We start from the raw sequence: 144,179 nt of genomic DNA on the forward strand, positions 1-144,179 counted from the left end.
CAATGGAATATGGCACCAGTACAGACCCCACAGAGCGTCATGAGATGCATTAAAAGGGTTATCCAGCGGAAAATTTTTTTCTTTCAAATCAACTGGTGTCAGAAAGTTATATAGATTTGTAATTTACTTCTATTAAAAAAATCTCAAGTCTTGCCATACTTATTAGCTGCTGTATGTCATGCAGGAAATGTTTTATTTTCAGTCCGACACAGTGCTTTCTGCTGCCACCTCTGGCCAAGGCAGGAACTCTGTCTCCATTTTATATGAATCTCCATAGAAAGCCTCTCCTGGTCTGGACAATTCCTGTCTCTGCCAGAGATGTCAGCAGAGAGCACTGTGTCAGACTGAAAATAAAACAACACTTCCTGCAGGACATTTAGTACCTGAAAAGTACTGGAAGACTTGAGATTTTTATATAGAAGTAAATTACAAATCTATATAACTTTCTGACACCAGTTGATTTAAAAGAAAAAGATTTTCGATGGACAACCCCTTTAAGAGAAGCCAGCGAATGCTCCTACATCTGCTGTACATCTCTATGGGAGGGCTTGCGCACCTACGCTGTCCGCGGTTCTCCACTCAAAGAGTTGACATGTCAATTCTTTGAGCGGAGAGCAACGGAAGCGGAGGTGCGTGGGCTCTCCCATAGGGAGTCAGGTGGGATTCCGCAGTGGAGAGTTCCGATGCAGACTTCTGCCACTTTTGCTCCATGTGAACTGGCCCTAAGTTAAAGCAGTTGTACCTTAAAGGGGTAGTGCGGCGCTAAGAAATTATTCACAGAATAACACACATTACAAAGTTATACAACTTTGTAATGTATGTTATGTCTGTGAATCGCCCCGTTCCCCGTGTCCCCCCCCCCCCGCGTGTGTACCCGGAAGTGTGGTGCATTATACATTACCTGATCCGTGTCGCGCCTGTTCACACTCCGGACTGGGCTCCAAATCCCTCCTGCTATATCTTTGAATAGGAGGACTCGCGCGTCTCCACTCTCCGTGCCTCTCTGCTTAAAGAATTGACATGTTAATCCTTCGAGTGGAGAGAGGAGGCGCGCGAGCCCTCCTTTTCACATAGCAGGAGAGATTTGCCGCAGAGTCCACGGACGGAGGTTCCCGGCAGAATCTCCGCGCCAAATCCATAATGTGAATGGGCCCTATGATCCGGGCAGTTGGGAGAATTGACATACAAAGGGTCTTTTTGAGGAGACAAATCATCTAAGAAATATAGAAATATACTATAATTGCTCAGGAATGAAAGTTGTTGTGCTGTAATTGCATTTATAGAATAGAAGAAAAGCAATAATAAGAATATGCTGTAAGCACTGTAGATGAGTACTGTTTGGGATTTTCAAGAAAACTGCATATAATACGCGTTCTATAGTTTTTGATGGGAATCTATGTTGTAGTTCAAACTACAAGGCCTTTGGCTGCAATGACAACCGATTGCCGCATACCAGAAGAAAAATACCTCTGCACAGACTGTCAATGTAGATACATTTATTGAACATTCTTAATAACGCGTTTCAAGTTATACAACTACATTTTACTTTGGAAAATGAAGTTCCACAGAAGTGATGCTGAGCCACAGCATGCACACCTCTTCCCTGCCAGAACCTGCTTGCCTTGACTTATTGACATACAGGGCTCAGCCTCCATCCCTGTATGTCAGTTATCCAAAAAGGGGAGATGTAGGCTCAGCATCACTTCTGTGACACTTCAGCTTCCAAAGAAAAATACAATTTTATAACTGTGCAAATACCCATCAGGAAAGACAAAGGCGTCATTGGTTCTATCTCTCTCTCACCTATCTGCCTGTGTCTGCAGCTCTGTACCTGGTACCGACCTGACAGATTCCCTTTAAAAATATGACTCCCGGAAGTAAACGCCAGTGCACTGCGATATGTAATGCTTAGTACTCCAACTAACATAAAATTTCTGGTGACAAAGTTGTTATAAAAATCAAAACATTACACATATATAACATTTATTTTCACAGTAAAAAACTTATAGATTCCTGATTCCTGCAAACACTTTTATATATCTTTTGTGTAGCCAAAAAAGTCAGGTGATTTTGATTCAGTATATGGCTACACAAACAATCCAGTGACCATTTGTGTGGCCCACCCACAAGATTAATTGAGCTGTGTGAGGGTTGGGAAGGCTGTATTCACACATGGAATTTATTTGGCATTAATGATGCATTTTGGCTACAATTTTGACACTATTTTGAAGGAATCATTGCAAAAATAGGCAAATCGCATAAATAATGCTAATTAAATGCTGTGTGAACATAGGCTAAACAAGAGGCGATCATAGAAATCTACACTTGTTATTCTCCCTCGTTGTGGACCATGTAAAAGGGCCTCTACACTGCTGTCACATTACACAGGGTTTTAGTAAGGTGGGCAGCCATGACATCACAAATTAGGTTGAAATATTAAAGGGGTACTCTGGCTTTTTTTTCTCTTTAAAATGAACTGGTGTCAGAAAGTTATATTAAATTACTTCTATTTTAAAAATCTCAAGTCTTCCACTACTTATCAGGAACTGTCCAGACAGGAGAGGTTTTCTATTGGAATTTGCTACTACTCTGGACAGATCCTGTCAGGGACAGAGGGGGCATTAGAACGCACCGTTTCAACTTGTAACAATACAGCACTTCCTGCAGGACATACAGCTGCTGATAAATACTGGATAGTTTGAAATCTTTAAATAGAAATAAAGTACAAATCTTTCTGACACCAGGTGTTTTTTTGCCGGAGTACCCCTTTAAAACTTCCATGAAAGTGTTTTTGTGTCGGGTAACTGCTGTGACATCACAATCATAATAAGAAAAGACTAGAAGTGAACAAAGTTCACTCAGTTAAAAAAAATTGCTTTTATTTTTTTATATTCCATTCCAGTAAGCTGCAAAGTACAGGATCAGGGACTCCACTGTACAGTAAATGGTCATACAAGATGCATAGATGCATCTCTTATACAAAGAAAAGTAGTTTTTTTTTTACACACATGTGCACCTATCGTTTTATTGTTTACACCCTAAATACAATGGAAAGTCTTTATCACAGAAAGATTATCTGACAGATTATCTGCCAAATATTTGAAGCCAAAGCCAGGAATGTATTTGAAAAGAGGAGAAATCTCAGGCTTTCCTTTATGACCTGATCTCTGTGTATAGTCTGTTTCTGGCTTTGGCTTCAAGGTTTTGGCAGATAATCTGTGAGATAATCTTTCTGTGTAAATTGACCCTAATGCTGCGTTTACACTAAACGATTATCGTCCGAATTTTCACAATAACGATTCCACTTGAGCGATAATCGTTGAGAGTAAAAACAGCAAACGATCAAGCCACGAGCGGGAAATTGTTCATTTTGATCTTTTAACACGTTCTCAAATCGTCGTTCGCTAAAAATTCGCAGATCGCTTCGTGTAAACAGTCTTCCAAAGATTCACCCGATGTGAAAGATGGGCTTAAGCAATCCTAAAAACTATCGCAATAACGATTTTTCTTACAAATTTTATAACGATTTATTCGTCTTAACGCTGATCGTTATAAAAACCAAATCGTTGCTTCAAAATTGTTAAACAATCGATCGGGCAAATTATCGCTTCATGCAAACGCAGCATTAGATGTAAGAATGAATTGGATTAACTGAGTTCACCTGATCACAATGCAGGAATGATGCCTCGGAATTGAATGTAGTACATGATGCAAAAGATACTGTCTAAACTTTACGTTTCCAAGCGAAATAAATGATTGTGTTATTTCCTTCACAAATGATAAGATGTTCCCATATGTTTTCATTCACCGCTGAGAAACATGAAAGGATCGCCTGACCACAAATCATTCTGTAATTAACGTGACGCTGAGCTATTTATAGACATGGTATCGACTGAAAGTGCACTTCATGCTTCCCAAGACACGGATGAATGCCAAAGCATGCTAAATATATTATGCCAGCACTGGAAGATAGTACAGTAAAATCCCAATAAAGCGGCACCCAACCATTACTCGTATCTGGCATAAAAACAGAAGACTGTTGGCAGAGGACAACTAGCTCCATCTAGTCTGCCCTATTATTATTTTCTTTATTGTTTGCTTAGGATGGATACTGTATACATTTAACCCAGGCAAGTTTACATTCAACTACTGTAGATTTACCAATCAAATTTGCTGGAAGCTTGTTCTTAGCACCTACTACTATTTCACTCGTACTTTAGCATTTTAGTTTGATTTTAGTTTGATATTGTTGCAATAGTAATTTGTGTGGACCAATAGAAAAGTGAACTCCTTTACATACATGGATTCATTTAAAGGGGTTGATTCTATGGGCACTGGGCACATTTGTTGAAGTGCTGACCGAATCAAATTTAAAGGGGTTTTCTGTTTCGGTGATGCAGTGGCGTATTGGTTTCCCTAGGACTATTAGGGGTTTCTGAGGATAGCACTATTAGGCCATGTTCACATGGCATAAGACACCGGCCGTTCTGTGACCCGGCCGTGTCAAAGAACAGCCAGTGTCAGAGAAGATCACCCCGTCCGGTACTGCAGTACCGGCCAGATGATCTTCACTTCTGCTGAATTTGGATGCGGGAGCATCAGTTTGAGCCTGCATCCAAATTCCCTGCCGCACACAATGGCCGCACGCTCCATTGTGTGAACTGACAGGTTCTCTGTGGCCGCTATTCAATAGTTGCCGAAGAAAACTGACATGTCTATACTATGTGTATACGCTCCGGCCGGGATCCCTCTAGCTGCACCATAATGTAAGTTAAGTATTATTCACGGCCGTATTGCATATCAGCATTGCATATCAGCAACAATGGCTGTGATTAATACTTGACTTACGTTGTATAAACATGGCCTTGCGGTGTATCTGAGGCTGGCAGTGCCTGCCAAAGACTGGCACTATTATGGGGTTTTTGAGGCTGGCAATATTAGGGGTGTTTCTCTATATTGCTACTTAGGCTGCCACTATAATGTCTGCAGTATATACACTGCTGGTATATACTGTAGTTATGTGTGCAATATATACACTGCTTATCCGTGCAATACATTTACTGTTGATATATAGTTATGTGTGTCATATATACTCAGCTTGTATATAGTTATTTGTGCTATATACACTGCTGGTATATATATATATATATATATATATGTGCGATATATACTTTGCTGGTATATAGTTATGTGTGCTATATACACTGCTGGTATACAATTATGTGTGCAATATATACTCTGCTGGTATATAATTTTGTGTGTAATATTTACTCTGCTGGTATATAGTTATGTGTTTACTAACTATAATTATGGGTTTACTAACTATAATTTTATTGGATATGAATTAAAATGTTAGGCTAGGTTCACACTGCATTTTTGCATCAGTTTCACTGTATCTGTTTCAGTATGTTTAATTTACCCACATCTTTTTGTACTTTTTTTTTATAATGTAAGTAAATTTAAAGTGGATGTTGCAGCATGCCATACAAACAGCTGAGAGCATAAGGTGAGCTTGTCCATCTGCCTGACTTTAGTGCGGTGCTGTGCGGTGGTCATTGTTGCTGCAGTGGGTTGTGTGGCGCAGGTTAGGGACTCACACAATGCAGGAATGTATGTGAGCTTATATACTTTGATCTAATTGTAAACTCACTCATGTGAGAAGCAGAGCATCAGTGTTTTGCATGTGGATATCCAGCCATGTTAGATTTTTCTTCTCATAGAATTACTAATATAGCAGTATGTACTCTGCAGGCATATAATTATAGCATCAACAGACCGATGGTGGAGTGTCACTAAATGGAAGAAGTAAATGCTAAGATCTTGTGTAGAGCTGTGGCCATGCTTGATATTAGTACAGGTTTTCATAATTAAAGTGAATGTGCCACTAGGTACACAACGCTTTGTGCTTTTTTACATGAACAGACTGGCGCCGGCGTGGGAATACCAATGCTGGGGTCCTTTTTTTGAACCGGCGATCGGCTCCCACGCATGGTGCCTGTCTATTCCCGAGCACCGTCCCGGCATGAAGTACTGGAGGGGGGTTCGCCGCTCCCCAGTGTGGCGATCTCCCCTCTGTGATGTGGCTCCATTGATTCTAATGGAGCCGTCTCACAGAGGGGAGGGGGTTTCATAGCGGCGGTGGGCTCATCCCCAGTGCTTAATGCTAGGTCGGTGCTTGGGAATAGACAGGCGCCGTAAGTGCGAACCGGACGGTGGTTCCAAAAAAGGACCACATCTCTGCGCTAGTTTGTTCATGTAAAAACACAAAGTGATGTACCTAGTGGTACATTCGCTTTAAACATATTGCTTCTTAGGCAGGTATCTGTTTGGCCACACCCATTGGTTTTAATACGTATATAGAATTGTGTGGGGAATACACATAACTCCCTGCCGATCGACTTCCTGATTGACTGTTTAAAGGGAACCAATCACTTAAAAGATGCTCTTAATCCATCCTAATACACTGCTTAACACACTTTCTAAACATATATCTATAACGTATAACGTCATGGTCCCGGGGCTGAGTTGTGCTGTAATCATGCCTGTACAGGCGTGATTCTGAGCTTTTTGTCATTCAATTGTAATCCAGAGGCAGGCCTAGCAGCCAACACTTTCATTCTAGGGGAACATGCACAGTATAGCTGTGTCCTATCCTGGCTGTACTGTGCATGTCCAAAATAGCCTTGGATTCAGCATAATGAATGTGGAGCTATTTCAGACATGCACAGTACAGCGGAGATAGGACACCACTGTACTGTGCATGTTCCCGTGGAATGATGACGTTGGTAGCTAGGCTCAAATCTGGAAGACGATTAAATGACAAAAAGCTGTAAATTACGTCCATAGAGGCATGATTACAGCAAAACCCAGCCAGAGGACTGTGACTAGTTGGATCTTCAGAGACGCCCAGATGACTAGATGGAATCATCTAGCATACAGTGAGGGAATATGTTTTCAGGTAGCCATGCTATAGATATATGTTTGGAAAGTGGCTTAGGGGTGTACTAAGGTAAATTTGTAGTGTTCCGGAACCCATATCTCACTGAAGGATTCCTTTCCTAGTCCAGACAGCCCTGAAGGTATATTTGTATTGGGATCCTGTATTGTATTTTCAGTTTTGCTGTATTCACTTTTGGCCACAAGATGCCACCACTGAGTATTAACTTTTTCTTTACCAGCACATTGAAAGCAGTGGGGGTTGAGGCATTTTTCTGTTATGTGTTATGTTGATTTCCCATCAAGTACTATTCCTTAGCCTATCACAACTTTATTCAAGAAAGTTCCCACCAATGGGATGTCGAGTCACCTCACAGTTCCCCTTCCAATTGGAGAATAGGCCTGGTCTCTTCTATTAAGTCTCCCTGTTAGTTCTTGGTGGTGAGATAGACCAGTAGTGGTGGAGGAGTCCATCCAGTTGGTTTTTGTGTGAGCCACAGCAGCATGCTTTGCTAAAACTGCAGAGTCTCCACTTCTGAGACTAACTCGTCTCTGGAGTGACAGGCCACTCAGCCAGTAAGTGGCTGCGGGGCTGTCCTGTCTCAGTCAGTGATTGGTGAACTGGCTGTCACTCCAGAGACGAGTTTGTCTGGGATGTGGAGGCTCTGCAGTCAGTATTGGTGGCTTAACATGTACCTGCTGTAGAAAAAAAGCATTAGCTTTTGATCAAATGTGTGAACCATCACACCATTCACACCATTCACACTATGCAGGTGCACTCCACCCACCCCACCCCAAGAGGAATTTAAGCAGAGATTAGCATAATACTGTGTGCCCAGTGTGTAGGCTTAGTATCAGGGTCCTATTACACAGCACGACTACGGCCTTATCATTTTAGTAAACGAGCACTGATCTACTAGATTGGCGTTCATTTACTGGACCTATTAGATGGACCAATAATCGGGCAGTAAGGACTGCATGGACATTGTTAGCGATGTCCATGCAGCCCTTGCCCAAATGCCTGATACCTTACCTCTTCCCGCTCATGGTCTTCTCTCCTGTGCTCCGCAGCTTCCCGGTCCTGGGAATAGTGGCTACATGTGTGTTTTTGGTGTTTTGTTGGTCTTGTTTGTGGGGTACCTTTTTTAACCATTAGCAAGTAAAAGTTACGCTTTATATACCTACGCACCCCATTCTGTGATTTGGTTTTTAAAATTGAGGTGTATTCTACACAGTCTGAAACTGTGCACTGTGGCCATACTGCTTCCAGCGGCAGCAGCGTCTGAGCGGCCACTCAAACGCTGCAGCTGCCGGGACCGGGAAGTTGCAGAGTACAGGAGAGAAGACTGGGAGTGGGGAGAGGAAAGGTATCAGTTGTTTGTGCAATCATCAGCCATCAGCTGCGCATCACTATTACACATAGCAATGCTCGGTTGCTGCCCGACGATTGTAGGTCCAAACCTAAACCAACAATCAGCCAATGATCGTTTTATCGGCTGATCGTTGTCTCTATTAATCGGCCCGATTCGGCTGATTATCGCTCCATGTAATAGGGCCCTAAGACCAGGAGAGGCCAGTGTACAATGTCCATACTTCTGAGGTTCACCTTAACATTATTGGATTGTACAAGACATTTTTAGAGCACTTTTTCCATTTCAGATATTGTATATACGATGGGGGGAGTGTATATGGAAAGGCCTAGCACTTGCAGGTTGCTGTTACATCTTTCTATTTTTGTCTGTATTTTGGCAACAGCAACATGCAACCTGCACAGTGTGAACAGTGGTATCGGAGTGCTGGTCGTTTTTTGTTGTTTTTTGTGTTACATTATGTCAGTCACGTGACACAGACCCAGGGGAGACCACGCTCCTGATTGGTCATTGTCTGAACACTCAGACCCCAACTGACAAAAACATTTGATATGAGTCTGTAATATGGCCAAAAAAGTCCAACAGAACAATGGATAGGAGTTTTGAAGATAGGTGTAGAGGTAGATGCACACTGGATGAATAGCAATCCCAAATCCCAGTATATCAATGCACATGGGAAATAGAATCCAACAGCATCCAATTGTTTGCAAAAAATGTCCCAAGCTTTTATTGCATTACTTAGAACGCAGCAGCTGCTGTATTCTCGGTAACAAAATAAAAACTTGGGACTTTTGCTGCAAACAATTGTGTGCTGTTGGATTCCTTTTCTCCTCTGTCTCTATAACATATGAAAAGCTTTTTCTAGTGACAGTGGCTATTTAAGGGGTTAAAGATAAGCAAAAAAAATGACTGCGTGCAAAGGAGCACTTAAAGGTTGTATGTTATAGTCACTAATCTTCAACATATATATATATTATCATTTATATAATTTATTTGTTCAGCTGTTTTCAAGCTATCCTTATGCCAGCAGGGCATCATATACACAATGAATATTAATTATTTATAGTGGCTTTATTATGCTTGTCTGAAATTAACCTCATAGGACCACCATGTAAATCCAAATCACCATCCATATAAACATCCATAATCAACTTGAATAATAGTAGCTAGATCTGTATGATTGTGATCACTGATCAGGATGGTCATTTGGATTATTATAAAGCAACCCCTATGTAAAATATAAGAAGTTTCAATTGTCACCAAACCTAAGTGAAGCTTCAGCACTATTAGTGCATTGGCCTATAGTTTAACAGGATATATTCAGCTATATTCTCTGTCACTGTTTCTACCTCACAAACACAAGACATTGCTTAATTTTACCTCACAGCACATTGACTGGTCTTCACACAAGATCCTTCTTTCCTTTTCCCTATACTGCTTTGGAGGCTGTCACTGTTCTGTTGTGTACACACAAAAACACATAAAAATGCTACAGTCACCGCAACGGCAAGATACAGACCCACTACATACATGAAAATAATTAAAAACAGCCCCCCCAACTGCCCAAAAAAATTCCCACAAAAATAATGAGGCTCTTGGTTACCATTTGCAAATAGTGTAAACTACCCCACCACGTTAAGTTGGCCTCATACCGGGGCAGATCCTACACTGTACTGTGGCCTTTTCATGGCATGAAATACGCCTATGCCCTGGGCATGCAAGATCTGTCTTATACTGGCAAAAGTAATAACCATCTGGGTGGGATGGGTGGAGTGCGCGACCAAGTAGAGGCAGCCACACTTCCCCTCTGGAACACAGGAAAAAAGACAAATTTGGTCATCTCTCCTAGAACACCATTCACACTAGGCAGGAGCACGTTGCTATGGCTGCAACTGCCCCAGTATGAGGCCACCTTATCGTGGTGGGGTAGTTTACACTATTTGCTAATGGTAACCAAGAGCCTCATTATTTTTGTTTTAATTTTTTTTAGCAGTTGGGGGGGGGGGGCTGCTTTTAATTATTTTCATGTCTGTAGTGGGTCTGTATCTTGCCATTGCGGTGAGCTGTTGCATTTTTCTATGTTTCTGTGTGTTTGCAGTTTCAGCCATAGCAACGTGCTCCTGCCTAGTGTGAATGGTGTTTTAGGAGAGCTGACCTAATTTGTCTTTTGTACTGTTCTGTTGTTTCCCTGCCCCTTGGCCAGGTGCTCACTGATTGGCTTCATGTTAGTGGTGGGCGGGGTTAGAAATGGGGATATTATTACACTGGGGAAGCTGGGCCGAAGTGCACATGAAGAAGACAGTGCCAATCGTGGGAACCGGGCGGCATTTTGAAAAATGGACCGTACCTCTGTGACCTCTACATCGGCATCAGCTGAGTATTGTAAAAAAAATTCACTTAGTGAATTGATACATTAGATTTAAACAGTCTGGCTTACCAGTCCCAAATTGGAAGGTTTTGATTTATTTTCATTTTATTACTATAATATTATCTGACTACAGAACTATATAAAATACTTTCCCTCAATAATAAAAATATTCTTATATTATGTAACTTATGGGCAAGGTGTCCTTGTCATTCCAGCTAAATGTAAAAAATAGCATTGCTTATAATTGCTTTAGGGAATACTAGTCGTTTCATCTGATTCTCCCTCTCAGCATGGACACTACTGCCTCAAAGCACTAACTTGTACAAAACCTCAGCGAAGGTTGGTCAATCTGGCAGACTTAGATTCTAATTCTAACGCCTGTAGCTCATGTCTTCAGGATACTGTTTGCAAACATTTTATATAGGATATGTGGCTAAATATAATCAAAAGAAAAATTTCCCTATATGTTGAACATATGTTCTAGTATATTCCATTCCACTCTTCCTGTACTATCCTTTATAATAGGTTTTGAAGACATAGATTATTGTCAATGAAAGAAAGTTGTGCCAGGCCTTTTTTGATTTTATTAGAATCATTTACCATAATGTTGAATCTTTTATTTGAAGCACTGGATGCTGCACTAACCTTTTTAAAAGAAATTCTCTGGTAACATTAAGTGGGTGTCTTTCCTTTTATCCAATATGACTCTCAACCCTCTTATTTGAGCCTCCTGAGTGGTAGATGGAAATTGATAAGTGGATAGAGGGCCTAGCTAGTGCAATGTGTAGGAAAAGAGCCTGGACAGTGTGAATGCAAGCTGATGCTGACTGCCTTTTCTAGAAGGTCCACACTGTGCCTGAAAGGTAAAAATTAAGACTTCTAAAATAACTTTGAAAACCCAAGTTCTGGCCAGCTTGTAATCATTATTGGTTCCCAGCTTAGACCGTGGTTGACTTTGTAATGTAAAACTCTTCCTTACTATATTCCAATCACCCCCTTCCTTTAGCTAGTCCTCATCATCAGCAGTTGACTCCAGCTGTTGCTGTTTTCCTTCTTCTTACATAGCACCTTTCCAACCCAAACAACTCCCTTTACACCTAACATCTCATCTATAGTAGTAGGTGTACATTAAAGCAACTCCGTACCCACAACCCCCCCCCCCCCCAACCGCTCGTACCCTCAGCTGCTTTTAATCTAAGATCTCTATTGGGGTTTGTTTGGCAGTTATACTTGTAGCCCTGTGACAAATTGGAGTGTCCTAGAGTACCTGTGCCCTAGGCCTGCACCGCCTCTCTGTCCCTCCTTCCTATTACCATTAGGAATGCCCCAGGCACAATTTCTCCTATTCATCACCTGTCTGAACACTACATATGTGCTGGCTAGTTAAGGCTCAAGGCTCAATTATGAATAGGAGAAATCCTGCCTGGGGGTGCAGGGCTGCAAGTTTAAAAGTTGTTTTTTAGGACAATAAAAAAAGGCAAAAAAATTTTACAGCTGTTTTTATATATATATATATATATATATATATATATATATATATATATATATATATAAAAGAGGAACAACATTAAGAGTAATATAACCATGCTGAAAAAAAAGAGTGGGCAGCATTTATTTGGGCAGCAGCCACCCATAAAATTATTTCATACTTTTGGGCACAGCTTCTTTCCTAAACTCTAGCAATCTGACGGCTCATCCTGTCCAATACCTCCTATGGCGTACAGGAGGAAAAATGGGAGGTGAGCATACAGGATAGGAGGATTGTTTTTCTTCTCTATTTCCTTGTTTATCCAAGTGGAAATTCTAGGTCACTTTTATGTAATGATCTTCATGATTATTTGATGTGATAATGTTCTCATTACATGGCCTGCTAACAATTCATCTATTTCTGTGTCCAAATAAAGAGAATTTTAAAAAGTTAAAGGCGCCGTTGAAAGCAAACATCTTAAAATCTTTATCATTATTAAGCAGTTAAATTCTGAGAAAACAATGGGTTCTGGATATTGTTTTTTAGGTATTGAAGTGGTGATAATTCTTTCAGCAATGTTCTGCTTGACACTGCCACATTTCTACCTACTGCCTTAATGTTTTTTTTTTTTTCAGTACATTCCTTTGTTGTAGCACTTGCAGAGACCACATCCATGTGTAAATTCTCAGCACCCGCTACAATGGAGACTGGCCAAACAAAAAGAAGTCTTCTCTCTATATTGGTCTCATAGCAAAGGGTTGCTTGAATGTTATGTATGGCCTCATAAATTACATTTGTTTTATAAATTTTAAAACTTTTTTTTTTAATTGAAAATTGCTGGAAAACAGGGAACAGGACTCACACAGGATTCACACATCAGTATTTTTTCTCTCCCTAAATCAGGATCCTGATTCACGGACAGAAAAATGACCCATTGAATTTAAAGTGTTTATCCACACATCCATTTTGAAAAGGGATCAGTTTTAGACCACTGATCTGTTCCACAAAAAAGTAGGACCTGCACTTATATGGTTCGTCTTTTGAAAAATATAAACTCCAATAGAAGTCAATGGGTCTGTTTTTAATAGACGGCATATGGATGCACGATCCATGTGCTGTCCATTTTATACTAAAGCATTACCTAGCAAGCCCTAGCAGGCTCCACCATGTGGCCTTTTATTACCCTCCTATCCATTTTTGTGGGTCCTCAAAGACTGATGCAAAACTAATGTCACACTGATGGTTTCACCAGGACATCACTGATCCTAATTTCTGAGGTCTTAAAAAAATGATGTGAGGATGAGGCCTTAGGCTCTTATTACACAGGACTTATTACTATTACACGGGGTAGAATAGTAAGACACCAAATGCAAAGTAACAGAAAACAAAAATATTTCATAAGGCCTAAATTTCAGAAAAGGCCTTAATTCCAGAAAATTCTGTAGACAACCCAGGACCCATGGTACAGTTAAACGTTAAACTTCCACTGGCATCCACATCTTTGTCGTACGTACCACCCATGATGCTGGATGTTTATAGGCCATAACCTAGCCATCCCCATAGGACACTGGTACATGCATCAGGGTTGTTACATGCGACATTGATGTGGATGCTTTCATAACAGTGCCAGGAATGCCGCATGCCACTCTGCTAGTGCCAGGAATTCCTCACGCCACTCTGACAGTGCCAGGAATGCTGCACGCCACTCTGACAGTGCCAGGAATTCCTCACGCCACTCTGACAGTGCCAGGAACGCCGCACGCCACTCTGACAGTGCCAGGAATGCTGCACGCTACTCTGACAGTGCCAGGAACGCCGCACGCTACTCTGACAGTGCCAGGAATGCTGCACGCCACTCTGACAGTGCCAGGAATGCTGCACGCCACTCTGACAGTGCCAGGAATTCCTCACGCCACTCTGACAGTGCCAGGAATGCCGCACACCACTCATGCCAGTAGAGCGGTATGATGTACGGTAGTCGGACCCCTCTAGTTTTCATTCCAGGTAAACTAACAATTCGAAATTACAATGGTTTGGTTGTGGAACAAAGTGCCGAAGTGTCCTAAGAGCCATCTTTCATTATGGTAATGCCACGCTCATGCTACTATGAGGAGCCTGCCAGCCCTAAACATTCTCCCATGGCTTGCAGCATCTCAGACATTATTGGTCAGCAGTTGTAAAGAGAGCTGCTAGCAGCCAAATATTTGCATGCCCAAGTGCATTTAGCTTATAGAACATTTCTCAGACCACCATTAATAACCCTGTTGATAGTACGCCAAGGCGCGCAAGTGTGTGTATTCCTGTGCACGGTTGTCTTACTGGATACTGAATATATTGAGATGTTTTGAATATTTTTGCTTCATTTTTTAACATTAACATGTATATTGATTTTCATAGTTCCATGATTCTTCCTTCGTGGTGGTACAATTTATAATGTTGAGGAGCATACATAGAATAATATGTAAAAGATTCTTGTTAAGGTATCGCATAAATAGACAGAATCACAGTCTCTGTTGTCTGTGGACACAAATAACATAGATAATTCAATATTGTATTAACTGAGATGTAGAAGTGGTCTGGTTCTCTTCACTTAGACATGCAGCATACTGAAGCACATTATAGGATATCCTCTTTGTACATAACTATAATCTGATTATTGAAGCTATGTTGTTGTTGTTGTTTTTTTTTTTTTTTAAAAGACAACTATCCGTGCAGATATAATATTTATTCACTTACTGTTACTGTTTTGCCGAAACAGCAGAAAAGGGCGGTCCAGGGTCAGGTGAGTTATGACGGCATGTTTTTAGTTCTGTTGTATGAAAAAGCACGAACTTCCATGAGATTCTATTCAGCTGAACCCTGTAAATAAACCATATACCGTGCCATATACGGGGCCATGGGGCCCAATGTGGAATCAGTGGCATCTATCATATGTATTCATCAGACCTATAGGTCTGGGCTATATCCTCTTGGTGTACACTGCTACCACAGTGTGAACCTAGCCTAATATTGTTAGGTTAAAGAGGTATTCTGCGCAAAGACAACATAACAAATAGCCTATTCTCGTCTTTCCGCGGTACCCCACTGTGTTCCTGCGTCACCTCTGGGTCCCAGCTGAGTGATCCCGTTTCCCCTTTCAAGATGGACAGGGCTAGCAGTGACAGCTTGGTCAGCCAATCACTGAATCAATTGTTGAATAATTCATATATTTTATTTGTGTGTAAGTAAGGTCGGGTTTTACTTATGTCACGTGAAAAACCTGCCAAATTTACTAAGGGAAGTCAGGCTAGATTTGCTGATATGTAGTTGCTGTGAGCCATTTACACCATATTGGTTGCTGTGGGCCATTTACACCAGTGTCCAATCACAGCTCCTCTTACATTTTACTAGAGCTGAAAGCTGAGCTGTGATTGGTTGCTGTGGGCCATTTACACCAGTGTCCAATCACAGCTCCTCTTACATTTTACCAGAGCTGAAAGCTGAGCTGTGATTGGTTGCCGTGGGCCATTTACACCAGTGTCCAATCACAGCTCCTCTTACATTTTACCAGAGCTGAAAGCTGAGCTGTGATTGGTTGCTGTGGGCAGTTTACACCAGGTGTATATTTACACCCTTTGATAAATCTCCCCCATGTGTGCCTTCACACAGCTGTCATACACACATATATACACTGTGCTTGACCCTTTCTCTTTGGGTCTCCTCTTTGTCTGGACAGTTGCTGACATGGACAGAGGTGGCATTAGGAAGACTGGAAAGAACTACATGACTTCTTTTGGGGAATACAGCAGCTGATAAGCAGAGGGGTTGTATTTTTTAAATTGAAGTAATTTACAAATCTATTTACTTTCTGATACAATTTCTTTTGAAATGATTGATTTGATTATTTCTTTTCCTCTGGAGTACCCATTTAGGTAAGTGTATGTCAGATATGCCAAAATATTAGTCCCTGGAATAGTCTGCATTACTTGAAGGGGTACTCCGGTATGGGATCCGGGTCGGATTTTCCAAAAAGTCTGAGTCTGATAGGATTCAGATTTTTTTTTCTTGCTTTCTAAAATGGCAGCCGCCATTTTAGAAAGCAGGAAGTGTTCCGGGCGGGAAAAGCGCTTTCCCATGATGCCCAGAACACATCCAGTCAGGAGGGATGTTGCACTAGCCGCATGAGGCAGTGTGCTGAGAGATAGGAAGGAGACTGTTACTAGTGCACACAGCTTGTCAGTGACAAAACCCTGTTAATCGTTGTGCTGCTGTTCTCAGAAGATATTCAGCCAAAACGATTATTAGGAAAGCGGAGAGGAGAAACATATAGTGATTGAGAGAGAAAAATAGAGAGGGGGAAAGATAGATAGATTAGGCATAGGAGAGCAAAGGGTGCACAGAACAAAAACGCCAGAAAGAAAATAGAAACCAGAAAAGAGTTTTCTCAACCCTAGCTATACAGATATCCAAGTACTATAGTGGCACCCTTGCGAGAGTGTATATGACATACGTGGTTTCCTGAGACACAAATATATTGTGACCATTTGTGACCTTTTTCCTGCATAGACCATGTAATGGTGAATATTGAAGTCTAAAAAAAATTGACTTATTGAAAAATTGAGATATTGAAAAGATAATGATGTTACTGACATGTAGAGCCCTAAATTCAACCAAATACACTACCCTTGTATCATATAGATGCTTTAAACTATGAAATCCAAAGAAATCCAAAATCTGGTCGGAACGAACTTTTAAAAAAAAATCAGCAAGTCTGGTTGGAACGAGCTTTTAAGAAGTTCGCTCATCTCTAGTTATTTTTAGGGTATGGCCGGGGAAGTGGTGGAAATAAAGGCCGCTGGTCACTTACCTCCCCGTTTACAGCACCGGGTCCCGGATCGCGCCGCCCCGTTCTCCTATCCGGCTGCCGCTTCCTGATGTGAGCTGCGGCTTGAGACGTTATGTTTCAAAGTAGCTCAGCCATTCAGCGGTCGGAGCCCGCCTCGGCCGCTGAATAGCTGAGCTGCCTTGAGACATCACGTCTTAAACTGCAGCTCAGACCAGGAAGCGCCGGCCAGACGGGAGAATGGGGCGGCGTGATCCAGGACCCGGCACTGGAACTGGAGAAGTAATTGACTAGCGGACTCTATTTCCACTCCTCCCCTGGTCATACCCTAAAAATTACCCCCGCCCGGTGTACCCCTTTAGGCTACAAACCCACTTGGCGGGTCTGCAGCGAGTCTCCTTGCTGCGTTTTTGCAGCGAGACTCGCTGCAGATCCCAGCACACTACTTTCATTAGCAGAGAAACTCGCAGCAGGGATGTACATCCCTGCTGCGATTTTGTCTGCAGCCCGCCCCATTAACCCCCTAGCCGCCGGACATTATACATTACCGGGTCCCTGTTCCTGCTTGCTTCGGGGCTCCCGGTGTCTTCACGGCCCGCCCGGCCAATCAGTGCGCTGCGGCGGGGCAGCGCACTGATTGGCCGGGCAGAACGTGCCGGGAGCCGCCAAAGCAAGCAGGAGTGGGGACCTGGTAATGTATATCCTGCCCGCCCCCCCCCTGCAGCCCCGATCTCCCCCGGCCGCATGATCGCCCCCGCACCCCCCGGCCACATGATCGCCCCCGCACCCCCCCGGCCATACGATCGCCCCCCGCAGCCCCCGGCCGCACGATCGCCCCCCGCAGCCCCCGGCCGCACGATCGCCCCCCGCAACCCCCGGCCGCATGATCGCCCCCCGCACCCTCCTGCAGCCCCGATCGCCCCCCGCAGCCCCCGGCCGCACAATCGCCCCCCGCAGCCCCCGGCCGCATGATCGCCCCCCGCACCCCTCGGCCGTACAATCGCCCCCCGCAGCCCCCGGCCGCACGATCGCCCCCCGCAGCCCGTGCAGCTGGGGGTTGCAGGGGGCGATCATGCGGCCGGGGGCGATCGGGGCTGCAGGGGGGGCGGGCAGGATATACATTACCAGGTCCCCGCTCCTGCTTACTTCGGTGGCTCCCGGCACGTTCTGCCCGGCCAATCAGTGCGCTGCCCTGCCGCAGCGCACTGATTGGCCGGGCGGGCCGTGAAGACACCGGGAGCCCCGAAGCAAGCAGGAACAGGGACCCGGTAATGTATAATGTCCGGCGGCTAGGGGGTTAATGGGGAGGGCTGCAGACAAAATCGCAGCAGGGATGTACATCCCTGCTGCGAGTTTCTCTGCTAATGAAAGTATAGGGCTGGGATCTGCAGCGAGTCTCGCTGCAAAAACGCAGCAAGGAGACTCACTGCAGACCCGCCAAGTGGGTTTGTACCCTGAAAGGGAATCTGTCATCACCTTGGCCCTACCTGAGACACTGACAGTGTGCTGTAACTGGCAATCACCTAGTGAGCATGGCATCTTTTGGTAATTTGTCCATGGAGTGGATTATGCACAACCTCAGGTCTGCAATTGTAATGAAGAGTCAAAGAGGAGTTGTGGCTCAACGTTTTTGCAGCAATCTGGTACACCACACTACTCCTTCCTCTTCTTCATGAATAATCAATGCTGCCCAGCCTTCTTCCCGCTCAGCTGTCAGCTAGTGTTTATGATTGCAGATCAGTCCTCTGTTGGTGGATACTGACTGACAGCTGAATAAGCATGAGGCCGGGCAGCATTGATTATTCATGAAGAAGAGGGAGGAGGAAGGAGTGAAGAGGTGTGCCAGAGTGCGGCACAAACCATTCCTCTTTGACACTTCATTACAGTAGCAGACTCCACTGCACTGACGAATTACTAAAAGCAACCATGTCACTAGGGGACTGCCAACTACAGCACACTGTCAGCACCTCAGGTAGGGCTCGGGAGCTGACAGATTCCCTTTAACGCTCTTACACATATAATTTAAGACCACAGCTCTATGTCCACATTAAAATTCTTTATGTATGTACATCTTTATAAAATGTTGTGTTTTTTCAACGTTCCCTGAATGTTATTCTACCGACTCATTTGCATTAAAAGGGAATGAGAACAGAAAGATGGGGACAGATTAAAATTAAGCATCTCCGACTAAATAGCAAGCATGATTTATAAGTAGATTTTCCATACTATTGAATCAGAAAATTAATCAGAAAATCATCTTAGTTCACAGAGCAAGCAAATTGATTTTCTCATCTCTGCTAATTCCGAATCATAGGAACAGACAGACTCGCTTTGTACTATATTAACAACATGTCTGTTCCTTATGAGAAAAACAGATAAGAGCAACGCTCTATGCTAAAGACGTGGTCATAAAACGGAACTCCTCAGTCCTGTAGCCGCTATGTAAAGCAATTAAACAAATCTCCAGCGTGAAGAAATGAAATCTAAAATACGCACTGGAACATTCAGGGGAATCCTGGCTAGGGAAGATGTTGAATTAAACATTAGACTTCGAGCACTCGGAGGTGAATACAAACCTTTAAAGTGTCACTGTCGTTTACATTTTTTTGGCAGAAATCAACAGTACAGGCGATTTTAAGAAACTTTGTAATTGGGTTTATTAGCTGAGAAATTCTTTTTTATCATGAAAAAGCAGTTTGAAGCTCTCCCCCCCCCCTGTCTTCATGGTTCTCTTATGGAGAGGGGAGGAGATGAGGCACCAAAACAGGAGAACAAAGAGTTAATTTACAGCTACATCACCGGGCTATCTGCTCTGAAGTCAGCACTGACCTCTCTGACCTCTGAATAGCAGCTTTCACACAGCTCCCACTGTGTAATCCTTTGTTCTCTGCTCTCTGCTAACGACTAATCTCCCTCCTCCCCCTCTCCTCTCCATAGAACAGACAGGGCTCAACTGCTGTAAAAGAATAGAGATTTCCTGATAATGAGCAGTGAATGAGTGAGGAGGAGGGAGGGGGGGACCTGGGGAAAGTCTTTTTAAATGCAGATAATGGCATATTTGCCTAATAAACCCAATTACAAAGTTTCTTAAAATCGTCTGTAAAAACAAACAAACAAACAAAAAAAAAACGACAGTGACACTTTACGGATTATTAGTATTCTGTGACATCTGGAAATCAGCAATCAGTTCAATATTTACAGAACCCAGTATCATTCATTCAGCTTAAAACGACACACCAGCACCAAGAATCATTTAGAACAGAAGGGAATATTACAAATATACTGAACGTTACTCCGCAGGGAACATTTATTACCTAAGAAAAACGACTTTGCAATATGTGCCAAATCCAGTAATCAAAACACTAGTTTTCTTTGTACTTTGTAAAGTCTCTGCATCCTAAGTCTGAGCCGCTCACAAATGGCTGTGTAGACAGATGCCGTCTATGATGGCTGCCTGGTAATATCATTAAGGCTCCAGTTAGGATGAGTACTGTGTAGAATTCCTTTGTGCACTTGAAAGACACAGGACAAACGAGAACCAGTTTTTGGCTATTTAGTGGGGGTATATGCCAGCTGCAGGCATAAATCACATAGAAAAGACTAAAGATGCTTATGAAAATTCATGGCTGATTATTTAGATCAGACAGGCTCAATTCTCTACTTTTTCAGGCTATGTTCCGACACAGTGTTTTTGCTCAGTATTTTGCAACCAAAACCAGGAGTCGGTTGAAAAGACACAAAGGCTATGTTCACATTGAACGGATGGACGCCATTTAATAGCAAATAATGGCCGTTATTTCAAAACAATGGAAATAAAATAATGACAATTATTTGCCATTGAGTGATGGCCATCCACTCAATTTCAACAGTGTGGGAACATAGCCTTTCTGTTTTTTTTCAATCCACTCCTGGTTTTGGTTGCAAAATACTTAGCAAAATACTGAACAACAATACTGTATGGGAACATAACCTCAATCTACATTTTAGCGTGAGGGTGCGTTCACACCTACAGGATCTGCAGCAGATTTGATGCTGTGTTCAGTTATTTAAATGAAATCTGCTGCAGAAATTCAGCTGCAGATTCTGTAGGTGTGAACGCACCATTAAACTATTTATGCCTTTTCCTTAATTCTTATTATCCGAATTATATTATTGGGGCACTCCTGCCAAAATCTTTTTCTTTCAAATCAACTGGTTTTAGAAATTTTGTATAGATTTGTATAGATTTGACTTCTATTTAAAAATCTTCAGTCTTCCAGTACTTATCATCTGCTGTATGCCCTGCAGGAAGTGATGTTTTCTTTTGAGTCTGACACAGTGCTCTCTGCTGCCACCTCTGTCCATGACAAGAACTGTCCAGAGCAGCAGCAAATCCCCATAGAAAACCTCTCCTGCTCTGGACAGTTCCTGACATGGACAGAGGTGGCAGCAGAGAGCACTGTGTCAGACTGGAAAGAATACATCACTTCCTGCAAGGCATACAGCAGCTGATATGTACTGGAAAACTAGAGATTTTTAAATAGAAGTAAATTACAAATCTATATAACTTTCTGAAACCAGTTGAATAGAAAGAAAAAGATTTTTGCTGGAGTACCCCTTTAAGTAGGGGTTTTTCCCATTAAAAAAAGAGTTATCCAATCCATACCACATGCATTCTTTTAAACATGTGAATGGGGGACTTTTTGTCCTACAATTAGCCTAACATAGGTTAAACAGTCTAGGGCTATGTTAACACATAGGGGGACATTTATCAAACTAATTGCGCCTATTTTTGGTCTAATATATCTACTGTAGTTTGTGCTCAAAATAAATCTAATATGAATTTATGAAGCTTTTTTAGACAAGACTATCCAAATTAGATGCGACTTTTTGAATTAGATTTTTTTGTTGTTAATTAGATTGAAAGTGCGCCAGAATTCTTTTTTAGCTAAATTTATTAACTGCGCAATCTTTTAAAAAAGTCGCATATATTGGCGCATCACTACGTCTGCTCCGAACCAGGTGAATTTATTAGACTAATTAAAAGACCATTATTTTTTAAGACACATTTACTATGCTATTAGACAATTTACATAAATTTGACTAAACACATTAGATTGCAAATTATGCCAAAACATCTTTGACAAAATCGTGTTTTTAGATTTGTTAGTAAATATCCCCCATTGTATTTTCGTCTGTCTTTTTGTCAATATTTTTTCAACCAAAATCAGGACTGTAACTGACAGGGCCCAATTATAATGGAAAGATTTGCACAGGTTCTGTGTTTTAAACCTCCTTCTGGTTCTGGTTGAAAAAGACTGATGAAAATACTATGTGTGAACATAGCCTAGGGATGGTTTGTATTACTTCGTTGTTAAAGGGGTTGTGTAATAAGGGTAGTATTTATATAGTGTTAGGGCTGCATAGAAAGAAATAAACATACTATTCTAACCTAACCACGCTCCTCTTGGGTGTCTTTGGGTTCTCCACTGAACACATTGGCAGCTACTTCTGAAGTGGACTCGGCAGTGACAGCCTGCTCAGCCAATCAGTGACTAAAGCAGGACAGCCAAGGTAAACATATAGACGCTTAACTGATTTATTGCCAAATAACCCGTCTCAGTTTGATTGTAACTAGTGGGCTTTAAGGGGTGTTTTTACACAGATATATTTATCTGACAGATTTGTGAAGCCAAAGCCAAGAATGGATTTGAAAAGAGAAGAAATCTTAGTCTTTCCTTTATGACCTGACATGTTGAGCCATGATTCTCTGTACTGGCCCGAATTCCTGTGTTTAGTCTGTGTTTACAACCAGCACAAGTCAGAAAATCTGCCTTCAGGAGACTGGACCTGGATTTCTGGTAAGTACAGCTTTGTTTTACAGCATGATAAAAACAAAACAAAATAGGGGGGCGTGGCGAACCGCCGATGAGAGCGGCAGCATAGAAGAGGAGCTCCCGGCCATCCAGCTACATCCGCAGCCAAACCTTGCACCCACAGCAGCGACTTACCTCCGTGCATGGAGAGGAAGATCAGGGGGACCCCCGGACCATCCTGTGAGTGCCCCGAGACGGACCCCGGCCCCCCGGTGATCCCCCCGGACATCACACGTCCGGCAGTGGTGCTGCGCCCCAGGCCTCGTGACACGTGGCGACGGGATCTTCTTGGCCCCAGCGGTCCGGGAGGTCCATCGAACCGGGCCCTGGGCATATCCCGTCTCCGCCGCTCTCAGAGACCGACGCGGTACAGCGGCCGCCGCCACAGCTCAGACGGAGCCACGAGTGAGGCCGGGAGAGGGAGTGAGGCGCCGCCATCTTGCGGCCTATACCGCATGCCTCTATTGCGACACAGCTCCGCCGGCGTTCCTCCTGGGCCTTCCCCTGCCACCACAGGTACTATCCCTGACACATTGGAGATCTGTAGGGACCCCGATCCCTCTATATCTCCTCACCCTCTCTCCGTACCTGGGACCCTGCTCAAAGACCTTGCCGTTTTAAAGGGCCAGCAGCGCATATCTCAGTACATGATGGCTGCCCCTACTAAATCTCAAAAAGGGGACAGGGTGAAGCGAGGAGGACAGGCAATAGCATCTAAGTCATCTGAGCCACATACCCGATCTGCCTCACATAAGGAGGCTGATTGGCCTCACACTGACTCTGAATCCGAGACTTCGGTGGTGGGGTCCAGGTCTCAGGGGGAGATGCATGACATACTATCTCAACTCCCTACTAAGCAGGACTTTAAGTCCCTCATTTCTGAGGTAAAGGAAGCCTGTAGGGTGGAAATTGCGGAGGTCCGGAAAGATATACAGCATATATCCCTGAGAGTTGATACCCTTGAAAATGACCATGACTCCACCAGGGACTACATCGGCGCCTTGTGCTCCACTGTTTCCACCCAGGCTCTTGCACTCGATGACATGCAACGCCATATTGAGGACCTGGATAACAGGGGCAGGCGCAACAACATCCGCATACGGGGCCTCCCCGAGGCTACACAAGACACCGATTTGATGGACACTCTTGAAGGCCTGTTTAACACCATATTAGGTGAGCCACCCAGTCACAAAATAAAATTTGACAGGGCGCACCGAGCTCTGAGACCTAAGCCTACCAATGGGTCACCGAGAGATGTTATCTGTTGCCTACATGACTATGCCATCAAGGAGGCAATTATGGCAAAAGCGCGCTCCCTCCGCGAGTTGGACTTTGATGGTGCAACATTACAACTCTACCCCGATTTGTCGTGGATAACGTTGCAGAAACGCCGCCTCCTCCGTCCACTCCTAACTACTCTGCGGGACTATGAAGCTACGTATCGGTGGAACTTTCCATTTGCCCTATCTGCCCGTAGAGATGGCAGATCCGCTGTTCTCCGTAACCTCGCAGACCTTCAGAAATTCTGTGATCATCTGGACATTCCTGTTCCCAAGATCTCAGATTGGACTGTTGCACCTCCACCTCCTCCCCCTCCACCGGTGTGGCAGTCTGCACGTCAGAAGAGGAGACGTCCTCGCTCTGGAGAGCCTGGACCCGGCCCAGAAGCAGACCTGACTAAGGTTCCATGAGACCTCTACAACGACCCGCTGTGCTCTCTGTAGCCCCCTGATGGTCCTCTCACTCTGCTGCCGAGAGGCCCTGTTTTTCTCCTTTTCTTTTTCACATGGCTTATTTTAGAATTGTAAAGTTCCTTCATAGCTGGATGGCCTGAGTTCTCTACCTGAAGTTGTACATCACTATGTATCTTTTGTTGGTGATTCCTTCCCCCCCCCTAAGGGGATACTGTTGCTCAACCTTTTGGTTGTGTTTTCTACGGTGTTCCACACCGAGTTTCCATTACTTTTTCTGTTCTTCCCCACTTCCTGGCATTATGTACCCAGGACCTGAGCCGAGTGCTTTGAACCCTACGGGGTTCCTGTTTTGTTTGTCTTGTGTCTTTGTTGTCCTTGTCGATCCTTCCCCCCCCTTTTGTCCCCTTCCCTTCCTTTCTAGGGTCTCTGCCGCGGAGATTGCAATACTGGACATGACCCGGCCAGGACTTGTCAGCCATAAGGTATTCTCTGTGTGGGTAAGCCATCACATTTGCTTGGTCGTTTCATCATGCTACCCATATGGCTAAGTGTGTGACATTAAATGTGAAAGGCCTTAATTCTAATGTGAAACGTAGACTAGCTCTGCGGGAAATGCAACATGCGAAGGCTGATGTGGCATTCCTTCAGGAAACTCACTTTGATGGAGCTGCTACGTTTGCCTTTGCTAGGCATGCCTTCCCCACAGCCGTTGCCGCATCTAGTGGCTCTAAGCGAGCTGGAGTAGCGATTCTCTTTTCCCGCTCATTTCCCATCCAAGTCTCCTCCTCCTTTTTAGACCCGGGAGGTCGCTTTGTAATAGTGGAAGGTCAACTGCACGGAAAGCCTCTTATATTTTGTAATGTTTATGCCCCCAACAAATGTCAAATCCCCTTCCTCCGTAGGGTGCTCAATAAACTCGCAAAATACCCCCCGGCCCCCAGAATACTAGGAGGCGATTTCAACTTGTCCTTCTCTGAGAAGTTGGATAGACACTCGGTTTCGGGTCGTCCAGTGCCTGTAGACCAGGCCAGACTGTCTGCTGAATTCCGTAAGCTTATCCGCAAACATCATTTATTTGATCTCTGGCGTATTGACCACCCTACGGAGAGGGAATACACATTCTATTCACACCCACACCGCGTGCACTCTAGAATTGACTACTTCTTTGGTAATGTTCCTACTGTACGCCTCCTTGAAAGCGCTTCTATTGACCCGATTTCGTGGTCGGACCATGGCCCGGTGTTGGTGTGCTTTAAAAGTCTTAAATCCCCCACCCGCCAGTGTCACTGGCGCTTGAATGAGAGCTTGCTAAAATACCCACTTTCCCGTGATTCAATCAAAGCATGCCTTTCCACTTATTTTTTAGAGAACAGCGGGACAGTTACCTCTGAATCGACTCTATGGGAAGCCCATAAGGCTGTTATCAGAGGGCACTGTATAGCCCTCAGTTCGCGACAGAAAAAAGACGCCCAATTGGCCATGCACGCTGCCAAATGTGACATTCAAACCCTAGAACGCTCCCTTGCTCAGTCCCCCTCCCTTCGGACATTGAGGAAACTTGTAGCTGCGAGAGCCCGCTTAAAAGACCTATCACTATCTAAAGTTGAAAAGCTGCTTGTTTATTCTAAACAGCGATTCTATGAGAAGGGCAACAAAGCACATACGCTACTGGCAAATATGCTCAATGATAGGGCGTTGGCCCAGTCTCCTCAGGTCCTAAGGGACCCTGGTGGGCGACTCCACTATAACCCTGCTGATATATCCTCCATTTTTCTGCAGTACTACACTGATCTATACTCACTACCTTCTACTCTACCCTCTGACCCAGATGCTCGCTCTCGGCGTATTGGGGAGTTCCTGTCTGCCTGCAACTTGCCGACTTTGTCTGCAGATGCCTTGGAAACCCTAAATGCACCTATTACGGAGGAGGAGCTATCAGAAGTACTGAAATCCCTCCCGTCGGGACGAGCACCGGGGCCAGATGGATTCACATACCTCTACTACAAAACCTTTTCCTCTGAATTATCCTCTCGACTCCTGTCCCTCTTTAACTCTTTTATGCAAGGTTCCCCTATTCCCACAACACTGTCCCACTCCTACATTACACTTATCCCCAAGCCCGGTAAGGACCCTTTAGAATGTGCCAATTACAGGCCTATTTCCCTCCTAAATTCAGACTTTAAAATTTTTACTAAGCTACTTGCCACCCGCCTAGGTTATTGGCTGCCATCACTTATCAATGCCGATCAAGTGGGTTTTGTGCCTGGACGACAGGGGGGGGATAACACTCGACGTGCAATTGATGTTATCGATGCAGTTAATCAGCAGTCGGAGAGGGCCCTGATACTTAGTTTAGATGCTGAGAAAGCGTTTGACCGCCTAGGGTGGCCATTCATGTTTGAGACCCTCCGATGCTGTGGTTTTCGGGGACCCTTTCTGACTGCGATTGAGGCCTTATACGCACGACCTACTGCTGCTATCAAATTCCCACATATGATGTCTGGGACCTTTCCAATTCGGAATGGCACCCGCCAGGGCTGTCCGCTTTCTCCTCTTTTGTTCGTCCTTTGTATCGAACCCCTGGCGGCGGCCATCCGGAATTGCCCAGACATCCGTGGTGTATCAGTCCGAGGCAAGGAGTCCAAAATCATGCTTTTTGCAGATGACGTCCTCCTCACCTTGTCGTCCCCTCATACGACCCTACCGGCACTCAGAGCCTTGCTCTCCCAATTTGGAGTACTTTCTGGGTATAAAGTAAATACCTCTAAATCTGAAATCATGCCCCTCAACCTCCCTAGCTCCACGATAACACACCTTCAATCTGTCTTCCGATTCAAGTGGTCTGAGTCCTCTATTAAGTATCTGGGCATCCGGCTTACTCCTACATACTCTTCACTATACGCGACCAACTATCCTGCTCTTTTTAAAGAACTTAGGGCCCTTCTGGCCAAATGGAACTCCCATTTCATCTCCCTCCTGGGTAGAGTGGCTTCGGTCAAGATGACGATCCTCCCGAAGTTACTTTACTTCTTTGAAACTCTCCCGGTGCGTATACCACTATCCGAGATAAAAACCCTACAGCGGGATATTTTCAAATTTATTTGGGCGGCAAAGCGGCATCGTATTCCCGCTTCGGTTATGATGAGTAGTAAGACTCAGGGAGGCCTCGCAGTACCTAATATCCTACATTACTATTATGCCACTCATCTGCGACAAATTACTGCATGGTCCAAGTACCTAGCCTATAAGAAATGGGCTGAGATTGAAAAAATATGGCTAGCACCTTTCCATCCCAACTCCTTTCTCTGGCACCCCTCTCCGCCTTCCTTCTCCCATTTAAACCTCCTTGGCCCCATTAACTTTACTTTGCACATCTGGTCCATCTGCTCCTCCAAATTTAAACTCTATTCCAAAACGTCCCCTTTAAATTCCTTCCTTCTCTATCCTGACTTTCAGCCTGGTTTACAATCTCATATAGTTAGACTATGGGGCTCCAAAAAACTGTTTCAGTTTGCCGACATGGTAGACCCACTTACACGCACCCTTCTCCCCTTCCACAGGATTGTGGACAGATTTGAGCTACCGCCCTCAGAGCAATATACCTATTTACAGATCCGCCATTTTATGCTGTCTCGCCTGGGATCCCTCACAGTCTCGAAACCAACTGCCTTTGAACAATTAGTGAGAGGTGGCGTTTCTACATCAGGGTTGATATCAGATATCTATCGAATTATTAACTCACCCTCTGATGGCTCCCAGGCTAGACATCACTATATGGATAAGTGGGAGGCGGTATTGGGCAGGCAGCTCCCCCCAGAGTGTTGGGATGTGATATGGGACAGGGCGGCAAGATCCTCCATCTGCACCACATATAAGGAATCCCACTATAAGCTGTTAATGCACTGGTACCATACGCCTGAGCTCCTCCATAAACTAAATAATGCTATCCCCTCACAATGTTGGAGGTGTTCAGGTAGTGTGGGGTCGCTCCTCCATATATTTTGGGATTGCCCCCTTATCCGCCCATTTTGGGTAGAGGTTTGCAGACTGGCCTCGACAGTCTTGGGTGCTACCATTGCTAGGGACCCTGGAATCTGTCTGTTGAACTTGTTCCCAAAGACCCTCCGGAAAAAGCAGGCGAAGTTGTTACTCACTATCCTGACAGCGGCCAAGTCCTTAATTGCTCGTGCCTGGAAGCAAACATCCCCTCCTTCCCGGCCTTGTTTGCTCGCCAGAATCCGGGAGTTGCGTTCCCTAGAAAAGCTTACTGCTTCCCTTAATAATGCCATTGATAAATTTGAGTCCATATGGATCCTTTGGGATTCCTTTGATATGATTGCCTCTTCTGGCAGTAGACCCTAAAAATTACAGTTATAAAAAAAAAAAAAAACAAAACAAAATAAATAATGAATGTATATTGCAAACTTGCTTAATATCACATCTACTGGTGATTAAGATATTGAAATTTATAATGACAGTGACACTTTAAGTACCAAGGCCTAATTTTCCAATCTTTGTAAAACTTAAAGTGTAACTATCATCTTTCGCTGGTGGCAGGATAAGCTGTCAAAATCTTGCCACCACACTTCCTGTGCATGTGCACGCCAGAGATGGAATACTTCCTCCAGTGCGGCCAACAATTGCCTGAGGGCCAGTGGCCTCTCAGAGAAAAGACCGGAATAGAAGGCAGAGTTTACTTGCCCCACCCCCTGCCCCTTGCTGGGCCAGGTGCAGTGCCTTCAGCTCAGAAGGTGGGGGATGGTCTGGCTTCAAAGCCACTACTTAACCCCTTCCTTGTAAACTGTGTTCTGCTCAACCTCAGTAAACTCCCACCCCCCTCCCTTGATACCAGTCCATGCGCCCACGGTGCTCCTCTCCCGGCCGCTGGTCCTCTTCTCTCTTCTTCACCCTCTTCCAAAGTAGTTCTCCTTTCTCATTGGTACAATTTGTACCACAAAAAACAAGCCTTCACGTGTCAATGAAAAAAAAATAAAAGATACAGCTTTTGGAAGGTGATGATCTGAAATCTATATTGTTTTCATATAGATTATGCATCATTTAATTCATCAAATTCCTGGAATCCTTTCTTCAGTTTGGTCATGTGATCTCATGGTGACCCCCTGGTAAATAAATGTGTTTGTGCTTTTAATAGAGTAACCATCTATGCCAGAGCTTCCTATATGATGAATTGGAGTTGATGACAGTTCAGCCAAGCTGACTGTATACTTGTAGTTGCTTAGCTTATTTAGAGTTAATTATTACAGTTACCTTCCAGCAGGCAATGATGGTACTGGCTTTAGCTTCCTATGTGATGATGTGCTGATGCATCAAAGGACTGATCTGAAAGGGATAGGATGCAGTTTGCAATCTGAAAGTTAAAATAGAGGCTGATTAGAGGTCACATGACCTAGATGCCAAAATGGAACATGTGGATACATTAGCTGCTATGAAACAGATGACACAGCAGGAATAGGGGTGGTAAGTGTGCATTATAGGGGCAAAAACAAGCTATATGTGTGTGGGCCAGTCTATGTATTTAACTGGGAAGAACACTAAGGATCTGTAATGGAAATCTCTGCAGTCACTATAGAGAGGGCCCTTGTCAGGATATGGAGCAGGACGACACAAGGACAGGTGTAGCCCTGACACTGGCACCCGCCCTGCTGTCCCTGCCTATTTGCCCTAACAGCCCTATGCGACAGTGGACAATTTGTCGACATTCCCTAATCCTGTATAAGTGAGAACACAGAACAAAGACAGACACAACACAATAAATCAGGGTCAGGGGTCCGAGTCAGTAACAAGCGAGTGGTGCAGTACAAAGATGTGATCCAAGAGAGAAGTCAAGAGTCCAAAAGTCAGAATACCAAAACAAAATGCAGGGAAACGCTAGCTCAAGACACACTAGTAAACTAGGCTCCATTGCAGGCAAGGAGGATGATGAGGGGAGTAGTCTAATGGAGGATGGAGTCTCAGACCCATACCGTGATTGGGGTAGAAAAAGGAAGCTGGTTGACCTCAGGGAGATCAACCAAAAAACTGCAGAGACACCATCACGTGTCTCAACATCAGTGTATTCTAGAGCATTGCCCCCTAGGAAATCAAATATGCAAAAAAACACTGCAGAGACACCATCACGTGTCTCAATGTCAGTAAACTAGACAGACCTTTCTCCGGGAAGGAACAACCAGGCCAAGAAATGTCTCCAATGAAGGATACCACCCGAGCAACGTATCCATCCACAGACAGCTGTTTTGGGGTTTTTGCCCCTCATCAGTGTGGAGTAGGTTTCTGGCTAGTGGGAGCAATGCCTAGTAAGTGCATGCAAAAGGACGCTGGTTGACCTCAGGGAGATCAACCAAAACACCGCAGAGACACCATCACGTGTCTCGATGTCAGTGTATTGCCCCCTGGGAAATCAAATATGCAAAAGAACACTGCAGAGACACCATCACGTGTCTCGACGTCAGTGAACTAGCCAGACCTTCCTCTGGGAAGGAACAACCAGGCAAAGGAATGTCTCCAATCAAGGAAACCACCCGAGCAAGGTATCCATCCACAAACAGCTGCAAATACCCCAAAACAGCTGTCTGTGGATGGATACCTTGCTCGGGTGGTTTCCTTGATTGGAGACATTCCTTGGCCTGTTTTTTCCTTCCCGGAGGAAGGTCTGGCTAGTTCACTGACATCGAGACACGTGATGGTGTCTTTACAGCGTCCTTTTGCATGCACTTACTAGGCATTTCTCCCACTAGCCAAAAACCTACTCCACACTGATGAGGGGCAAATACCCTGAAACAGCTGTCTTTGGATGGATACCTTGCTCGGGTGGTTTCCTTGATTGGAGACATTCCTTGGCCTGGTTGTTCCTTCCCAGAAGAAGTTCTGGCTAGTTCACTGACGTCGAGACACGTAATGGTGTCTCTGCAGTGATTGGGGTAGAGACCCCACCCCGGCTCCCAACCCCCAACCATAGTTGACTGGCGGTGACAGCCGCCAGTCATAAAAATTTTAATGCCAAAGCCCCAGCCATGGCAGGAACTAATGTCGCTGCCGGTGCACCCATAACAACCGGCCAGGCCTCTGACAGCCCCATTGTGATCCCAGTCCATTTAATTATTATTATTATTATTATTTTTTTTAACAGTAACACATTTTGCTATCGTAAATAGGTTGCATTATGAAGTTTCAAACAACTGGTGGCAAAACCTGGTGTATTAATGCATTTGTATGCTAAAGCCAGGTGCAATTCTCATAAACGAAATACTAATAGATAGCTGACATTAACATTGTAGGTTAACATTGCAGTGTGTTAACTTTTGGGTGACATCTATTTTCGTACTGACTGGTTGATGCGTTGATTCATATACGATTTCTAAGGAAACAAGTTTTGGATAGTTTTCTTGTTTTCATGACAAATAACCACAGGAAAGCTTTCTATACCCATGATGTAAATTACAGGTTACGTTTAGCAATGTAACAGCCTTAGAAGAGTATTTGCCTCATACAATGAGATCATTAGTATTCAACTGTACTTCAAAAAAATGAGTAATGGAAAGAGTAGGCGATTAAAAAAGTTGTTTAATCCTTTTCGACTAAAGCATTCACGTCCTTGCCAGTTTGTTAATTTAATTCCATTAGTAAAGAAAGAACACACAAAAAAACAATCAATTTCTTATTAACATGTCTCTCATGATCTCCAGTGCAATTTTACTTTCACTTAAAGGGGTTATCCTAAGATCCACAGGAAAGATGGTAAGTGTCTGACTGGTTGTGTTTGTCCACTTGAACCTCCACTGATCACGAACGTCTTGAGTGTCCCTGTTTGAACTGAGTAGAAGTGAAGTATAAGCACTGCCCTCCATTTCAACTTTTGGGGAAGAAGTACAGTGCTCAGCTGACACTTAAAGGAGAACTCCAGGCAAAATGTATTTTTTAATATGTTATTACATAAGGAAAGTTAGACGAATTCTTTTTTTTTTTTTTTAATTGTTTATTTTCAAGAGTTTTTCAACAAAAAAAGTAAGGTACAATACAGAATAAAAGCAAAGTATAATAAACACAGTACATGAATCCTGAGCATAAGTCTTTCGTTACAGTCTAACAGGACCACAGTGACGTTTTGTACATGAATATATGAAGACGAGAAAAAAAAAATACTACAACCTTCCATTATATTTTTTACACCAAAAACTACCAGATCATAGCCAAAAAAATTCCATATTTTATTGAAGAAAACATTATTAAAATATATAAAAAAGGAAACAACACTCCAGCACTTGATCGTATAACTTGCGTGACGGGTATACATGTATTAATTAAATACCATCAAAGTGAATACATATGAAATAAGGGAGCATGAAGTAATCAATAAATAATTTGAGGACATATGTTACATATTGTTAAGAGATGCAAATATCAAAACAAAGTAATCTTAAGTAATATAGTATCGCTATCTCTTATGTATAGTCCTGCCAATCACCCACTCCTAGTTATTAAACAATCACATATATAAATGCTCCTATTGCACCTTACCCATCATGTAAACGCAAGGGACCCCAACCTTCCATTATATGTGGAGAGTAGACTAAGACTAAGAATATATAAGTAATTTAACCATAGTCAACCCTAAAGTGGGCTCCCGCCCTAGTTAGACGAATTCTTAATGTACACTAATTATGGGAGATGCACATACTGTATAGTGCTATTTCCCTCAATTTAGTAGATCAGGCAGGCTTTATTTTCTGTAAAAAAAAACCATGACGTCACAAATCAGGTGTAATTCATATGAAGTGTCCAGCAGGGGGCGCAGTATATGAAGAAATTACATTGTAAGAATAACTAGGGGTCACAAGTGCTAGCTGCCCCGTCCACGGCACATAGGACGGGGCTGCTGGCACTTGGGGTTCAGCTGCCTCCCCCCCCCCCTCCCCGCACCAGCAGCCCTCCACTTGTGGTGCCCGCAGCACCACAAGTGCCAGCGACCCTGCTCACGGCATATGAGACGTGGCTGCTGGCACTTGTGGTGAGGGGGGGGGGGCATGAGGCAGCTGCAAAACTGGGAGTGGATCGAAAACACAGAAAGGCTATGTTCACACACTGTTGAAGTTGAGTGGATGGCCCTCATTTAATGCAAAATCACGGCCGTTGTTTTAAAATAACAGCAATTATGTGCCATTAAATGACGGCCAAAATACTCACCAAAATACTGAGCAAAAATACTATGTGGGAGCATAGCCTTAATATGTTGCTGCCCAGGTGCAGAACATAACAAACAGCCTACTCTTACCTCTCCCGCACTCTTCTCCTACATCATATTTAGTTCCTCGCTGAACGATCCTGCCTCCACTTCCAAGAAGGACTAGTCTTGTAGTGACAGCCTGCTCAGCCAATCACTGACTGAGATGTGACAGCTCCACGGCCAGTGATTGGCTGAGCGGACTGTCCCTGCCAGATGTAGGAGGACACCAGGGGAGCACAGAGAGGTAAGAATAGGCTGTTTGTTATCTTCTGTGTCTAGACAGCAAACTATTAAAAGTTTATTCTTTTAGCTAACATTGTTATATAGCTGTAAGGTGATGGAAAGATATGTTACCTTTCATATATGCATCTGTGCTCCCAGAACATAGAAAAAAAGCCCCTGAATTGCTGCAGACTGGAATGCATCCATACTCTCCCTCCAATCTCAATGCCTGCTTGATTGACAGTCAGCTAAACAAGCAGGGTCAGGGATGGGAAGGGGCATGAGGAGGCATTCCAGTCTGGAGTATTTAAGAGGCTGGGAACTCCCCTATGACACTATGCACCAGAAAATAAAAGCCTGGCTATGGCACACTGAGGCAGGCGGGATTCCTTGGCAGAGAGTTCCGCAGTGGAATGTTGCCTGATTTACTCAGTGTGAATATACCCTAATTTTGTACATAGAGAGGGACATTTACCAAGACTTGTATGCGAGTCTTAGATAAAGCCCCACCCACCCCTTTTCCTGGCTGGCACATACTTAGCGCATGCCTAAGAGGCTCATACCTCTTAGTGCTGGCACTGAGCCCGGCGCAGGGATTGTGCAAAAATCTACACCTGCTCCAGAGCAAGTGTAGATTTTTGCCTTGTTTACACCTGTTTCCAGATATAAACCTTATAAAATGAGATGCGGGAGGAGGTCACAACCCTCCACGCCTTTCCACAACCCCCCTGCTGGCCCATCAGGTGGGTGGGGGATACGTCTGGTGTACACCACAGAAAAGGGGTCAATATGCCTCTTTTTTTGTGGCGTATGCCAGGGGCACATCTTAATAAATCTCCCCCAGAATATTCTAGTATATCAAGAACAATGTATTCTCAATTTTTTTTTAAAGTTAGGACTCTTTTACACTGAATAACTAACTGAGTGGCCGGCATAGGCTTAGAGGGGTAGTTCACAAAAAAAAAAAAAATCTTTCAAATCAACTGGTGCCAGAAAGTGCCAAAGACTTGTAATTTTCTTGTATTAAAAAAATCTCAAGTCTTCCAGTACTTATCAGCTGCTGTATGTCCTGTAGGAAGTGGTGTTTTCTCTCCAGTCTGACACAGTGCTCTCTGCCGCCACCTCTGTCCATGTCAGGAATTGTCCAGAGCAGTAACAAATCTCCATAGAAAATCACTCCTGCACTCCAGACTGGAAAGAATACCACTTTCTGCAGGACATACAGCAACTGATTAGTACTGGAAGACTTTAAATTTTTAATAGTAAATTAAAAAATCTCTGTTGCTTTCCGGCAGCAGTTGATTTAAAAAAAGAATTTTTTTTTGTGAACTGCTTTTAATCAAATTCTGACAAGTCATATTGATGTCAGACGTTGCCATGAATCTATAGGGCAAAAGGAGATGTGCTCTGCTGACTGCTTTGTCCCTTCCTTAGACCTGTCAGAATTTGAATAAAAAATGTGCTACTTTTTAACAGACAATTTCATCTGAATATTAAGATATATACGGATGAAATTGGCTCTAAATAGTTATTCCATGAGCGACTACTTCTAACCTTCGGTAGATTACATGCACATTAATGAGGTCAGTTTTCTAGGCTATGCTGTCCTATTTTAGCTAGATATAATACACAAAAAAGCAGGAATTAATTTGTGTTCAATTATTTGCAAACATGAGTAAATGCAGAAAGCAATTATATTGCTCGCAGACGGATGAGAATTTAAATGCATTCATTTTCTGCCTGATATACCTGGTTTCCTTGAGAGAAATGAAAACATTGAAAGCAGCAGGCTACTTTAGGACAGCTGTCTTTACCTTCCACATAACAGACCCAACATTCAAACACTATGGGTAGTTCTGCACCGTTCAAGTGTAAGTGCAATGGGGATGTGCCCTTAACCCCTTCCTGACCGCCGCCATTGATGCCAGGATGTCTGGGTCAAATTGAATCAATCTCGCCTCCTTGTCTTCTAAGAGCCATAGCGCTTTTATTTTTCCACCTACCGGGCTGGTTGGGGTGTCATTTTTTTCTCTAGTTTTTATTGATATTATATTGGTGTAAGAGAAATTTTTTTTTTTTTTTTTTTTTTTAAATTGCAATCCTGCTTTTTTTTTTAGCTTTTCATTTACAATGTTTACCGTACGGGAACAATATTGTTATAGTTTAATAGATCGGACAATTCCGCATGCTATGATATGTAATATGTTTATTTTTTATGTTTTTTAATATTTTTCCTTGTATAATGGGAAAGGGGGTAATGCTGCAGGGGTCCTGATAAGTCAGTGACAGGTCCTTGTCCTGTCACTGACTACTTTAAATGCCGTGATTGCTGTGCATTGCGGTGTTTAAGGTGGTTAATAACAGGCAGCTGCAGGACTGCAGCTGCCTGTCATTCCCGAATCTGGGCACTGTAATATGTGCAGGGCTGATTGCATTTAAACAGCCCCGCACACAATAAAACCCCTTCACAGCCAGGAATGTTTATATGCATTCCTGCTGCACAGAGCATGTGCAGCAGGAATGTATATAGCTGTATGACTGATGAAGGGGTTAAAGAGAATCCGTCACTGGGTCTATGTTGCCCTACCTGTGGGTAGAGTAAGGGTCCTATTAGACAAAACGATTTTTCGTTTCCACCGATTAACAATAAACTATTGCAAATGAGCACTTTTGAGAACGACCTGAAATTATTCACCATAATACACGGACTGATAGTCGTTAGTTACGATCGCAATTACAATTGTTTATAATTATGGATGGATGATGTGTACATACACTGAAAGATTTGCGAACGATTAATGAAATGATGATTAATGATGAGCTCAAAAGATGTGATCAACGACATGCGAACAAATTTTGGTTAGTCATTTGATCGTTGCCTGCATACACACGGAAAGATTATTGCTTAAATCTTAACCCTTTCACGACCATGGATCATTGATGCATCAATGCCCAGGTTGTTTTAGGACATCAGCTTATGGGATCATAATGATCCCATAATCTGATGTCCCTATGTCTGCCCCCTCTCCTCTTTCCCCTGCCGCTATTACAATCTTGTGACAGCGGCAGGAGAGAGGGGAGAGGGGGTAGAGCTCACGGGCGTGCGCCCAGCCTTCCCTCCCTCCCCCCAACAGCCTCTGTAGCTACCATTGCCCCATCTGCCATCACTACGCAGAGCCCAGATGGACAGCGGACAGAGAATTCTCCCTCTGTAGAGGTAGAATTCTGTGTCGGAAGCCCTATAGATGCTGCGGTCCTGCTGACCGCAGTATCTATAGGGTTAACTCTCAGCACCGGAGCACGGCTCTGGTGCTGAGAGTTGCGGTGGGTCCCCGGCTATCACTCATAGCCGGGTCCCGTCGTAAATGACACAGGCGCAGTTTCTGCGCCTGTGTCATCCTGCGGCGTAAATTAACATCGCTGCAGAATCAGGCATAGGCTGCAGCAACGTTAATTTATAGTGCAGCGGCGGGAGAGTAACTATTTTTCGCACAATAATCTTTCTGTGTAATAGGACCCTAACCTACTGACAGACAGTGATTGCAACAATGTATTGTGTACCATAAGGACACAGACAGCAGGAAAGTAGTGCTTCCCATAAGGTGCATGCTCAATAGTCCTTGATATTCATGGGGGACACCTCCCTCTGTACATTTTCCCTTTTACATGGGTCGATTATCAGTAACCACTATTCCTAGGAACTCTCATTCACACAATAATTGGCCTGTATTAAAGGGCCAGTGATGCTCATTGGCTCATTCAATCTTTTTTTGACGGACAGTAAAATATTCGTTATCAGCTAAACATCTCTCTGTCTAAACAGGGTATGAGTGGCCGATAACAATGTATTTAAATGGCCGCACGAACGATACAGCGATATAGAAGCACTGCAGATGGCGCTCATTTGTGGCTGTATTTAGATGCATAATGGGCCGTGTGAAAGGATTCTTACCTATGTTAAAGGGGTACTCCAGCAAAAATAATTTTCTTTCAAATCAACTGGTTTCAGACAGTTACATAGATTTGTAATTTACTTCTATTTAAAAATCTTAAGTCTTCCCATACTTATAAGCTGCTGTATGTCCTGCAGGAAATGGAATTTTCTTTTCAGTCTGACACAGTGCTCTCTGCTGCCACCTCTGACCGAGACAGGAACTGTCTAGATGAGTAGCAAATCCCCATAGAAAACCTCTCCGGCTCTGGACAGTTCCTGTCTTGGACAGAGGTGTCAGCAGAGAGCACTGTGTCAGACTGGAAAGAATACACCACTTTCTGCAGGACATACAGCAGCTGATAAGCAGAGGAAGATTGTAGATTATTACATAGAAGTAAATTACTTTAAAATAAACACAACATGACATTGTAATAATTGCATGAATTTACTTTCCTGTATATATCCCTATTAGAGATGAGCGAATACGATTCGATCGAGTAGGTATTCGATCGAATATTGTGATATTCGAAAGATTCGAATTCAATCGAGTAGTGAGGCGAATACGCGGGAAATATTCGAAAGCCCTCCCATCGCACTTGGCGCTTTTTGTAATCCAATCACCATGCAGGGAGGCCGTGAGGGACCCTGGGAGTACGCAGGCAGCGCGAAAACAGCGTCTACCCTCATTGGATAGCTGAACCACATGACCTTGAATCTTAAATACTTGGCTCCCGCCTCTCGACCGCAGATGAGCTTTCAACCTAGCCAGGGAGAGATCTTGCAGCAGGGAGAGATGGGTTTTAGTAGTGTTTTAATTAGGCAGGCGTACTACAGAACCCAAAAGTCCTTTTCAGGGCTAAGATCAAGCGAAAAAGTCATCTCTGAATCCAAAGCACTTCTCAGTGCTAAGAAATAGATGATATAACAGCAGCAGCAGCAGCAGGTGTATTCATTCCAGTACCCTGTGTGTACAAGTGACTTATAGTGTCCCTGTTTAACACCACTAAGGGCACGTTATACATATTGTTCCAGTAGCCCACTAAGGGCACCTGATATATATTGTTTCAGTAGCCCAGTAAGAGGCACGTTATACATATTGTTCCAGTAGCCCACTAAGGGCACCTGATATATACTGTTTCAGTAGCCCAGTAAGAGGCACGTTATACATATTGTTCCAGTAGCCCAGTAAAAGGCACGTCATACATACTGTTCCAGTAACGTTCGTACAGCATAACGCGTGATACACGCGAATAACATGACGCTCTGCGGACGCACATTGGAATCATGTGTGTAACACTGCGCAAGAAATACGAATGAAATGTGTGAACATTGCCATAAATGTTCGTAAAGCGTTCGCAAATATTTTTCCTTCACAACTGCGGAGAGTGCCATTATACTGCGATTTTGGGGTGTTGGGTGCACCCAGGCATGCTCCCCCTAATGTCCCAGTGTCATTCAGAAGGTGTTTGCATCGTTTAGGGAGGTTTCATGGGGGACTTGGTGACCTCCAAGTGGTCGAATTTTGATTTCCAAGTGCCACGGATTTTTTTCCTATAGACTATAATGGGATCGAATAGTCGAATATCGGTGCCTATTTGATTCGAATTCTCGAAAGTCAAATATTTCACTACTCGCTTATCTCTAATTCCTATGTATGTCAAGCCTTTTTTGTGTGAAATACAGTATAATTGTATTTGCAGTTAAAATTTTCTCCATTAGCTTCTGCCTGAAAGCTTCCATAGAAATGTTGCTAGAGTAGCCTTGTCTAATGAAAACTCTGTGGACTGTGTATAACGGCAGCCTTCTCCTTTTGTTTATTTTTACATTATTATGCTGAGGATCATCATATGACTAAACAAATTTGAAGGGAATCTGCCTTCTGCTCCTCACACCTGCTCCTCCTGTAATTTTATTCAGTGTTTGCCAGTCACTGCTTTTTATAGATTTTTTTTTGCAAAATAGCTAATGCCAAGTAGCTTCCTTAATTTACATATGAAAATTATTACATTTAGTCTGAACATCTTAATTCACTTGTAGGGGCGTCAAAGCAAATAGATTTGTTTATATCACAGTATGTATTAAAGTGAGAAGAGACGGTTATGTTAGGGTAGACCTGTATAATATTAAAGTAGATCTTCTAAGCCACAAAGATGGTGGAGGCTGGTGGTGGTAGTGGTGGTGGTGGGTCAAGACTTGCATTTTACACATGGGTCTTAAAGAGTCACTATTTTTTATTTTCTTTTGCAGAAATCAATAGTACAGGCGATTTTAAGAAACTTTGTAATTGGGTTTATTAGCCAAATATGCCATTATCTGCATTCAAAAAGCCTTTTCCCAGCCCCCCCTCCCTCCTCTTTTCCATCCACTGCAAAATATCAGGAAATTGTGACTTGTTGCATCAGACACAACCCTGTCTGTTCTATAGAGAGGGAAGGGGGGAGTAGGGAGGAGGGAGTTAGCCGGCAGCAGGAAGCTATGAATAAAGAATTCCAAAGCACAGAACTGGGTGACAGTGGTATTCAGAGGTCTGAGAGGTCAGTGCTGACTGTCAGAGGAGATAGCTGGGTGATTAACTGTAGATTAACTCTTTGTTGTCCTGTTTTGATGCCTCATCTCTCTCCACCCCTTCCCTCTCCATAAGCAAGCCATAAAGACAGGGGGGAGAGCTTCAAACTTTTTTTTTCATGATAAAAATGCATTTTTCGGCTATTAAACCCAATTACAAAGTTTCTTAAAATCGCCTGTACTATTGATTTCTGAAAAAAAAAATTTAAATGACAGTGACACTTTAATGTGAAATTAAGTTGGCTTCCACCTCGCCAGATTTATTAAAAGACTCTTTATATGCTATTATATGTGGGTTTTATTCTGGCCAATTAAAATGGTTGGTGACTGTTTTTGCAGGAAATGGGAAGCCAGCCAAGTCCATGCACTTATTGTGCCTGGCCAAAAATGGATGACTGGCTCATACTAGTTTTGATAGATCTCCTTAATAATGAAGCATATACTGCAATAAATGGTTCTTTTCTTAAGGCCATGTTTACACATGGCAAAACGGCCGTGTCACAGAATGGCCGCTGTCGATAATGTTCACTTGGCCGATACTGCAGTGAACATCACTTCATTTGAATTGGAATGCGGGCACATTCGGGTGTGCCCGCACTCCAATTAGCCATAGTACACAATGTAAAGTATGTCCGGGAGCCGTACTTTACATTGTGTGCACGAGCTATTTTGTGCATCCATTGTTCACTGAAATAGACATGTCAGTTTTCTGTGTAGCCGCATGGAATCCTGGCCACGGTTCCATAGGCTGTAGTGTAATCAGCTGCTGTCATTAAACCATGGCTGTTATTGCAAACCTGCAACAACGGACATAGTTTAATGACAAATACACTGTGTGAACTTAGAATGTAGTTTAGTGTGCTTTATTAGGCTCTGTTTATAACAGCAAGGGATGCTAGCAAATCCTGATGGGCCCCATAGATAAACAAGGGTTCCAATATCTATAACCTAAATGTTAGCAATTCTAAATAGTGCTCTGAAAGCAAATATAAACAAATTCTTAAAGGGCAAATCGTTCTGCTAATATTTATTGGCAGTGGCTGGCCAACCGGGGAGGATCAGTGCACTGCTGGCAGTAGTCCCCCCAGTGCAGTAAAAAATAATATGCTCCCTGGTCTCCTGCTTCTTGCCCCACAGCTCCTATTTGCCTCTGCTCTTCCCCCAAGTAGTGTGCACATTCCCTTACATTTACTTAAAAAGCTGGTGTGACACAACGTTACAATGTAATGGATAAGCAAAGAACAACAATGTAAAAATAGGCAACATAATGCAATATTATCAACATTTTGCATGAGAAGTCAAATAAACCATACTAAATCACCCATGGTTAGGAAATATAAGGGTAGACCCCAAGCTAATGCTAAAAATGGAGGTGAAAAGTACCTTGCTTGGTTGGTGTGAATGTGACACAGGTTTCACACTGCTCTTTTTATACAGATGTGTTTAACGTCACTTCTTCTGTTTTTAGAATGAGCTGAAAACCACGTTGACAAGAAATGATAAGCACCAACTTTTTCTAATGGTTTTCAGAAAAATCAAGATATTCCGGATATGAAGACTTTATGATTACCGCCATTCTTTATGTTGGACCAGAGATGTCAAAGTCACCTTACTATGTCAGCTTTTTTTTTTTTTTCTTGTGAGCCTTTTAGAGTACAATTTAGGTTCAGAAAACTGACAACAGAGAGGATAGGGGCAACACTCCCTCTAAAATTCCCTTTAAGCTCTTGTAATTAGTGAACAGACAGATTAGACACCTAGGTGTAGGTCTTTATAAATTGTGCGATCTAAGTGAGGGCAAATAAATATCGATGTAAAGTGCCAAATAATTTGCCATAATTAGTAGTGGTAGGTAATAGGTCTGTGATAACATTGCTGGGGTCTAAGGAAAGTGAGGAATAATATTTGCATGCCAGGTAGAGATGAGTGAACCGGGTTTGGGTTCGATTCGATCCGAACCCGAACGTTCGGTATTAGATTAGCGGTGGCTGCTGAACTTGGATAAAGCTCTAAGGTTGTCTGGAAAACATGGATACAGCCAATGACTATATCCATGATTTCCACATAGCCTTAGGGCTTTATCCAACTTCAGCAGCCACCGCTAATCAAATGCCGAAAGTTCGGGTTCAAATGGACCCGAGCATGCTCGAGGTTTGCTCATCTCTAATGCCAGGTAGTGAAGGGGTTAATATCACTATCCTGGATGCTGATGGCAGAGAGGGGATTAGTGCTTGTATCCCTGGTGGTCTGGTAGACAGAGAAAGGGTTATTGTTATGTATCTGGTGCATTCTGAGTTACTCACCCCTGCAGACTCCAGTGTTATTTTGGAAGCTGGCGGCCCCTATCTTTAACAGAGTGCTCCTTATGTTAGTGTCAGGTACAGTCTTAGGCTGGGTTCACACATAGTAAGACACCGGCCGTTCTGTGACCCGGCCGTGTTACAGAATGGCTGGTGTCAGTGAAGTTCATTCGCGCCAATAGTGCTCTACTGGCCAGATAAACTTCTTTTCTGTTGAATTGGGATGCCAGCGCATTCGGGTGTGCCGGCATCCCAATTCACCATAGCACGTCCGGAGCGTCACTTTCCTTTGTGTTAACTGTGCGCCCGCTATTCAATGAATAACGGCCGCAAAAAACTGGCATGTCAGTTTTTCCTGCGGCTCCTAGGAATCCTGGCCAGAGTGTATACTATAGGGGAGATTTAGCAAACATGGTGTAAAGGGAAAATGGCTCAGTTGCCCCTAGCAACCAATCAGATTCCACCTTTTTATTTTCCAAAGAGTCTGTGAGGAATGAAAGGTGGAATCTGATCCAGTTTCACTTTACACCATGTTTAATAAATCTCCCCCTATGTGTCTACACCCCGGCTAGGATTGCTCTGACTTCAATGCAACGTACATTTTCTATTAATTACGGCCGATGGTGCAATTTGCAACAACGGCCATGATTAATAGAAAATATACATTCTATGAAAATTACCTTAAAGGGGATGATTATTTGAGACAACCCTATTCCTGTATCCATTTTTGTATTTTTAACCTTTCTAAATAATTAGCTGGTTTTGACACCAACACAATATGGTGCAGATGTGCAGTGACACATATGACTACAGCACCGTGATTCTAGGCTATAAGACAGTCAAGTGCTTGCAGCTGAAGACTATTTCTAGCTGTAATTGTTTAATATCCTGTTTGAGCAGGACACATGAAAGCAGAAGCAGCAGTCATCCAAACAGTGGGAGCATGCGGCAGGTGTCCTTGCTGGAGAGTGCCTGTGTGCTGGCCATGGTGCCGAAAGAGCCTGTGTGCTGGTCACGGTGCCGAGATCGCCTGTGTGCTTGCCATTGTGCTGGCCATGGTGCCGAGAGAGCCTGTGTGCTGGTCATGGTCCTGAGAATGCTTGGGTGCTGGCCATGGTGCTGAGAGTGCCTGTGTGCTGGACATCGTGCTAAGAATGCTTGGGTGCTGGCCATGGTGCTGAGACCGCCTGTGTGCTGGCCATGGTGCTGAGACCGTCTGTGTGCTGGCCATGGTGCTGAGAGTGCCTGTGTGCCGGCCATAGTGCTAAGAATGCTTGGGTGCTGGCCATGGTGCCGAGAGAGCCTGTGTGCTGGCCATGGTGCTAAGAATGCTTGGTGCTGGCCATGGTGCTGAGACCGTCTGTGTGCTGGCCATGGTGCTAAGAATGCCTGTGTGCTGGCCATGGTGCTAAGAATGCTTGGGTGCTGGCCATGGTGCTAAGAATGCTTGGTGCTGGCCATGGTGCTGAGACCGTCTGTGTGCTGGCCATGGTGCTGAGACCGTCTGGGTGCTGGCCATGGTGCTGAGAGCGTCTGTGTGCTGTGGACCGACTGGTCCTATATCTCACACTGCGATAAAAAAGATTTATTAAAAAATACAGATAAAATGAAAGTGAATAATTCCATCAGCTTCATGAATGAGTCAGATCCTGTGTGTCAGCGCTTAGAGCCAGATGATGGTGCACACCAGGCTGAGTGTGTGAGAGAGAGAGAGAGAGAGAGGGGGGGGGAGAGAGAGAAAAAGAGGGAGGGAGAGAGAGAGAGAGAGAGGGAGAAAGAAAGAGAGAGAGAGGGGGGAGAGAGAGAGAGAGAAAAAGAGAGAGAGAGAGAGAGAGGGGGGGGGGGGGGAGAGGGGGGAAAGAGAGAAAAAGTAAGAGGGAGAGAGAGAGGGAGAAAGAAAGAGAGAGAGGGAGAGAGAGAGAGAGAGAGAGAGAAAAGAGTGAGAGAGAGGGGGAGAGAGAGGGGGGAGAGAGAGAGAAAAAGAGAGAGGGAGAGAGAGAGAAAGAAAGAGAGAGAGAGAGGGGGGGAGAGAGAGAAAAAGAGAGGGAGAGAGAGAGAGAGAGAGAGAGAGAGAGAGAGAGGGGGGGGAGAAAGAAAAAGAGAGAGGGAGAGAAAAAGAGAGAGAGGGGGGGGGGGGGGGGGAAGAGAGAGAAAGAAAGAGAGAGAGAGGGGAAGAGGGAGGGAGAGAGTAAAAGAGGGAGAGAAAGAGAGAAAGAGAGAGAGAGGGAGAGAAAGAGAGATGGGGGAAAAGAAAGAGAGGGATAGATAAAGATAGATACTGTAGATAGATAGAAGATAGATAGATAGATAGGAGATAGATAGATAGATAGGAGATAGATAGATAGATAGATAGATAGATAGATAGATAGATAGATAGATAGGAGATAGATAGATAGATAGATAGATAGATAGATAGATAGATAGATAGATAGGAGATAGATAGATAGGAGATAGATAGATAGATGTTAGATAGATAGATAGATTGATAGATAGGAGATAGATAGATAGATAGATAGATAGATAGATAGATAGATAGATAGGAGATAGATAGATAGATAGATAGATAGGTAGAAGATAGATAGATAGATAGATAGATAGAAGATAGATAGATAGATAGATAGATAGGAGATAGATAGATAGGAGATAGATAGATAGATAGATAGATAGATAGATAGATAGATAGATAGGAGATAGATAGATTGATAGATAGGAGATAGATAGATAGATAGATAGATAGATAGATAGATAGGAGATAGATAGATAGGAGATAGATAGATAGGAGATAGATAGATAGAAGATAGATAGATAGATAGATAGATAGGAGATAGATAGATTGATAGATAGATGATAGATAGATAGGAGATAGATAGATAGATAGATAGATAGATAGATAGATAGATAGATAGATAAATAGGAGATAGATAGATAGGAGATAAATAGATAGATAGATAGATGATAGAGTGCTCGCTGATACACTGCACCCCGTGTATACCTCCAGCTCTCCCGGGACAGACATGCCATGTGTATACCTCCAGCTCTCCCGGGACAGACATGCCATGTGTGTATACCTCCAGCTCTCCCGGGACAGACATGCCATGTGTGTATACCTCCAGCTCTCCCGGGACAGACATGCCATGTGTATACCTCCAGCTCTCCCGGGACAGACATGCCATGTGTATACCTCCAGCTCTCCCGGGACAGACATGCCATGTGTATACCTACAGCTCTCCCGGGACAGACATGCCATGTGTATACCTCCAGCTCTCCCGGGACAGACATGCCATGTACAGAGCAGTGTAAGCTCCGCCGTCCCCGCAGACACCGACCTCCCGTATTATCGGTCAGACTGTAGGAGCCGTGATGAATCCCGGAAATGTGGCTGGAGATGACGGTGTGCGGTACGGAGCTGTATGTAACCTCTGGCTACAGGTTGGAGTGGAGGACGGGCATGCTGCGCCTTGTAGTCCCGCCGCCGGGCACAGCGCCCCCCCAGCTCTCTATCAGGTGGTCACTAGAAGCCAGCGGCGGTTCTCTGTGGGCGGGGCGTAGTGCGCGGGCGTGGCCATGAGGCAGAGAAGGCGGGAAGCCTATATAACCCGGCGCGCAGGCACAGCGCCGGAGAAGAGGAGACGGCGCATCTGTCAGGTCGCCGGTGACCGGGGCTGAAGCAACAGGGGGAGCGGGGAGGGGACCCGGCGGCTCTGTGAGCGGGCTGCAGGAGGAGGCCGCCGCTTCCCCTGCCCGCGCTCCTCTCCGCTCAGCTTTATGGACGAGCACCTCAGCCTCCTGCACTCGCCTCCGCCGTCCTCCACCCGGCACCGAACCAACAGCAACATCGTCAACCCGGGCTACACGGACGCGGAGCAGGAGATCATGACTGTGGTGGCGTGCGACAATCTCCTGGAGGAGGCGGCGGCGCTGCCGGGACATCACTCCTCCGAGGCGTACGAGCAGGACGACCACGAGTGCTGCGAGCGGGTGGTCATCAACATCTCCGGACTCCGCTTCGAGACTCAGCTGAAAACTTTAGCGCAGTTCCCGGACACTCTGCTGGGCGACCCCAAAAAGCGGATGCGCTACTTCGACCCTCTCAGGAACGAGTACTTCTTCGACCGCAACCGACCGAGCTTCGATGCCATCCTGTACTACTACCAGTCCGGGGGCCGGATCCGGAGACCGGTGAACGTGCCCATTGACATCTTCTCCGAGGAGATCCGCTTCTACGAGCTGGGAGAGGAGGCGATGGAGAAGTTTCGGGAGGATGAGGGCTTCATCAGGGAAGAGGAGCGACCCCTGCCCCCCAATGAGTTCCAGAGACAGGTCTGGCTGCTGTTTGAGTACCCGGAGAGCTCGGGTCCTGCCCGGGGCATCGCCATTGTCTCCGTGCTGGTCATCCTCATCTCCATCGTCATCTTTTGCCTGGAGACTTTACCCGAGTTCCGAGACGACAAGGAGTACAATGATCCGGTGCTGCCGGTTGGGAACGGCACCGGCCCGTACCTCAGCAGCTCCTTCACCGACCCCTTCTTCGTGGTGGAGACCCTATGCATCATCTGGTTCTCCTTTGAGCTCTTGGTCCGGTTCTTCGCCTGCCCCAGTAAGGCCACCTTCTGCAAGAACATCATGAACATCATAGACATCGTGGCCATCATCCCTTACTTCATCACCCTTGGCACCGAGCTGGCAGAGCGCCAGGGCAATGGGCAGCAGGCCATGTCCCTGGCCATCCTCAGGGTCATCCGCCTGGTCAGGGTCTTCCGCATCTTCAAGTTGTCCAGACATTCCAAGGGTCTCCAGATCTTGGGTCAGACCCTGAAGGCCAGTATGAGGGAACTTGGCTTACTCATCTTCTTCCTCTTCATAGGAGTCATCCTCTTCTCCAGCGCTGTGTACTTTGCTGAGGCTGACGACCCTTCCTCGGGCTTCAACAGTATCCCAGATGCCTTCTGGTGGGCAGTGGTCACCATGACAACAGTAGGGTATGGGGACATGCACCCTGTCACCATAGGGGGCAAAATAGTGGGCTCCTTGTGTGCGATTGCCGGTGTACTCACCATAGCGCTGCCGGTGCCGGTCATCGTCTCCAACTTCAATTACTTCTATCACCGGGAGACGGAGGGAGAGGAGCAGGCTCAGTACCTGCATGTGGGCAGCTGCCAGCACCTGTCCTCCAATGAGGACCTGAAGAAGACCCGAAGTAATTCCACCCTCAGCAAGTCCGAGTACATGGTGATAGAGGAGGGGGTGAGCCCCGGACCCTTCAAGCAGCAACAGCAGCAACAGCCGCAGCAGCAGCAACAGCCGCCGGGCTTCAAGACTGCCAACTGCACCCCCAACAACCCTAACTGTGTCAACATCAAGAAGATCTTTACCGATGTGTAAGAGGTGCGGGGGTCCCGGATGTGCTCAGCTCTAGGAGGGTCACCACCATCGGCATCAGCCTCTCCTACTTTTTACTCTTCATTTTCCAGCGCTCCTCTGGGCAGAAGCTGCTGCACCCCTAGAGATCCCGGGGTGCTGGCGACCAGCAATGAGAGGGTGCCGTGCACCAGCATAGAGACCCCGGGGTGCTGTGGACCAGCAATGAAATCGCGGGGTGCCGTGCACCAGGAGGCTGCACCCATAGAGACCCCGGGGTGCTGTGGACCAGCAATGAAATCGCGGGGTGCCGTGCACCAGGAGGCTGCACCCATAGAGACCCCGGGGTGCTGTGGACCAGCAATAGGATCGCGGTGTGCTGGGGACCAGGATAGAGATCCCGAGGGTCTGGGGACCAGCAATGAGATCGCGGGGTGCCGTGCACCAGGAGGCTGCACCCATAGAGACCTAGAGTGCACAGGAGGCTGCACCCATAGAGACCCGGGGTGCACAGGAGGCTGCACCCATAGAGACCCGGGGTGCACAGGAGACTGCACCCATAGAGACCCGGGGTGCTGTGCACCAGGAGGCTGTACATTTATTTCTCCCTCATATTTTGGGGCGGCCGCTGCCTGTGTCCCCCCTTTTAGTTACCTCACCCATGTGCGGAGGATCGGGCCATTGCTTACACTGGGTTGTTTTGGATGATCTCCATTTACCTCAATGATTTCTTTCTTTTGCACTCGGATTTGCCCTCATCGCCCTCAGTGTAAGGACACGACCCCCCTCTCCTATCATCAGTGACTGTAGATGACCACTCACACCATAAGCCACCAGCCAGAACCGCAACAAGTGTGTACTAGTGCCAAGCTGCGGCTCTGCTGACAGTCTACATGCCAGAAGAAGATTAAACTGCTGCACTTGCTTCTCATCGGAAGTTCCTAATTCTGACCCGAGTGATGCAGTTCCCATAGCAACCCTGGTTTCCCGGGAAACCCAGTTGTCATGGCATCCTTGTTTCCATAGCAACTATCCAGATGGTTCCAACTTAACACAGACGCTGTTGCTGTTGGGAAAACGCGCAGAGAAAGTTAATCCTACTGAGATTTGCAGGAAAGGTATGAAAAATCCAATGGCCACCTGAGATGTGGAGTCTGTGGAGCCAGTGCCATCCCACACTGTGAATGGGCAACATGTAGTACCCATCCCTGGGTGATGAGATTGTGGGTGGGGGGTTGCAGATAGTACCCCCCCCCCCCCTTCCCTTCCATCCCATACAGACTATAACAATTGTAGCATTAGAAGAAGAGCACTTTATAAATGGAAACACATCAGCACTTACATGACTGTACAGCAAGTAAACAAGCCTTACATCCAGTACAAGAGGGGCTGACCGTAACTAGCAGTAGAAATGCCAACCTGGTCGCAGACCCCCTCACCTGGGGGAGTGGCAGAACCTGAGACAGGTGAGCTATGGTGTGCACTGGGGTATATGGGGGGAATGCACATACACTGCACCAGGGGTAGGGAACCCTGCAAAACTATAACTCCCATCATGCCTGGACAGCCAAAGCATTAGCTTTGGCTGTCCAGGCATGATGGGAGTTGTTGTTTTGCAACAACTGGAGAGCCAAGGTTCCCTATCACTGCACTGCACAGTAAGAGAAATAAAGGTACATCCATAGATGTCATAGTATCACTACTCCAATTGTTACAGTCCAAACATCTGGGGAGCATCAAAATGTGGATATATAATGGATGGACAATGGGATAGATAACTGCTGTTAGATAATGGATGGATAGATAGATAGATTATAAATAGATTATAGATAGATAGGAGATAGATAGTTAGATAGATAGGAGATAGATAGATAGGAGATAGATAGGAGATAGATAGATAGATAGATACATAGATAGATAGATAGGAGATAGATAGATAGATAGGAGATTGATAGATAGATAGATAGATAGATAGATAGGAGATAGATAGATAGATAGATAGATAGATAGATAGATGATAGATAGATAGATAGGAGATAGATAGATAGATAGACAGGAGATAGATAGATAGATAGATAGATAGATAGATAGATAGATAGGAGATAGATAGATAGATAGGAGATAGATAGGAGATAGATAGATAGATAGATAGGAGATAGATAGATAGATAGATAGATAGATAGATAGATAGATAGGAGATAGATAGGAGATAGATAGATAGATAGATAGATAGGAGATAGATAGATAGATAGGAGATAGATAGATAGATAGGAGATAGATAGATAGATAGATAGATAGATAGGAGATAGATAGGAGATAGATAGATAGATAGATAGATAGGAGATAGATAAATAGATAGATAGGAGATAGATAGATAGATAGGAGATAGATAGATAGATAGATAGGAGATAGATAGATAGATAGGAGATAGATAGATAGATAGATAGATAGATAGATAGGAGATAGATAGATAGATAGGTAGAAGATAGATAATAGATAGATAGATAGGAGATAGATAGATATATAGATAGATAGATAGATAGATAGATAGATAGATAGATAGATAGATAGATAGGAGATAGATAGGAGATAGATAGATAGATAGATAGGAGATAGATAGATAGATAGATAGATAGATAGATAGATAGATAGATAAAAGTAGATAGAAAGATAGATAGATAATAAGTAGCTAGATGAAATATAGATAAATATAATGGATATATATATATATATATATATATATATATATATATATATATATCAGAGATAAGGTATAAATAAATAAAGAATGAGAAAATAAATGGATGGATATACATGAATAAAGTCATGGGTAGTTAGATGAGTAATAGATACATTATTGCTAAATGAATAGATGATAAAATCATATTGAGGGATATAGATATTAGATAATGAATAGATAGATGGGTAGAGGCTCCATAGATAAACACATATTTATTACTGTATGGGTAGATAGGGATTGACTACATAGATCAGTCATGCCATGTATAAACAGATAGACCATAAAGTACATAGGAGATATGAATTAAATATCAATAGAATATAAGTTGTGAGTAATCAGGTAGATAATACACAGAATTGTTCATGAATATTTCTACATACATACGACTACAACATAAATATGACTTGCATTGTGTTCCCACATGTTGTGTACAATAGGGAGAATTTGCTCATTCTGGCATTTCATAAGCCAGTCTTATTTTACAGTAAACCAAAGTAAAATGTCACTTGCTGGGGTACTCCAGCAAAAAATGTTGTTGTTGTTTTTTTCAAATGGTTGCAGAAAGTTATTTGGATTTGTAGTTCACTTCTACTTAAAAAACTCAAGTCTTCCAGTACTCATCAGCTGCTGTATGTTCTGCAGAAAGTGGTGTATTCTTTCCAGTCTGGAGAGCAGGAGAGGTTTTCTATGGGGATTTGCAACTGCTCTGGGCAGAAATGGCTGCTGAGAGCACTGTGTCACCTTGTCATAACCCCTTTAAGGTGTCACACTGTGATAACCCCTTTAAGGTCCAACATATAACAGGTCCAGCAAGTATAGCATCATGGCTTCCACTTTAAATGGCGTTCATGCTATAAACATACCCTAAAGTTAACCATGAAATAGGAAAATACAGTTTTGAAGATTGTCATAAAGATATATGAATGAAAAACATTGTTGAGATTTACTTCCTTTACTATGCTGACACTAATGATGTCACTGATCTTGGCTCTTAAGGGATGTTCTAAATAAAAAGCCCTTTTTTTAGATTGTTTTTCTATTAAAGGGGTTACAGTATTAGAAAAAAAACACAGTTACTTTCTTGCAAAAACTGTGCCACCCCTGTCCCAGGTTGTGTGCGGTATTACAATTTAACTGCATTTGATTCAATGAAAGTGGGCTGCAAAACCCTACAACCAAACTGAGGACAAGAAAGGTGCTGTTTCTGGAAGAAAGCAGCCTTGTTTTTCTAATCCTGGATAACCACTTTAATCTGATATCTTTGGCACTCCCATAGACAATGAATGGAGCAGTGGTCGAGTATTGACACTGTTTCCCTTACTTGGGTAGGAGCATTAGGAGTCCTGTTCTTGAGATTGCTAGAGTAACATCTATCGGACCCCTTGAAGTCAGGCATTGATTCTCTGTCCTGTGTATGGGGGGGTAAGTGCCCCTTGTGGACAAAACCCCTTTACCCTTAACCGCGTTAGGATGTGCCGACACATCTATTCTAACCCCACATTCCAGAATATGGACGGCACATCCTTGGAGACAGCATATCCTTGGATGAAATGGACACAGAAGCTGTGCCTGTTAGTGATAGACAGGCACCCGCTGCAACTGCTGGGATCCAAGTCATGCTCAGATCCTGGCAGTTAACTGTAGATGCACCGTTAAGTGCGACTGCACCATCAATAGGGAGAATGAAGGAAGAATTCTCCCTCCGTTGACCACTGGGGCTCTGCAAAGTGATTGCAGAGTTCCAATGGTAGCTGAGGCCTCTAGTTTTATGATTACGGAAGCTGATGAGGCTCTGCCCTAAGGCTGAGTCTAATCAGCTATGAAGAATATAGTACAATGGTCCCTCAACATATAATATTAATTGGTTCTGGAACGATCATTGTATGTTGAAACCATAACTCTGTGGAAAACTGGTAACTGGTGCCGCCGTCACCTGATGCTTAAAGGAGTAGCTCATCCTGGCACCGGTAAAGAGAAGTACAGGACATGTAGTATCACACTGTACTGTAGAGAGAAGATAATAGACACACACAGGAGTACAGGACATGTAGTATCACACTGTACTATAGAGAGGAGATACTAGACACAGCAGTACAGGAGATGTAGTATCACACTATACTGTAGAGAGGATATACTATACACAGCAGTACAGGACATGTAGTATCACACTATACTGTAGAGAGGAGATACTAGACACAGCAGTACAGGACATGTAGTATCACACTGTACTATAGAGAGGATATACTATACACAGCAGTACAGGACATGTAGTATCACACTATACTGTAGAGAGGAGATACTAGACACAGCAGTACAGGACATGTAGTATCACACTGTACTGTAGAGAGGAGATACTAGAGACACACACACACAGCAGTACAGGACATGTAGTATCACACTATACTGTAGAGAGGAGATACTAGACACAGCAGTACAGGACATGTAGTATCACACTATACTGTAGAGAGGAGATACTAGACACAGCAATACAGGACATGTAGTATCACACTGTACTATAGAGAGGATATACTATACACAGCAGTACAGGACATGTAGTATCACACTATACTGTAGAGAGGAGATACTAGACACAGCAGTACAGGACATGTAGTATCACACTGTACTGCAGAGAAGAGATACTAAACACACACAGGAGTACAGGACATGTAGTATCACACTGTACTGTAGAGAGGAGATACTAGACACACACACACACACACACACACACACACACACACACACACCAGTACAGGACATGTAGTATCACACTATACTGTAGAGAGGATATACTATACACAGCAGTACAGGACATGTAGTATCACACTGTACTATAGAGAGGATATACTATACACAGCAGTACAGGACATGTAGTATCACACTATACTGTAGAGAGGAGATACTAGACACAAACAGCAGTACAGGACATGTAGTATCACACTGTACTGCAGAGAAGAGATACTAAACACACACAGGAGTACAGGACATGTAGTATCACACTACTGTAGAGAGGAGATACTAGACACACACACACACACAGCAGTACAGGACATGTAGTATCACACTGTACTGTAGAGAGGAGATACTAGACACACACACACACACACACACACAGCAGTACAGGACATGTAGTATCACATTATACTGTAGAGAGGAGATACTAGACACAGAAGTACAGGACATGTAGTATCACACTGTACTGCAGAGAGGAGATACTTGACACACACAGGAGTACAGGACATGTAGTATCACACTACTGTAGAGAGGAGATACTAGACACACACACAGCAGTACATGACATGTAGTATCACACTGTACTGTAGAGAGGAGAATAGACACACAGCAGTACAGGACATGTAGTATCACACTATACTGTAGAGTGGAGATACTAGACACACAGCAGTACAGGACATAAAGTATCACACTGTACTGTAGGGAGGAGATACTAGACACACACAGGAGTATCACACTGTACTGTAGAGAGGAGATACTAGACACACACAGCAGTACAGGACATGTATTACACTGTATTACACTATACTGTAGAGAGAAGATACTAGACACACAGTAGTACAGGACATGTAGTATCACACTATACTGTAGAGAGGAGATACTAGACACAAACAGCAGTACAGGACATGTAGTATCACACTATACTGTAGAGAAGAGATACTAGACACAAACAGCAGTACAGGACATGTAGTATCACACTGTACTGTAGGGGAGATACTAGACACACACAGCAGTACAGGACATGTAGTATCACACTGTACTGTAGAGAGGAGATACTAGACACAGCAGTACAGGACATGTAGTATTGCACTGTACAGTAGAGAGGAGATACTAGAAACACAGCAGTACAGGAAATTTAGCATCACAATATACTGTAGAGAGGAGATACTAGACACAAACAGCAGTACAGGACATGTAGTATCACACTATACTGTAGAGAAGAGATACTAGACACAAACAGCAGTACAGGACATGTAGTATCACACTATACTGTAGAGAGGAGATACTAGACACAGCAGTACAGGACATGTAGTATTGCACTGTACAGTAGAGAGGAGATACTAGACACACAGCAGTACAGGACATTTAGTATCACAATATACTGTAGAGAGGAGATACTAGACACACACAGGAGTACAGGACATGTAGTATCACACTATACTGTAGAGAAGAGATACTAGATGCACAGCAGTACAGGACATGTAGTATCACACTGTACTATAGAGAGGAGAGATACTAGACACAGCAGTACAGGACATGTAGTATCAAACTGTAATGTTGAGAGGAGATACTAGACAACCAATCACTGCATGCACTTGAGTAATACTGGGGTTTATCAGTAAAATGGCCACATTTATTGGTCAATCATTTAGTCGTCTGGTCTCAAGCTGCGATGGTCCAAAAACAACCAGTGTATGTTGAAAATATTTTATCCTGAAGCCATTGTAAGTTGAAGGACCACTAATGTGATAGGGATAATACACTGTAGTAGAGAATGGCACTGCAATGTATTATCTATCAGATCAGTCATCCACCCTAGTGGACAGTAAAATAACATAGTGTATAAAAGTTAAAAAAAAAACAAAAAAACACACAAATGAAGTAAAATATATACATAATCCCATTGTCCCCAAGTGCAAATAATAAATGTAGTAAAAAAATGTCAAAATTAGCCCAGTCCAGGAAAGGTTTATGGTTGGGTTCACATTTAGTGATACTATGCCTAGTTAAAATACTCACCTGCGGTTGGACATATGCAGTTAATACATCTTAAATACTGCTTTTATATATATGTATATATATATATATATATATTTGCCAGTTTTATCAATTACACTGAATATCTTAGTACCTAAATCTGGCAAATGTTAAAAATAGCGCAGGTTACCAGCATTATTTTATAACTACTGCATATGGCAAACCCCACAACTGCAATGCAACCGATACACATCCATATTTTGTGTGTTTCTACCCGTTCAAAGTGTGTACAGGTGTATTATGTTAAAATTCTGTTTAAGGGCCCATTCACACTTAGCAAAATCGTCGGCGGCGCGAGCCCTCCCATAGACACACTGTTTGACACTGAGGCAGGTGAGATTCCGCAGCGGACAACCACATTGCAACAATGTCCCTTTACATGAGCATGGCTTTGCTGTAATTGACCTTGCTGCACACTACTGCACTACCTGCGCATGTAGACAACAGATGTCAGACCTGTGGCCCTCCAGCTATTGCAAAACTAAGGTTCCTATGATTCCTGTCCAGGCATGATGGGAACTGTAGTTTTGCAACAGCTGGAGGGACCCATGACTCTGCATGATTGACACCTGTTATGCAGACCCAGCATAATATATCTCCTGCAGGTAGAATAGATTTACCAATTACTTACCAGCTGTAGACAAAACAGTCATTGGCCATGCACTGGTTACTGGTCAGACTGGCAACAAGATCACGGCCACCTGAGTCTTGAATTTATATGTACACATGTAAAATAAATTCATGAATAAAGTTGCTGCTGGGACTTGAGTTGCTTTGACACAATTTCAGTGTCATGTAAGCAAAAGAAGGATGGTAGATTAGTAAAGGCGTGTTTCAGATGGAAGGAATACAGCTTCATTTTACTGTCTGTATTATGTCAACACGATCTGGAAATAGACATAGATCTGACAGTACACTGCCCCGGGCTGTGTTGGCTTTTTCTGCTCTCCCAATATCCGTCACTGTTAGATATAGTAGCAGTGTGGGGAGAAGGTTTGTACACAGGAGATCAAAAGAGTATGGAGACGGGAATGCATCTGAGTCCTCAAGGAACGCAGATCAGACAAATCTATAAAAAACAGCCATAGTACCTGTCAGGAATGTGCACTAGCCTGGTGTGAACTGGGCCTGGTTACACTGGAGTTACATTGAGCTCTGCCAGACTTGATTGCTGCAGCTGAGCAGTGCCTTTTGATTGACATATTCCTCTGCCTGTCCGAAACCTTGAGGATCAGAGCGCCGGTCCAATAGGGATCCGGACCGGGCTCTTGATCCTCATAAAAAAAAGCTGGGCCAGTCCTTCTCTGTTGGCTATTAAGATTCATACCCTGATTCCAGCTCCTCCTGTCTACTCCTGCGATCCTGGTTCCTAATTCCTCTGCTTGCTCGATCTGTTACCTGACCCTCTGCCTGACCTTTGACTAACTGATTGTTCCCTAATTTTGTACTATGCTGCCCATTTGGTTCTGACTTTGGATTGTTGACTCTCCTTTATTGTGTTTGTTTGCCTGTCTCATTCTGTGTTACACTTTCACCAGAGCAGGGACCGCCTTTGTGGTTGTCCTTGGCTGCCTAGGGCCGTTTGGGGCAAGTAGGTAGGGACAGTGGGCAGGTTCAGACTTAATGCTCACTGTCTCGTCTCATCCCTACCTCCTCATCCTGACAGTACCAATAAAGCTCACGTCACCCATCACTTGCTTCTTTAAGACAATCCTTATGGTTGGGAGCGCATCATGGTCCTTCTAAACAGCCTAGGGCTGTTCTGCTCACCAACATTTTATCTAGGCCGTAGGCTGTAGAGTGACCATGCTGCTTTCCTGATCATAAAGATAATTTTACATAGATCGTAAATAAGGAAGCAAGCTACACATGGTGAGTGCCTTTAGATTTATTGCTACTGGAGTGGAATTTCTCTCTTGACTTCTGTTTTTCCAATTGAGCACTCCTTGAATGCTGGTGAATTGACAAGAACTCCATTTTAAATATCTGGGATTCAGTTGCTTGTAGTGAGTACTGCCATTGTAAATGTCTTATAATGTGAGCACAGATGCCCAAAGAGTGGGAGGAGAGACTATGCAGGTTGTGTATAAGTGTAGAGAAAGGAGAACATCCAGGACAGATTGTGGAAGAAGAGATGCCTGATGGGCTGTAGAGGGGGAACAGAGTAAAGGAAAAAAGGTAGTGAAGCTTGTAGCATCTTGTAGCATGTTGTAGACTGTATATCAGGGGTCTGAAATGCCTTGTTGCAGTTCAAGGTAAACAGTAAAACAGTTAATAATATTTTTTTCAAGGTTGATGGTTTCCGTAGCCTTTAAACAGTTTTTAAAATGGGCCCACCAATGTAAGCTTCATAAATAAGCTAAGCCTTCATATGGACTTGTGTTAGACTTTGGGGAGAATTACAAAGACTGGTCAATCTGAAACTGAAGTATGTTGGGAAATGTGGCACAGGGTGCACCCCTCTCGGTAAAGTTTCTGCATCTTGTCTTTACTGTCTTTACTTGTGTTTAAGCTAGTTTGTCTCAAACAACGGACTTGTACCACAAGGTCAATTTCCAGCATAACGGCGTTATCCAGGTTTAGAAACAGCACATCTACTTTATCACAAAAACAGCACCACCCCTCAGTTTGTGTGTGGTATTACAATTCAGTTCTTCCTGGCCCTTTTCCTAGCTCAGGCCCCCCCCCAGCCCCCTAACACGAATACTTCGGATGCGCTTTCCAGCCCACCCCCACCCTAGCCCTCTAACGTAGACGCTCACGGAGCTCTTTTCACCCCAGGCTTACCCCCTAATATGGCCCCTTCTGTCGCCCTTCCCAGCTCAGGCCCACCCCCAGCCCCCTAACATGGACCCTCCTGGTGTCCTTCCCCGCTCAGGACCACCCCAGTCCCCTCTCTGTGCCCAGCAAAGGCCTGCCCCAGCCCCCTAAAGGGAACCTTCCCGGCCCCAACCCAGCTGCCTGATACAAACCCTTCCAGCACCCTTCCCAGCCCAGGCACACTTCAGCCCCCTAATGCGCATCCACCTTGCACCCTTCCCCGCCCAAGCCAGTGCCCTAATGTGTATCCTCCTGGTGCTTTTCCCAACCCCCTAATGTTGATTCTCTTGGCACCCTTCCCTTCCCAGCCCAAGCCTGCCCCAGCCCTATAACAGGGACACTCCTGGTGCCCTTCCAAATCCAGGCCCACCCCAGTCCTCTAACACAGACCCTCCCAGTGCCTTTCCCAGCCCAGGCCCCTAACATGAGGCCCAGGCCCCTCCCAACATCTTTGCCATCCAAGGCCCACCTCAGCCTCATAACGCAGACTTGTCTTGCCCCCTTCTGGCAGTTGGTCGCCAGCCTCACAAGCCAGTTCAAAGCACAACATTCTGTGACTGGACAATTACTTTTTTTATTTTTTTTTACAGCTGCAGTTAAAATGCAGTACGCAAATTATTTCATATGCCATACATTGCATATAAATACAACATACCACATATTATATAAATATTAGAGATGAGCGAACCGGGTTCGGGTTCGAGTCAATCCGAACCCGAATGTTCGGCATTTGATTAGCGGGGGCTGCTGAACTTGGATAAAGCCCTAAGGCTATGTGGAAAACATGGATATAGTCATTGGCTGTATCCATGTTTTCCAGACAACCTTAGAGCTTTATCCAAGTTCAGCAGCCCCAGAAACACTTCAGCTTTGACAATGAGGGGTGTGGTTTATTGTGTGTGTTTGTAGAGAGTGGCTTGTCACTATGAGGGTTTAATCAGAAAGTTCCCTGTAGAGACCCTACCTTTAGGACAATACAGAGTGAGCGGGTTTGTACGACATGGACAGCATCCCCAAGTTTAATGTCCATTTTATTGCTAAAATAGACATCAGGGAGGCTTGGTGTCACTAGTGTTGCATGCGGCAAGTTTAGCGATATGTAAATGTACCAGGACCAGAGCTTGTGCTTCTCGATGTAAAAATGTAGAAAAAAAAGTTTACATAATCTTTAAGTTATATAAGTTCATGAAACAATTTTTATTTGCCATAATACCACTTTAACTGTGGTAGCTAAATCTGACCCTAAAATGCGTCTGTATTATGGCAATGTCGTAGCTGCCAATAGAGATGAGCCCAACTTGAGCATGCTTGGGTCCATCCAAACCCAATTGTGCAGCATTTGATTACTGATGGTTGATGAAGTTAGATGCCTTATTGGCTGCATCCAACTTTTTCAGCCACTGGTAATCAAATGTCACATGTGCGGGTTGTGCTCATCTTTAGTTGTCAACAGTCCCTGGTTTGCCAGGACTGGTCTGGAGCTTTAGCAGGATAGTTTTATTAGACTGGGAAGAGCCATTATTAATATTGGCTCTTCCCACCCAGGTATTACCAGGCTTCTGCTGTTTGGTCTCTACCTGGCTAGTTATAGAAAAGAGGGGGCCCTACTGGCAATTTTTTTTTCACTATTTATATATATTTTTAAACCAAGTAGGGTACTCCTCTTTTCTATAACCAGCCAGGTAAAAAAACAAAACAAAAAAAAAACAGTTAGTACCAGCCTAGTAATTTTGGTCACATCACATCCAGAAAAATTTAAATCAAAAGTGGCATATATGTAAGCAAGCTATCAATAATAAGTAAAGATCATTTTGCAAAATAGCTCTAGACACAAAAATGTAAAACTTTATAAGGATCAAAATAGAGCAATTTTAAACACATTTAGCAACCAATACATCATTCTTTTTGTCCCATTATTTTGGCAAAAAAAGTGTTTTCGTACACGGCGTATATTTTTTGCAGCATTTATCAAGCAGTGTGCACAACTTTTTAGCAGTATGTGCCTTTTTTTTAAGTTTCCCTGGGGGAGGATTTGTTATCTGTATTTAAATTTTTGGTGCAGTAGTATTCCAGTCAGACCCTGGCGTCATTTTTTAGCAATAAAAGAAAAAACAAAACAATTGCGCAAAATTTATCAAGACCCGTGCTCCTAATTATAAATCTTGTGCATAAACTGGAGATTTGTGTGCAGCAGGTAAACAGTGTGCAGGTGCAAAAAATATTGCTTGAATGATACATGTCCCCTGTAGTTCTTTTTTTTTTAAAAAAAGATTTAAATTTTTTAAAAGCAGTAGAATAAAATAAACTTCTGGAACCCTTGTGATCTCAATAACAGGTATGTGAATCTCACCTTTAAATGGGGCTGCTGATAAAACTTGTCTATCTCTTGCAGCTCCATCGGCAATGCATAGACACTGTCACTACATTGCAAGATGAGACTCAGGTGTGCATTCTCAAAACTGTGGGGGCTCCCAGTGGTTGGACCACAATTGGACACTTACCCCATTCTGTGGATAGTGGGATATGTGTTTGGAATGCTGAATATAGCCAGTTTTCCAGGACTCCCAAGGGCTGCATCCAACACCAGAGCATGCATTGAGTGTGCTCAAGGTTCACTTAAAGGGGTGCTCCAGCCTGGGGGCACTTTTTGGGGGGGACCGGGGAGGAGGTGGCTGAAATAAAAGACGTCCACTTACCTCCCCGGTTCCAGCGGCGGGTCCCGCATTACGGCGCTCCGGTGCCCGGTTCCCGTCCGCTTCCTGGTGTCTGACGCCACCCGGGACGCTACGGGTCCAGGTAAGTGGACGTCTTTTATTTCAGCCACCTCCTCCCCGGCCCCCCCAAAAAAGTGCCTCCAGGCTGGATAACCCCTTCAACTCTACTAAGGTCCCTTCATTTTCAGGATTTGGGGGTTTTCATAAGTTGTACCCCCAAAAGTCATACATTGTGAGACTTAAAATAAATTTGAAAGACTTAATACGTAAATCTCTTCATTGAGGTAAAGTACCACTTAAAAGCTGCATCCAAGCCATATGAAATAGCTGGGCAAGATGAGGGGCAAGATGTTCTTGTAGTACAGTGTGTAATGTAAAGTATGTCATGCCCTTCTACTACAAAGTTTGCGTGTTATATTTATTGTATAGTATATTGTATGTACAATATGTTTGTTTTTGACAGCTGACAGACTTGTCGCCTATGGAGATTGAACTTTTTTCAGCAGCGCCCCTTTTCCTTTTAAGGTTTTTTTTTTTTTTTTTACCAAGAACAGGTTTTTACCAAATATTTTGTACAGTCATTTAGATACATAAATAAATTGATCATATCTCCCCTTTGAGGGGTATTCCCATCTCAACTAATAAAGTTCAACTTTTTTTTTTTTTTTTTTTTTTTTTTCTTTGGTTGTAGTTGGTTGTTAGATTGACGAGTAGTGAAATGATGCCGATGGCTTGAGTCTTGTCGACCAGGATGGAAGCCGGGGGATTTCTTCTGCTAGTCAGCTTTATATATATATACAAAGGGCTGATGGTTTAAAAGGAGACCAGGGGAGTAATAAAAGGATGAAGGGTGACATGATGGGCATTCCTGAATGCTAAGTGAAACCCTGGTCTACTTGCACGCCTCTTGTGGACGAGATGCGGGTATTAGCGGCTGGATTCTAGACTCCCATGATGTGCGAGTTCTGAGTCCTCTGCGAATCCACGCAAGTAGAAATGGAAGGGAAGAGATATTGGAACTGAAGTTCAGTCTCATTGTATGTTTGTTTTTTTTTGGTCTTTGGTTTTTTAATATATATATATTTGTTGATGTTTTTTTTTTTTTTTTTATTATTTGATTTATTGGAGCACTGTGGAGGGGTCTTTTCTTTCCGTTTTGGCGGTGTGTTGCTTTGAGTCTGATCAGCTGGTTGCCACTCGGTACTGCGGGGGCTAGCAGCTCTCTTTCTCGTTGATGTTCTAGTCTATTCTGTAATATGATGGCCGGACGAAGGGTCTGGATATGGTTGGGGTCTATCCATACTGGTCCACAGTTAGTGTATTTGTATTATATATGTTTTTTTTTCCCTTTTTTTGGGGGGTTCTCTGCTGCTTAGTATATTGTTCAGTTTTATAAATGGGGAATGGTTGTATTTTATTATTGGAAGGAAAAATATCATAAATAAAGATTATTAAAAAAATAAATAAATAAAGTTCAACTTGTAGGGCTTATCAAGTTAAATATTATACATTTAATAATAAAATAAAGTGAATGTACCACTTTTCTTACTCAAATTTTCCTTTTAGACTACCTGGTCTGTGCCGGCACATACATCACGGTGGTGCAGTCCATTTTTTAAAACGCTGCCCAGTATCCCTTCCCCTTTATGGTGTGCCCCTGTCAGAATCAAGTCTGGCTGCATCACCAAGGGGAGGTGATGTCAGTACACTAGGGGTGCCAGGCCCACCTAGAGCGGTCTGAAGTGCACATAAAGAAACGGACAGTATTTCAATAATGGATTACACCACTGTGATGTACATGCTGACCAGATAGTCTAAAATTTTAAATAAGTGAAATGGTACATTCGCTTTAATTTTGCAAACATGCCTTCTTCTGATATGCCGCTTTTTTCTTCCCATTGACACTCCCTAGACATTCTTGCTGTCTAGGCTACTACATATATTATACATTATATATACATATTTATATACATTTATTAAGACTAGTGTACAAGTACGCCGGTCTTAAATTAGGCCATGCCCCCTTTTCCCCGGTTAGATTCACTAAGTGGCGCATGACTCTTACTAAACCCGGCTGGCCCTGTACCTGCTTCCAACAGGTGTAGATATGTATCAATATTTACGCCTATGAGCAGGCGTAAATCATGATAAATACGGCGCTGAAGGAGGCCATGCCTCCTCCCCACTTTGCCACACCTACCCACCCATTGATGATAAATGTGCCCCTATATCTCTATACAGTACATCTACATTATAGCTAAATATACACTAGCCAGACCACTGCATTTCGCAGAGAGGTGGTCGGTTAGCTAGACAACGAACTGTCAACAATAGGAGGAAAAAAACAGCATATCAGGGGAAGGAGACAAGTTTGTTTAACTAGTAGGGCTCGTAATTACATTCATTTAACTATGTTAGTAGAGATGGGAATACCCCTTTTAAATGTTTCTTCTCTAAACAAATGAAAATCTTTTAATATTTCGGTATAACTAAGATGCTCCATAATCCTTATTAGGACATCAAAATATAGTTATCATAAAGTAAATGCAGTAAAAAATAAATGAAAACAGTGCCAGAGTTGCTTTTTTGGTCACCTTGCTGCCATCCAAAAAAGTTGTAAAAAAAAAAAAAAAAAAGTAATGAAAATGTTATATTTGCCCCCCAAAAGGTAACCAATAAAGCAACAACACTGTGATTAAAAGTGGAACTTGGCCTACAAAAAACCAGTCCTCGAACAGCTATTAATAAAAAGAAGTCACAAATGATAAATTGGGCGTTAATCCCGGATTATGCGAACTTTTGGGTGAATTCTCAAAACAAGCAGATTAAAAAAAGACGCATCTAAAAATATTCGCCAGTCGAATACTGATTCACAAATAGAACTTAGACCAAAAATGGGTGAAAAATCTAATTATTCGTCAAGAAATAGGTGCAAAGTCCTTGATAAATTTCCCCCAAGGTGTTAAAAGAAATGTTATTTAATATTTTACAGTGCAGTTTACACAGTATATTTCATTTGGTCATTCTTCAGGCAAAGATTTTTATAAACTTTTGTGACCATAATAATAAAGAATGATTTAATTTTAAGTCAATTTTAGGGTTTTAGTGGAGATATATATTTTCAGATTTTAAAGCCCTGTTGAAATTCAACTGCTTATTCTGAAGTCATGGCATAATCTGCATTTTTTATGATGTACAAATTAAATATCAGATACTCAAGGAGATACCACACAAATTTCTCCGCTCCGAATCCTTGGCGAAACACAAAAACTATTGTCTTGTATTAAGTTACCTGCTTTGCCATAAGTTTTGGCTTACATTACTACATGTAGCACTTGAAAGAAAATGAGATCATGATGAGAAAGGGCTACAGTGGTTAACCATGCATGTGGACGTCTACTGACTACAACATATAGTACAGAATGTAGACGTAGTCTAACATTCTGAAATAATTGGTCTAAAGTGTTGATTCACCTAGTTTTGCACTGTACTGCATATATACAGTAATACCTCGGTTTTCAAACGCTTTGGAACTCGAACTGCTTGGTATTCGAACGAAAATTTACCCAGAAGTAGTGTTTGGAATTCGAACTTTGCTCGGTTTTCCAACGTTTTTCGAACGTTCGAGCGTGGATGGTGGATTGTACCTGGCGAGTTAAGCATTGTTGAGGCTTCACATACAGTACAGCTGTATAAGACTGCTGGAGTGCATATACAGTGCAGTAGTAGTACAGGCAGTGCACCACCATCTCCCATACATTACAGTGCTTGGACGGGGGGGATGCTATACAGTAAAGGATGGGTGAGGAGTTGGTGACTACTGTACTATAATTGCTGGTTCTGATGAACATTTCTTATGTTTAATGTCCTGTACAGTATAGTGCTGTTCTGTACTGTACGGTAGTGATTATACTGAGCACTTATCAGTGTAACAAATGAGTATTGTAGGTAATTATTGGTGGCTGCTGGAACCAATTAATCACATTTACATTATTTCCTATGGGAAGACACTGCTCGGTTTTCAAACTGCTTGGTTCTCAAACTGCCTTTCCGGAACCAATTAAGTTCGAGAACTGAGGTACCACTGTATATATATATATATATATATATATATATATATATTTATACAAAGTTAACATGATGAGTGGAGATGTGCGCAACTAGAGCATAATGCTGTTCCGGAAAGAACCCCGTATATCCATTCCTAGAGTAATAGAGTTGAATAAGGAAAATGGGAGGTTTTCTGGATTGCTAGTAAACTGGAGCAAATCTATTTTGATGCCCCTAAAGGAAAATTTCGGTACCTGGGAGTGCAAGTGTCAAGAAGGATTGGTGACTTTAATAAGCTGAATTTGGGGAAAGTCCTGAGAGTGCTGGAGGGTAAGATAAATATATGGATAAGGTTGCAGTTAAGTAAAGCTGATAGGATAGTGCTACTTACAGTAGGTCTAATTGTTTGCCAAAATTGCTATTTATTTTTGCAGCAGCACCTATCTGGATAGGAGATACATTTTTTAGGAGAATACGTAAGCTAGCGAATGACCTAATATGGGGGAGAAGGCGGGTGCGGATAATCTTACACTTCCTATGGACAGAGGGGGTTTAGGGGTTCCCAATTTTAGGCTTTATTATTTGGCATCACAGTTGGTTTGGTTTCATAAATCGTTTAATAGGGGCTTTCATGATTGGATTGGACAAAAAGCAAACGTCTTGGGTTTGGACCTGATACAGAAGATCAAGGCAGGGATCCTAGACCAGGAGGGGTGGAAGGAGAAGATAATGATAAGATCCTTTGTCTGTTTCTTGAAGGCCTTAAAAAAAATGCTTGGGTTAGAGGGGCAATTTCCATTTGCATCAATATGGTACAATTATTGTTTGGGGACATACGATATTGGTCCAGGAGAGGAGTTATTTAGAAAAGGTATAAGGATCCTGTCTGATATTATGGTGGACAATAGGATTAAGGGATAAGAGGACGTTAGAAGGGAATATATATTACCCGGAAAGTATTGGTTTGCATATACCCAGATATATACTGCGGTTAAAGATGGAATTGGAAAAGAGAGGGATATGATAAAAAGTGAACAACTGGTTGAGAAAATAAGGCACTCTTCTTCTGGAGCGAGAGGAATCTCCTTTACATACAGATAAGTAAGAATAAATGGGAGAAAGAAATTGGTGAAATGTCCGAGTTACAGTGGATGTGAATATTTCGGAATATTAGATATGTCTCTAAATCGTTTAACCATAGAATTGTTCAGTATAATATTGTGCAAAGGTTATATTGTACTCTCTCCTTCCTAGTAAGATTTAAGCATGCAAAAATAAAGAGCTGTCCTAGGTGTGGGATGAGAGAAGCTGGGTTTCTACACATGGTATGGACATGTCAGAAGTTGAGGGGTTTTTGGGAGGCATACTATGAATGGGAAAGTTGCCTGAGAACTTGCGAAGGGTACTATAATAATTGAGGACATTTTTTTTTTCTTTTTTTCCCTCTCTCCTAGGTTGGGGTGGGAGGGGTAGGGAGGGGGAGGGTAAAAATCTTAAAATGGAAATGTATATGATAATAAGGGAGAAAACAAACGGTATATTATGATATTAGGAGTTGTTGTGTATTTAATATATTTGATAAATAAAGATTTAAAAAAAAAAAAACTAGAGCATACTCAGGTCCATCCAAACTTAAACGTGCTGCAATTGAGCAGTGGCTGAAGAAGTATCCATAGGCTGTATCAATGTTTTGCAGGACTCCCTGGGGTTGAGTTTGGATGGACCTGAGCGTGTTCAAGTTGCACTCATCGCTAATTAAAGGGAATCTGTCAGTACCCGGCCCTACCTGCTGTAGTTGGGGTTTTGTGCTTATTTTTAGGTAAATAATTGGATTTTTCACCCATTTTTGGTCTACGTTCTATTTATGAACCAGTGTTCGACAGGCAAATATTTTTAGATGTGACTTCTTAAAATCTGCATAATTAAGGTGAACTTTGTTTTGCAAATGGGTGAATAAAATACGCTTCTTTATTCTTGTAGATTGGAGTGGCACCTTCTTCTATTGACTTTTGAATCGGGAGGTGGGTGGAAGTAGAAGCTGTGATTTTGGGTTGTTTGCATTCTTTGCCTTCTCTCAGGAGAACCTGGTTGTCTCCCTCCTTTTCTTACAAACATCCTTGGGCTATGTTCGCACACTTTAAAATACACGTTGCTTTCAGTCTTCAATGACTTCCATTGAAGTCTATGGAAACAACGGCTGTTGGTTCACACAATGTGAGCACAAACTAAGCGCGTCGATTCGTTTGGATGAGCGATTTGCTCATCTCTAATAATGAACCAACCATCATTAAAATGACAGCTGCCAAAGTATGTTAAACAATGGCAGTTATTTGATACTCAAAATAATGGCAGTGGTTTTCAGCTTCAAATAGCGGCCGTTGAAAATCATTGTGTGAACAAAGCCTTACTCAGTAATTTGTAGACAGAACAGACTTCCAAAGCTGTGGCTGGTTGGAGTGTGTTTTATATGTTAAGCACAAGTGAATTAAGTTACTGTTTGTAAATTTTCAGGTGAACGTTGAGAACAAATCTTAGTAGATGTATTATTTTCCCTGTCTGACTCTGCCCTTTTGTTATGTGTCGGATCTCGTTGAGTTTCTGAGTATCATGTTGTGCAATATTTAATTTAAAATGTGTGAATAGATGTTATATTCCTCTACTATATGCAATTTGGGTGGGTCACTTTCATTATGTACCCACTGCTTTAAAAAAAACAACATTTGAATTGTCTAAGGAGGATTAAACATTTCATTCTGTTAGAAAATTTGCACTTATCCCGACTTCTGGTTTCCTAGAAATCCTCTCTGCAGCTCCTTTTAAGTCATACAGATGTTCATTTATTTCCTTGTAGACATTGAACACAACTAAGATACACATAACATGTATTTTTTTTCATTCTTAACCCCTTCACATTAGCCATACGGCTATATACGTTCCTGCTGCAGCAGGAATGTATATAAACATATCTGGCTGTGAAGGGGTTTTAATGTATGCAGGGCCGTTTTAATGTGATTGCCCCTGCACAAATTACAGTCTCCAGATCTGGGAATGACAGACAGCTGCATTCCCGCAGCTGCCTGTCATTAACTCTCTTAAATGCTGTGATGCACAGCGATCGCGGCATTCAGGGCCGGACTGGGACTTAAAATCAGCCCTGGCAGTCAGACCCCAGCAGCCCACACACCATATCATGGATAGCCGTGTAAAATACGCGCTGTAGCAAATTCTGCTTCATTTTGCCGTGTCCCCACTACTCCCTTAAACATGTGAACCCACCATCAGCACCTAAAAATAATGATATAACATGATCTGCTGTGGATTTGATGCAGCATATTTATGCATTAATTTCAACTGATTAAATCAGAAGCATCAAATCCGCATTGGACTAGGTATGAACATTCCCTTAAAGGGAACCTGTGGGGTCTATACCAGGTACACAGCTGTAGATCTCAGCGTACAGATCAGGGACTGGATCTTTAGTCCAGTGTAAACCTCTGTAATCATTCTTTTCATTACCAGCTGAAGTGAAGTGAAGAGAGGTGGAGCCACAGCAGCACCTTCTGCCCCGCCCCTTCCTGCCCTGACTGATGGACGTATAGGTTAGTGCTGCTGCGGCTGCTGTTGTGAAACTTTAATTGGAAATGAAAACGACAATTATATAAGTTTACACTGGACTAAAGTTCCTGTCAGTAATATCTCCCTCACACCTGTCTGCTGAGATCTACAGCCCTAGACCTAGATTCCCTTTAAAGGAGAAAAACATGGCCACCTTCTTCCAGAAACAGCCCCACACTCTTCTTCAGTTTGTGTGAGGTATTGCAGCTCAGTTCCATTGAAGTGAATGGAGCCAAGTTGTAATAACCACACACAGTCTGAGGACAGGGTGGTGCTGTTTTTGGAGAAAAGTTACTATATTTTTAAAATCCCTTTTATCCTGACTATGTCTGCACATCATATAATGGCGGTATAAGTAGTAAGGTTTTAATTATTAAAATGTGTCTGGTTGTGATCTCATGTGTAATCAAAGCTACATAATAAGCTGCTAGATAGACAGTTCCTACTGGACATCTATCTATCTATCTATCTATCTATCTATCTATCTATCTCCTATCTATCTATCTATCTCCTATCTATCTATCTATCTATCTATCTATCTATCTATCTATCTATCTATCTATCTATCTATCGTATAAGTAGGGCCCCAGGACAAATTTTAGGATATATAATGGTAATATAGGTAAGAATTTTCTGTGCATGATAATACAGTCATAGTTAATAACACCAGGAAGCAAATATTATCACCACACTATACACCTTACTGCTATACTGTTATTAAGCAAACCCACCAATATTCCAATACTACCAGTATATAAGTAACAAATAATATCACCACACCATGAGCCATTACCACCACATAATGACTAATACCACTACACTGTGACTGAATACAATCCACTATATAAAACACTAATATTACCAATAATACGAGTAATACCATCACACCATGCCCACTACCCGCAGCATACGGTGACTGGATAATACCACTATACTGGCACCAAATAACAGACACTATATAAAGACCAATATTCTCCCAGAACAGTGACCATAGAACACGGGTGTCACACTCAGTCCCTCCAGCTGTTACAAAACTACAGATCCCATCATGCCTAGACAGCTAAAGCATGATGGGAATTGTAGTTTTGCAAACCCTGGAGGGACGGGTTTGACACCCTGAAACAGAGGTAGATCCCAGCTGTATAAAGGTTCTGAAGACCTTATAAGGGTCTATTTAAACAGAAAGATTATCTGCCAAACATTTGAAGCCAAAGCCAGAAACAGACTATAAACAGACATCAGATCATAAAGGAAAGCCTGAGATTTTTCCTCTTTTTAAATTCATTCCTGGCTTTGGCTTCAAATCTTTGACAAATAATCTGTCAGATAATCTTTCTGTGTAAACGGACCTTTAGTGATATAGTGCAGTTACATCCTGTCACTCACAGTAGGCGTCTTCTCTGCATGAAGAGACGTCCACTTTTCCTTTTCTTCTCCATCTTGCTCCGGCCATCATGAAGGCTTCTCTGGCCATGACTCCTCTCCACGGGATCTGCCAGACAGACATTTTCGGCTTCTTGCTCCAGCAACATCCTCATCTATACATCCCTCCATATAGAATAGCCCCCCTGCTGTACATCCCCCATATAGAATAGCCCCCCTGCATCCCCTCATAAAGAATAGCCCCCTGCATCCCCTCATATAGAATAGCCCCCCTCCTGTACATCCCCCCATATAAAATAGCCTACCCTGTACATTCCTCCATATAGAATAGCCCCCCCTGCATCCCCCATATAGAATAGCCCCCCCTGCATCCCCCATATAGAATAGCTCCCCCCTGCATCCCGCCATATAGAATAGCCCCCTCCTGTACATCCCCCCATATAAAATAGCCCCCCCTGCATCCCGCCATATAGAATAGCCCCCCTGCATCCCCTCATAAAGAATAGCCCCCTGCATCCCCTCATATAGAATAGCCCCCCTCCTGTACATCCCCCCATATAAAATAGCCTACCCTGTACATTCCCCCATATAAAATAGCCCACCGTGCAACCCCCCATATAGAATAGCCCCCCCTGCATCCCCCTATATAGAATAGCCCCCTGAATCCCCAATATAGAATAGCCCCCCCCGCATCCCCCCAATATAGAATAGCCCCCTGCATCCTCCTCCCATATAGAATAGCCCCCCTGCATCCCCCCAATATAGAATAGCCCCCTGCATCCCCCAATATAGAATAGCCCCCTGCATCCCCCTCCTATATAGAATAGCCCCCTGCATCCCCCTCCCATATAGAATAGCCCCCCTGCATCCCCCCAATATAGAATAGCCCCCTGCATCCCCCCAATATAGAATAGCCCCCCTGCATCCCCCCAATATAGAATAGCCCCCTGCATCCCCCAATATAGAATAGCCCCCTGCATCCCCCTCCTATATAGAATAGCCCCCCTGCATCCCCCTCCCATATAGAATAGCCCCCTGCATCCCCCCAATATAGAATAGCCCCCTGCATCCTCCTCCCATATAGAATAGCCCCCCTGCATCCCCCCAATATAGAATAGCCCCCTGCATCCCCCTCCTATATAGAATAGCCCCCTGCATCCCCCTCCCATATAGAATAGCCCCCCTGCATCCCCCCAATATAGAATAGCCCCCTGCATCCCCCCAATATAGAATAGCCCCCCTGCATCCCCCCAATATAGAATAGCCCCCTGCATCCCCCAATATAGAATAGCCCCCTGCATCCCCCTCCTATATAGAATAGCCCCCCTGCATCCCCCTCCCATATAGAATAGCCCCCTGCATCCCCCTCCCATATAGAATAGCCCCCTGCATCCCCCTCCCATATAGAATAGCCCCCTGCATCCCCCTCCCATATAGAATAGCCCCCCTGCATCCCCCTCCCATATAGAATAGCCCCCCTGCATCCCTCCCATATAGAATAGCCCCCTGCATCCCCCTCCCATATAGAATAGCCCCCCTGCATCCCCCCAATATAGAATAGCCCCGTGCATCCCCTCCCATATAGAATAGCCCCCTGCATCCCCCTCCTATATAGAATAGCCCCCTGCATCCCCCTCCTATATTGAAGAGCCCCCTGCATCCCCACATATAGAATAGCCCCCCCTGCTCCCCCTCCCATATAGAATAGACCCCCTGCATCCCCCAATATAGAATAGCCCCCCTGCACCCCCCTCCCATATAGAATAGCCCCCCCCCTGCATCCCCCCATATAGAATAGCCGCCTGCATCCCCCTCCCATATAGAATAGCCCCCTGCATCCCCCCATATAGAATAGCCCCCCTGCATCCCTCCCATATAGAATAGCCCCCTGCATCCCCCTCCCATATAGAATAGCCCCCTGCATCCCCCTCCTATATAGAATAGCCCCCTGCATCCCTCTCCTATATAGAATAGCCCCCTGAATCCCCCTCCCATATAGAATAGCCCCCCTGCATCCCCCTCCCATATAGAATAGCCCCTGCATCCCCCTCCTATATAGAATAGCCCCCCTGCATCCCCCTCCCATATAGAATAGCCCCCTGCATCCCCCCTCCCATATAGAATAGCCCCCTGCATCCCCCTCCTATATAGAATAGCCCCCCTGCATCCCCCTCCCATATAGAATAGCCCCCCTGCATCCCCCTCCTATATAGAATAGCCCCCTGCATCCCCCTCCCATATAGAATAGCCCCCTGCATCCCCCTCCCATATAGAATAGCCCCCTGCATCCCCCTCCCATATAGAATAGCCCCCTGCATCCCCCTCCCATATAGAATAGCCCCCCTGCATCCCCCTCCCATATAGAATAGCCCCCCTGCATCCCCCTCCTATATAGAATAGCCCCCCTGCATCCCCCTCCTATATAGAATAACCCCCCCTGCATCCCCCTCCTATATAGAATAGCCCCCCCTGCATCCCCCTCCTATATAGAATAGCCCCCCCTGCACCCCCCATATAGAATAGCCCCCTGCATCCCCCTCCTATATAGAATAGCCCCCTGCATCCCCCCATATAGAATAGCCCCCCCTGCACCCCCCCCATATAGAATAGCCCCCTGCATCCCCCTCCCATATAGAATAGCCCCCTGCATCCCCCCATATAGAATAGCCCCTCTGCATCCCCCTCCCATATAGAATATCCCCCCTGCATCCCCCCATATAGAATAGCCCCCCTGCATCCCCCTCCCATATAGAATAGCCCCCCTGCATCCCCCCATATAGAATAGCCCCCCCTGCATCCCCCTCCTATATAGAATAGCCCCCCTGCATCCCCCTCCCATATAGAATAGCCCCCCTGCATCCCCCTCCCATATAGAATAGCCCCCCCCCCCATGGCCACATATGAAGGGGTTAAAAAAACAAAAAAAAACAAACAAACATTCTCACCTCACCTCGATCCCCAGCAGCTTCTTCCTCGGCTGGATGTTCGGTCCACGGCGGCAGCTCCTCTCCTCTCTCTTCTCCAGGTCCTCAGCGGCGCGTCAGGGAAGTGACGTCACCGCTGGGGGCCTGGTGGAGGTGGCTGCAGACGTGCCTGCGCGCGGCACGTCTGCGGCCCTCGGCACTTGGGGGGGATCAGGCGGGGCGGAGACACGCCACTGCAGCCCCCTCCCGCAACCACAGCCCGCTCACCTCGACCCGGCTGGCCCGCTCCTGACGTGCTCCTGCAATCAACGAGGGGCCGATGCACATTGATTGGATTGGAGGAGCACGTCAGGAGCGGGCCGCAGCGGTGATTTTTTTTTATTTATTTTTTTTCCATTGTGCGGCCCCTGGGCTGGTAATCTGGCCAGCCCAGCGGGCATTTGCCCGCCTTGCCAGATTACCAGTCCGGGCCTGGCGGCATTAAAGGTAGTCAGTGACAGGACAAGGACCTGTCACTGACTGATCAGGACCCCCGCAGCATGGCTGGGGGGTTCTAAACACTTACCTCCGTTGGATTGACAGTCTGTTGATAGACTCTTCAGACTCTATGTACAGATCACTGAAAATACTGATGAATGCTATGCTATAGCATAGCATTCATCAGTATATGCAATCAGAGCATTGCATATACAGTATAAGTCCCCTGACAGACTTATATATGCAATATAAAATGTGTGAAAAAAATAAAAAAACATATTAAAAAACACTAATAAAAATGCCTTACATAAAGATTTGTTACCCTCTTTCCCATTATACAAATAAAAATATAAAAATAAAAAAATAAACATGTTGCATATGATAGCATGCAGGATTGTCCAATCTATTAAAATGTAACAATATTTTTTCCGCTAAGTGAACAGTGTAAATGGAAAGTGAAAAGAAAACACCAGGATTGCTGATTTGGGAAAAAATTATATTTAGAAAATTTTTTTATAAAAAAACGAAATTTTTTCTCTTAAACCAATATGATGAAAAGTAAAGACCATGGCAAAAAAAAGACACCCCAACAAGCCCTGTAGGTGGAAAAATAAAAGCGCGCTATGGCTCTTAGAAGGCAGGAAGGAACATTGAGTTAATTTGACCTGGACATCTGGGCACCAATGACCTTGGTCATGAAGGGGTTAATGATCATGTTAGTTTTAGAAACATTACAAACAACAAAAAAGAAACCATAAAAGTACCATAAAAGTTACTTATTGGTTAAAATTGATTGTCCAATTATCGTTTACTGAATTGTAACATTTACACTCTTCACCTTCTCTCCACATCTCCTCTCCTCTGCAGAAAGGAGATGTTAGAAAATAAAATGGACTGTCACTTGGTTGCTACTGGGAAAGGTACCCTAGTGATCAGATCCTGCTTATTATTCTGCATGCATTGGGTATCGAATGCATGGAGCTAGATATTGACACTGACAGCATCAGGCACCTTCAGTCCCAGCAGAGTTGGTCACAGTCCAATTTGGTCACTACAAGAGAGTTACAAGAGAGTTACTGACTACCAGTGAAAAGGAGGCATTGCGGAAACTATTGGATGGGACGTCTTACTACCTATAGTAACCAGTTAATGTTCTTAAAATTTACTGGAAAAATAAAATATAGAGTATAGTAAATTGTTATGGTGACCGGGCCCACAAGCATATGAGGTCCACTCTATGCAACTCCCAGCAAAAAAATGTGTAACTTGTAACTGCAGTTCAGCTTCTATTTACTTGAATAGGAATTAAAGCGACTCTGTACCCACAATCTCTCCCCCCAATCCACTTGTACCTTCAGATAGCTGCTTTTAATCCAAGATCTGTCCTGGGGTCTGTTCGGCAGGGGATGCAGTTATTGTCATAAAAACAACTTTTAACCGGCAGCGCTGTGTCTAAATGCCGGGGCTTACATTTGTATATGCATTAGGCTGGCACCACCTCTATGTCCTTCCTCCCCACCCTCCTCATCTTTAGGAATATTCCAGGAACATTTACTGCTGTTTGAGCTTTGCACAGGTGTATTAACGATCCAGCCCATGTGCCGGGTTCACACAGCTGACGAATAGGAAACAATCTGCCTGGAGCTTTCCTAATGATGAGGAGGGTGGTGCCAGCCTAATGCATATACAAATGTAAGCCCCGGCTGTTAGACACAGCGCTGCCGAATTAAAAGTTGTTTTTATGACAATAACTGCATCCCCTGCCGAACGGACTCCAGGACAGATCTTGGATTAAAAGCAGCTATCTGAAGGTACAAGTGGTTTGGGGGGGGGGGGCAGATTGTTGGTACAGAGTCGCTTTAAGCTGTAGTACATTTTGGCTGGAAAACCCCTCGATTGTTCAGCCATCTCTCCCATCTTGTCCCCAACCTACCCATACAAAGGAACGTTCGACACGACAGAGATTTCTGTGTTCGCTATAGGAAAAAGAGGGTTAAGGCTTGGGAAGGGAGGTGTATCTCTCCCAGAACAAAGGGATTGAGCTGGTGATTTTCCATCACACCGACCCTTATCTCCATTGACATCATCTGTTGGTGGACATTCAGGGGAGACTCATACACCCAATACAGATGGAAGAACCCACTGCGGCCATCAAAGGTATAAGGTTTATGGGGACCTTAGATATGAAAAGTGATGTGATTGATAGCTGTGGGAAAACCAGACAGTTTTTGCCCTCAGACATATTGATAAGTCTGGGCTATAGTTACAATTTATATTTGTTCTAGTAATGCAGATTACAGTGTGGTTTTAAAATTATCTCCTTGACTTGTATTGACTTTGTGTATTTTGTACATTGTATAATAAACTATATTATAGTATAACATATTACTATTATCCATCATGTGGCTGGGATGTAGGAACGCTTTCACTGGGTCTCTTTAGCCATATGTTTCATTGGCTTGTAGCTAGACTGAAATCCACTCTTCCCCAGTTTTACAATGTGCCTAGCCCAGCAACATGAGGCTAATTATCCAGAAAACACATTGAGAAGCTGACAACAGAAGCAGCGGGAATTCTACCACATGTAGACTTGACCTATAATCTAAACGGCATTACTTAAAATGAGAAAATGCGTTAAAGATCTAAAAAAAGGCAAACAAAAAAATGTTGATAAAGGATCTTAAACAGTCCTTTTAGAGAATAGATTGGGCTTTTATAGCATTGTATTGTAACAGTGCCATGACCTTTCCAACATATAACAAGTTCACATTGATTTATTTAGCACCAGAGGCTAAAATAAGGTTTTAGCCATAATGGGACAAAAATAGCGTTTAGCTTTTGGCATAGGGGATAATGCTTCATGTGCCAGCAATTTTGATGTTTTTTTTACATTAGTTTACATTACTGCTTCTTATCTGTTTCTAAAAAGCAAGGGCCCTTTTACACTGGGTCATAATCTGCCCAATCTGGCAGAATCGGGCAGAAATCGTCATGTGTAATAAAGACAACAATCAGCCCAGGAGCCGATCATTGTCTTACAGCAAATTTCAAAATCTTTGGGCGCCATCCACACTTTGCTTTGATATCTGGTTAGTCCTGTGTTTCAAGACTCTTCAATGAGGCTCCACGGGCTCTTATTTTGCATATTCATGTTTCCCAGGGGGCAATGCACCAAGGTTTTCACTGCATTGAGCGCTTTCACTAGCAACTGACAGTGTCATCATTTGGCTGGTCTTCCTGAGGCCAGCGATCTGTTTCTCTTATGGCTTTTCCAGGCATTGCTCCCATCCTGCTCCACACTGATGAGGGGCAACACCCCTAAACAGCTGTATGTGGATGGATACCTGGCCTTGGTTTTTCCCTTGTCATTACATTGACTTATAGGGCCACTTAATATGGTGGTTTTGGCGGTTTCCTTACAGGAGCCACCCCTTGGCTGGGTCCTTCCTGGAGGGATATCTGGCTAGTCCTGTGTTTTGAGACTCTTCAATGAGGCTCCACAGGCTCTTCTTTTTCATATTCATGCTCCTATAGTGGCCACCTGGCTTGTTTCTGCGATTCTTGCCGCCTCTTGTAGTTCTTGTACGTCTCTGAATTCCTGTCTCAGCTTGAGCGGCCTTTTTTTTCTTCCTTAAATGTAACAAAAGGCAATACATGCAGCATCAAAAACATGCTGCTGACAACTCTGTACATATGAATGGGCCATAAACACCTGAAAGATGTATGATTTTTTTTCCCATTATACTTTAGTTATAGTAAGCATATCTGTCTGAAACAAATGATTCATTTATCCCCATAGGTGACTGAAATCTGTCTGTTTTAGCTCCCCCCATCTGGTACAGAGTAAATAGGGCAGCCAGGTGGTTGGTTTTCCATGAATATTTTTCAGTTCTTGGGTTCCCGAGACAATAGAAGACATTTGGTAACAACAAGCCTATCATTTTGTTGTATATAAACTGACATCGTTTCAGCATTTGCAAAGAAGCAAAAGGAGCCAAGTGGAAAATATGGCATCAGCCAGTATCTTGACAGCAAACTTAATTTTTTTCTACCACTTGGCATCTCACTTTGTAATTCGTTTACTACGTGCAGATTTTCTGACAAGTGACAAAAATTTATTTAAATTACAGTTTTATTAGGTGAGACATATTAATTTACATATCGATTCTCGATAAACTGATTATTAATCCTTGTGATTTATTTTATACATGTGCAGATACATTGGGGGAAACTTATCCCCCCATAATTGCATTTTTCTTCTGCATGTGCTTTTTTTTGCAGTATTTTTTGTAAGAAATGTATCTATTAGGCACAAGAACAAAAACCAAAAACAAAACATGCATGAGCATAAACAAATGCAATGACAAATCCCCGCCAATGTTTTCATATGTTCCTGCAATTGTTTTCTTTTTTTTAAAACTTTCATTGGTGGGACTCTGATCCACAACCTTATTTCCATGGGGAAACCCTGAATTTTTTTTTAATCACCTTGAGAATATGTCCACACAAATTTTTTTTCTGGCCGTATTTTTGGATGAAAGCAGTGGACCAAGTATATATATTTTTTTATCAAAGTTCTTATATTTGCAGAAAGTCCTGTCCCCATAAAAATAGAACATGCACTTATATGATCTGTACTGACAGAATGGACTCGCCCATAGAAGTTGGCCTGGGAAAAAATGCAGGCTGCATACAGTCAGTATTGTGGTCCTCATATTGCAACCAAAACCAGGAGTGGATTAAAAACACAGAAAGGATCTGTTCATACAATGTTGAAATTGAGTGGATGGCCGCCATATAACAGTAACCATGACCATATTTGCAGTTGGGACAGGCTTGTGACATCATTCCAAGAATTCAATTTTTATTTAAAGGGGTATTCCATCCGGGACCCTTTTTTTGGCAATGCTGGTAAGGGGTGGGTGAAAACAATTACATCCACTTACCTCCCTGGCTCCAGTGCTGTGGCCCACATTCTGTGGCTCTGGTCCCCTGGTGTGTGTCCACTCCCTGGTGTTGAGATGTGACGTCACGGATCCACTAAGCCGTTCTTTGACAGACAACACTGCAGTCACTGAATGTCAGAGAGGCATATGACATCACCTCTCAAGACCAAGAAGCGTCTGCACACCGTGAGACCAGAGCAGTGGAATGTGGGTGGCAGCGCAGGAGTCAAGGAGGTAAGTGAATGTAATTGTTTTTACCCACCCCCTCCCTAAGCATTGCTATAAAGGGGTCCTGGACGCAATACCCGTTTAAGCACACTTTGTGGACCCACAAATATGGACACAATACAGATTCAATAATGATAATTTTTTTTTTTGACGGATCATAAAAGAAAAAAAATAGACTAGAAATCTGCATTTTCTCAGTCCACAAAGCACTTACAGTCATGGGAAAGGGGTCCTTCTTCTGTTCCCATCTAAAAGAATCTTAAAGGGGTTATCCAGCACTACAAAAACATGGCCACTTTCCCCCCTCTCTTGTCTCCAGTTCAGGTGTGGTTTGCAATTAAGCTCCATTTACTTCAATGGAACTGAGTTTGAAACCCCACCCAATCTGGAGACAAGAGAAGAGGAAAAGTGGCCATGTTTTTGTAGCACTGGATAACCCTTTTAAAGTCTGTGAGCTGTGTTAGAGCACAGATGAGTAGTATTGTAAATGAATGTGCAAATTGAATTGATCAGTTGGATATTGTGCAGATTGCTTTGTTTCTAGTAAATTAAATCAGAGGCCAAACTAAAGATTTTTAAGCAGAACAAAAATACTTCTCAATATTTTGAGGGGGTATTTTCTAGGAGTATAAAGCTAGGATTATCATAGTATTTGCAATAATTCAGTTTAAGGCTAAGTTCACACACAGTAAAATTAAAGCAAAATATGGCTGTAAAATAAGGAACAAAATGCAGCTGCTTTTATTATAATGGGCTACATTAAAGGGGTTCTCAGGAGAAAAAGAAATGTTTTCAAATTAACTGGTGTCAGAGAGTTATATAGATTTGTGTCAGGAAATTTCCAGAACAGTAGCAAATCCCCATAGGAAATCTCTCCAGCTCTGGACAGTTTCTGAGTTTCTGTCATGGACAGAGGTGGCAGCAGAGAGCACTGTTTCAGACTGGAAAGAATACACCACTTCCTGCAGGACACACTGCAGCTGATAAGTACTGGAAGACTTGAGTTTTTTTTTTTAATAGAAGTCATTTACAAATACATATAACTTTTTGACACCAAATGTAAAAGCATTTTTTACCCTCTGGGGTACCCATTTAACCCCTTCAGGACACAGTGGATTTTGGCCTTGAGAACCAGGCCTGTTGCCTGTTTGCCTTCTAACAGCCATAGCACTTTTATTTTTCACCTATAGGGCTATATAAGGGCTTGTCCCCCTCATTACTTTGTAGTTTGAGTTTCCGTCTTTACGTAATGCATGTTTTCATCGGTACCATATTGGCGGGTACCATATTGGCGTAGATAAGAATTTTTTATTGCATTATATATTTTTTTCTGATATATAATGTGACAAAAAAATCAACAAACCTAGAATTTTTCTTTTCCGTTTAACCTGTTCGCCGTGTGGGAAGAATAGTATTATATTTTAATAGCGTACGCTATAATACTAAATACGTTTATCCAAATGTGTTTATTTATTTTACATGTTTGTTTTCTAAAATAGGAAAGGGGGCAGACTCTATGGGGGGGATTTATCAAACATGGTGTAAAGTGAAACAGGCTCAGTTACCCCTAGCAACCAATCAGATTCCACCTTTCATTTCTCACAGACTATTTGGAAAATGAAAGGTGGAATCTGATTGGTTTCTAGGGGCAACTGAGCCAGTTTCCCTTTACACCATGTTTGATAAATCTCCCCCTATATGCCAGTCGCTAATTGGATCGCAGGGAGGTAAGGGTCCCGACTATGGCCCGATCATTTTAGTAAATGAGTACCGATCTGAGGACTGGGAAGCTGCGCAGCATAGGAGAGAAGACCAGGAGTGGGGAGAGGTAAGGTATCAGAAGCTTGGGCAATAGTCAGCTGTTGGCCACACATCATTAATACACGTAGTGATGCACAGTCGGCACCCGATGATTTTAGGTCCAGACCTAAACTAACAATAAGCCGATGATCGTTGGTCTCTATTACACAAATCGATAATCGGGCGAATCGTCCTGATTCGGACGATTATTGCTCCGGCTAATAAGGCCCTTAGTAGTTTACCTCCAGCAGTCAGGGAAACCAATCGGACAGTGACAGGAGCCACTTCTGTTACTGATTCTATTACTGGGGTCAATGGCAATCACTGCTGCCTGTCAGTGACTGTGAGGAATGGGCAGCTCCCTACCCTCTATAAAGTGAGCTCAGCTTCTGAGCTTGCTTCATAGAGCTATTTAGCATTATGCCTGACTGGTACTGTACGTCATGTGTACACACATACTTTTATGATATACCAGTACGCCATTTGTCCTGAAACAGTTTATGGCTATGTTCACACAACGTTTTTTCAGCTCCGTTTAAAATGACGTCCGTTATTTTAAGTCTAAAATAACGTACGTCATTTAGCTGTCTGGCCTCCCCTTAGTGCAATGACTGGTGTTTGTACATTATTCTAGTTTGGGGTTACTAATTGCCGTTTGGATGTGGCTTAGTTGAAAAGTCCATTGAACTTAATAGTAAAAACGGAGAAAGAGCGGTGACAAAAGAAAAACTGTGTGTGAACAACAAGTAAAAAAGGTTTGCTGTTTGCAAAAGACGTCAGGAAATAATCATCCTGTTCATTATTTTGACGCTTGCAGTAAAAATGCCCGTTATTCAATGCATTGTGTGCGTTGGACGTCCGTCTTCCCATTGACTTCAATGTATTGCCATTGCATTCAGTTAAATGGCGGCACAAATGGACGTTTTTTTAAAATATCAAAATCGGCTGCCTTTTCTCTATTTTTGATGTTGTGTGAACATAGCCAAAGTCTGTGCACGCATTGTAAATTTTTTTTTTTTTTTTTTTAACAACATGCATATACAGCTGTTTACCCCTAGACTTATATAGCATATTATTAGTTAAGACAATTGGCTGTATTTTTTCCTTATATTACAACCATTTTTTTTGTTTATATTTCAATGTGTGGACAAAGCCTTATAGTACATATGATTTTCTTAAAATGTCCCCTCGTATAAATAGAGAGCTTTAGACATAATGGGGACATTTTTTAGTTGTCTATAGCTATAAATCAGCAGCGCATACCTATATAACACTCAGCTAGTATATACCCATACATAATTCACACCTGCAGTTAGTCAACTATCATCCATCTTATTTGACCTCTTACTGAATGGAAGAACACAGTTGCCAGCACCTGGTATTAGCTGCTGCGCCATTTATCCTGCGGAGTGGTCACCTGTATACTCCTTCACCTTGCCAAGGGTTTATCCCCTATCATTGCTAGATCATGTTACAGAACAGCGTTTATTTACCATTGGAATTTCTCCCGTTACAATCTGGAGTGTTTCAGGAATAGCAGGAAAGCCCTCTAGCAGACACAAGCTGTTTTATACCAGACTGTGTCTGCTGCCTCTAGGATGAAATAAGATTCAAGCTGATGTAAATGACAGCAGGATTTTACTTACTGATTCATACGGCATCCCGAGGCCGAACGTAACTCTAATTCTTTCCCATAACATATAGAGCTGCTACGTTTCACCTTATTTACTTATTAGGAAAAAAATTATTCTGCCATAACTTCAATTTACTTGGTAAAGATGTAATTCAAGAATGGTAAATACAGCTAATAAATAAATGGATTGTTTATTGGACTGTCTGGTGTGTTCAGATTTTCAAATCAAGTCGTGAAAATATCAAGTAGAATGAAGCTATATAACAGCAATTTATTAGGTGTGCCTGTTTATATCAATGCTAAATATATAAAACCCTAAGTACTATGGGGGACATTTATGAAGGTTCCGCCTGAGGGGTAAGTCAGGGAAAAGGTGCAGAATTGCCTCTTCTCCCTGGTGTACGCCTGCCATATCCCCCGCTCACCCGATGGCGGGCAGGGGGAGCTCGGGGGGAAGGGGAGCAGCAAGGTGGGGAGGAACTACGGCCTTCTCCTGCGCCTCATTCATCAAAAGGCTGGGTTCACTCTACGTTTTTGCAATCCGTTTTTTTCATCCATTTTTTTTGCAAAAATCGGATGAAAAACGGATGGAAAAAAACAGATGCATGTGTGTGCATCTATTTTGATCCGTTTTTTCATTGAATACCATTATAAAATCAAATCAAAACGGATCGGCTTTTTTTTTTTAACGTACACAAAAACGTAGCTGACCTCATTTTTGTGCCCGTTAAAAAAAAAAACAGATCTTTTTTTTTTTTTTTATAATGGAATTTAATGGATGCACACACATGTATCCGTTTTTTTCCATTGCAAAAACATAGTGTGAACCCAGCCTTATTTACGGCTGGAGAAAAGGGGGTGTGGCCTAATTTAAGACCAGCATACAAGTCTGACGGTCTTTATAAATCCCCCCCCCCATGGTTATAAATTATAATTATGTAGTCCAGTTAAAATGGATGTCCATCTTGTCCCATGCCTTTTCATTTAAATGCATCAAGTCCAGAATTTTGTATGGCAAAATGGTTTGGATTTTTATTTCATTGTAGACCCAATAAATTCGATGCATTTATGACTGTCCCCGTACCACATTCTAAAATCTGTGCCAGCTACAAGCACATATCTAGTGTTGGGTCGCTGCAGGCCACATCCCCTCCCCCAACCAGGCTCTACGTACAAACACCTGTACGTGAGAATACTGGAGCATGATGTATAATAGAGTCTCCCCAACGTGTTGCCTGCCAAGGTCATGAGCTGGGTACTGCACAGACATGTGCACAGTCATCCTGAGAGAGCAAGACACCCTTTGCAGCCTCTCTTTGTTCTATATAATAGATGAGGAGACTATTAACATCTGTTAGCTTAGAACAGTCTAGTACTGTGCTGTTATTGGAGTCTAGAAACTAAGCAACCATCTTCTTATTCTATCTAATCCTTTGTAGCTCAGATTATGCTCTGGCTGAGAGTTGTTTCTAACTTGTACTCCTGTTTGTCTCTAAAGTGGGCAATGGCTTGGAGGTTACAGTACTTACAAAGTTCACACTGAGAGGCACAGTTCTTAGGGCCCTACACACAGTGATAATCTGCCGAATCAGGCCGATTCTGGATAGGTAAACGGAGCGATGCGCGATCGGCCGATGATATCATCGATCAGCCGATGATCGTTGTCATCGGCTGATCTTTGTACTTATTACACGGAACGATAATCGTCTGAATCGTTCCGAATTGTTCCGTGTAATAGTACCCTTAACCTCCTTGGGGCCATACTGTGACTTTCAGAATTACCAGGTACCCTCTTCTCTGGGTGGGGGCACCTGGTTAAATACTCGAGTCTCCCATGGAGTGCTCAAGTATTGAAAAACTTGAGTGGCCTGCATTCAAATATCTTGGTGCTTGCGCATCTCTAATTGTAATACAATGTCAACTGGCTACATCTTATTAACATGAAGTGACAGTCTATGAGCACAGAATAGTAGTCCACTGCTTAGTATGAATAGTGGTCCACTGCTTAGTATGAATAGTGGTCCGTGGTCCACTGCTTAGTATGAATAGTGGTACACTGCTTAGTATGAATAGTGATACACTGCTTAGTATGAATAGTGGTACACTGCTTAGTATGAATAGTGATACACTGCTTAGTATGAATAGTGGTACACTGCTTAGTATGAATAGTGATACACTGCTTAGTATGAATAGTGGTACACTGCTTAGTATGAATAGTGGTCTTCTGCTTAGTATGAATACTAGTCCACTGCTTAGTATGAATAGTGGTCCACTGCTTAGTACAAATAGTGGTCCGCTGCTTAGCATAAATAGGGGTCCGCTGCTTAGTATAAATAGTGGTCCGCTGCTTAGTATGAATAGTGGTACACTGCTTAGTACAAATAGTGGTCCGCTGCTTAGTATGAATAGTGGTCCGTTGCTTAGTATGAATAGTGGTCCACTGCTTAGTAAGAAGCAAGTATTCATATTGTGTTATACATATATTAAGGTAATAACCCAGATTTATCAGTCAAAAAATGACAGATAGCAACCAATCACAGCTAAGATTTTGTTTTACAGGGTAAAAATTAGACTGATTGATAAATCTGGGCCAATGTCTCGGCCAAAAATAATATCACGGATTGAAACGGTGCTGACAATACATCAAAGTATCTCATTATCAAACATTACAATCATATTGAACTTTATTACTCATTGTTCATCCTAGGACACAGCTAAGCTAATGTGTGATGAGTGAGAATAAGGCTCCGAAATAACTTGTGATAACAGTGAGATATGAGTGAAGAGTTATACACGGATGGCATTCAAGGAGTGTAGTCTATTGAGTCACAGATCGTAATAGATGTCTTGGTTTATTAGAACTAGAAGGATTTCATATGTGATATGTAGAATACCTGTACTGAGAGTAGCAGATTGAGACATGACTAATAAACTGTATGTGCTAACTGGAGGTGTATGAACTGTAGGGAAAAAAAACATTTATAACATCATGATTTGCCATTTTCAGAATCAACATCTTGATGAATAATTTTAGCCCCAAATCTAGAACATAAAGGGAAACTAACAGCAGGTTGGAAGACTCTAACCTGCTGTTATGTTTGGGATTATAGCGACTAAATATTCATGAGGAGCGGCAGGCTAGTGGGGCAAATTGAGCGGTAGTCCTCCAACCTGCTGTTAGTTTCCCTTTAAAGGGAACCTGTCACCCCCCCCGTGCCGGGGTGACAGGCTCTCGACCCCTCACTACAACCCCCTATACTCACCTGATCCCGCCGGGTCCCGTTTCTGGATCCGGTCGGGTCACAGAGATATCAGCCGCTGCAGCCCGGCGCACGCTGAGAGATGAGTCCAACGCTCATAGAGAATGACGGAGAGTCCAGCGCTCCGTCATTCTCTATGAGCGTTGGACTCATCTCTCAGCGCGCGCCGGGCTGCAGCGGCTGATATCTCCGTGACCCGACCGGATCCGGAAGCGGGACCCGGCGGGATCAGGTGAGTATAGGGGGCTGTAGCGGGTGGTCGGGAGCCTGTCACCCCGGCACAGGGGGTGACAGGTTCCCTTTAAAGCTTAAAACTTCTAATATGATAATTTAAGTAATAAAATGAAACAATTGGGTTTTATATAAATTGGGTATCATTGTAAACATACTAATCCAGAGAATACAGATAACATGTCAGCTTTTTTCTTTTTTTTACAAAGTGTAGTGTATGGAAAAAAAGAAAAAAAAAAAAAGAAAGATACCAGTGCAGACAAAGGGGTACTTTAGAGAGTAAAACATTTTTTGTTAGCACATTGTATGACATATATATATATATATATTTTTTTTTTTTTAATTTTTAATTTTTTTTAAGTGACTACTTCCTACAAGGATGTGTAAGAGCCCCTGTGAGTGGTGAAAAAGAGAGTGTGCAAAGAAAGAAGCATAGAGATAAGTAGAAGGGAAAGAAGTATCTCAATTGGACCACAAGATCATACAATACAAAAAAAAACTGTATTTCACTAGAGCTGTGCAATATATACAGGCTCACATACAAAATTCTGACATCTGGTGGTGAAACTAATAAATACCTTCTTCACCACATAACCTTTAAAGGACAAGTGCCATGAAAAACTTTTTCCCAGTAATTGAAGCACATTACAAAGTTATATAACTCTGTAATGTGCTTTAATCACCTATCTGCCTCCCTTCCCTGTCTTTCCCCCCCTCCACCCCCCACCAGGAAGTGTCCTAACTCACACAGACCTAATGACTGCCGTCACTGTCACCAAGCTCTTTTCTTAGCTCCTTCTCCTGTTACACTAGCCTCCCCCCTCCCCTGCCTTGCTCAGCTCCCATTGGCTGAACAACTGCAAGCCATCACTTGTCACATGTCACTTGCTTATCTTCCCTCTGACTGACTCCGGCACATAGGCAGCCCCCCCGACCTCATACTCTCTCCTGCTGCCGTGGACTCAGTGAGTCAATGAGTCATGTCACTAGAGAAAATAAGCAAGTGACAATCGGAGCTGAGCAAGCTGAGTCACCTGACAAGGAGGGGGAGGCTGGTGTAACAGGACCTAGAGCAGCCCTCCTGCTGATGGCTTATCCTCACAAGAAGGAGCTGCCTGGTGACGGTGACGACAGTCATTAGGTCTGTGTGAGTTAGGACACTTCCTGGTGGGGGGTGTAGGGGGGAAAAGACGGGGAAGGGAGGCAGATAGGTGATTGAAGCACATTACAGAGTTATATAACTTTGTAATGTGCTTCAATTACTGGGAAAAAGTTTTGGCACTTGTCCTTTAAGTGAAGGGCTTTTGCGACAGGTGCCATGTTAGGAACACTCGTGGTGGGACACCACACATGACCCTACATTGGTGCCACTCAATGTTCATGTTAGGAACTGCAGAGCCATTTAAACCCTGAAGTTCTGGCTCTGATCCACACAGCGCTATACATAGCAGGGCCCCCCATGTACTGTATATTCTTATTTAAATATGATCTTAGACGGCCCTGAAATTCCCAAAAGAATTGGTGGCAGCAGGGGGGCCTGTGTTGCCCCTTACTGCTCCCTTTCAATGTAAAATCATGTACAAATAAAAAAGATAGATTTATTCTAATGAAGTTATCTTACATAGTAATACAACTTTATTAAAGTGATGTATTAAGAACAAAATTAAAAAATCAATGCTCCCTTTAAGATTTTTAGAACCCAATGAGGAAAAAACAAAAAAAACAACAAAAAAAAAAACCTTAAAGGGGTTAATATATAACATGAATTAGTTAGGAGACTTACAAGTACTGTGGGAGGGTATTGGTATTTGATATATAGAGGCAGAGACACTTCCTCATACACCTTTATACACAGTACAGAGTGTCCATTGACCATCAGACATGCTAATAATAACCACAGGAGACACCTTGTGAATTCCTTAATAGCTTGTACCTGTATAGATTAAGGCCATGTTCACACTATGTATAACATCGGCCGTTCTGTGATCTGGCCTGGTTACAGAACGTCCGGTGTTACTGAAGATCATCCCGGCCGCTACTGCAGTAGCGACCGGATGATCTTCACTTCTGCTGAATTTGAATACGGATGCACCTGTGTGTGCCAGCATCTGAATTCACGGATGCGCACAATGGAGCGTGCAGCCTGACAGGTTTTCTGCGGGCGATATTTAAGTCAGTTTCTTGCGTGGCCGCTAGCGATCCCGGCCGCAGCGTACACTATGGGGGAGATTTATCAAATATGGTGTAAAGTGAAACTGGCTCAGTTGCCCCTAGCAACCAATCAGATTCCACCTTTCATTTTCCAAAGAGTCTGTGAGGAATGGAAGGTGGAATCTGATTGGTTGCTAGGGGCAACTGAGCCAGTTTCACTTTACACCATGTTTGATAAATCTCCCCCTATATGTATACACTCCGTCCGTGATTCCATAGAAGGCAGCAGAATGTAAGTTTCATATTTATCACGGCCGTTGTTGCCGATTAAAATGAAACCTACGTAGTGTGAACATAGCCTGAACAGGAATATTTTTGTGTTAAGCGACATCTTGAGCTTCAGACATGACATTCAAAGATCCTTCTCTGGGTCAGATCTGGTTAGAGGGTCAATTACTAGCGAGTGTACTCAAGTCCGATCATGCAGCATTTTTATGCCAGAGGCTGGAGAAGTTGGATGCAGCCCTGGGGAGTCTGGGAAAATATGGATACAGCCATGTTTATGTTTGTTGCATCAGCTTTATGTATAATGTAATGATCTTTTACAAGACGTGGCCTCCAACAGCATCTCGTGCAGCTTTCCAGCATAACAAGTGGCGTGATTAATCCATAGCTGCCTATTTTCTCTAAACAGGACCCCAAGGACTTTTCATTTGTTCAGTGTTAAATAGCTATTTAATTCCATAGGGATATACTCCTATTGCATGTTCCTTTTCTCCAGAGCTTGACTCCTTAACAGAACACAGCAGGTTAGGAACATGACGCTTTATGTGAGTTTAACATGGTTATTACCACTAGAGATCATAGGTATCAGCCTGATTCGTTCATTAAGGAAACTGTAATTTGTTTGCTATACTTAGTATGGTAGGAAAAGGTAGATAGCTAGAGAAGAGGGAGGTAGGTTAGTTAACCCCAGTCATTCCGAAAAGAGGGAGAAAAGTTGTCGCTGTTTAACTGCAGCAATATTCAGACTAGGCTTAATTTAGTACAGTGGTGCCTTGGATTATGAGCATAATTTGTTCTAGGACTGTGCTTGTAATCCAAATACACTCTCAAACCAAAGCAAACACTCCCATAGGAAATCATTGAAATGCAGAAAATGGGTACCCCCAAAAATAATGATTTCTTTTATTCTGAATAACATGTAAAACAGATGAAACAAACATTTAGAAATAGCTGAATATGTGATATTATAAGTTACTGTACAGTATAGCAATCACCATGTGGAGTATAATGTATAGTAACTGCATAAACTTGGAATACAGCCGCAGTTTGTAGATACAGGATGGAACTGCAGATCCCCATAATGCAGGAGCGTAGTACAACAGGCTGGAATAGAGAAGCAGGGATGCTGTCAGAGGTCTGTGTGGTCACATGACAGCAATGGGGAAGGGATGTGTGCTCAGCATGGACCAATCAGGAAGTAAGAATCACAGAGCAGTGCAGGAGGACAGTGACAGAAACTTTATATACAGCAGTGTGAATAGCTGAGTGTGAGTTCAGCCACATTATAGCAGCAGTGTGTATAGCTGAGTGTAAGTGCAGGCACATTATAGCAGGAATGGAGAGGATGGGAAACACAAGGGCTGACAGACTGCAGGGAGCATAAAGGAAAGAGCAATGCAGATGTGGGCACATAGAGGGGTTACAGCTATGGAGAGATTACCTCCGAGGTCCTGTCCCCTGATGCAACCGCAGCCGGAAGTAGATCTGCTATGATTTAGAAGATGAGGGAGACGTCCTGGGTCAGAGTACAGCGCTGTAGACCCCGCTATGCAGACCATGTCCCTCTCCCACTCCCCTTCCACCCAGTAAAGGTAGCTCCTAAACCAAAGCAATGCTCTTAAACCAAGTTATGATTTTAAAAAACTGTGATCTCTTCTTGCAAAACGTTCTTAATCCAAGTTACTCTTAAACCAAGATAGCACTGTATTTTATTTTATAAAGTTCATAACACTTTATAGGAATGTTAAACTAGTTAATTAGTAAGGGCACAATTCTTTAAAAAATCTTCCTTGAAATAATCCTCAATGCTAAACCATTACTGTGTGGTAGTCTGCACCACTGATTCCTCGCTCTTAGCATAGAGGGCTATTTTCACAGTGGAAGAATGAAGCCTTTTCCTCCAATTACATAAGATTCCCTCATGTGGTTTGAAGAGATTGTCTCAGTTGGAGGACTTCTTCTCCAGAGCGTGTTTTTCAGTATGTAGCATGATCAGTCACTCCAAACAATCTGATGGTGATAAAGCATTATGGTTTATGCTGTATAGCAAAACGTTATGCTAATGTCCTTTGTGTATCACCTCAAGGTATATGTTGTGGCAGCAGCCAGGGCCGTTCTTACTGTAGGGCAGATGGTGCTTTTGCAGCGGGCCTACTTGCTTCAGGGCCCCTATTGCCAACTCACTATGTCACCTACCTGGTTTGTGCAGCTGCTTGCATCTATAGGTCACCTAGACCCATGAATGCAGGCCGCTGCTACATGGCAAGTGCCAGAGACGGGTGGGGGCCTCACCTCCTCATGTGAGTATACTGTGTTATCAGGTGTATACTGTATATGCTGCTGTATACTGTGTTATTAGGTGTATACTGCGTATACTGGAGGCTCTTACTGCTGTATGCTGTCATGTTATCAGGTGTATACTGTGTATACTGGAGGCTCTTACTGCTGTATACTGTTATCAGGTGTATAATGCGTATACTGGAGGCTCTTACTGCTGTATACTGTCATGTTATCAGGTGTATACTGTATATACTGGAGGCTCTTACTGCTGTTTACTGTGTTATCAGGTGTATACTGGAGGCTCTTACTGCTGTATACTGTGTTATAAGGTGTAAACTGTGTGTACTGGAGGCTATTACTGCTGTATATTGTGTTATCAGGTGTATACTGTGAATACTGGAGGCTCTTACTGCTGTATACTGTGTTATCAGGTGTATACTGTATATACTGGAGGCTCTTACTGCTGTTTACTGTGTTATCAGGTGTATACTGGAGGCTCTTACTGCTGTATACTGTGTTATAAGGTGTATACTGTGTGTACTGGAGGCTATTACTGCTGTATATTGTGTTATCAGGTGTATACTGTGTATACTGGAGGCTGTTACTGCTGTATACTGTGTTATCAGGTGTATACTGTGTGTACTGGAGGCTCTTACTGCTGTATACTGTGTTATCAGGTATATACTGTGTATACTGGAGGCTTTTACTGCTGTATACTGTTATCAGGTGTATACTGTGTGTACTGGAGGCTCTTAGGGTATGTTCATATGACGTTTTTGTCCACACGACGGGCTGCACGTCGGGAATCAGTGAGAAAAGGATGCTGCCGTGCAGCCCGACGTGTGGCCGGCGCCCACATTGACTTAAATGAGTAGGATGGAGTCATTATGTGACAACGTTCTGCTCATTTACCGGACGTACACGGCTTTTGAGCAGGACTCAAAAGCGTAGTCGACTACATCCTTTTCTCACTGATTCCCGATGTGTAGCCCGACGTGTGGACAAAAACGTCATATGAACATACCCTTTCTGCTATATACTGTGTTATCAGTTATATACTGTGTATACTGGAGGCTATTACTGCTGTATACTGTGTTATCAGGTGTATAATGTGTAGACTGGAGGCCCTTACTGCTGTATACTGTGTTATCAGGTATATACTGTGTATACTGGAGGCCCTTACTGCTGTATACTGTGTTATCAGGTATATACTGTGTATACTGGAGGCTCTTACTACTGTATACTGTCATGTTATCAGGTGTATACTGTGTGTACTGGAGGCTCTTACTGCTATATACTGTGTTATCAGGTGTATACTGTATATAATTGGAGGTTGTTTATTCACACCAGATGCAACATTTCCGTTTACCATTTTTTTGCAACTTTTCAATGTTTGATGCAACGTTGCAAGTGCTCTGTATAAATAACTTGGATGTGGGGCCTCCAATCTATACTTTTTATCCAATCCTCAGTTTAATCCTCAATTTAATGCAGGTCTTCATTGTTTGAAGGGTTACTCCGGGAAAATTATTTTGTGAAAAAATTTCAAGACATCCAGTAGTTATCAGCTGCTGTATGTCCTGCAGGAAGTGGTGTATTATTTCCATCTGACACAGTGCTCTCTGCTGCCACCTCTGTGTCAGGCAGACAAACAACATATATGGACAAAGAGAGGCGCTAATATAGTGTAGCATGGACAATATTAGTGGGAAAAATTACTTGAAAGTGGACCAAACTAACCTGGCGGTGTTGTGCAAACACTAGTAGGCGTTTATGTTACATCAGTCCGCTGCCTGGCTTCTGGTTTTCTGCTCCTAACTCCCGACCTTATGCCAAAGCATGAAAATGTAGTTGGAATTGACCATTGGACCATACAAACAGCCACGGGGCCGGAGTCCCAAAATAACTCCAAGGACCTCACAAGTATCTTTCTTGGGCATTTATTCACACTAGGCTTTAAAATGAGGGACGTGTTTCAGTGGAGGACTAACACCTTTATGAAGCTCCTCCTCACTGCAAAACGCTAAGTCCTGTCGGGAACTGTCCAGAGCAGTAGCGGTCCTGTAAAAAACCTCTCCTGCTCTGGACAGTTCCTATCACAGACAGAGGTGGCAGCAAAGAGCACTGTGTCAGACTGGAAAGAATACACCACTTCCTGCAGGACATACAGCAGCTGATAAGTACTGGAAGACTTAAGATTTTTAAATTAAAATTCATTTACATATCTGTATAATTTATTGACACCAGTTAATGTTTTTCTCTCCCCCCCCCCCCCCATATGGAGTACCCCCTTAATTTTCCTGGAAGAGGGGTGGCAACATATGCGTGGTCATACTCCATATACAGTGATGAAAAGATACAGAAGCAGTTGAGCAGGATCACTTAGCTGTTTCTCTGTCTCCCATTTACTATAATAGAAAGTGACAGCAAGTGTCAGTATGAAATCCAAGTCTTAAAATCAGTCTCTAGCCTTTAAACCAAATCAACCTAAGTGTACACTTTATGCTTCAATCACTTTCATTGTAGAGTAATGCAAGATGGTAAAATGTTACAACAGAAACATAAACTATAAACTATGTTGAGAGGATTCTGTATCATGAAATATTTAATATTTTAACTATTTAAAGCAGACTAACAAAATATCTCAAGTACAGACATATACTGAGACAGTACCAAATCTTATAGCATTATGAATCCTAGAGTCACCCCTCTACTCAATTTTAATATTATCACTTATATTAGTCCTTTAAATCAGGGATGGGGAATAGTGATGAGCGAGTACTAAAATGCTCGGGTTTTCGTTACTCGAGACGAATATCTCCCGATACTCGAGTGCTCGTTTCAAGTAACGAACCCCATTGAAGTCAGTGGGAGACTCAAGCATTTTTGCAGGAGACTCAAGTTCGGTAGAGGGAAGGTCGTGAAAACCTGTCAACCTCAGAAATTGATGGAAACACATCAGAAATGGACAGGAAACAGCAGGGGCAGCATGTATGCATGCCTCTGAGGCTGCCTAAAGGCACCATTATGCCTAATTCTGTGCAACAGCCTGGTTAAAACAGAGGTAGGCATATGGACCATCCAAAAACACAGCGTGACACAGCATGGCAGTGAGAACACAGGGAACCATTAAAACAGAGGTAGCATATCATGAACCAGCCAAATATTCTGCCTGACACAGCATGGTGGTGAGAACAGAGTGAACAAGGTAGAAGCGGTAGCCAGTCAGCCTTCCAAAAATTATACCAGACCTAGCATGGCAGTGAGCTCACAGAGAACCATTAAAAGTGAGTGAGGAAGTAAGTGAACCTCCCCAAAATTAGGCCAAACACTGCATGGCATTGAGCACACAGAGAACTGCCGGGATCAGCAGTAGCCAACATGGAGGCCAGGCAGGAGCAACAGTAACCAACATGGAGGCCAGGCAGGAGCAACAGTAACCAACATGGAGGCCAGGCAGGAGCAACAGTAACCAACATGGAGGCCACGCAGGAGCAACAGTAGTCAACATGGAGGCCAGGCAGGATCAGCAGTAGCCAACATGGAGGCAAGGGCAGGCACACCAGTAGTCAGCAGTAGTCAACATGGATGCCAGTTAAGGTCCAGCAGTAGCCAACATGGAGGCAAGGGCAGGAACAGCATAGTCAACATGGATGCCAGTAAGGGCCCAGCAGTAGCCAACATGGAGGCAAGGGCAGGCACAGCAGTAGTCAACATGGATGCCAGTTAAGGCCCAGCAGTAGTCAACATGGATGCCAGTAAAGGCCCAGCAGTAGTCAACATGGATGCCAGTTAAGGCCCAGCAGTAGCCAAGATGGAGGCAAGGGCAGGCACAGCAGTTGTCAACATGGATGCCAATCAAGGCCCAGCAGTAGTCAATATGGATGCCAGTTAAGGCACAGCAGGAACCAATATGGAGGCAAGGGCAGGCACAGCAGTAGTCAGCAGTAGTCAACATGGATGCCAGTTAAGGCCCAGCAGTAGCCAACATGAAGGCAAGGGCAGGCACAGCAGTAGTCAACATGGATGCCAGTAAAGGCCCAGCAGTAGTCAACATGGATACCAGTTAAGGCCCAGCAGTAGCCAACATGGAGGCAAGGGCAGGCCCAGCAGTAGTCAACATGGATGCCAGTGAAGGGCCTGCAGGAAAAATACTTGTGGTCCCACTAGTTTTGGGGGTCTGTGGGATACAATCCAGTAGTGGCTGCACATATACACACTCTGTGAAACCACCTTTACTCTGAGCAGTGAAGTTCTATGCAGGTGTACTAAAAATCCCAGCAATACAATGTATTACCCACTAGTTTTGGGGGGCTGTGCTATACAATCTGGTAGTGGCTGGACCTAGACACACTCTGTGACACCCCCTTACAATGAGCAGTGAAGTTCTATGCATGTGTACTACAAATCCCAGCAATTCAATGTAGTACCCACTAATTTGGGGGGCTGTGCTATATAATCTGGTAGTGTCTGGACCTATACACACTATCTGACACCCCCTTCCAATGAGCAGTGAAGTTCTATGCAGGTGTACTACAAATCCCAGCAATACCATGTAGTACAGCAGGACCACCAGCCACAAAATCAAAAGAGTACACTGAGGACTTCTTAGGGGTCTGTATGCAACACCTAGTGTGCTGGTTAAATCGTGGTAGCAGTACTGCAAGTCCCAGCCAGCAGTCTGTAGTAATACTATTAAAAAATTGGGCTGTTTGTTTGTATTGCTAGTATATACCCTGCCTACTGGAACGCTAAATCCTACACTGACACTCTCCCTGACCAGCAGCAGCTCTGTCCCTAATCTCTCACAGCATGCGTCTGAAGCGAGCACTGCCGGCGCCGAGTTTTATATGGCATGGTCATCTGATCTGGCCAACCAATCGCTGCTATCGACATGTATGGGTCCCACGTCATCGCAAGATGTACCAAAGAGTATCCTGCATGTTTATTGGCAGAGAAATAGTGCGCAAACTTACAGGAAACGGATGATGAGATTTTCTCGAGTATTGCGAGATGCTCGTCCGAGTAACGAGTACCATTGAGTACCCTAATACTCGATTGAGTACCAAGCTCGGATGGGCATGCTCGCTCATCACTAATGGGGAACCTTCGGACCTCCAGCTCCAATTATAGCAAAACTATAATTCCCATCATGCCGGACAGGGAAAGCTAAAGCTGTTGCTGTCCAGGCATGATGGGAATTATAGTTTAGCAACAGTTTGAGGGCCTTAGGTTCTCCATCCTTGCCTTAAATTAACCTTACCATAGGTCATTATGATTCCAAGTAGACATTTATTTTTATTTCAGTAGACCTCTCCATTGGTGAGATATAAACCTTTTTTGTGAATCTAAATGAGACTCAAGAGCTCAGGGGGTGCCCCCCAGCACAGCTAGAGTCCATGTCTATCTCATCTCCTCTTAGTGCCCCATGGCCTGCTTGCATCTCTTCTCTATGTTACTGACAGCTACTAAATAAAGAGGACATGGGCTGGACTTACCAGAGTGCTTGCCATTCTGGTGGTTTTGGATACAAAAGGGTTTAGATCCTGCATGGAGAAGACTACTGAAATAAGGAAGCTACTATATGCCTTGAATCGTTACAGCCCATTTATAAATGTAGGCACCAAATTTGATTTGTGCCACTACTCTCAGAAAAGTAGATAAAATGTTTTTTTTGCTATGGGGCCCTATGAATCCTAGCTATGCCCCTGTCTCAATGAGTGTCAAAAGTTTCTTTTTTATGACATGTTCTTCTAAGAATCATCTGATGTAAGCAATCTGTTCACCTTTGTCTAACCTTGTTTGGGTTCACTCTGCAAGTAGCTGCAAGAAGCCTGTTTTCCTAATTTGACAGACATATAAACCACATTGATATGGTATAATTTTCACAAACACCATAAAAAAAATCATCACTGCCGACATAAAAAAAAAATCTGCAAGGATAGACAGTGCAATTGCTCTTTGACTTTATTTAATGCTTCCCAAATGACTCTCACTGCGTATAGTTTATCTATAGTTTGTCTATGTCTATAGTTTGACCTCTAGATGGAGCTCATGTAACAAGTAATGTGAATTAGGTCACTCTGTACTGTATATCCCTATCACATGCACATGAATACTGTATATAGCTCACCTTACATGCCAGGCTGATCCAATTCAAACACTTTGAATGTTATTTATATAATAGCCGTCTCATATATATACACTGTATTTAGAACATATTAATACAATGTGGCCGTATTTCCAGCTGGTTAACAGGACATCACAGTAATGTGGTCAAAGGCAGATTCACCCATTCTTTGTGCCATACAGATAGTTAGCCAATGGCTTCCTCTGATCAGGAGCATTGCCCAGGCGATCTGTTTGCAGAAATGGTAGAGCAGAGATCCTATGGGAACTCCTGCCTGCACTGCTTGTTGCTGGTATTGTTGAGTAATCTTGCTGAACTTTTTCGGATTCTGCAACGTTCTCCGAGCCTGAACATTCAGCATTTGACTCCTGGCGGCTGAAGAAGTTGGATGCAGTCCTAGGGAGTCTTGGAAAACATGGTTATGGCAGTATCCTACTTTCCTTGCAGCATTAGGGTGGGTTTACACTACGGAATCCGTGGGGATAAGTTCTGGCAGATTCCGTCTTTTGTACCCACTCACGGCGGCACGCATATCCGTCCGTGCCATAGGCACTGTTATATGGCCGGGCGGATTAAGCCATCCGCCAAAAGAATTGACATGTCATTTCTTTTGGCGGATGGTGGAATTCGCCCGGCCATAGAATGGTGTCTATAGCACGGGCGGATATGTGCGCCACCGTCAGCGGGTACGAGCGACGGAATCCACTGTAACTTATCCGCGCAAATATCGTAGTGTGAACCCACCCTAAGGCACAGCATCCAACTTAATATATATATATATATATATATATATATATATATATATATATATATATATAAATCTATATATATTGTTATATATATCAATAATTGATAATAACAATATCAAGTAAGCATGTTATAAAGTGTTATTGTTCATGAGTTAATAATATATTCGGCCACTAGATGGCATATGAGATGTTCTCACTGCAGCTATTATATAACATAATAACAAAGACCTTTACTAAATATTTATACATTAGACATTGTGTCTGCCTCATTGGAATTAGCAGGTGCCACTGCGCTGTCAATAGATACAATAAGGAAGCCTATTGCTAACAACTAAGGGTGATTTCACACAGGGCTTAAAAGCAGCAGATGTGCTTAACTATCCTACTTGAACACAATAAGGCCATGTTCACATGGCGTAAGACAGAATGGCCGATTTCAGAGAAGACAGTTAAATGTACACACAACGGTGTGCGGCCGCATCCGAATTCCCCACTGCACACAATGGAGCGTTTGGCCGGAGCCAAACTATTCAATGAATAGTGCCGCAGAAAACTGTTCGGAGCGTATACTATGTGATTCTATTCATTCACAATACAACGTATGTTTTGAGTAAATCATGACCGTTGTTGCAAATTGCAACAACGTCCGTGATTTACACAAAACATACGTTGTGTGAACATAGCCTTAATCTGCATAATTCCAGTCCTTTGTGAAAGCTCCCTAATATACACATAGATATGACTGCATTTGTGGAAATATCTGAGCATTTATTTATTTCTATATTATACTTTTACATTTATTTCTCCTAATATACCACATTGATGTGCTAACAAATTGAAAGAGTTGGGTAGGGAGGAAGCTTCATTGCAGATCCCTGGAATATGCTCTTACAGGAGACAGAGCCCTAACTGATGCCACCTGCTCTCCATTGTAGCATGGCTACTCAGCGTGTCTATAGATGGCCATTGTGGCCTCCATATGGCTGCTATACATTAGTGTATTAGTATAAGTAAAAGAGAAAGGGATTTGTTTTTTGCCTTGGGAACCTATAAGTGACAGATAACACTGTATGGCACCCATCACAGCCATCTCTTAAAGGTATGTGTCATGAGCATTTTATGATGTATCTCTTACAAGGATGCCACAACAGCCTTTGGGTGATGGATGCCATAAAGTGTAATCCATCACCCAAAGGCTATTATGGCATTTTTTCAACCCGTTAACGACTGGGTCTTTTTACCTGTTTACCATACAGTTTTAGGCTATGTTCACACTACGTAAAAGTACGGCCGTTGTTGCCGATGGCAATGACGGCCGTACTTTCGGCGCAGTGGAACAATGCCTTACTTTCAATGTACGTTCACAAAGTGTGAACATGGCCTTAGGCTATGTTCACACTACGTAAGTTTCATATTAATCACGACCGTTGTTGCTGATTTGGAACAACGGCCATGATTAATATGAAACTTACATTGTGCTGCCGTCTATGAAATAACGGCCGGAGTATATTTAAGTATATTTACATAGTATACACGGGTGTGCTGCATCCGAATTCAGCAGAAGTGAAGATCATCCGGCCAGTACTGCAGTATCGGCCGCGATGATCTTCAGTAACACCAGCCGTTCTGTGACCCGGCCGGATCACAGAATGGCCGGTGTTATACATATTGTGAACATGGCCTAACAGTGTTCACTTATGGGTCTTATTCCTGTTTATATGTCCTAAAAGCCAAGGAACAGAGAAATAGCCAGTAAGACATTTATTAGGTATTTGTTATACATGTGCGGTAAAAAATAACTACAATGTATGTAGGATCCTCAATTGGTTGACAGTTGTCATTTGTTGCAGTGAGCCTTCTGTAACATGCAGCAAGTGTGTTTATATGCACCGTTTCAGCTTAAGGTTATGTTTCCACTACGGGATCATATCGGTATTTCGGGAAAAGAGGTTGTCTAGTGATAATTACAGCTACAAATAATTATCATGATTGTTATTTGCTGTTGTCAATGTTAACAGATGGTCGCCTTTTCCCGCTATGATCCCATAGTGGGAACATAACCTAAGACTGGGTTCACACACTGTAACATAAAGGTAAAAATGCAGCCATATTTTTAACATAATATATATACAGTAATGATATACAGTATATGGCTAAGTTTACACAACTTGAAAATTCATTAAACAACGGCCGTAGTTGCAGTTTTGTAACCACGGCCATTATTTAATGAATCGGTCGATCGTCTTGAAATCCAAGGGATCCCGGCCAGAGTGTAAAGCAGACAATGTAAAGTGCGGCTCCAGACGCACTTTTCATTGTCTGCTATGGTTAATTGGAATGCGAGCACACTCAAATGTGTCCACATTCCAATTAAGAAGAGAAATGAAGTTCATCCAGCCGGGATGAACTTCACAGATAGCGTCCGTTTTGGGACAGGGCCGTGTCACAGAACAGCCACTGTCTTACACGGCCTAATAATGTACTCCATTAATGTCAATAAGAAATTGGCCAGCGGTGCACACACCATATAGAGTAATACCATCCAAATGCTTATTATTTACCACTTGCTTCTGCAAAATACGGCCGTTTTTTATCTGTATTTTTTTTGTTTTGTTTTTTATATATTAAATATGAACAAATTTAAAATTTACTTTTACACTGGGGCAGGCATATAGGGCAGTGTATGGCAACAACCACACAATGTCTTTGTTTGGTCGTTTGCCGGACGTTTCTTTTTGATAAACAACAGCGTTATTTGGCCGAGAAATGTTTTGTGGTCGTGGCCTATGTGTTTGTATAGTAAGCCATAACCAATATGTTTGTGAGAAGGAGTCAGTTTGTATTTTGAGCAGATGGAGTCGGCTGATTATTAATTATTTTAAAATAGATGGATTATTTACCAGAAGCAACTAAGGACCCTATTACACCAACAGATTATCTGACAGATTTTTTGAGCCAAAGCCAGGAATGGACTATAAACAGAACATGTAATAAAAGAAAGACTGAGATTTTTCCTCTTTTCAAATCCATTCCTGGCTTTGGCTTCAATAAATCTGTCAGATAATCTGTTGGTGTAATAGGGCCCTAAATCACGATTGGGGGGGAGGGTGGAACTATACAAGGTGGGACTGGTCTGGCTGCCACTTTTTTTTTCTTCCTTTTTTTTCTCTTCTTAAACGGGTAGTCCAAAGACCAAAAAAAATTATTTTTTTGTTTGTGCTCATAGGTTGCTTTAATATAACTTTATTAAAATAAATATATATTTTCTTTATGCTCTGCTCAAGCACTTGTGCACAGTCTTGTTCCCCCTATGTACCGTATTTATTCTTATATACAGTACCTGGAGGGGGCTGCCCATAGCTATAGCACAGCAGCTTTACCACTCCCTGTGGAGAGGCTGTAGCACTGTACTATAACTATGGGCGGCTTTCCCCTTGAGTACTGTATATACGCATATGCAGCAGCACTTGATCAGAGCAGGGATCCAGGAACTGCAATGCTTAGACAGCCCTGCAGTTCCCGACATAAATGTTAGTGGCAGCAGAGGGGCCAGTCAATGGAACTATATAAATAAAGAAAAATGCATACAGGTATGTTTTAAATTGAATGTTAGTAATAATTGTATTAACATACGTAGGTATAGTAGTGGATGTCAGCTCACCTGTCTTTGTCCCGGACCAATTGTGGAGCAGAAAGCCGAATAGCCAGTCCGCTGATACAAGAAACTTTCAAAAAGGGGGAGGTGAATGGATCCAGCACTTCCAAAAATAAAAGTGAATACTGCTAAAACTTTGTACTTTATTCCATCTTGATTAAAAAGCTGAGATGCACTTCAACGAGTGCAATGGCTAGACGACGCGTTTCACCCATGCTCGCTTAATCATGTCTGACACGATTAAGCGCGCATGCGCGAAACGCTTCGTCTAGCCATTGCACTCGTTGAAGTGCATCTCAGCTTTTTAAGATGGAATAAAGTACAAAGTTTTAGCAGTATTCACTTTTATTTTTGGAAGCGCTGGATCCATTCACCTCCCCCTTTTTGAAAGTTTCTAGTAATAATTGTATGTCAGCCATTGTATAGCACTTCAGGGCACATTTATCACCTGTGCAATTTTTCATGTGCTTGTACAGTTTTCCTGTGCTGTGCAAAACCCTCCAGTCTGTGCGCAAATTTCATAAGGCAGACAAGCTTTGATAAACCATGCACAATTTTTGCAACACCCCCCCCCCCCCACACACACACACACTTTTTTTTTTCTTTTTTGCTAAAACAAAAAATATTGCTGAATTATTATTATTGCTGCACAAGGTAATTATGCTGAGTTTTGGCAATGTATGCTAACAAATCCTGCTGAAAGGATGAACATACCTTTTATGCTGTTAACATAATGGTTAAGACATTGTATTTTTCATTAAAGTTCTATTAAGAGACTGTTTAAACTCATTTTTCTTATATTTAGACATAAAAAACTGAAAATGAATGGGTGTCATAGTGTCATTGACTGGGGCCTTTCAGTTTCTATTAATAATAGATTCGGGATATAATAAGTACCTGCAGTTTGTATTTTAGCAGTATTACCATTAGAATGCTGTATTTATTCTGGGAACTCTGAGTGGTAAATCAATAGTCATAACATAGTTATAGAGGTAAAGGAAATAATACACAAAGAAAATAGAAGATAAAATATATATATATATATATGTATATATGTATATATATATATATATATATGTTACTATTTACACTAAAGCCTTTGATGCTGAGGGTATTGAAGTTGACTTCTGAATATAATTTGATAGTCACTTGATGTCAATGGTACTGACTTGTGGCATGTATCTGATGCCTGCTGCATGGCATAGGCACCACTTCATCTTCAGATGTGATCTGTCACAGATTCTTCTGCAGGCATGGAGGTTGAAGTTAATGTTTGCCTCTGTGGCTGTCATTGTGTTTGTGTGTTTGTGTGTGTGTGAGGTAGTGTATTCCACTTTCTGGCTTGCAGTGATTTCTGTCTAAGCAGCTCCATTATAGTCTATGGGGCTGCCTGGACAGAGATGATGGACAGTGGGGGTGTGCAGTGTGCTCAGGGTCGGCATCAGCACAGGGCTTACCTAGGTAAGTGTCAGTGCCCCAGACCCTCCAAGGGCCCAGAGAGGGAGAGGGGCCAGTGTTCTAATGTTCGGCCCACTAACTGTAGTGCAGAGTGAGCGGGCCAAATATCAGACGACACAAGAGATAGAGCAGGACCTGCACAGGGAGAGAAAAGAATGAAGGACCTGATCACATGACCCAAAGGTCCTCAACCATACAGTGTGGAGAGCAGCTTGACAGAGAGGAAGAGGGAGAAGAATGAGCTGTAATTGCTGCATGTCAGTGTCTGAGTGTGTCTGTGTCAGTTTGTCAGTGTCAGTCAGTGTGTGTGTGTGTATGTGTGTGTGTGTCAGTCAGTCAGTGTCTGGGTAAATAATGTGTGTTTGTGTATGTTAATGGTGTCTCAAGTGATTGTGCATATTGTGTGGATGATGAGTGACCCGCTGAGGGCCCTCAAAAACCTGGAGCCGGCCCTGAGTGTGCTGTTCCCCGCTTATTCTGCTGATCAGTATTTTTCTCCGGATCTGACTGAATACCAGTGGAGGGAGAAGTTGGAAGGCTGCCTGAAAAACATGGATACAGCCTATAGCCTATGGCTGTATCCATGTTTTCCCAGACTCCCTAGGGCTACATCCAACTTCTTCAGCCTCCCGTAATCAGATGCTGAGCACTCTAAATATGATCTGATAAGTAATACATTATATAGACATTTGTACAGATATTTATTATATTTCACCCTATACACAAATGAACTCGCCTTAACAGAAGGTGCAAGTTGTCTGAATAAAGAGAGAGGACAAAGCCCCAACCAAACACATGGCTCTGGTCACACATTACCTTCCCAAGAACAGTTGAAATCTAATCTTTCTCTCCCCTGTTATCTGTTATTATAAGAGATCAGGCTTACTTTAATGTTTATAGTCGGTTTTATTGCCTAACTCTATTGCAGTAATTGCATACACACAGACTGAAACATGGTGGGAAACAGAAAAATGTGATATGCTTTAACTTAAAGTCTCATCTAAATGTCACTTTGCAAAAATTAAGTATCATAATTATAAGAAATTCTGTAATAGGTTTTATTAAGCAAAATAATTTACTTCTGTACTCAAAAAGCTCTTTTCCTACCGTCCCCCCTCACTTTAGAAGAAGCACGTTTTCTGTGTCCATCATGGTCTATGGAGGGTCCGAGGGGGATGAATGAGCATGGTGAGAAGAAAAGGCAGCCCTGCACAGCACAACATCCTGCAATCTTATGTCACCAAGTTTCCAGACCAACACAGAGCTTTCTGACCTGTGAATCCAGTGTTTTATGTAGCCAGACAATCTCCAAACTGCAGGGCTACTTGTCTGCTCTACCTGCTTACTCATTCCCCTATCAAAGAGGAGGGGGGGGTCTGCAAAATAGCTTTTTAAGTACAAAAAGAAGCTTAAACACAGTCTTAAAGGGGTTGAAATGCAGGGGTACATCTAGGGGCTTGGTGGGGGTATTTTAATAATGGGAAGAACTGAATCTTTGCCCTAGGTTATGTACGCTATTTTGTATAATAAATGCAGTTTGTCCCAATCATTATATAACAGATTCACATTACACATGTTTTTAATCTCTTCACAGTAAAAGAAGATTTCCAAAGGCCTGCATCGTATGTAATGCAAGATTGTTTGCCTTAGTCGTTTTCCAGAAGCTGGGAAATGTAGAAAAAAAACATGTAGAAAACATGTAACTTTTTGAAGAAATACATGTCACTGAAGAAGCCTCAAACGACAGATCTACACCGAATGAAATGAACAAAATGTGGAAGACTCTTTGAGAAGAGACACTGCAGTTCGTGAACCAATATGAGACTAGATCTCTTAGTAATATTTTCTTTCTATTTTTATATTTTTTTGGTTCTACACAAGTGCATTATGTTGAAGAAATTTTGTTGTAATCTGAAACACACTCGGATTTGGTGCAATATGTCTTAGGAGGAAAAGACAAAATCTAGATGCAAAAAATTGTGTTTTTTTTTGTGATCATTGCCATTCACTGAAAAGTAGAACACTGTATCCAGTCTAAGAGGAGTGCTGCTATTTGATATCGTGATTAGATGGTAGAATCTGGACTGTTTGTACCCGTTACCATCTCAACGTTGATCATGTATTCATTTTCTAAATGATGCTACAAGCTGTATATATATATATATATATATATATATATATATATATATATATGCTGTATCCATCATTATAATTGTTTGTACCAAAGCTATAATTGTAAGTCTGTTCTGTCTGACAATGTGATCACTATTGTGTAACTCTTATCCTGTGCAGTGGCTGACCATGATAGTTGTATTGTATAAATATCTTTGCCCAACATAGATAACTACTTTCGAGTAGTCACCCATCCCACCACTCCTTCTCCTGGGGCTGCTCTATAGCTATAATTCACCTCTGTTTGACTTTTTCTATGGAGAGATGCTAAAGGATTGATGCCAACTATACTGCTCTGGAAACATCACTGATATGCTCATTACAGTCGTTGTCTAGGGTTGCAAAAAGGGCCTTTTTCTACAAACAGAGCCATGTCGGGTATTGCCGCTTATTTTCATTTAAGTGAACAAGAGTGGCACTGTTTTTTTTTCTTTTAAGTAACAACCTAGGACAATCCCTTTAAATTACATTTTTCTAAGATCTACATGTTTTGCATTATACGTTCCTGCAGAGATTCTAGATGACCCTACAGCTACTACAATAGACCAGACGTAACACACTTGCCAAATTTCCATTAAAGCAACCCCCCCCCCCCCAAACCGCTTGTACCTTCAAATAGCTGCCTGTGCCAAATTGGCGTGGCCAAGAGTGTCTATGCCCTAGGCTTTCAATGCTGCTCCGTCCCTCCTCCCCACCCTTTTCACCATTAGGAATGCCCCAGGCAGGATTTCTCTTATTCATCAATTGTCTTAACACTGCACATGTGCTGGATTGTTAAGGCACCTGTGCAGTGTTCAGACAAGTGGTGATTAGGAGAAATCCTGCCTGGGACATTCCTAATGGTGAAAAGGGTGGGGAGGAGGGACGGAGCGGCATTGAAAGCCTAGGGCATAGACACTCTTGGCCACGCCAATTTGGCACAGGGCTGCAAGTTTAAAAGTTGTTTTTTAGGACAATAACTGCATCACCTGCCGAACGGACCCCAGGACAAATCTTGGAATAAAAGCAGCTATCCGAAGGTAAAAGTGGTTTGGGGGACAGATTGTGGGTACAGAGTCACTTTAAGTTAGCTGCCTTATACTTTTCTGTGTTCTACACTAACTGGAAACTGGGTTCATCTCATAGAAGATTGATGAAGTATCTTTTGTTTACAATTGGAGGTTTTTGTTTCAACAGTAATTAACCTATGATGGTACCTATGTACCACCAAGCGCTATGCCTGCATGTCATTACGGTTGTATGTGTGCTGTAATCTCCAAGATGGCACATTCATTGAGATGTACTAAGCCACTAAGCGCTTTTTTCTTAAAGGGGTTATCCAGTGCTACAAAAATATTGCCACTTTTGCACCACTGTTGTCTGCAGATTGGGTGGGGTTTGAATTCTGTTCCATCGAAGTAAATGAAGCTTAATTGCAAACTGCACCTGAACTGGAGACAAGAGAGGGGGAAAAGTGGCCATGTTTTTGTAGCGTTGGATAACCCACTATAGCATTTTGTATGCAATTGTCCTGATTTGTATTTACATATAGTAAACTTTGGTGAAATTTACTTAAAACCGAGGTTCACTAATACACGTCCCCTAGAGTAATGTGTGCCAAATAAATTTGGCTCATCTGTGGCTGTCCATTCATTTCAGTCTGTGCCATGTATGTATGAGCAGGCACAGATTACAGATACAATATACTCAATAAGGGTATGTTCACACTGAGCAAATGTGCCAGAATTTGTGGCGGAAAGCTCCTGCCTGCCTCAGTGTGACACTGTTTCTCTATAGGAGGGCCCACGCGCCTCTGCTCCTGTCAATTCTTTGAGCGGAGAGCAGAAGCGTGCAAGCCCTCCCATAGAGAGACAGTGTAACACTAAGGCAGGTGGGATTCCACGGCGGAGAGCGCCATCGTGAAATTCCGGCGCATTTGCTCAGTGTGAACATACCCTAGTGTACAATAATTTACTCCAATGTCTGGCTTACATTATCGTTAACATTTTGGGATGTAAAATATATCTATGTCTGCTTTTATGTATTTATCTATCCAGCCATTTCTTTTTCCATCAATATAACAGGCTGACAGTTAGGTTAAAAAGCAATAACAGTTACCTACCTTCTGTATCAAATGCCACCTCTATTTGTATATTTTTCAGTGCTGCTATATACTGCTTTCTTATTGTATAATTTACATATATACATATTGTTAGCAGACAATCAAGTTGCCAAATAATGAACAAAAACATGATGTTTGCAGTCAAAGTGAAAAAGTTTTACTGTAGACAGAATTTTGGCCTTTGGCCATTGAGCTGAGTTCACGTGTGGCAGCCCATGAAAACTCAGCTTAAAGAGTAGATTTTGTTTAGGGAGCTTTTAAGGATAGGCTGTTGTATGTATATGAGGAGTAGCATGGTTTTGGGCCATTATATAACTTTCATAGGGCACTTGTTATCAGATCTGCATCTGTAATTTTCAGTTGCTCCTTAACTTGTGGGTGAAGCCTAATGTGTATGGTGTCTTCCACACTTCTATGTCCCTATACACACCCTAAGAAACAGCAACAAAGAAAGCAATCTACAGCATTAGTAAACAGTCTAGGCTGTCAATTAAACTGTGGGGTGAGATCTGTTACTTATAGTTACTTACTTTGCTGTCTCCCCCTCTTATTTCCTTTTTCACCCCTCCCTCTCCATAGACTTGTATTAGCAGTTTGTAAGCTGAGCCTGCAGGTCTGTCTTTCTGTCATGATAAAGGATAACTTTTAGCAGGTTTGTGCATAAGAACTTGCTGATAGTTCCACTTACCTCCTTTTACTGGCGCTAGTCTTCTTGTGCTTTGTATGCACAAACCGGCTAATAGTTTTTCTTTAACGGCTTTTTCAGAGCAAATAAAAGGGGAGAAAGATGAATTTTTGTATTATTACATACTAGATATAACTAATATAATACAAAGTTTCTTTCAATTGCTTGTACTAACGATTAAAGAAGTCCAGTAAAAATTTTTATTAAGGTATTGTATTGTCCCCCAAAAGTTATGCAAATTTCCAATATACACTTATTACGGGAAGTGCTTTTTTCCCTGCACTTACTACTGCATCAAGGCTTCACTTCCTGGATAACATGGTGATGTCACTTTCTGGATAACATGGTGATGTCACTTCCTGGATAACATGGTGATGTCACTTCCTGGATAACATGGTGATGTCACTTCCTGGATAAAATGTCACGACCTAACTCCCAGAGCTGTGCAGGCTGTGGCTGCTGGAGAGGATGATGGCAGAGGAATGCTCAGTGTCCCTCCAGTGTCCTGTGTCCCTCAGTGTCCCCCTGCCATCATCCTCTCCAGAAGCCACAGCCCGCACAGCTCTGGGAGTCGGGATGTGACATCACCATGTTATCCAGGATGTGACATCACCATGTTATCCAGGAAGTGACATCACCATGTTATCCAGGAAGTGAAGCCTTGATGCAGTAGTAAGTGCAGGGAAAAAAGCACTTTATAAGCATTTCCCGTAATAAGTGTATATTGGGGATTTGTATAACTTTTGGGGGGCAATACAATACTTAAATGAAATTTTTTGGCGGACTTCTCCTTTAATTAAAAGTTCGTTGAAACAATAGTCACTATTTATTGGTCAAAGAAAAAAATAAATCAATAAACATTCTGATTTACACACTACAGATAAAATGGATCAAATTGCCTGGTAAACATTCTGTTAAAGAGTAAACTGGTTTCATAAAGGTTTCTGGTCTTCATTCTCATTGTGCTCTTGTGTGTTCACTAGGGCAGACTTGTCAATAATTGTACAACAGGTTTTTATTGCTGCATATAAACTGGTCTGTAGCTTGTACATCACTCATGGCAAAAGTTTCTAAGTCCTCACACAGTTTCACACAAACTTCAAATTATACTAAGCTGTAATACAGCACCTCTAACAGTATATGGACTAAACTGTACTTCTGTAGACCTCTGTAGACCTTTTTTTTTTATTTTTATTTTAATTTTTTTACTAAAGCTGGGTTTACATACTTGTATCCTGTGATCTGGAGACAGCCCAGATGGAAATGCTGAATGCTGGTGGTGAAGTTTGCTCCGTGCAGCTCCTTCCTGGGTGCTGGGAAAAGATGGATCCAGTACTGGGAAACTTCACCCCTTCTCCCAGTTTCCCAAGACTGGATCCATCTTTTCCCAGCACCCAAGGAGGAGCGGCACGGAGCAAACTTCAAAGCCTGCAGCCTGATGAGCAGAATGCAGTTAGGATCAAGGCGCTTTGCTTCGTTCCTAATGTCAGTTCGGTCATCTCTACTATGGATGATCCAGCATAGTTACCCTCTGGTATGGTTGTGCCGTGTCAAAAAATGCTAACTGCAACCACAATGGAGGGAACTAGTCCAGATCACCCGATTCCAATGCAGAAACAATGAATAAAATTCAATAAATATAAATTACAAGAACACCAACAAGATTTCTACTATGCCTAACATATTGATGCTCCGACCTGACTGTAAATCTTCACTCCTCCAAATAGAAGAATAGACGAGCATGAATGATTTTGCCACAAGTGCAATAAGATTAAATGTCAAACTCTTAGAATGAATTTTCACCTTTGATGACTATGTTACCATTTTTCTGGAGAAAGAACCTACACTGAGAGACGCCAAACTCTGTAAAAAAAAATTTAGTATCTCCATAGGAAGTTCTATCACACTACAAAAACATTGCTGCGCTATTCTTGCTATCAAAATGGCAGAACCTCAAAGTGATACTGTCACCCCTCTTGATGGCAGTTGGACCCCCACTGGGGGAGAGGGGCGGGCACCTGCCATGAAACCCCACCTAGGTGACACTGTTCACTGATGAAGTGAAGTGATTTTACAGCAGAAAGAAAACACAGACAAGTTTTTTACAGGTATAAATTCACCCTGTGAATTCGCAGCTAAATCCGCTGCGGATCCTTAACTGTCATTTTCAATGAGATTCATTACTCTCAGCGGGATTGTCTTCCTGCTGCAAGTATGTAAATGTCAGCACCCTTTACCCACATTGGCTCGCTACTTCCATTACCGGGTCCAGGCAACGACTTGCTTCTGGCATCTCCCCTGTGAATAGGCTATATCCCTTCACAGTATAACACTATTAGCAGTGTTTCTGTAGTGTCAATTATATAGGGACATGCTTTTTTGGTACACTGAGATTATCTAAACATTTCCAGGAGAAATAGCAGAGGAAAATTGATGGATCCTCTTCATAAAGACACGGAACCTATAGTTTACGTTAACCTAACAGATAGGTGTGGTTCCTGGCAGTCCAGATAAGGTTCAGGCCCACAACTTTAATCTCATTAAATTAAAGGCAGTCTGGAAAAAAAAAAAAAAACACACATGAATGACCGATATCAAGAGTTTTGTGTTTTATTAGCTTTTATTTTAGGTTACGTGGCCTTAACCCCTTCCAGACATGTACATTATGATGTCAAGCAGTGGAGTATAGAGCAAGCTCTGGAGATGAATTCACTCTATACACGACAGGTGCTAACTGTTAAAGGGGTTGCCCTAACTAGAAAAATCATCCCCTATTTGTAGGATAAGAGCTAACTAGCTGATCTGAATTTGACTATGAAGACCCCTGTGATCTTTACAATAGGGACCTGAGTCTCCAGTAACAATGAAGTGGTGGGACTTGCATGTGTCTACGCTTAATCTATTATGGGAATCATAGAGATACCTTAACACTACCCAGCTAACTTCTATAAAGAATGACTTGGGATGTATATTCCATGTCCTGCTACTCCATTCTTATGGTTTCAAAATTGTGTGGGAGGCCTAGCAGTCAGATGCCCCATGATCAGATGGTTATCCTCTATCCTGAGGATAAGGAATAACTTTGCAAAATATATTTGACCTGCATGAAAACAACATAAAGACATACCAAGCTCAGAATCACATTTACCCAAAATGGTGCCAATACAAACTACTGCTTACATTGCAAAAATCAATCCCCCAACCCTCCCATGTACAGATTACATAATAATAATAATAATAATAATAATAATAATAATAATAATAATAAATAACATAAACTAAATAAGTTAAGTATCACCATAATTGTTAATGTTAAAGGGGTACTCCGGCGGTGGGGCTTTTTTTTCCGATCTGGACGGGGAGGAGGTGGCTGAGGGCAACGACGTCCACTCACCTCCCCGGTTCCAGCGGCGGGTTCCGTATCGTGGCGCTCCAGTCCCCGCTGCCCAGCCACTTCCTGGTCTCTGATGTGGGCTTGAGACGTGATGTTTCAAGTCCACTCAGCCAGTCAGTGACGGAGGTGGGATCGGGGAGGTGAGTGGATGTTGTTGCCCTCAGCCACCTCCTCCCCGACCAGATCGAGAAAAAGCCCCCCCGCCAGAGCACCCCTTTAAAGGCTATGCATTCAGAAAATAATAGAAAAGAATCAATGCAATATTGTCCATAGATTTTAATGTATCATCTATACCACATTTTTACACTCCAACAACTTATTCCAACAAGCAAGAGTCACTGCCATTACTATCTGTAGCGAGGAAAAAAGGAACTAATATAATAAGAAAAATAGTAACTGTGTATCCTGAATATCACTAACATGTCTTCACTTTGGCTACAATTTTGTGATTTAGAATAAAATGTTGTTACCAAAATAATATCATTGATGTTTGTCTTCACGTGGAAAAATGTTGCAATGTTGTAACGTGAAATGTTATATGTGTGAACAAAACTATTGTATGCACTTCATCATATCAAAATAAACAATTTTCCTGATATCTTGTTTATAACAATTGGATTACTCTAAAAGGATTTTCATTCTGAAGTGAAACTCTCAGTCCCAGTGAAGCATATTTATGTCAGACTGTCCCACAGACACATCTGTATTAAGACCGGATCCATTTAAATGTGTTGTTTTATTCAGTACAAAAAACTCTTTGGGGGACATTTTTCAAGACTGGGGTACTGGGGTATGAGTATGCCAGTCTTAAATAACCCCCCCCCCCCACACACACACACAGTTTTCCAGATAGAATTTGCCTCTTAGTAAATCCCACCGGACCTGTGCCTGGTGTGAAAATTGGATAAAACTGCAAAAAAGTGATTTGTAAATAGAGTACTCTGGTGGTTTGCTGATATAATATTACAGATTTATAAACATACCTTAATGAGGCAAAAAATGGTGTAAAAGCACTTGATGTAGAAGTATTACTATTTATGGATGATCTTGTCTGTCCTGGAAGCTCATTTTCTCAAATTTAGGGTATGTTTACACTACGAAATTAAGCCCAGAATTTCATGCGGAGTTCGCGCTGAGGACTGTCCCATTGACTCAATGTTATTTCTCAAGTGCAATCCGACCAAAGAATTGAGTGGATTGGTTGGATCACGGATGGTACTTGAGAAATAACATTGAGTCAGTGGGACAGGCAGAACTTTAAGCGGAGTTCATGATTTTCTCTTGTCTTTAGTCTGTTCCTCAAAACATTATTAGACAGTTAAATAGAATATTATACTAATTTGGACTAAATGAGCTTCAGACATCCTTACACAGAAGACATTATATGTATAAATTACACACCAGTGCCACAACTTATAACCCCCTCCCCCTTTTCCAGGTGGCACAAGACACAGGGCTGAGAAACCTTCTTACTCTTACTTCTTTCTTGTTCCCCTACCTGACTGATGTACAGGGCCCATGATGGCAAATAATAATGTCAATCAGGAAGGCAGCAATCTGACAAACCAATCTGATATACCACAAAATTTTAGCCTCAGAAACTACACACTGCTTGGGAAGGGCATTAAGGAGCCTATTAATGTACCAAAAGACCCTATAATAACCCAACCTTTCCTAACAAGTGTAAGTTTAAAAAAAAAAACTAATATTTTATCAGTTTTATATATTTTTTTTTAAAAGGCCGGGTTCACGCAACGTAAGACACCGGCTGTTCTGTGACAAGGCTGTGTCAGTGAAGTTTATACCAGCCAGTACTGCAGAGCTTAATTTCTCAAGAATTGGGATGCAGGCGCATTCCAATTACCCATAGCACACAATGTAATGTGCGGCCGGAGCCGCACTTTACATTGTCTGCACAGTGGGTTTTGTGCGGCTGCTATTCAATAACATGTCAGTTTTAAGTGCAGCCACAAGGAATCCCGGCCAGAGTGTATACAGAGTGTATACACTAGGGCCAGGATTCCATAGACTTCAATGCAATGTATATTTTCAATTAATCATGGCCGGTGTTGCAATTTTCAACAGTGGCTGTGATTAATTGAAAAGATCTATTGTGTGAACTTAGCCTAGATGTAGGTAGCAAGGAAAAAGTGGTTTAAAAACTAACAGACGATTAACCTCTTGTATGTCCCTTATGGATCTTTTAATAAAAGTATTTGGTGTATCACTGTACCAGTGATAACATTTCCAAGCTGGAATTTTTCCTCTCCCCCCCTATCTTCTTGATGGACACCTGTAAGAGTAATGAGTCTTTACAGCTTGCTGCACTTCAAGTGCTCAGTAAAGCCTTTTTGACTCACTATAGAATAAAAATAATTTTTCTACGTTATGAAAGCACAGATAGATATATCGCAGGTAACCTGCGTCTCCTTGCTCTATCTCTTTTCAGTGTCAGTGTACAGCTGACAGATTCCCTTCGAAAGGGTTGGCCCATCTCCCCCTTTTTCAGGCTGGCCCCGATGAATTCCGCTCTCCAGGTTTGGCAAAGGGAGTAGGTGGGAGTGAGGACGGGAATGAAGCAGTGGCGAGTTAAGGCTGGGTTCATGCTAAGTTTTTGCAATCCGCTCAAAGTATCTGTTTTTAATTGGCTACTTTTAACGGACAGAAAAACATAGTCAACACTACTATTGTGTCCGTAAAAAAAAAACATCCGTTTCGATCCGTTTTTTTTTATAACACATATACCTTAAACAGATTGCAAAAACGCAGTGTGAACCCAGCCTAAATGTGCTTGGTGTTTCTACCTCCGACGCTACACATGTCTCCAAAAACAATCCAAGACCTGGAGATGACATGTGGGATGTCAGAAGGAAAAATAAAAATAGTAAAATCATACATGGTCTCGACCACGCTGCTGCAGATAATAGCTGATAGCGGTGGTTGGGATCCTATGCAACCACTGTCAATATGAAAACGAGAAAAAGAGGGCTAAAAGAAAGCAATTTTGGTAAAGTAATGCATTTGCAAAGTTGTTTTTTTTTTCCATTTCCCCTCTCCTAACAAAAGTTAAGGTGATGGGAATACCCCTTTAAGTATGAGAGTTCACATATTTTGGGATTGAAATGGTATTTTTTAAAAAAAAAACAACTGTTAAAACATTAAACTTTTCAGCTGACACACTCCCCTACCATGGGCTCTAGCTTTTAACTATAATATGGATTAAAGTTTAATGCTTTAACAGATTTTTTTTAATTTTTTTTTTAGATGTGCTGAATCCGCACCCTTTGTTTCTGGAACTCTTGCTACAAGCGGGATGGCTACACGGGATTCGTGCACCCCCTAAACTCAAAATTTACTCCTTGATCATTGCTGTGTATATACGAACAATTATATTATCACATTCTTGATCTCTCACGGGAGACGAAAAAAAAATACGCAAACAAGGTAATGATAGAAAGTACAGATCATGGTGCAAAAAATGACACCTCACAGAGCCCCATAGATCAAAAAATAAAAGCGTTATAAGGAAGGGTAATAGAGCATTTTTAAACCACGTTTTAATTTTTTAAAAGCAATAAAATAAAAGTTTTACAAGTTATATATTGTTGTAATCGTGCTGATGTGAGGAACATAGATAACATGTCAGTTTTACCATAAGGTGAACGACGTAAACACAAAACTCCCTGAAACGAAAACAAATTCCTTTTTTTTTTTTCAATTTGACAGTACAAATGATTTTTTTTCCAGTTTCGCTGCATATTTTATGGGAAAATAAAGTCTTTCATTGCAAAGTAGAATTGGTGTAACAAAAAATAAGGGCTCCTATGGGTCTCTAGGTGCAAAAATGCAAGCACTATGGTGGAGATTTATGAAAGGGTGTAAAATTTAGACTGGTGCAAACTGCCCACAGCAACCAATCACAGCTTAGCTTTCCTTTCAGCACTGCCTAAAGCTGAGCTGTGATTGGTTCCTGTGGGTAGTTTGCGCCAGTCCAAATTTTACACCCTTTGATAAATCTCCCCCTATGGCCTTTTAAACATAAAGTGGAAAAAGCAAAAGCGCAAAAACAAAAATTGGCTTTGGCCTTAAGGGGTTTATATGTTTAATGTGTCTACGTTGGTTTTAGGGGATATTTGGGTAATATTATTTACTTTGTATATATATAACAAAAATAATTTTTTTGTGACTTATTTTGTGATTATTCTTATGATCATGGTGCATATAGGTGTTTTTTGTGTAATTTTGTCCCCTTTCTCGGTTAGATTTGGTCATAGAAGGTTGGCTTTAATATAAGTCCTTGTCAAATTTTTACAAGACTGTTTTTTTCAGGAGGTTAGCCAAGTGTTTGCCTTGTGTTTTTACTATTTCTCTTTCATTTCTAGGATTAATGTTCCTTAAAGTGTTTAACAATAAACAAAATTTAGAATACTCAAATCAGTCAATGCTCATCTAACAAATGTGCGAAGCAAATAGGGTCATTTCATTGCCTTTCCAATAATGTGCTCATGCAGTGCTGTATACTATACACCTGCTAGTTTTATGGATGCTTTATAATTAAAGGTAACATTAATTGCCTTGAAAATCTGAAAGCCGGAAATAGAAGCCACAGAAGGATGACCTTCACACTGACAGAGAAGAAAAGGACAATTTCCTACTAATGGCATTTAGTTAGAAAGGAGCATTGCATAACAATACAACTTATGAAAAAGACCATAAACCATTGGTTCCAAAAAGACATGTAACAATTGAGAAGATTGATGGAAAAACACATTTCACAGTTGATGGCAGGACTAACCTGCAAATGCTTTTGATATTTACTGTATGTCTACAGTTTATTGATCCTATATTTTTACTTAACCCTCTAAGGATGCAGCCAATTGTGTCTCTCAGGACAAACCACCATTTTGTCACTGGTATCTTTCAGCGGTGCCGCCAGCTTACAGTCAAGGGGAGGGGGGGGGGGGGGTCACAGATTAACTTTAATTTATGTTATTTTATAACTTTAACCCCTCAAGGGTTGGATTTTGACTAGGGATGGTCCGAACCTGCCGAGGTTCGGGTTCGTATGAACCTGAATGCTCGGCAGCAGATTCCCCCTGTCTGCCCGCTCCATGGAGCAGGTGGATCCAGCGGGAGTAACGCCTGAAAACTGGGATACAGCCTATGGCTATGGCTGTATCCCAGTTTTTCAGGCGGTCCTCCCGCTGGATCCGCCCGCTCCACAGAGCGGGCAGACAGCGGGAATCATTACCGAGGGTTCGGGTTCTTACGAACCTGAACCAAACTCGGTTCGGACCATCCCTAATTTTGACCTTAAAGAGGTATTCCACTCAAAGATGACTTTTCATATATTGTTGCCTGTGGTGAGACTAACAATTAATTTTATACTTGTTATTATCTATTCAGTCTTCTTCCCTCAGCTTTGAGCTGCTGCTTTCTGCTAAAGACACAAAAAACTGTGTGTGAGCTTTTCTGTAACAATGTAACAAAAAAAATCTTCAATTCTGGCGCTTCCCCCCCCCCCCCCCCCCCCCCCCGTTTAGTGACAGGCCAAAGAACCAGCTGCTGCAGAGACCGATGTGACCTATAGACTGAAGAAATTTACAGCATTCTGTTTATAGATGTGTCCTTTTATGTCATTGAACAAAGAGGACAGACTGTAGATGCACCATAGTAAACAACATTGCTTATTTTGTCTCCTTTATTTATAAGGAGCACATAACAATAATGATAATGCATATTGATATATTGAACCATTTATGAGCTTCCAGTCAAATGGCTGTAGCATGCCATATGTTTCAATTCATCTACAGTAAATTGTAAAGTCAGTCTACAGTATTAGAGAGATGAGACATAGTTCTTGATATATGGAATAACCTAACAAAGTGTCATCTTGTGTCTGTTCTAGGAATTTATGGTGGAATGGACTGACTGGCTGATGCAATGATATTAAATCATAGAAGATCATTCTAAAAGCAATTTTTGAAAGACATAATGAAGCAATGAGAAATGTGTATAAGGTTATGTTATTTAGAATTCATCGAACAAGGCAAAAATCAGATTGTCAGGTAATTACTGAACAGTGACAAAAATAGATATTGATGTAAAATATATACAGTGGTGCCTTGGATTACGAGCATAATTCGTTCCGGGCCGCGCTTGTAATCCAAATCCACTCTTAAACCAAAGCAAATTTTCCCATAAGAAATCACTGATCACAATTGGTTCCACACCCCAAAAATAATGATTTATTATTCTAAATAACATGTAAAACAGATGAAACAAACATTCAGAAACAGCAGAATATGTGATAATATAAGTTACTGTACAGTAATGAAGAGGATGGGAAACACAAGGACTGACTGCAGGGAACATGAAGGAATGAGCAGGACAGATGTGGCCACATACATGCAGCGCTCTCTGTTTGGGGAAAGAGGGGTTACAGCTATGGAGAGATTACCTTCACAGTCCTGTCCCCTGATGTAAGCCCTAGCCTGAAGTGGATCTGCTATGATCTGGAAGGTGAGGGAGACTTCCATGGTGGAAGTACAGTGCTGTGGACCCCACTAAGCAGACCATGCCCCTCCTCCACTCCACCTCCCACCCAGTACAGGGAGCTCTTATACCAAAGCAATGCTCTTAAACCAACAATTTTGAAAAACTGTGAGCTCTTAAACTAAAATGCTCTTAAAACAAGTTACTCTTAAGCCAACGTACCACTGTCTATATATATATATATATATATATATATATATATATATATATATATATAATATATTATATATATATTTTTTAAATATTGTACAAAGATCTAAAATGCTATATATTATTGGAGACACTAAAATATAAGCACAGTTAAACAATATATAATCTTGTGTACTGAGTGGCTATGTATATATGTATATAGATTTACAAAAAATAAATAAAAAATACTGGAAACATTTGGGTTACACAGCTAAGGCTTTGTTCACACACAGTAAAAAAAAATATCAAATCATGATCAAATTTTTTATTGAGACTAGGTTCATATACAGTAAATTTAAAGCGACTCTGTACCCACAATCTGCTCTCCCAAACCGCTTGTACCTTCGGATAGCTGCTTTTAATCCAAGATCTGTCCTGGGGTCTGCTTGGCAGGTGATGCAGTTATTGTCCTAAAAAACAACAACTTTTAAACTTGCAGCCCTGTGTCAAATTGGCATGACCTAAAGTGTCTGTGCATTAGACTTGCACCAGCCCTCCGTCCCTCCTCCCCGCCCTCTTTATCATTAGGAATGCTCCAGGCAGGTATTCTCCTATTCAACACCTGTAAGAACACTGCACATGTGAGAACAACTAATGAAAAAGTCCGCTGTTTGCAAAAGACGTCTGAAAATAATGATCATGTTCATTATTTTGACGTCCGCGGTAAAAACGTCCATTATTCAACACTGTGTGCATTAGACGTCCGTCGTTCTATTGACTTCAATGCATTGCCATTGCAGTCAGTTAAATCGCGGCAATAACAGAATTTTTTTTTTTTTAATTTCTCTATTTTTGACGTTGTGTGAACATAGCCATACAGTGATCTTTTGGTGGTAGATACTAGTTCTACAAAGTTGCTCTACAACACTATTTAAAGGGAAAAAAGCGGCAGGTTTATGCAAATGAACCTGCCAATATTGTGTGTCTCTGTAGTCTCTTTCCGGTGCTGCTTTTGTTATTATCGTATGTACCAACCTTTTTGAGTAGTTTAATTAAAATAAAAAATAAAAATGACCTCCTTCGGTCCACAGCCCATCCGCCTCCCTCTATGATCACAGGCACTGTTAAATAATGGGCCACTTACGCAAACCTGAAAATGCATACAGTAGGTAGGTGTTACTGTCGGAGGCATATTTCCTTCAGATTAAACTACTCGAAAACACCAGGACATAAGATAACTGGAACGGCACTGAAAAGAGGAGGTTTGGAGTTACAGGGACATATCAAACTTTTTATCAGTTTAAATAGCCTGTTGATCTAAAAAAAAATGTAATATGATATGTAACAACCGTATGTATTAACTTGTATTACAAAAAAAGTAAATATCAAAGTTTATGGATTTTCTTTTAAATGTGGAACATACAAACAGTAACTAGTAGTAGATTTACTATAGCACAAGTGGAGCTATAATATTTGCATTATTATGGTATCTCCATGGTTGAAACATTTAGAATTCAATTTTTCTTGACATGAGCCTTTCATGTACTTAATCTCAATGCCCATAGCCTTGTTTTAAGGTAATGACATTTGCTGGCAAAGATTCCATGTAGCTTAAGGAGATTAGAACAGCCAACAAGCATTTCAAGAAATTCATTAAAATTGAATTCACAGTTTTTGATCTGTCTGGCATGATGCAGAAATTTATGATTTAATGGTTCGTTTCCCTTTCTTTCTTGGTTTCACTCTTTCTGCACACTTCATCAAACTTAAGATTTTTTGGAAAGATTTTACGTTGAAGACATTGTAGGAAAATAGATTGTAGGAGAATATAGAAGATTAATTTAATACAACAATATAGATGAATATACATTTATCATATGAATAACAGCATTGTTTAATTTGGATGTTATTATATGAAATCATAATCAGCTAGTCATAAAGTAAGTAAATGACTATTCGGTTTTCACCTGCCAGAGTCTTAAAGAGGACCTGTCAGCAGCTTCTTGCTGACTAAAGTAAAGACAGTGTACAATAAGGCTTCTTACCCTGAATCAGAAGATATAACTCTTTCAATCCATATTGCCGAGAGGAAGAGAATATGTTGGTGCACAACACCGTTTTTTAATCCTATCTGTAGTAGTTAATGTACTGCAAGAAAAAATAAAATAAAATACCGTACCTAAAAAAAAAAAAAATTCCTCAAGAAACGTCACAGGCTGAAAGCGATCATGTGACCTTTTTATTGGGTTGGTATCTTTTTTTTTTTAACCCGATCAACTTTATTACCTAGCACTGTAAAATCACTGAACATGTGAATGAGGCCTAAGAAATGGATACCTTTAATAACTTCCTTTTAAACTCCTGTTAAGCTAATTTTAGGCAGCAATCTGCAACCCAGTGGGAAAGGATTCACAAAGGTACTCTATATGGGGATTTAACAGTACTGTAAAGTCTTTTATTTTTCTCTTTTACTTTGTTCTGCCTCAGTTAAATAGTTATATTGACTTTTACTATTTCATTTTGAATTCCAGATTTTGAACAAAGTTATTCATTAAGTTTCCATTTTTTTTCTGTGTTAATAAAGTGTGCTCATTACCCAGTATTAGATTATGATGCACCATCCTGGCGCCTGCTGAGTTAATTATTTTGCAATATATTATATTAAAAACTGCACACTAGTAATATAGTATGAACATGTGCTGGAAATGGATTGATTGCTATATAGAGACTTGGTGAGATTCAGAACAGTTAATCTTTTCTGCCACCAAATCGATTTTACGGCAAAGACTGTAGTTTGTACTTCAAAATATGATGCTAAAAGTCTACCTGCTGTATGAAGAACTTGCTGTTGCTAGGGCCGGTGGAGTAGCCAATAGACAATGTAATGTTACCAAAGTGTTTTGCTGCAGTTTGTTAGACTGCAGTAATTACAGTAATGCAAGTGTAAAAGAAGGGCCTTGAAGAATCTATGTACATAGCAGCCCAGGGCTGTAGCTGGGGGGGGCAAGGGGGGCAGCTGCCTCGGGCGCCGAGACAGGGGGGGGGGGGCGCCATCACAGGGAGCAGAGAGAGAAGCATCACAGTGGATGAGACAGCCTTGAAGCTTCCTGGTCTCTGTCAGGCAGGGGACGATTTTTACTTCATCAAAAGAGCTATTTCCCACACTGTACTGTCTCCTGGCTGCTGTTTAGCTATAGATTGCGCAAAATCGCTGCGTTTTTACCACGATTTTGCGCAAATCAGGGCTAAACAGCAGCCAGGAAACAGTACAGGAAAGAGATGGTGAAGGACCTTGACATGTGACTATGATGTCACCGCAGGTCCTGTATGTACACTGCACTATGAAGGAGGAGGAAAGAAGATACAGGTGTGTGAGAAGGGGAGCACAATCAGGGGTGCACAGTCTGGGGAGGGGAGGGGGACAGGGGGGTACAGGGTGACACTTGTCTGGGATGGGGGGGCACACAAGAGAGGGTCCAGTGTCTATTTAGGGGTCTGGTCTGGTTGTACATTATTCCATACGTAACCCCTTAATAACTGCCCTCTCCAAATATATATCACATTTATATAAACCTTACCTACTATCTGCAGGGGTAGGGAACCTTGGCTCTCCAGCTGTTGCAGAACTACAACTCATCATACATGGACAGCCAAAGTTTTAGCTTTGACTGTCCATGTATGATGGGAGTTGTAGTTTTGCAACAGCTGGAGAGCCAAGGTTCCCTACGCCAATCTATAAAGCACCTGTACCTGTCATTTTTCAAAAATATTTCTATTTTGAATTTGGTGATGGAATACCTTACTGGAGGTGTTACTGCTGCTGTTGTCTCCCCTGCTGAGTGGAGTTGATGGAACCTCGGGAAATCCTATAGAACTCGAACATTTACGAACCTGCCGCATTAGATTGCTGATGCTTTCCCGGTCCGTGGGAAGGAGGAAAGTGCCCCAGCACCGCGTGGAATTGCGGGATTAAGCCTAGGTAATGGGTAATAGCTGGGTACTCTCCTCCTTCCCCACGGACTGGGAAGGCATCAGCAATCAAATGCGGCAGGTTCGTAAATGTTCGAGTTCGATTGAACCTAGGATTTCCCGAGGTTCGATCAACTCAACTGCTGAGCGTATCTGTGCATTAGGAGATGGCACCATAGAACCACATTACACTGGGTATCACACTGGAGATAGATCAGGAAGCTTCACCTCCTAATTCACAGGTACAGACAGCAGGGAGCGGAGACAACGGCGCCTCCACAGGTACAGACAGCAGGGAGCGGAGACAACGGCACCTCCTCAGGTACAGACAGCAGGAAACGGAGACAACGGCGCCTCCTCAGGTACAGACAGCAGGGAGCAGAGACCACGGCGCCTCCACAGGTACAGACAGCAGGGAGCGGAGGCAACGGCGCTTTCTTATTCACAGGTACAGACAGCAGGGAGTGGAGACAACTGCACCTTCACAGATACAGACAGCAGGGAGCGGAGACAAAAACGCCTCCTCAGGTACAGACAGCAGGGAGCGGAGACAACGGCACCTCCTCAGGTACAGACAGCAGGGAGCGGAGGCAACGGCGCCTCCTCAGGTACAGACGGCAGGGAGCGGAGACAACGGCACCTCCTCAGGTACAGACAGCAGGAAACAGAGACAACGGCGCCTCCTCAGGTACAGACAGCAGGGAGCTGAGACCACAGTGCCTCCACAGGTACAGACAGCAGGGAGCGGAGGCAACGGCGCCTTCTTATTCACAGGTACAGACAGCAGGGAGCGGAGACAACTGCACCTTCACAGATACAGACAGCAGGGAGCGGAGACAAAAACGCCTCCTCAGGTACAGCCAGCAGGGAGCGGAGACAACGGCACCTCCTCAGGTACAGACAGCAGGGAGCGGAAACAACTGCATCTCCTCAGGTACAGCAGGAAACGGAGACAACGGCACCTCCTCAGGTACAGACAGCAGGCAGCGGAGACCATGGCGCCTCCACAGGTACAGACAGCAGGGAGCGGAGGCAACGGCGCTTTCTTATTCACAGGTACAGACAGCAGGGAGCGGAGACAACTGCACCTTCACAGATACAGACAGCAGGGAGCAGAGACAAAAATCGCCTCCTCAGGTACAGACAGCAGGGAGCGGAGACAACGGCACCTCCTCATGTACAGACAGCTGGGAGCGGAGACAATGGCGCCTCCTCAGGTACAGACGGCAGGGAGGGGAGACAACGGCGCCTCCTCAGGTACAGACAGCAGGGAGCGGAGACAACGGCGCCTCCACAGGTACAGACAGCAGGGAGCGGAGACAACGGCACCTCCTCAGGTATAGACAGCAGGAAACGGAGACAACGGCGCCTCCTCAGGTACAGACAGCAGGGAGCGGAGACTACGGCGCCTCCACAGGTACAGACAGCAGGGAGCGGAGGCAACGACGCCTTCTTATTCACAGGTACAGACAGCAGGGAGCGGAGACAATTGCACCTTAACAAATACAGACAGCAGGGAGCGGAGACAAAAACGCCTCCTCAGGTACAGACAGCAGGGAGCGGTGACAATGGCACCTCCTCAGGTACAGACAGCAGGGAGTGGAAACAACGGCGCCTCCTCAGGTACAGACGGCAGGGAGGGGAGACAACGGCGCCTCCTCAGGTACAGACAGCAGGGAGCGGAGACTACGGCGCCTCCTCAGGTACAGACAGCAGGGAGCGGAGACACTGCGCCTCCTCAGGTACAGACGGCAGGGAGCTGAGACAACGGCGCCTCCGTTAAGGTACTTAGGGACCAAATTTTAAATGTGAACATTCCAGGTAGACCGTAAATATGACATTATGTATCCCATATTGTGACCACCACACTAGTGCTGCCAGTAGAGATGACCGAATCGCTCATCTAAACTATCGCTCACCTAAATCTCATAAAAAAATATATATATAAACATGGGCTCCCGTGTGCGTACTGCGCATACAGGGGGGGGGGGCAAATAGAATTTTTGCCCCGGGTGCAGGAGAGCCTAGCTACACCTCTGTAGCAGCCACCATGGATTTCACTGTATTGAACGCTTTAACCAGCAGCTGACAGTGTTATCTTTGACTGGTCTCCCTGAGATCAGTGATCTGTTTCTCTTATGGCTCGACTTGGCATTGCCCCCATCTAGCCAGAATTCTGCTCCACACTGATGATGGGTAACACCCTTAAACAGCTGTCTGTGGATGGATACCTGACCTTGGTTTTTCCCTTGTCATTACATTGACTTATAGGGCCAATTAATATGGTGGTTTAGGTTGTTTCCTTAGAGGAAGCACACTGTGCCCGGGCCCTTCCCGGAGGGATATCTGGCTATTCCTGTGTTTTGAGACTCTTAAATGAGGCTCCATGGGCTCTTTTTTGCATATTCATGTTTGAATATGCAAAACACCTAGGATTTCACTGTATTAAGTAATTTAACCAGCAGCCAATGGTGCTATCTTTGGCTGGTCTCCCTGAGATCATTGATCTGTTTCTCTTAAAATTATGAAAAGTCTTAATGTCAAAAAGAAACGATCCTACTGAATTTTATTTGTGTATTGTACTCAAGATAGATGCCAATAAATGTTACATATTATCAGTGTTTTCACCCTGAATACATCTTTAAGCATCTTCTGCTACTCAGTGGCAGCTGATCACTTGACTTCCCCTGTGCAACAGTAAGACCATATTCATATGTCCGCAGTTTATGTCCATAATTGCATATCCTCAATTACGGACAAATTATGGTCCTATTGATTTATATAGGGCCTCTTCACGCATCCTTAATTTTATGGATCCTTGATTTGATCATTACAAGCATTAGTACGGTCAGTAATTGTGACATGGATTAACCAATAGAAGTCAATAGGAGTGTCAGGGATTTGCAGACGTTACGGAGTTAATGTCCATAATATCTGCAAATTATGGATCCGTTATGTCTATTTTCTTTAATCAACTTTACTTTTTGCAGATCTGCAAAATTACACACTAGCACACCCCCAGAGGCTGATAAGATGCTTGGCTGCCACTTGTGATGGACAGGTGATCATGACAATGGGGTTCTAACCTCCCGTGCTGTGATGGAGTGGGAGGGGATGTTGTGAGAGAATGGGTAAGGGTCCATTTACACAGAAAGATTATCTGACAGATTATCTGTCAAAGATTTGAAGCCAAAGCCAGCCATGGATTTGAAAAGAGGAGAAATCTCAGGCTTTCTTTTATGACCTGTTCTCTGTTTATAGTCTGTTTCTGGTTTTGGCAGATAATCTGTCAGATAATCTTTCTGTGTAAATGGTCCCTAACGGTGCGTTTACACAGGCAGATTTATCTGACAGATTTTGGAAGCCAAAACCAGAAATGGATTTGAAAAGAGGAGAAATCTCATTCTTTCCTTTATGACCCGTTCCCTGTTTACGGTTTGTTCCTGGCTTTGGCTTCAAAAATCTGTCAGATAAATCTGCCTGTGTAAAAGCACCATTAGTCACTGACAGCAATTTAACAGATGATTCCAATATTGACATATGTCACTATTAGAGATGAGTGAACCGGGTTCGGATGGACTCGAACCCGAACCCGGTTCGCTCATCTCTAATAGTGACATATGTCAATATTGGAATCATCTGGCATTGACTCAATGACTATATCCAAGTTTTCCACACAGCCTTAGGGCTTTATCCAAGTTCAGCAGCCACCGCTAATCAAATGCCGAAAGTTCGGGTTCGGATGGGCTCGAGCATGTTCGAGGTTCACTCATCTCTAGTCACTATTTAAGTGTCCTTTCTTCATAAAATGGTAAACTTTGTTCCTCCTGTAAAATCCTGTGAAATAACTTTTGTTAATGATGAATTCAGCATTAATATTAGAATAGTGGTTTTATAGTATTCACTTAATGTGTGTAGATTTGCCTGATATAACCTCATGAATCTCATCAGCAACAATATAATAAATTAATATGAATGTATAGGATTATATTTGCAATGTGGGAAAGTAAAAAAAAAAAATCTGATTATAACAACAAAATAGTTATAATTTTGGGTTCATTACCAGCAAAAATAAATGTGCAGTAGCAAGTACATATCTAAAAAAGTGTAATGCAAGTGATATTTGGTTGTATACTATGAATGGCTCATCCTTCAGATAGGTCATCAATGATTAAATAGCAAGGGTATGTTCACACTGAGTAAAATAGGCGGAATTCCGGGAGATACATATATAAAATAAGAGTTGCTCTTATAGAAAGAACCCCCTCATTCTCCTGATCAAATAAAAAGAAAGAGAAGAAAGGCCCAGTTCCTCGTGTGATACCTTGAAACACTGGACAGATGGTATGGAAATGTAAGCTGCTCACCTTGTTGCCCCTTGGGCTTTGTGCATATCACCCCTCACCGTCCTTGGGGGTACCAATGTTTTGGTGGTCCATGGAATAGCGGAGTGTAAGATATGGCTAGGATGTATCTAGGCTGCTAAAGCTTATTGTACCACAAACAGGATGCTCCTAATAGGGGCCCATGAGAGATAAATAACAGAAAAAATAAACAAACAAAAAAAAAAACAGGGTACTTCTAATCAGAGCTGCCCAAGAAAGACATCCACGATTGCAAAATGAAATGAAGATGCAGTTTATTTATAAAACAGCACTGATATTGATGCGTTTCGGGAACAGGCAGGTCCCTTTCTCAAAATAATGCACCTTATTTTGAGAAAAGGGACCTTCCTGTTCCCAAAATGTGTAAATATGAGTGCTGTTTTATAAATAAACTGCATCTTCATTTCATTTTGCAATCTTGGATATCTTTCTTGGGCAGCGCTGAATAGAAGTGTTTTTTTTATCTTTTTTTTCTGTCATTTATTCTCCTGATCAGAAGGAGTCCTAGAGGTGGACCTTTAGAGTATGTTCACACAGACTAAAATAGTCAGAATTTCGCCTGCCTTAGTGTGTTATAGCATCTCTTTGTGAGAGCGCATGCTCCTCCTGTGCCGCCGCTCTTGGCACAAAGAAGTGACATGTGGACCCATTGGTGGAAAAAAACATCTACCATCCCAGTGTTTTAAAGATCATCTTCTTTTTATTGGGGGACGTATGCAGTGTCCCAATAGGTGGGGTACTGCTGTGTCTTGAATGTTTAGGTCGGCCTTTCTCTTTATGTATGCTCTCGGAGGAAGGAACTGTTCTCAGTAACCATGCTTTTTTTTTTTTTTTTTAAGATGGACGCATTGGTGGATATCGCCACCAGCCTTCCAAGTGTTTTTTCAAGTTTGGCTTCATTTTGAGTGGGGGAGTATGCAGTGTCCCAAAACAAGTGTTCCAATGCTGTGTCTAGAATGTGAAAGTCAGAATCTCTTTTTATGTATGCTTAGGGATGAAGGAACTGTTCTCAGAAAATGTGCTTTGTTCAAGATGGAAGATTGGTGCATACAGCCATCTACCTCACAAGTACTCAGCAAGTTTGGCTTTTTTTAATGGGAGAGTATACAGTGTCCCAAAACGGCTGTAGAACTGCTGTGCCTAGAATGTATAGATTGGCATTTTTCTTTTTGTATGCTCTGGAAGGAAGGAACTCTTCTCGGTAACTGTGCATATTTTAAGATGGACCCATTGGTGGATACAGTAAACATCCTTCCAATTGTTTTGAAAGTTCGGCTTCATTTTAAGTGGGGAAGTATGCAGTGTCCCAGAGCAGGTGTGCCACAGCTTTGTCTAGAATGTGAAAGTCAGTATCTCTCTTCATGTATGCTATGGGAAGAAGGAACCTAATTTAATATGGTGACATCTACCTACTAAGTGTTTTGCAAGTTCAACTTTTTTTTTATTGGGAGAGTATGCAGTGTCCCAGAGTGGGTGAGGCACTGCTGTTTTTAGAATGTGTAGGCTGGTATTTCTCTTTTTGTGTGCTCTGGAAGGAATGAACTGTTCTGAGGAAGTGTGCTCATTTCAAAATGGATGCATTGGTGCATACAGCCATCTATCTCACAAGTGCAAGTTCAGCTTCTTTTTATTGGGGGAGTTTAAAGTGTAACAGAGAGGGTGTACCACTGCTGTGTCTACAATGTGTAGGTCAGTATTTTTCTTTATGCTCTGGGAGGGAGGAACTGGCCAAAACAACTATGCTTATTTAGAGATGGATGCATTGGTGGAAACAGTTACCTCACAAGTATTTTGCAAGTTCGTCTTCCTTTTTAGTGGGGAGAGTATGTAGTGTTCAACACTGCTGTGTCTGGAATGTGTAGGTTGACAATTCTCTTTTTGTGTGCTCTGGAAGGAAGGATTTGTTCTCAGGATCTGAGCTCAATTCAAGATGGACGCATTAGTGCAAACAGCAACCAACTTTACAAGTGCTCAGCAAGTTTTGCTTCTTTTTAATGGGGGAGTATGCAGTGATCCAAAGCGGCTGTAGCACTGCTGTGTATAGAATGTGTAGATTGACATTTCTCTTTATGTATGCTCTGGGATAAAGGAACTGTTCTCAGTAATAATGTATCTTTTTAGATGGACCCATTGGTGGATACAGCCATCATTCTTATAATTGTTTTGCGATTTGTTCAGCTTCTTTTTTAGTGGGGGAGTACGCAGTGTCCCATTTTGAGTGTGCCACTGCTTTGTCTAGAATGTGAAGATCAGTACCTTTCTTCATGTATGCTCAAGGATGAAAAAACTGTTCTCAGGAAGTGTGCTTAGTTGAAAATGACCACATTGGGGGATACAGACATCTACCTTCCAAGTGTTTTGCAAGTTCGACTTCTTCTTTTATTGGCTTCATTTTTAGTGGAGGAGTATGCAGTGACCCAGGGCAGGTGTGCCACGGCTTTGTCTAGAATGTGAAAGTCGGTATCTCTCTTCATGTATGCTATAGGATGAAGGAACTGTTCTCAGAAAAGTGTACTTAGTTCAATATGGCGACATCCAGCTACCAAGTGTTTTGCGAGTTCAACTTTTTTTTTTTATTGGGGGAGTAGGCAGTGTCCCAGAGCGGGTAAGGCACTGCTGTTTCTAGAATGTGTAGGTTGGTATTTCTCTTTAGGTTTGCTCTAGGATAAAAGATCTGGTCTCAGCAACTGTGCTTTTTTCAAGATGAAGGCACTGGTGGATACTGCCCTTAACCTTCTAAGCATTTCGCAAGTCCAGTTGGGGAGTATGCAGTGTCCCAGAGTGGTGCTGCTGTGTTTAGAATCTTTTTAATCGGGGAGTATGCAGTGTTCCAAAGCGGCTGTAGCACTGCTGTGTCTAGAATGTGTAGAATGGCATTTCTCTTTATGTATGCTCTGGGATAAAGGAACTGTTCTCAGTAATTGTGCATCTTTTAAGATGGACCCATTGGTGGATACAGCCATCATTCTTTAAATTGTTTTGCGAGTTCAACTTCATTTTTAGTTGGGAAATATGCAGTGTCCCATTTTGGGTGTGCCACTGCTTTGTCTAGAATGTAAAGATCAGTACTTCTCTTCATGTATGCTCAAGGATGAAAAAACTGTTCTCAGAAAGTGTGCTTAGTTGAAAATGACCACATTGGTAGACACAAATATCTACCCTCCAAGAGTTTTCAAGTCCGACTTCTTCTTTTTTTTTTTTTTGGTGGAGTATACAGTGTCCCAGAGCGGGCGTCACACTGCTATGTCTGTAATTTAAAGGTCAGTATCTTTCGTTAGGTGTGCTCTGGGATTCACAGAAACCATGCTTTTTTTTTAGAATTGACGCATTGGTGGGAACAGCCATGTACCTTCCAAGTGTTTTGCAAGTTCAACTTCTTTTTTGTGTGGGAGTATGCAGTGTCCCATGGTGGGTGTGTCACTGCTGTCTCTAGAATGTGTAGGTCAGCATTTCTCCTTATGTCTCCTCTTGAAGGAACAAACTGTTCTCAGGAAGTGTAATTTTTTTAAATTATGAGTTATTGGTGCATATCGCCATGTAACTCACAAGTCATTTCCAAATTCGTTTTTTTAAGGTGGGGAGTAAGCAGTGTCCCAGAGCTGGTGTTCTGCTGCTGTATCTAGAATGTGTCGATTGGTTTTTCTCTTTATGTATGCTCTAGAATGAAAGAACTGGTCTCAGCAGCTGGGCAAATTTAAAGATGGAGGCATTGATGGAAACAGCCTTCTACCTCACAAGTGTTTTGTAAGTGTGGCTTCTTTCTAGTAGGGGAGCATGCAGTGTCCCACAACGGGTGTGCCACTGGTTTGCCTAGAATGTGAAACTCTGTATCTCTCTTTATGTATGCAGCGTGCCAATGCAGCTTTTTGCACTGCTGTATGAAGAATGTGTAGATTGGCAATTCTCTTTATGTATGCTCTGAGACAAAGGAAGTGTTCTAATTAACCATGCCTATTTTAAGATGAACGCATTGTTGGAAACAAATATCTACCTTCCAATTGTTTTGCAAGTTTGGCTTCATTTTCATTGAGGGACGTATGCAGTGTCCTTAAATGGGTGAGAAAATGCTGTGTCTAGAATGTGTAGATTTGCATCTCTCATTATGTAAGCTCTGGAAGGAAGGAGCTGTGATCAACAACTTTCCCTTATTTAAGATGAATGCATTGGTGGAAACAACCATCTACCTCACAAGTGTTTTGCAAGTTCAGCTTCCTTTTCAGTGGGGGAGTATGCAGTGTCCCAGAGTGGATGTGAAGGTCAGTATCTCTATTTATGTATGCTCAGGGATAAAGGAATAGTTCTCAGGAAGTGTGATTAGTTCAAGATGGACATATTGGTGGATACTGACGTCTACCTTCCAAGTTCGAGTGGAGTATGCTGTGTACCAAAGAGGGTGTGACACTGTTGCATCTAGAATGTGTCGATAAGCCTTTCTCTTTATGTATGCTTTGGGTGGAAGGAACTGTTGTCAGTAACCATGCTTATTTTCTAATGGACGTATTGGTGGAAACAGCCATCTACCTTCCAAGTGTTTTTCAAGTTTGGCTTCATTTTTTACTAGGGGAGTATGCTGTGTCCTAGAAAGGGTGTGACACTGCTGTGTCTAGAAAGTGTGGGTCGGCCTTTCACTTTATGTATGCTCTTGGAGAATGGAACTGTTCTCAGTAACCATGCTTATTAGTGATAAACGAGTACTAAAATGCTCGGGTGCTCGTTACTCGAAACGAATATCTCCCGATACTCGAGTGCTCGTTTCGAGTAACGAACCCCATTGAAGTCAATAGGAGACTCGAGCATTTTTGCAGGAGACTCAAGTTCGGTAGAGGGAAGGTCGTGTGAAAACCTGTCAACCTCAGAAATTGATGGAAACACAACGGAAATGCAGCAGGGGCATGCCTCTGAGGCTGCCTAATGGCACCATTATGCCTAATTCTGTGCAACAGCCTGGTTAAAACAGAGGTAGGCATATGGACCACCCAAAAACTGAGCCTGACACAGCATGGCAGTGAGAACACAGGGAACCATTAAAACAGAGGTAGCATATCCAAAAATTATACCAGACCTAGCATGGCAGTGAGCACACAGAGAACCATTAAAGGTGAGTGAGGAAGCAAGTGAGCCTTCCAAAAATTATACCAGACACAGCATGGCAGTGAGCACACAGAGAACCATTAAGAAAAATTTATAAAAAATTAAGTTAATAAAAAAGTGCAATATATCTATACATGGTGTCTTAGTAAGGGGTGGTGTGGTACATCATAGTGGAAATGTTTTTTTTGGGGGGGAAAGCACACATCCATCTGAACTATCAAAGTGGTAAAAGTGAACTCAAACTGTGCAATCAAACAACAACAACAACCAATGAAAAGTGAGATAAGTGCAGAAGTTTAAACTTTTACAATGTGAACTATGAACTGAAAACAGTCACCCAACAATAGTGACATCCCATTCCCTAGTTGACTAATGTGACAATTCTAAGTGCTAACTGGTTTAAGTGCTAACAAACAAGCATGAGCACAGCTAGATAGATTTCTCTCTCATACTGTGCAAATTTACAATATGTATATATCCCAACAAATTAAACTGAAGGGTAACCATCATTTCCAAATTTCTGACATGTCACCAAACTTGTTAGGGTCCAAGTGCTGACCCGAACCCTACTTGTTTAAAGGAAGGGGCAGAGGGCCCTCAGCAGAGTGCGGCATCTGTTCCTTCCTGATCATCACTTCCCGGATAGATAAACAGAAACAAAAAGGTGACGACCTGACCACCTCTACCCTATTTTGGCAACTGTTGGGGGTAAGGAGGCTGATATGTCAATATGAAAGTTATAGTCACGTCAATCTTTCTATGAAGTGATAGTTACCCTCCCCTTTAAGGCACAAACAGCATTAACAAACTATTAACTGTGGCAATGTGTATCCTAAACAGCATTTTTGTCAACTCCATTTCCTCACTCTCCTCTTCACTTTAAGTTACATCCATGACAATAACCTCACTGTCTGACAACCGGGTCTCATCGTCATCATCAGACACCTCTTCCAACCCCGCTTGCAGGTCCCCACTCTCATCACCCACTGACTGCGTGAGCTGCATAGTTTGGGCATCAGGACAGATCGAGTGCTCTGGTCCAGAAAAGATTTCCTGGGAGCATGGTGGTGGATCTGAATCCCTTCTTTCCCTGGAGGGGCCAGGCTGTGGGGAAGGAGGATAAGCTAATGGAGCAAGGGTTCCACTCCCTTGGGTAGTGTGGGTGGACTGCGTGGAAGACTGGGTGGTGGATAAGTTACTGGACACATTATCCGCTGTCCACGTGATCACCTGTTCACACTGCTGCGGTTTCAATAACGGTCTGCCTTGAGACCCCGTAAGTTGGGCAAAGAAGCTAGGGAGTGGACATCTGCAGTGTGCCACTGATACCTCCTCAACAGGTGCTGCTGTGTCACCCTGCCCTGAACCACGGCCCACACCCTCGTCCTCGACCCTTATCCCTGGGTTTCACCATTTTATGGACACTGCACAGTATCAGGAAAAATACTTAAGTCTTGGGGGGGCTGTACGGTACAATCTGGTAGTGGCTGGACCTATACACACTCTGTGACACCCCATTACAATGAGCAGTGAAGTGTTATGCAGGTATACTACAAATCCAAGCAATACAGCTAGGCCAGCTGTCAGTCACCATCAAGGGTACACCTGATGCCTCTCGACTGGGGGTGGTGAGGCCCCGGCCACGACTAGACTTAAAAAAAACAACAACAGCTGGCTGGTTGGCGGGGGCGCGATCGGCGGGCTCCCGGCAACCAGTCCCGCTCTTCCGCAGATGTAGTGTGACGTCAGAGCATGGCAGTGAGGACACAGAGAAGCATTAGAAGTGAGTGAGGAAGCAATTGAACCTCCCAATAATTAGGCTAGAAACAGCATGGCGGAAGAAGACTTGGCTTTTGGCTGAGAATTGAAGGAAGAGGAGGAAGAGGAGCAGGAGATAACAAGAATCTTCATGTTTAGCTTGAATTCAGGTGAAATCCAGGCTTTGTTAATTTTTATAAATGTCAGCCTGTCAGCGCTGTCAGTTGAATGGTGGGTGCGCTTATCAGTAATGATGGCGCCAGCTGCACTGAAGACACGATCTGACAACACGCTAGCGGCAGGGCAGCCCAGCACTCAAAGGTGTAAAGCGCCAGTTCGGGCCACGTATCCACCTTTGCAACCCAGTAGTTGTAGGTAGAGTGATCGGGAAGGACGTTGGTATGGTCAGCAAGGAACTCCATCACCATCTTCCTGAAGGCTTCCCCCCTACTCTGTCTAGACTGGGGATGGTTGACATAGTCTTGCTGGGGTGCCATGAAACTGTCAAAAGGCCTTGGAGAGTGTTCCCCTGCCCCTTGACAAGCTGTCTGCTCCACCGCTCCTCTCCCCCGCTCTTTAGCCCACAGAACTACGTACTCTGGCGCTAGTGGTGTCAGATGGGAAGTACATTTTCAGCTTCTGCACCAGGGCCTGTTGATATTGATTCACTCTCATACAGCGTTCCTCGTCAGGAATGACAGTGGAAAAGTTTGGTTTGTACCGAGGGTCCAGAAGGGTGAACACCCAGTAATCTGTTTTGTCCAAAACCAGTAGTCAACATGGGTGCCAGTTAAGGGCCAGCAACAAGGAGGCAAGGGCAGGAACACCAGTAGTCAACATGGATGCCAGTTAAGGCCCAGCAAAAAGGAGGCAAGGGCAGGCACACCAGTAGTCAACATGGATGCCAGTTAAGGCCCAGCAACCAGGAAGCAAGGGCAGGCACACCAGTAGTCAACATGGATACCAGTTAAGGCCCAGCAACAAGGAAGCAAGGGCAGGCACACCAGTAGTCAACATGGATGCCAGTTAATGCCCAGCAACAAGGAGGCAAGGACAGGCACACCAGTAGTCAACACGGATGCCTGTTAAGGCCCAGCAACAAGGAGGCAAGGGCAGGCACACCAGTAGTCAACATGGATGCCAGTTAAGGCCCAGCAACAAGGAGGCAAGGGCAGGCATACCAGTAGTCAACATGGATGCCAGTTAAGGCCCAGCAACAAGGAGGCAAGGAGAGGCATACCAGTAGTCAACATGGATGCCAGTTAAGGCCCAGCAACAAGGAGGCAAGGGCAGGCACACCAGTAGTCAACATGGATGCCAGTTAAGGCCCAGCAACAAGGAGGCAAGGGCAGGCACACCAGTAGTCAACATGGATGCCAGTTAAGGCCCAGGAACAAGGAGGCAAGGGCAGGCACACCAGTAGTCAACATGGATGCCAGTTAATGCCCAGCAACAAGTAGGCAAAGGGCAGGCACACCAGTAGTCAACATGGATGCCAGTTAATGCCCAGCAACAAGGAGGCAAGGGCAGGCACACCAGTAGTCAACATGGATGCCAGTTAAGGCCCAGCAGTAGCCAACAAGTAGCCTTCTACCCCCAGCACCCTTTCGATTTTCAATTTGACAGTAGCAGTTGGGGTAACATTCCCTGCATAATGTAATTACTCACTTCTATCCCCACCGCCCTTTCGATTTTCAATTTGACTGCAGCAGTTGGGGTAACATTCCCTGCATAATGTGACTCACCACCTTTCCCCCCCCCCCCCACCGCTGTTTTGATTTTGAATTAGACTTTGATCCTTGAGGATCTGGCAATTGTCTGCAAAGGGATCATCATTTGAGGGGTAGTGTGCTACAAATCCCAGCAATACAGTGTAGTACCCACTAGTCTAGGGGGGGCTGTACAGTACAAACTGGTAGTGGCTGAACCTAGACACACGCTGTGATACCCCCTTACAATGAGCAGTGAAGTTTTATGCAGGTATACTACAAATCCCAGCAATGCAGTGTAGTACCCACTAGTTTAGGGCGGGCTGTACAGTACAAACTGGTAGTGGCTGGGCCTAGACACACGCTGTGATACCCCCTTACAATGAGCAGTGAAGTTTAATGCAAGTGTACTACAAATCCCAGCAATACAGTGTAATACCCACTACTTTAGGGGGGGCTGTACGGCACAGTTTGGTAGTGGCTGGACCTAGACACACGCTGGGATACCCCTGTCCAATGAGCAGTGAAGTTCTATGCAGGTGTACTACAAATCCCAGCAATCAAATGTAGTACAGCAGGACAATCAGCCCCAAAATCAAAAGAGTACTGAGCACTTCTTAGGGGTCTGTATGCAACACCTAATGTCCCTTTTCTTCCAGCAGCCGATCACCACAGTGTGCTGGTGAAATCGTGGCAGCAGCACTGCAAGTCCCAGCCAGCAGTCTGTAGTAATACTATTAAAAAATGATTTGAAGCCCTGAAAAGGGTTGTTTGTTTGTATTGCTAGTATATACCCTGCCTACTAGAACGCTAAATCCTACACTGACACTCTCCCTGAGAAGCAGCAGCTCTTTCCCTGATCTCTCGCAGCATGCATCTGAAGCGAGCACTGCCGGCTGCGCATTTTATATGGCAGGGTCATCTGCTCTGGCCAACCAATCACTGCTATCGACATGTATGGGTCCCACGTGATCGCAGGATGTACCAAAGAGTCTCCTACATGTTTATTGGCTGATAATTAGCGCCCAAACTCACAGGAAACGGATGATGAGATTTTCTCGAGGATCGTGAGATGCTCGTCCAAGTAACGAGTACCATCGAGTATCCTAATACTCGATTGAGTACCAAGCTCGGACGAGCATGCTCGCTCATCACTAATGCTTATTTTATAATGAACGCAGTGGTGGGAATAGCCATGTACAGTCATGGCCAAAATTTTTGAGAATTATACAAATATAAATTTTTACCAAGTCTACTGCTTCAGTTTTTAAAATGGCAATTTGCATATACTCCAGAATGTTATAAAGAGTGATCAGCATAACAGCAATTACTTGCAAAGTCAGTATTTGCCTAGAAAATGAACTTTATCCCCCAAAACATATTTCAACATCATTGCAGCCCTGCCTTAAAAGGACCAGCTAACATCGTTTCAGTGATTGCTCCAATAACACAGGTGTGGGTGTCGATGAGGACAGGGCTGGAGATCAATCTGTCATAATTAAGTAAGAATTACACCACTGGACACTTTAAAAGGAGGCTGGTGCTTGGCATCATTGTTTCTCTTCTGTTAACCATGGTTATCTCTAAAGAAACATGCGCAGACATCATTGCACTGCACAAAAATGGCCTAACAGGGAAGAGTATTGCAGCTAGAAAGATTGCACCTCAGTCAACAATCTATCGCATTGTCAAGAACTTCAAGGAGAGAGGTTCCATTTAGGGATGGTCCGAAACTGCCGAGGTTCGGCTTCGTATGAACCTGAATGCTCAGCATCAGCTTCCCGCTGTCTGGCCGCTCTGTGCAGCGGGTGGATACAGCGGGAGGACCGCCTGGAAAACTGGGATACAGCCCATGGCTATGGCTATATCCCAGTTTTCCAGGCGGTCCTCCCGCTGTATCCACCCTCTCCACGGAGCGGCCAGACAGCGGGAATCAATTCCGAGAGTTCCGATTCGTACGAACCCAAACCGAACTCGGTTCGGACCATCCCTAGTTCCATTGTTGCCAAAAAGGCTCCAGGGCGCCAAAGAAAGACCAGCAAGCCGCAGGACCATCTCTTAACCCCTTAATGACTGATGACGGGTATACCCATCATGAAAGGTTGAGCTTTCCTGCATCATGACGAGTATACCCATCATCAGCTTTAACTGTCACTGCTGGTAAACAGGAAGTGATAGCACAGTAACGATTGCTGTCTAAGACAGCTGACCGTTACTGCTAGCAGTCCGGGGACCCCTGTCATCGGTCCCCAGTCTCTGATCACTGTCTTAGACAGCAATCGTCACCATGCTGTCACTGCCGTTTATGTGATGCTGCTGATGTGCCCGGTTTCCTGTGCAGCAAGCATCGCTGTTACAGACAGCTGATGGTTGCTGCTAAGAGTGGGCTAAGAGTGCTCCCGTGCTGCTGTCTCTCCCTTCAACCCCCGTGTCTGCTGTCTCTCACTCCCCTTAGTCCTCTCCTGTCAGCTGCAGCTGCTTCCTGTCTCCTTCATGCAGTGTCTGTAAGACCGGAGCTGCTGCAGCTCATCACACACTTTGGACTGAGCCTCTATAACATTGATTCCTCTGTTACAAGAAGTGGCCTTTCTCAAGCAATCCCACACTACTTTGTAAAGGCTGATTTATAGAATAAACACTGTTTGGCTTCACAATTCTTTGGAGTGCCGCAAGATTTTGTCATATGTACCTACCATATGCACCTTCATTGTGGACACCTGCAAACTTTCAAACAGTATCAGAGGTCTCGACATTATAATCATGATACAGGGAGCTCCAGGGGCCAGTGCATGTATAGACGGGTTTCTGGGGACGTGTGCATTAGCCCTTAGGGTTAGATTTTAAGGCTAACATAGAACTAAAAGCTACAAGCTATTAGTGGAAAAAATGTCCTACAAATGAGGCATTTGTGTGTGTGTGTGGGGGGAGGGGGGGAGCTAATTTATTTAATCTGATTTGCAATAATCCCAGTTTCAAAATAAGGACTCAAAGTGCTCACTGCTGGCCGAGATGATTACTTTAGGGTATGCAGTTTTTTTTAAAAATGGAGTCACTGATGGGGGTGCAGTATCGTTCTGGTAGCCCCATTCGTTTGCAAAAATGGAATGGGTAATAAAGCCTAAAATGATGTGCTGAAAGCTAGTGGGTGCTCCTTTCCTTCTGAATCCCGCCGTGAGGCCAAGCAACCAGATTTGGCCTAAGTGGGGATACCGCCTGATATGGGACAAACAGTGTTAAAAAACTTAGGGTGCTTTTGCTTTATTTTACAAGTTATCAGTGAAAAATATGATCCACAAATGATGCATTTGTGAAAAAAAGGCTAATTTAATTTTTTTTATCTGACTTTAGAATAATCCCAGTTTTAAAGTAAGGGCTCAAAGTGCTCACTCTCAAAAGTGCACTTACCAAATGATGCCAATATAAAGTAGACAAATTGTAAAAGAGAATTATGAAATAATTTCTGTGGCATGACTATCTTTCTTACAAGCAGTAAATTCCAAACATAATAAAATGCTAAAATTTTCATTTTTTTTACAACATTTTTGAAGTTTTTCACAAAAAACGCTGAATGTTTCGACCAAAATGTACCACTACCTTAAAGTACAATGTTTCACGAAAAAAACTGTCTTAGAATCACTTGGTTAAGTTAAAGCATCACGGAGATACAAGCACATAAAGTAAGACAGGTCAATTTAGAAAAATGGGCCTCAGTCATTAAGTGACATATCAGACTTTTTAGCTCAGTCATTAAGGGGTTAAAAGGGTTTCAGCTGCGGGAACGGGCTACCAGCAGTGCAGAGCTTGCTCAGGAATGGCAGCAGGCAGGTGTGAGTGCATCTGCACGCACTGTGAGGCGGAGACTCTTGGAGCAAGGCCTGGTCTCAAGGAGGGAGCAAAGAAGCCACTTCACTCCAGAAAATACACCAGGGACAGATTATTATTGATTATTCTGCAAAATAATAATAATTATTATTGATTATTCTTCAAAAGGTACAGGGAGTGGACTGCTGTGGACTGTGGTAAAGTGATTTTCTCTGATGGATCCCCTTTCCGATTGTTTGGGACATCTGGAAAACAGCTTATTCGGAGAAGACTCATTCCAACTGTAAAGCATCCTGAAACCATTCATGTGTGTGGTTTCTTCTCAGCCAAGGGAATCTGCTCTCTCACAGTCTTGCCTAAAAACACAGCCATGAATAAAGAATGGTACTAGAATGTCCTCCAACAGCAACTTCTCCCAACCGTCCAGGAGCAGTTTGGCGATCAACAATGCCTTTTCCAGCATGATGGAGCACCTTGCCATAAAGAAAAGGTCATAACTAAATGGCTCAGGGAACAAAACATAGAGATTTTGGGTCCATGGCCTGGAAACTCCCCAGATCTTAATCCCATTGAGAACTTGTGGTCAATCATCAAGAGACGGGTGAACAAACAAAAACCAACAAATTCTGACAAAATGCAAGCATTGATTGTGCAAGAATAGACTGCTATCAGTCAGGATTTGGTCCAGAAGTTGATTGAGAGCATGCCAGGGAGAATTGCAGAGGTTCTGAAGAAGAAGGGTAAACACTGGTAATATTGACTTACTGCATTAACTCATTCTAACTGTCAATATAAGCTTTTGTTACTCATAATATGATAGCAATTATATTTCTGTATTTGATAAAAACATCTGACAAACACACATAAAAACCAGAGGGCAGCGGTTTATGTGAAAATATAATATTTGTGTGATTCTCAAAACTTTTGGTCATGATTGTACCTTCCAAGTGTTTTGCAAGTTTGACTTCTTTTTAGTGGAAGATTATGCAGTGTCCCAAAGCAGCTGTAGCACTGCTGTGTCTAGAATGTGTAGCTTGGCATTTCTCTTTATGTATGCTCTGGGATGAAGGAACTGTTCCCATTTGGAAATACAGCCATCATCCTTCCAAGTGTTTTGCAAATTCAGCTTCATTTTTAGTGGGGGAGTATGCAGTGTCCCATGGTGGGTGTGCGACTGTCTTGTCTAGAATGTCAAGGTCAGTTTCTCCCTTTATATATGTTCTGGGATGAAGAAACTGTTCTCAGGAAGTGTGCTTTTTCAATATGGACTCATTGGTGAATATTGTGATATACCTCACAAGTGTTTTCCAAGTTCGGCTTTTTTTTTAGTGGGGTAGTATGGAGTGTCCTAAAGCTGGTGTGCCACTGCTGTTTCTAGAATGTGTAGGTCGGTATTTCCCCTTATGTATCCTCTGGGATGAAGGAACTGGTCTTAGAAACTCTGCTTATTTCAACATCTTTTAAGTGTTTTGAAAGTTTGGCTTATTTTTCTTTGCGGGAGTATGCAGTGTCCCAGAGCGGATGTTGTTAATACTTCTATCTACCACACAAGTGATTTGGATTTCTCTTCATATACTATATTTTATTGGTACATGTTTTTAAGTAATCATGTTAATAAAAGAATTGATTGTTTTTGAACTATGCCCATAGTCTTTTTGTGTGTACATATTCTCTTTAGCAAGAAAGTATGCAGTGTCCCACAGTGGGTTTGCCCCTGCTGTGTCTAGCATGTGTACATCGGTATCTCTCTGTAGTGTATGGCACTTAAGATGAAGTGTAAACTTCGACTGCATGTGCCTCAAGTGTGTTGTTTTTAAGGACAGTATTTCTTTCAATATGGACTCATTGGTGGATACCAACATGTACATTACTTGTGTTTTGCCTAAAGTTTTTTTTTCAGCGGAGGACTATGCAGTTTCCCATAGCTGTTGTGTCCATGCTGTGTCTAGCATGTATAGGTCTGTTTCTCTCTCTCTTTGAATGCTCTGAGATGAAGGTAGTATTCTGCACTCCCACCATTAGATGTGTCACTATGCACTACTTGGCACAGCTGAAGTTTATGGGATTAACTGTGAATGTATCTAAAGTCATGTATTTTCCTCTGTATGTCCCAGTTATGTTAAACTGACTGAGAGGCAATCCCTGAGCTGGGTACCTCACAGATGTTCAACCTTTTTCTTCTTTCTCTCCAATCAGATAGCTCCCTGACGTGTATTTATGGTGAGGTAGATGCAGGCAGTTTGGGGCTTGGGACAATTTTTTCTCGCAGATTGATCTGCACATTGACACAGCATGCATGCGCGGTGATGTCAATACGCAATGTCCTGGCACATTGCATGTATTCGGCATGTCCTACACCTAATTGACCAATACTATTGACAATACTATGTTGTGCGATGACGTTAACACGTTACATCCCAGCATACTGCACATATCAGAGGAGATTTATCAAACATTTTGTAAAGTGAAACTGGCTCAGTTTCCCCTAGCAACTAATCAGATTCCACCTTTCATTCCTCACAGACTCTTTGGAAAATGAAAGGTGAAATCCGATTGGTTGCTAGGGGCAATTGAGCCAGTTTCACTTTACACCATGTTTTATGAATCTCTCCCATCCGGCATACCTCCATATACAATTGGCCTATACTATTGTGGCCTATGATTGGAGCTTATTAGAGGAAGGGTGATTGGCCATTGTTGTATGCCTTATAGATGTAGTGTGCCTTATAGATGGCCCCCAATGTTTTCCCCTTATAGATGTCCCCCTAATGTTGCCCCCATATTGTCCCCCTTATAGGTGGCCCCCATGTTATCCCCCTTATAGATGGCACCCCCATTATGCCCCTTATAGATGCCCCCCATGTTATCCCCCTTATAGATGGTCCCCTATTATTCCCCTTATAGATGCCCTCAATGGTATCCTCCTTATAGATATCCCCCCTATTATCCCTTGTAGATGCCCCCATGTAATCCCCCTTATAGATGGCCCCGTGTTATCCCCCTTATATATGCCCCCATGTAATCCCCCTTATACATGCCCTACCATGTTATTCCCCTATGTAATCCCCCTAATAGATGCCCCCCTCATAAATGGCCCCATGTTATCCCTCTTATAGATGGCCCATGTAATCCCCGTTATAGATGCCCCCCCAATGTTATCCCCCTTATAGATGGCTCATGTAATCCCCCTTATAGATGCCCCCATGAATTCCCCTTATGGATGCCCCCCCATGCTATCCCCATATGTAATCCCCTTATAGATGCCCCCATGCAATCCCCCTTATAGATGCTCCCCTCATTGTCTTCCTATAGATGCCCCCATGTAATCCCCCTTATAGATGCCCCCCATGTTATCCCCCTTGCAGTTGGCCCTATTTAACCCCCCTTATAGATACACCATGTAATCCCCCTTATAGATGGCCCCCATGTAATTCCCCTTATAAAAGGCCCCTCTATTATCCCCCTTATAGATGCCCTCCAGTCTGTGCAAAGCAGGTAAAAAAAAAAAAAACCTCACCTGACAACTCGCTCCCCCCGTCGTGGCTCTTTCGCTCTGCCTTCTCCTTCAGGCGCAGTCTGACCCCCGGCTGACGTGCCACTCCCCGGCTCTTTCCCGTCCCATCCCCGGCAGCACATGCACCAGTGAGCTCAGTGTGCGCCGGGAATGTTACTTCCGGCACAGGGGGCGCTTGTTATAGATGCTCCCTGTGCCGGAAGTACTTCCCCGGGGCTTACAGAGCTCACTGATGCTTGTGCTGCTGGGGATGGGACGGGACCGAGTCGGGGAGTCCCTTTTCAGCCGGGGGTCCGTCCCAATCGGCCTCTTGTGATTGCAAGCAAAACACTGCTTCAGGTCACAAGGGGGAATGGGAGAGGGGCAGTGCGGAGGCAAGGGGGGGGGGTCTGCCACAACCCTTGTGATTACACGCCTACTGTTCATTGCATGTTTTACAAGTGCAAGTAATTTTACAAATATATTCTAATCACAATGTTCAACAATTCAGCACATGCATTGCATTTTGCCATGTCAGCATCTGAAGACAAGCAAAACAAGATTATATTGAAGTTGCCAAGCAACATAGGCACAGCATGCTGGATAAAATGTATTTAATGTATGGTTCTCATGTGTAGTTGAAGCTTTAAAGCGACTCTGTACCCACAATCTGACCCCCCAAACCACTTGTACCTTCGGATAGCTGCTTTTAATCCAAGATCTGTCCTGGGGTCCGTTCGGCAGGGGATGCAGTTATTGTCATAAAAAGAACTTTTAATCCAGCAGCGCTGTGTCTAACGGCCGGGGCTTACATTTGTATATGCATTAGGCTGGCACACCCTCTCTGTCCCTCCTCAGCATTTGGAATGCTCCAGGCAGATTGCTCCCTATTCCCCACCTGTTTGTATAATGAACATGAGCTGGATCGTTAATACACATGTGCAAAGCTCAAACAGCACGTAATGTTGAGGAGGGTGGAAAGGAAGGACAGAGAGGGTGTGCCAGCCTAATGCATATACAAATGTAAGCTCCGGCCGTTAGACACAGCGCTGCCGGATTAAAAGTTATTTTTATGACAATAACTGCATCACCTGCTGAATGGACCCCAGGACAGATCTTGGATTAAAAGCAGCTATCTGAAGGTACAAGTGGTTTGGGGGGACAGATTGTGGGTACAGAGTCACTTTAAATGACACATGCCAAAAAATGTGAGGAGAAACCTAACAACTGAGGATAAAAAGATCTTTGTAGCCTTGTAGTTGTTATCAAGATCATACTTGCATTAGGAACACTGGCTAAAAATTGTAGGGATAAAAAGGTAAAATATGTCTGTGCAATGTTAGGAATAGGCCTGTGTGTGGGGAGACATAGCACCAAGGCTATGGCAGGGCAGAAGAGGGCTGTGGCTGGGCTAGCAGGAAAGAAGACAGCGAGATCACATACATTGGGTCCGGCAAACTGATTTTTCTAATCATGTGATGATGGATAGCCCATGATATGGAGGAGAACTGCTCTGGAGGTCTTGTGATTGGTTTCTGCAACACCAAAATGGTAGGGAACTTCTAATAGTAAATTGACTTATTAACCAAGGTGCCATAGGGAGATTGTAGCCAAGAACATAATTATAAACAAAACTCTTTTAAGGCCATGTTTACACATTGTATTTTGTCTGGGGTCACCCAGTACTTAGTGCACTAGATCAATACACCACTACTGCAGATAGAATATTCATTACTCCCTTCTTGGTCTCTAGCTAAAAATCACACACAGGCCCCCCTTAACATGTTTCAGCACTTCACAGTGCCTTTGTCAAGAGGTGGTGGAGTCTAACATTCAGGCGCAGCGTGGGGCTATAAGTAGCCTGCCCTAATGTCGTGACATCACCATGTTATCCAGGAAGTGAAGCCTTGATGCAGTAGTAAGTGCAGGGGGAAAAAACTGTATGTGCATTTTCCGTAATAAGTGTATATTGGTGATTTGTATAACTTTTGGGGGCCAGTACAAATAAATAAAATAAAAATTTTGCCCGTACTCCTTTAACATAGATCAATGCAATTCTTTATTCTGTGTAAGCAATCGAGTAATTACTATCCTGCTCCCAATAAAACGTCATTTCGACCATGCATGACATGGAATGGTATGAAACCAGGTCGTCTACCTAGGGGAAGGGTACATGTCCTCCTGCATGTCCAGCTGTTTGATGGAAGCAGAGTAAAGGGTCTTTTATCATAGGGTACTATAACTGTAAATGAGCATTAATCTGCTAGATCGCCGCTTGTTTACTGGGCCTATTACACGGCCGATAATCTTTTAACAAGGGCTGCATGGACATTGTTACCAATGTCCTTGCAGCCCTCGCTTAAACTGCATACATTACCTATCCATGGTCCAGGGCTCCTCTTGCAGTCTGCTTCACCCCGGGTCCCGCGCGCTGCAGCTTCAGAGCTGCCTGTCTTAGAAGACAGGCTGCTCAGCCAATCACTGGTT

General features: G+C 43.0%; 1 protein-coding gene across 1 annotated transcript; it reads left to right on the plus strand.

Moving 5' to 3' along the window:
• The first annotated feature begins 46,437 nt into the window (after window positions 1-46,437).
• On the plus strand, window positions 46,438-104,108 carry LOC138767275 (potassium voltage-gated channel subfamily A member 1-like). Its single transcript, XM_069944703.1, has 2 exons — window positions 46,438-49,599; window positions 104,024-104,108. Exon 1 carries the CDS (start codon window positions 46,541-46,543, stop codon window positions 48,155-48,157), a length of 1,617 nt encoding a protein of 538 aa, XP_069800804.1. The 5' UTR covers window positions 46,438-46,540; the 3' UTR covers window positions 48,158-49,599; window positions 104,024-104,108.
• Window positions 104,109-144,179: the final 40,071 nt, after the last annotated feature.

This window comes from Dendropsophus ebraccatus, chromosome 11 (genome assembly GCF_027789765.1).
Source record: "Dendropsophus ebraccatus isolate aDenEbr1 chromosome 11, aDenEbr1.pat, whole genome shotgun sequence".
Classification (NCBI taxonomy): Eukaryota; Metazoa; Chordata; class Amphibia; order Anura; family Hylidae; genus Dendropsophus; species Dendropsophus ebraccatus.

Bases quoted from the DNA above. Each gene is read 5' to 3' on its own strand.
- LOC138767275 (XM_069944703.1), top strand. From the start codon at position 46,541: ATGGACGAGCACCTCAGCCTCCTGCACTCGCCTCCGCCGTCCTCCACC.